This window comes from Syngnathus typhle, linkage group LG4 (assembly GCF_033458585.1).
Source record: "Syngnathus typhle isolate RoL2023-S1 ecotype Sweden linkage group LG4, RoL_Styp_1.0, whole genome shotgun sequence".
In the NCBI taxonomy this organism is placed as follows: domain Eukaryota; kingdom Metazoa; phylum Chordata; class Actinopteri; order Syngnathiformes; family Syngnathidae; genus Syngnathus; species Syngnathus typhle.
In genome coordinates this window covers 22,429,904-22,574,082 of record NC_083741.1, presented here as the reverse complement: position 1 = coordinate 22,574,082, position 144,179 = coordinate 22,429,904, and the positions used below count along the sequence as shown (strand labels likewise).

The following is a 144,179-nucleotide window of genomic DNA, read 5'->3' as shown; positions in this document are numbered from 1 at the left end:
TACATGCAATTTCTTTCAAGGAATTGTTTTTCATTTTGTCCTTAAGCGCTCCAAGTTCCTTTGATCGTTTAATGACTCCTAAAATACTCTTTTACTGATAAAATAGTCCATCTTTTTTTTTTTTTAATAGCCTCTGATATAATCGTTTTGTGAATTAAGAATTGCCCGTTTACTTATACAATGATGTGCACCGGTGGAGCAAATTTTATTTACCGAAATATTTCTTGCGGCCGACACTGGCGGCAACTTTTTCATCACCTCGTTCGTGTGTTCCACCCGACTGAATGTCCTCATGGATGTTTCCAGCAGTTTGATGATGGCCATTCCTCACCTCCTGTCATTCAAGGCTTGCTCCTAAATGATTAATCTTGGATTATTCTCACCTGCAAATAATCACAGCCAACATCATTAACCTGTTTGACCTCCATGTTCCGTGTCCAGCTCATTTTCCTTCACTACTGAGCTTGTTCTCCAGCCATTCATCACTCCATTCTGACAAGATCCCAAAACGCAGTAAGAGGAGAAGCAGCATGTCTTATTGATCTCCTGTCAAAGGCAGCAAGTGACTGAAAAGAAAGTGACGTAAATTATCCTGCGTGGTCGTTTTGTAAACAGGAAACGGTGACTGATTCTGGGAAGAATGTTTGTTCCTTTTTGAACTGTCTTACAAATTGTCTGATTTAAGAAAAAAATAAAAGATAATATTTACTGTCATTTAACTTGAGTGATGACTAACTTGATTGACGGGATGTTTTCTCACGAAAAGGCCCATTTGAAGCTAAAAGCTAAAGTCAATTTATGAACATTACCTATATTGTATGTGCTGATAATGTACTCAAAGCGACTGTGTGGAATTAAGGCAGTGTGTAAAACAGATCAATGAGCTGACTTTGCACTTACTCAAGTAAAGTACGGCATCGAAAAGTTAGTAAGTCATTATGCCTCGCTTCTGATGGGCGGAAGGATGGTTTTAATAGATTATCAATTTACTAATAAGAGCCTCTTGTAGTTGGCGGAAGCATGCAACTGACAAAACTCTTGTGGGACACTTTAGTCCAAACTTTCATTTTTAAATCTAAAACATATTTTGGAACTAAATCCAACACAATTGCTAAAAGAAACTGCACACGTGATTACGGGTTTAGAAATAAATCTTTAAAGTGCAATTAAAAATGTTGTTTTATGAAGCCTTTGTGAAACTACTTCATTTTCAAAAGTTAGCAATATTACAGGAGAGGTTATTAGGTTGTTTGTTGACAATTGATTGAACCTGAAAGCTAGGTGAGGTGAAAGAGGGCAATTTCATTTAATTTTTTTTTTTTTTTAGAGTTTATACCGTGATCAAAAGCTTTATGGAAGGGTGCTATCTAGACTCCAAGCAGTACGTGGAAACCATTACAATTATTCTCATTTTTATGACTAACCTCAGCTACATTGTTTTGAACCGCATCTTTGGACCATGCTTTTTCTGATACACTTAAAATAATGACATCTAATTTTATGTCTGAATTGCACAGCCCACGCAACTCATCCTGCTCCACATTTAGCAGGAAAGAGTCTCATTCTTATTCTAAAAGGAAGAAGCTGCCATTTCAAAAGGTAACAAATGCAAGACAGTGCTATAATCGAAAGAAAATATTAAAATTAAGTTCTCTTTTAATCGCTAATATTGGACAATTGCCAAATTCTATGACAATCCGTATTTATATTTTATTACCACTATATTGTTAAAATGTGTAAAAAATCAGTAAAGCTGTCCAACTTTAGATGAAACATTGACATGGCCTTTCGTTTTATTTTAATCTTAAATCATGATAGAATGAATGTTTGAAAGTTCCTTTCATTTATGATCAAGTCTTTGCTGCAGGCCAACCTTGTCCTATTTGTGTAATTTTTTTTTCTTCTACACATCCTCATCCTTTTCCCACGAAGGTGGCCACCGGTACGGAGAAGGTTGTTCCGTACCGGTGCACCCACACAGACTTAAGGGAATAAGAAGAGAACAAGACAAGCTATTTTCATGGAGTTCTTCAGTATCTAGGTCTAAGTGATTAAAACGACTGTCTTACATTCCACTGGAACATGCTGCCTTTATGTTATTTCATGGATCCATTCTTACCATAAACCAAAGACATCCAATATATTTAATTATTTACACGTCGCTGTTTAGATTTAGTTTGAAGTTGTCGGGGTGGGGAAATAATTTATTTCGGTGCAATGTCGAGTGCAAATGCCACATTGACTCTCATGGGCCTCCACGTCTAACCTAAATCCTTCTCTTTGCTTGAAAAATGGTTCTCTGTGCAAAGCACAAGGGACTTGCGAGAGAAATGCCTCCTCTGTCCCTCCCCCTCTGCTGCATTAGCTTGCTTATTGACTCCAACATCTCTCTTCATTCTGACATTTTTTGTGCTCTTTTTTGCCTTTTTGCTCTCCCTCCTCCACTCCAGCCATCGTAGAGCCCTCAAGGCTTCAACTTTCCGCCTCTTGCCCCGTTCCACTTCCCACACTGGCTAATACGAAGAGGTTTGTTTTGGAGGCCCAGTTAAAGCGGCGAGCGCTGGGGCAAAGTCTTGCGGGGCCGCCGTGAATGGATGAGCTGTCAGGCGGCCAGTTCTGTGATGAGCGAGCCAGACTTCACGCGGACCCAAATGGGGAAAATATTGGATCCTGTCGGTCCCTATACAAAAAGAGGATCCCGTGTCAGGGCTACCCAGGGATCGAGTGAAAAAGTAGGTGAAGGCAGAGCCTGGGGATACGGTCAGAAGCTATTTGGGGAGTTTGGACTTCATTGGGGTTGCAATAAATAAACATACACACCCCATTTACCGTGATTATAATCCAACACCTCTAAGTAAAACAAAATAATGGAACTACCGATACAACAAAACAGACTCCCCAGAGTTTCTATCTTTAACTCTGTCCATATTCTTCAGACACCTCCGAGTTGTTTGTGCTCGGATAAACCACTGGGGGTACAGAAAGTGACAGACGACTCCTGGGAGAGGACGCCAAAGTATGAGGCCGGGGTGGAGATTGACGCTGATGGAATAAGCAGACAAACGGCCTTCCCAAGAGATTGTAAAAAAAAAAAGTGATTGTATTGGAGGATGCAGAGTAACTAAAGCGAGAGAGAGTCATTAGCATACGGAGAAGAACACTGAAAATCAGATGAGAGTGTCAGTTTAGCTTTTCACTCAAGGTTACATAAAGATAGTTCTGTTATTCCATATCCGCATATTAATTCGAACGGCTTCAGAAGTCCAAATATTGATATGCTTGTGGACATTTGAAACGTATCCAGTTGTGTCAAAGGTCGCCCGTTTTCGGTTCAGCAATTTATTGATCATGTAAAGCGACTTTGCCCTCATCGCATTCTTACGGTTCCCCACTTTCATTTTCAAGATCAAAGAAATTTAAATATCACACGATAACCCAAACAAAGATAACCTTGGGTTGTTTTTAGAGCATCATTTGATCAGGCACTTCTTCTATCCTGGTCTCACACAAACACAACTGGCCGAATCTTACTTGCCTCTTGCGTCAGTAGAACTTGCACCCTGTCACACACACACACACACACTAGGATGAGTATAAAAATAAAAAGATACATATTGATAAAGCGACTACACTGTGGTCAAAGACAGAAAAGGAAATAAGTGGAAGCAGCAGAGCTGCAGAAACCAGCGCAGAGCTCATCGCAATGCAGCACAGCAGTGCAGCTCTCGTCTTGCACCACAGGAATCCCATCTTCGGGGCTCAGAGCAGGTAATAGGAAAGATCCCGTCATTAATGCAGAGGGAGGAGGAACAGGGACAATGCTGTGTTCGCTTTGGAAGTCTTAGCCTTTCTATTGCTCACCTTGAATTCAACACCACACATCAGCTAATGCATTAAACAGTTTGTGAGGTGAATGGAAGCCAACTTCCACGCGAAGAACTGTCAGACTGAACAATCTGGATAAAATAAGACTGAGAAGCCTTTTGTGCAGAGAAAGCAAATTGTCGTTTCATAACGCTTATAAGATTCCATTGGAATGTTAAATTACAAGTTGATTGCTTAGACACAGATTAAGCGTCCATGTTTGAATCTGCTAGGTTTCTGTGTTTGTGATGGGCCATGTTGGAACGGGTCTGCAGAGTCCCAAAAGGATCAAAGGTCCCGAATGTTTAGGTCCATGGTTTCCCACTGATGCTAATATGTCTCAAATTCCGTCAAGGCTTTGTACAGACGGAATAAATCAGTCGACGCAGTCTCAAGCATATACGGTTTACTGCTCAATAAAGCTTTAGTAATAGCAGTTTACTGCAAACAACTGTTTATTCTTTCATCTTTTCTACCAAAACACACCAAAGAGCTCATTATTTACAAGCAATGTAGGCACATCAATTGCATTTTCTTTTGCTTCTTTCGCACACACATTCTACATTAAGACTTTGCCACAGCTGTCATGGCAGGCAAATAAAATCACACCGATGCTTTTGAAGAATTGTAGGCGGTCAACGTTATGTCAGATGTTGGGGTTGAAATTAGAGGTGGGAACGATAAATCTTTATCATAGGATATTCCTTTGAAAAGATACAACTGCATCGGTAGCAGGATCCTAAATTGATAGAAAATACACCAGGAGTCTAGATATTACTGTAAAGCAGGATAATCTCGTAGACTGACTAATTATTGTCAACTTGTCACATCAACACACAAAATAAAAGCTTCTTTTCCTCAGGCTGTGCCTTTTATGCAAAATTTCACCCCATTGTGGCAAAAATTAGTTTTGAACTTTTGAATAATCAGTTCATCAAAAGTTTAGTCTCTATTTTGGCTTTAGGTCAAAGTCGAGATTGTTCAAGAATTAATTATGTTAATTTTTTTTCAAACCAAAACATAAGCATTGATCTCAAAGTTGTTTCAGACACACCGTTGGAGCCAAATGGTTTCGAACAAACATTGACAGATGGGACATGGAAGGAAGCCCGGGGGAAAAGCCTCGTGTCTCAGTTTCACTGCAACAATAGAGCACGTGTGCTCGCTATTGTGGCCATTGTTCTCTCGCACAGTGGGCATCAGCTGAGCAGAAAACGACATCACATCCTGTCTTAGCGCCATTGATCCTGAGTGACGGGGGCCTCAAAGTATTTCAACGGTTGAGGAGGTTTTCCTCAGGCGGACGTCTGCCACTTGCATCATTCAAATGGGACAACCGGAAAGGGATGCTTTCAAATTCCACCAATCACAGCACAGAATTGTGACTTGTTGCGCTGTGGCAGTTTTATGTTACACTTAGTCATTATTTTTCATTATTCACTATTTTCCTTCACTTTTCCTTCACTCGTTTGTTTAACGTCAGTAATTAAGGCTGAGCTGTGCCTTTCATTGGATCACCTTATCTAAATAATGTGATGTACTATAATGTGTCAACAGGCAGCCAAGCTGTGTTAGTAAGTGAAATAAAATCTGCTTGGGTATTGACTAAATTAGGAAAGAAAATCGTTCTGAGGGGGTGAGTCGCACTCAAGACTCCTCTCCATTGTTGGCCATCTGTAAGAGGGCCTCACACACACAAGCACATGTCCGCACACACACACTCACTTTTTGGAAATGGGCCAGAGGGCGACGTTAGTAGTCTCGCTGGAGGAGGGGCAAATTCTACCGTTAGAAGTAATTATTTTCCAAAAGAGGAGGTTAAGAGGTCATTTGTGGAAATGTAATCCGTTTCTATCCATCCAAGGGAAAGTTGTCTGAGAAACAGTGAGGGGGCTTTGGAACTTTTTTTTTTAAGTATGAAAGAAAACAAATATAATTGGACAACATGGAGCATTGCAAGAAATACTATTTTATTTACTCTTAATAACTGCTGGCTTAAGCTGTTACACTGAAAATGTGCGCTGTTTCTGTATTAGTTGTCCCTTCTTAATTATTAGTTTTTATTGCACTAGAATTGAACACCAAGCAACCCATTACTTCCAATTTTAGTAGTTGTATCACCATACTCTGCTATTTTTTTTTTTAATAACAACCAGGAAAATCTTTGTGTTTACAATTTAGCATGGCAAAATAATCCGATGAGATATTTTGAAAATGTAGGATACATTAATTGTATTTTAGATTTAATTTTCTGTCTCACTAATATCTCAAGGGCATGTGGCCAATTAAATTCTTGCAAATAAATACATGGTATTATGTTTAAAACCAGATTTCGAACAAACCACAAAGGGAATTGCAGCCCATGACCTCATTTGCACATTAGTAGGTCGACGCAAGAAGAGCTAAATAAAAACTTCATTTCTCATAGTATTTCTTGCTCGTTTAAACAGTCGATGCCCCCCTGAGAGGGATGCGTGGGCGGCACTTAATACACCCGTTGGTACAACACAGTCAATAAAATGAAAATAAACAACTTCAACAAAATAAGGTTGATAAGATATGAATGGTGAGCTGTGTTTTTATTTTTTTATTAGTATTATTTTTATTTTTTATTATTATTTAATTTCATCACTTTACTACCGAGTTGCCGTTCTTATTGCATATTGACTTGGTTTTAGAAAACTGAGCAGTCATTTTTCTAAAGGTGGTGAAGGATGTAAGATAAAAAAAAGAAAAAACACCCATCCAACTGGCTACCCCATAGTAGAAATGTGGGGAAGGGAGGAATTTTTAATTAGAATACGCAAATATACTAATTTGACAGAATGAATCCCATCTGGATTGTGTCATTATTTCCTGGTTAAGAAATCAGATGGCGGTTACATTTAGAGTTTAACCTTTGATCCAAAACTTCACAGCTCCCACTTTCATCTTGCACATCTCTTTAAAAGTTTTCTAAGGTAGAAACTTTAATGACTTTTTTTTTTAAACAGAACACACATTTGGATTTCTTTTTCTGTTTTATAATACCTTTGACTTCTTATCACTCAACTTTAAGATCACAAGGTGGGACTTAACATTTTGCTCATCTTTTTGATTGAGGTTTTAACAGATTTTCATTCGGAATGACAGATGGGCATCAGTTTTAGTAGGATGTCACCTATGTGGCCCTCCAACTTAAATGAAGATGTACATCTCATTTACCAGCGAGGAAGAACTAAAAGCTTATTTAAACAAACCTTAATTTCCATAAACTGTAGCAAAGCACTTGACTTTCTAATCTTTCTCAAGTCTCAGATCATTTATACACCCTACAAAACATAAAATAATCTCGCGTTACATCATATTCAGTGGCACCAACTCTTTCAAAAAGTTTTTAATCTCACTATTTGTGCGTTATTGGAGTTATATAAGCGATAAGAGATGTTTTTCCTTCGATATTTTTCTTACAGTTAAAATTGTAAGATTGAGTAATTCTGTACAAATAAATTATTGTCAAGAAAATATTTGACTTGACTAATTTAACCAATATCTTCAGTACGCCATGATATTTTCATTTTCTTTCCTTTTTGTCCTTTTTTTTTTAGAAAATATTGGACTTGACTTTGATTTTTTCAATCAATATCTTCAGTATGGCATTATATTTTCACTTTGTCCTGAAAAGTCTAGATGAGAGGCATTACAACTTCTTAAAGGTTAGTCTTGTTACCCGTGAGTACCTGCCCGCTAGTCCTAATTAACAAGGGTAACACCCCCGTGTTCGACATGACTGGAGAAGATGCTGACTGATGAAAGGAGAAAAACTAAATGTTTAATTGGATGGCTGTGACTTAAAGGCACATTTGCCATCACACATTAAAGGAGCTGTTGCCCCTCCTGAGTTCGATAAATCCTGCTTTGACGCCTTGCTTTGCTCAACTTTCCAAAAGAAAGATACTAAACTCCAAAATGCAAAACTATTTCACATCCACGGGAAGTAGGAGAAAAAAAAAAAGTAAGTCGGTGGACACACAATTACAGATAAAAAGCCTATTAATGGTTTCTTCCTTTTACAAAATGGAATAAAAATTGATGAAAAAAAAATAGGTACAATTTCCAGCTTTAATCTAAGCAAACAAGCAGTTAGTATATTGTTCATGTTCTCTCGGCTCAAAAAATAACGTGATGTACGGAGTCAGTCCTAACTTAATCAACCAAACAGAGCCATCTGTGAAAACATCAATAAAACTATAGTCAGTTATTGATGAACGAGGCCAATTGCTAATCATTACATCTTCTCATTCTGCTGCTCAAGTGATGTTGATTCTATTAGTGCTAACTCACTAATTGTTCGCAGGTTCAAATGTTTACAGTGGAGCGCTTTGCCAAATGGTTTTTGACCCAGAAAGGTCTCCATATTTGCCTCCCTCTGGACCTCTGGAACCGTAAACTAATAATTCTAGCCAAGCGGTTAGACAATTTGGAGAGCAAATAAGCAAAGTAATTACTGTTAAAGCAATTATTTTTGTCCTAAAAAAAAGTTCCTCTTAAACCTGATTTAAATGAGCTGCATGAGTGCACACCGTGACTGCAAAACAAAATGACGAGAGGGGAAGTCGAGACAAGAATATTACGGCACAAATAAGTGGATTGCTCCTTTTCTTCAAAGATGATATTGGAAAACAAAAACAGACAAATTGTAATTCTTCCCTCACCCGCGGCATTTTTATAAAAAAGTGCTCCAAGTGGTGTTTGCACTTAATGCCTGCTGTAAACCCAAAATAATGATCCTTCATGGCAAAGAATAACAATTAGAAAAGTCTGAAGCACTCAAAAAAAACATCAGAGCTTGAAGTTCTCATTGCATTTGTGATTTCACGGGGCCCTAGATAGGTTGCATTGTCAACTTTCATACGTGAAGCCATCAAACAAGACAGATTTTCAACAGAAGACGTGACTGAATATATTAGCCTGGTACAAATTTGGAAACATCCGAAACCATGTTTTCTGCAATGGCCCCATTTCATTTTTTGCCTTTCACTTCTCAATTGGGATCGTTTCAGTGTAGTTTGGCAAGCGAATGAGCTGACATGTTTTTTCAAAATGCATCTTATATAACATTTGAGGGCTGGATCAGATTTGAGCTGCCACACTTTGTCACACTCCGAAAAGGTTCCAAATGCCTGCAGCCATTTATTACTGTACATGGGAAAATGTGCCAGATGTTTACATACATAACGGCCGTGTCAAGTTGAAAGCTTTTTACAAATATATCATTATTTACTATTTTATTGTGTACTAATTTTTAATGATCCTAGTGCGGACATCAGTAATATAAATATATAAATATAGTCAATACATACACTACCGTTCAAAAGTTTGGAGTCACAAAATTGTTTGGGTGACCCCAAACTTTTGAACGGTAGTGTAAATATTATTATAATAAAATATTATGAATTAAATATTATAAATTCTATCTTATATTTGTACAAGATTATATATAATCTATGAATATAAGTATACATATATATCATAAGATTTTTTACACAGAAGATTATATATATATAATCTATAAATAATTATCTAAATAAATATATACACTACCGTTCAAAAGTTTAGGGTCACCCAAACAATTTTGTGGCCCCAAACTTTTGAACGGTAGAGTAAATATATAAATTATTTACTTATTTATATAATTATTTACTATTTTATTGTGTACTCATTTTTGATTATCCTAGCATGGACATCAGTTGAAATATCAACAGCCAGAAATATCAATTGCAGGCTTCTTAACTCTTATTCATTTTAAGCAAACCCACCCAAAATGCCGGGGCATTAATAAGCAGGAACATCAATCCTACTTTCTGACATTTTACGCTTGAAAAATCATTCTCGTGTCAGCCAATAACCGGTCCTGAGCCTGAGCGGCACAAGTTGCGGGCTTGCGCCTTCACCAAAGTCTAATGGGATATATCAGCTATGCATAACTGGGGCAATCACTCACTCCATCTCCTTCCTGACAGGACTCAGTTCTGCCTTGTGGGTAATATCATTTCTGTTATCTTAAGGTTTAAAATGTCTGTCTTTATTGGCAAAGACATTTTCTAGCCGTGTCGGAATGTGTTCCAGGGACGGATGCTGGTGAGTCATGAGCGTGGAGGAAGCAAATTGCTTGACCCCGTAGATGGAAAGTTTCTTTGTTTGTTTCCTGATTATGACGAAAAAGATAATAGTCGTGTGCAAACTGTGCTGCAACGAGTTAGCTCACGTCACTGGCACAATACGAGCCGATGCTATCACAAATGTTGCGGCAAACACTAAGTTGCTATCAAGAGTTCTTATCGGAGCAGTGAAGAATAAACTTGACTCGGAAGTATTGGGAGCACAATGGGCTTGTTTTCTATTTGCCATCCAAATAGCAACAATGATTGTTTTGCGCAGGATAAAATGCCATCTTGAATTTAGAGCCAACTTAGAATTAGAGCCCAGTTAGAATTGCCAGCTCATTATTCAGTTACATAATTGCCAATTTCAACGAAAAGAATTTGGTGCAGGGGTGCGCATTAAGTAGACCAGGGGTGTCAAATTTATTTTTGACGCGGGCCACATCATAGTCATAGTTTGCTTCAAAGGTCCGTTAAAATTGTCAACCCAAGTTAATGTATGAACATCTCATATTGTATATATAGTATAGGCTACACAACAAACTGATGAATAACTAGTTTTCAAAAGAGAGACTAATAAAAACAATTCAAATATTTCAAAATGAAATCAAATCAAATATTCAAAAATAAAAATGATTTAATAAAATGAATGGTAATAAAATTGCTAACAATATGGCTCTTTTTTAAAAGGGAAAACAATTTGAAATTGCTGGTGCTTCGCTCCCCTCCTTGAAGGACATTTACACCTCCCATCTCACCCGCAAGGCGACCACGATTGTGAGTGATGTGAGTCACCCCGCTCACTCTTTGTTCGAGCTTCTGCCCTCTGGGAAGAGGTACAGAAGCCTGCGCTCCCGCACCACCAGACTCTCAAACAGCTTTGTACTCCAGGCTGTTAGGATCCTGAACTCGCTCCCCCGTTCTGCGTAGCGTCTTGTACTTTTACTGTCTGTACTGTCTGTATGCACACTGGCTCTTATTTGTTGTGTTATCTGTTTATTTATTATTTATTATTACTCTTATTATTTATTGTTTGTGCCTTTTTGTTTATGATGTTTTTTACTTTTGCGCTATGCTTGCTGGCTCCGTTTTGCTCCTCTTATTTATTGTGTTATCTGTTTATTTATTATTTATTCATCACTCTTACTATTGATTGTTTGAATTTTTTGCCTTCTTGTTTTTATATTGTGTCGCGTACTTGTATGTCTATCGTGTTATGTGTCTCGTCACCGTGGGATAGAGAATAACGTAATTTCGGTCTCTTTGTGTGTTGTGACGTGGAGAGATTGACAATAAAGCTGACTTTGACTTTGACTTTGACTTTGAATTCGATGCACAATTTGTTTTCACGGGCGACCTAAAATGATATTGCGGGCCGTATCTGGCCCCGGGCCTTGACTTTGACACCCGTAAAGTCGACTGTGAGCTAACTAGCAAAGGGCCTCGCCCTCTCGGGATTATCCGATCGACGTACATAGCACCCAGGGAATAAGCTAAAATCAACTGTGAAATGTGTCACTTCATTGACACGGAGGGTAGCTTGTTGCATTAAATGTGAGTTTCCCATCTCCTGCAATTAATAGTGCAAAAGTCAGTGTGAAATGTCTGTACCAACACGTTTTAGCAGGATGAGGAAGTTGACGGCTGGATGTATAGATGTGATGAAAACCAAAAAAAACCATAATAAAAAAAGTGAGTGATTGGAATAACTTACTTAAATCTTATTTTAATTTACTTACATTTTGCACCTCCGCTGTACAGTGTGTAAAGTGTGTGTGTCTCTCTCTCTCTCTCTGGGGTCACCATCCAAGCAGTCACCGTCACTGGGGTCACTGCCTTCTTATCACAGAGTACTTTATTATTTTTCTGCTGTCTTGTTCAGTTCAGGATCAGGTTGTTCTTGTGATTATGGTATTGCCAAGTGTCATTGCGATACTTTAACATAAAATGTGACATCTCAAAGCTTTCTTGTGAATTCCTAATATTACACATCCACTGAAAATATGTTTGTGGGAGCTCTTTGTAAGACGTTACATCATGCTAAGCAAAAGCGTTTGCACGCTGATCCTTGGAGACTAATTAGCCTTCCTACCATGGCTAATTAGATAGTGACAAAAACAGCTGGGTAGGGAGACATCCGTGTTCTGCAGTATGGACCAAATAACTGCCTGTACACATTAACAATACATGACTGATACGGTTTTAGAAATTAAGCCTGTGACTGACGAGCCTGTTGTCGAAACATACTGTAAAGAGAGCAATCCCGTTTCTGTCTTTCACTCATGTTTTGGAGAAACGTGACCTTGATTCCATTTGATATCACACTTTACTTCTTTGGAACTAAATACCTTCCCAAGAAATAAATAGCTTTCTTAATCCTCTCTACCTGCTTGCTGCCACACGGGATAAAGGATATAAAGATCTAGTTCTACTTCCTCTCATCAGAATAATGTGCTTTTGCATAGCTTTTCCACTTCATCTAGAATCACTCTAATCCCTCTGCTCCTGTGTAATTATCTCCCCTTTAGGCTGAGCTCACCTAGCACAGCCTAGTCACATTACCTACTCACTTTTATCTGTGGCTCTTAGAGCTTCTGCCAAGGGTCCTCTTAACTCACCCCACAACTTTTACCTTGGCATATATTTGCCAACATACAGTAGAACTTAATTCCTTTGCTTCCTTACTGTGTCTGTCAAGGCTGGAGATGATTAGCCAGAAGAAAATAAATGCTCTTCGCAGTGATTCATTTTCTTCATTTCATTCCGACGACACGGAGTACAATCATAAGGAAAGAGTTAATCTGGAGATAATTAAGTTCATTAAATAAATGACAAGGAATCTAACAGGGAACGCGACTGGCTCGCCGTGCCTGTTTGCCAATTTGGCAGACCACTTTGCGCCGTGCTGGGCGTTTCGGTGTAACGAGGTTGTGTCCTTGAAGATATGCTCAGCGGAATGACAATATGGTGCCAGAAAGTTCGTTTGTGCTATGTCTAAATACTGGCGCAGACATTTTTAATGCAAATTTGGTGAATTTGATCGTGGCATAGGCAGACTGTTTCCTTGCGTGGATAAGTATTCTGAATCAATTACTTGTATTGGATTTGTTTCATATAGAATTTTAAAATGTATCGGAGCTGCAGTCCACATGTCTCACTGGTGTCAATTAACTTCCGAAAGAGCGATGGGAGTTGAATTTCTCATTAAAAGTGTGATATATTTTTCAAACACAGTTTATACCCCCACGTGAAACATGTTAACTTCTTCTGGGACGGGCTAATTAGAATCGATGATGACGTTAAGAAAATAAACAGAATGATTTTGTCTGCCAGTTTGAAGACGGATGCAAGCAAACGGATTGGAAGACCTTTGATCGTGCAGCAAGATGATAATCCACAACACTGTCAAAACATGAGTTCATTGGGGACAAGAAGGAAAAGTTATTGAATGCGAAAGTTGATTTCCAGACTTAAAACCAATCGAACATCCATTTTATTCCGTTTTAATGTTGAGATCAGGCCCAAGTCCTAATAATAAAAACTTGCATGCATGTGCATAGCAATAAAGCTTGAGTATTTCTAACATCCAATTGAAGATGTATTTATTTATGTATTGAGATTGGAAAACTGGAGTTTTTTTTTTTTTTTTTAAGTCTTAAGACAGTCAAACTCAATTTAATGGCTGTAAGAATTTCTTAGTCACTGAAGGAATGGGGTCATCTTTGAGTGGCTGGACTGGAGGCTCTGCCTCGCCTCACTATGACGGAGTGTCAACTTGAACCTTTTGCAAACATTCACTAAAGTGTTCCAAGGTACATAATTAATGTTGATTAATGTCACTGCTGGAACGTACAGCTCCAACGCTTACGTTATAACTTCTAGAGTAAATGTACGTTATGTTGTTTTTATGCATGACTCCAAGTGTGTTGTTTTCTTAATGCGAGCGTGTGACCAATATTACCGCTACAATGTTTCTACCTGATTTACCCACCAGTGATGAAGACGGGCCTTCCACAGGGATAACACAAAGGGCAGAGGTGTTAATTATTCCACAGATAAGCAATGTCAGCAGAACGCTCTCATTGCTCCTAATTGTCCCTTTGGGGCGCTCTGGTCCTCATTATGGAAACACTTAATCTAGTGTTGATGTTATTTTGATCAAGCCACTAAGTCTGTTATTTTAGTACTTTGTTTTGAAACATCTAATTATAGTTGAATATATCAACTGTAAAGAATGTTAGAGATATAAAAGATGTTTAAATGGTGGATTGAAACACGCTGTAAGGTTCAGCACATTTTCTAAACAAGCACATGATTGGTCCTAGCTTGAATGGTACACAAAGTCACATCAATACAAGTGAATGCAAGAAATGAAGCCAATTAAAGATGGCGGTGACATCATGTCCTTAAAGAGTGGTGGGAAATTGAAGCTTCAAATTTGCTTCATAAACGCCCCCTGCAGGCCATCATTAGAATGGATTTACACAGTGACTAAACTTCTCTTTATAAGTGATTCTTTTGCCCATCTGCTGTTTTTGCAGATGCTTTCAGACTAAGTAATTAATTAACCAACTGTGATCAAGACATATAGCCTCTGGCCACATATACGTACATGACACGCTTGGCAACACTAACAAATATAATGGCAAAACAACAAGACAAAGCTAATATCTCATATTACTAAATCTGAAATTCAAAACAGCACTGATTCATTTCGACAATACGGTTTGTGTAGAAATCACACAAAATGATAGGGTAACAAGTAAAACTATAATTCTAAATTCACACCATGATAGTTATATAACCTGACCCTTAACATGCTTCACAAACCATCCATCTGCGTCAAGTTAATACGAGACAATGTTTTCTGGAACTGCAGACAATGAAATAAACAAAACATCTGTGCACAACCATTGTCACAGTTGCATTCGCCGTGAAAGTTGTCTGTCGCGATGCACAATTGGATTGGTACGGATTCTTTTTGTCTGAATATTTATTCAATATCTGCCGTGCAAGATTCTATTGCAAGGAAATTGAAAAGGCACAGGGATAGTTTTAGGATCTCATTTACCAGCTCATCCTTGGTACTTGCAAAAAAGCCTGGTAATTTGTAACCTTGTTACTTGATGTGTCTTTCTCCAAATTCAAATTAATTTTTTAACATTAATGCAGCGTGCTGAGGTTTTAAGATGGCAATAATTCATACATTGTTTGCACATGTACAAAGAAGTTAGATTGGAAAAAATTATGAAGGCTGTTCGAATATAATAAACGAGCCCAAGCAAATATTAGGCTGGAGCAGAGATTTGAACCCAGAACCCGCTCGCTGTAAGGCAGACAGGCATGCATCGCCGGGTTGCTAACATTTTATCAGTACAATCAACTCGCACAAAAAAAGAGAAATATGTGACATAGTAAACAAAGGACAACACCAGAGGACATCTGTTCTTTTTTCTTCTCAGCATGTGGCTGTTTATTACAAGGAGTGGACGAGCTTTGTTTGAGAAAAAAGCCACATTATGTCTTCTTTGTACAACTCCATTCCCATTGTCACGTAGATGTCATGATTGAATGCGCAATTGAATTTGCTATTCACAATAGAAATAAATGGGCTTTTGGTTTCCAGGCAAACAAAGGTAAACAAAAAGGATCCTTGCGCCTTTTGTCGTGTGTTGGATTTATTTATTTTTCTCTGTAAGACGTTTCAAATTGGCTCTACCCTACCGCCACTCACCCCAGCTACCCCGAGAAAAAAATAAACCTCACTAGCACACTCACTGCAACATCACTCAAGTGTCTGCACGGAAAATAAGATGTCAGGTTGGAAAATTCCCCTGTGCAACGATGATATTTATGTAAAAGCTATATTGTTCCGATGGCACATATATTTCACCTTCACACGTCATGAAGTTCATGGACTTTATGAATAGGATTTTAAAATTGCTGTCAGATCACACATCCCTCGCCTTTCTTCGCATATGCCGCGGATTTTACCGACGGTTGCATTTTGTGTGATGTGGATCTGTGACTATGTATTGGATTGTTTATCTTTGTTATTCTGGACTATTTGCTACTGCTATCTTGTTTTATTCAGAACACACACATCCTTAATACTCTACGTATGCCCAAGATTGACACCACTTGGTTGTTATTCATTCCTATTTGTAGTGATTGGAAAATGAAGCTTCAACTGCTTCATGAACTAGTTGGACTTTTTAGCTCCTTTGTATGGCAACTTTGGTTTGAATGAAGGAGTGTTCCATTCAGCATAATATTGAACAGAGTGTGCAATATTGAAGCTTCATTTCCTCAATTACAATGCAGTACTAGTTTGACAGCCAACTAATAAAATAAACGTTATTTAACAATTCTGATTTGCTGGTTTAATTTAAAATTGCTGTCCAATTTAAAACCCAAGCTCAAGACTGTTGCCAGTATCAGGCTATACCGCTCATTTGGGATCAGAACAGAGTTAACTATGAGATCTGCCGAAATCATACCCCAGCCTCCTCAGGGAGTCGCCAAAAGTGAGTGAAATTTCCCAAGACCATGCGAGGCATCAGCTAAAATAAAATTAAAGATGCTTTGATGTTTCACAGAAGTCAAATCGACTTCAGTTATCTTTGGAATAGTGCCTGCGTTGTTTGTGCGGGGGAATTCATCTTTGTGCTTCTAATGAGCACGCTGGTTCATACCTGCTGTTAAAAAACATTTGACTGGTCGCTTGGTTTCACTACAGTCGTCCAATAATTGGCCGTTCACGGTGCACATCTGCTGCCTCTTAACTCAAGAAAGTGCTGCGGGAAAAACATCACAAGATGTAGTCGGGCTAACAAATTGAGCGAGGATGCTTCTGTGCTTATAAGTCATGCTGTTGGTTCATGGCTGGGGGACTTACAACTTTACTCCATTTTGTTTTTCCCCCAACCACAGTGATTATAATGGAATCATTCCAGAGGCGGTGTGTCACGATGAGGCATTTTCCACCCAAGTGTGTGTGTGGCGTAATAGTCTTTTTAATTGTCAAAACTCACTGGTCAGCAAAGAAAACCGCAAAACACCACAAAATGTGCGCTTAGCAATGTTCACCCAAGGCAAGGAGGATATTTTTCACGGCCATTTTATTTTTGTGGTCATTTGTTTGCAGGAAAAAAAAAACCTTGACAATATTTCCACAAAACTTTGTGGAATATGAAAAACAGAATGACTTGCATTAACATATCCAGTCATCATCTTAGTGACAAGAACATTCGGGGACACAGACTACCACTGTGGGCAATTCTGATATACATTTATTTGGAAAAGTGCCTCATCAAATGTGAAATATGTTTCTGTCCGGCCTCTAAAAGCCTTTGCTGAGCACAGCCGGAGTAGTGGAGGGCACATTTATACATTCCCTGCCTCCAGGAAGTATTAACCACCGTTACTCGACAAGCTTTGAAGATTGTGCTGCACATCACATTGCAATCCATTTAAAGATTCTCTCTTTGCTCAGCGTGAATTGGCACATCACATGATTCTATGATTGAAGCGCATTTTTGAAGCTTCACTTGTCACAGCTATGCAACATTATACCGCGCTGTTCGGTTATATCTAATTTTCGGTTTAATACAATTGCGGAGCACCACGACGACGACGGGTATACGGGTTCCTTTCATGTGACGGCAAGACAATGAAAATTGTATGACTTGGAAGCTCATTCAAAGGAAAGTTTCTACTGTCTCATTAGAATCGTCTAGAGTCGTGTTTACGTCCAATTTATCATGGAAAAGAAAGGCGTGCATTTCCAAGTATCGGTGCTGATAACAAGTGTCTGACCACCGATGACAGTCACTTGGATCATAATTGGACCTTTTTTTTTTTTAAACCCATGAATGTCAAATGACAACTCCTATGTTTCAAAACAGCGAACCCTGAGATGAACTTGTTTGAATCAAACTCATAAATATTGATGTAAGCAAGGAAATTGGAAAAAAAACATAGCAACAAAATTTATGCAGCACAAAAATCTCAAGAGTGGTAATTGCGTAACCATCTTTTATTTTTTTGTTAAGTGGTGGTGCAGCGTTACAGGGGCCAGTATTGCTTCCTAGCATTGCGCAAACGTTAGCAAGCCCACAGCAGCAGCTTTTATATTAAATGCTATTTATATACTGCATTGCTGACTTGTGTATTCCTCTCCATTTAATAATAAACCCTGTTAATTTGTTGCTATTTATTAATTGTCTTGCATTTATGATTGTAATCACTGCATTCTTTCATTTTATTCTTAAGTCTGAGCAGAGACAAAGACTGCAAATTAGCGGAATTAGCTGGCCATTATGCACCGCTTGTTATATTTGTAAGGAAATGCTGCATGTATTGTCACGGTTAAGTGAACAGGAATGTAATGTTAATTTTAATGTCATTAAAATAAAAAGTAACACACACACGTCTTTTCAGCATCACAAAACTGACGGCCCCGTATTTGTGTGCACATAGTGTGGAGTATCTGTAAATTGTCTCACTTTGCTTCCACCTAACTGTCAACCTCCTCACTTCTCAGATTCTTCATCTGTCTATTTTTCTCTAAAATCCATTCTCTCCCAAGTCCTCTAACTATCTGTGGCACGTTCAACTTTTCCTCAGCTTTTTCAACTCTAGTTGGCCTTGTCTCAACGTCTAGCTCATTCTTGTTCATGGTGCAAAAATAGGAAGTAATGTCCTTCTTTCCTCTTCATTTGGAAGTAGAGACAAAAAAAGCTAGCGGAATCCCCAATTATTATGTACGGGTGACCGTTGTGGGTTCCTTTAGTTTTGTGCTGCGACAAAGTTAACTAAAGCAGGTTGTATGGTGCCTCTGAAAAGAAAAACCTGTCCCCAGCCTGGTGGGTTCAATCATCGCCATCTACGTTTTTCCCGAGGTAGCTGAGAGGAGAAACAAGTCCAGATACCAGCGGGCAAAGCAGGAGGCAATTTGCATATTATGTGGGATTCAACTAATGAGTAACAAATGTTTCAAGGGAGCCAGAGCAGGCGAAACGTAACAAATGGGCCACGTGTTAGAGATATAGTCAAGATGCAAGGCATGGGTGGGTTCATCCTTTCCGCGAGTGAATGATCATGTTCGTCCATCAGAGGCCACAGTGCATGCCGGAAGCTTGATGAGGCGTCGCCATTGTTCGCTTCATCAAAGATGGCACCAGCGACAGCAAGTTGGACTCCAAACAAGCCAGGAGGGAGGGGGCGAGGAAAGGCACGTCAGTTGGGTGATGAGAAAGCACATGCTTTCTTTTTAGAAATAACTTTAGGAAATATTCTTGAAGAAATATTGACTTCAATTAATTCAAACCTTCTGTTCTTGCCTTTTCTCGCCCCCGCCAAGTGCAGAGGGGCATAAGAAATCTTTCATCATACTGTACAATCATAAGGCCTCGTGTGACAAATTCCAGCGCAAGATTATCTTCAAAGATAAGATAAGATAAGATAAACTTTATTAATCTCACGTGTGAGAAACTGCATGTTCAAAGTTCAAAGTTCTAATTAAAAAAATATTGAAAGATTGCGAAAGCAAAATTCACCTTTCACCTACCAGGCAAAGGTGCCTCAATTGATTTTAAATTCTACCGTTCATTTATCTGTTTTAAGATGCCACCATTTTTTTTTTTTTGGAAAGACTAAGAGGGATCCATTTCTGTCAGTGCCTCGACATCCTTCTGCTACGTTTCCTTAACCAATCTTGAATACGTACACAAAAATGCCATCAGTCCTCGCGCCCAGTCACATCGGTCCCGTCAACCAAGTGCAGTCAAAGCGCACATTCTCACTTACGAGATGTGAAGCAGACTCGAAAATTGTCACCATTTAGAGACTGTGCGTCCCACAAGAGACTCCGAATCATGAAATTTTAAAAGCCCATCGCTCCAAGTCTAGGTAAATTCTTTTTTGTTCTATTTGCATCACAAAACATACCGACACAGTCATTAACTCATTCACTGCCTTTCCTGTTAATATCTATAGCCGTCGATGAGAGTAGATGACTTAATATGTCCTTAACTTTCAAACCTTATGGATGTAGAAATATGATAAACACACAGAGTACATAAATAATGACGCACTTTGTGAACAACTGCTTCCAGATGGCAGGTTGACTACATTCGATAGTATTTTAATTTCATATTGCAGCTATTTGAAAAAAGAAACATGGCCCCTGGCATACTGGCGTGCTGCCTGATGCAGCCCACCCCGCAAAAAAAATACAAAAACAGCTAACGTGTTTATTTAATACCGCCTTGTCGTGATCATCCATTCATTCGTTCTTGGCAACATTACAGAAACGTGCACTGGAGCTCATTAGATTGTACAAATGAACGTGTCACATGAGTGTTAATGAGTGAGAAACGCAATTGTCCTTGCAACAAAGTAAAATCCCCCCCCCCCCCCCCCCAGTGATGCTCTCCTGCGGGCCTAAGCAAAGAAACAAAATAATTCATTTGTTTTTGACATCTAAATTTGACTCAGGTGGGAAGATCAGTCCCACAACACCTATTTGAGAATTTAAATAATTTATCTAATGTTTATGCTGTAATGGATATTGTGTCACTGAGCATGTGCTTTTGTTACTGGTGACCTTCCTTGGCTGGCCTATTGTTAGATTACTTGTTATATTAAGATATAATACAACGCGTATACGGCTCACTGCCTAAATGCCTAAACAGCTCATTAGTCTTCATTTTCTTCACATTCCCTCCATCGCGCCTCCCTTTCAAGCTACTGAACAGCAAGTTGAACATAAACTGTTCCACATCACCATCACACGTTTCCAATGTTTCGGTTTCACCGGCGTTGCTTAGCATGAGACTCCAATTAGATCCATTTTTCCCGCTCCTTTTGTTTGAGTGACTTCCCCCTTTGGGACCTCATGCACGCGGGGCATAGCCAAGAGGACAATGTTGAGTTATTGTGCTTGAGGCAATGGTCCTCCAGCGCGCTTCACAGATGATCATTTCCCAATCCCACAGCTGAAGAGCGCAGTAATTGCTACGATGCATCCAGCAGCCGGTCCTTATCTGATCCAGTGACAAGAATGGGCCCGGTTTTGCGGCTTTCGCAGCCTATATAATTCTGTGAGGCTTGCATCATTTTCTTCTGGAGAGATGACCATGACAATGTCACCCGAGGGTCCCGAGGGCTGATTGGATGCACATCGAGGCCCGAAGCGAATAAATCACATCTCCTCTGTTCAAAGAAGAAACATTAGCCCTATGGGTGACCAACCACTCATCATACTCACAAATGCACACGCACCCATACACACACACACACTTTGCACAAACAATTACAGCCTTGATTCCCTTGGCACTAATCGGATACAACACAAGGCACATGCAATGTTCTGGTGAGACAATAATTAAAGCCTCTTCTGGCGTATTGTGTGCCATTTTCCGGGAGGAAGACGCTTTTGCCTGTAAATAAATATTAAACGAAACCACAACCACACTACTAAAATAAGATTAATTGATACTGAATGCATGCTTTCCGTATATGGACATTATTGATGTACTCTTTGAGAGTACGTATGCAATAAATATCAGTGCAAAAAAAGTGAGATTGCAAACTGGAATAAATAATAATAAATAAAATAGATAGATAAATAAATTATTTTTTAACACCGTATTGCTAAATAATGATGCAATCGAAATTAGTAGGACAAAAAGACAAAAACATTTTCCAAACAAAATCTGTGAAACTGTGTATTCATTTGGAAATTTTCATCAAGCCAAATGCCAAAGAAGTGCATGAAAAATTGTAATGATTTTGCCGCCATTTAATTTGGTATCATAAAAAGCTTTAGCGCCGAGAATTTATGTTGATATTGGAGAACAATAGTAGTGTGAATGATTAAAACGCTCAGCATTCCCGCAGCCACAAAAAGTGTTTGTTCCAAATGAGTCCCCAACACAATGCCAAATACAACTATCGAACTATCCAAGTATACAATCCTCCACAGCCAATAACCTCATGCAATGCCAATAATAACAACTCTATAATTAATAAAAGTTGGCAACTTTTTAGAAACATGGCAGAACTGTTGTCTGCAGGGGAAAGTAATGATAACAATTGCATTTTTCATTTTCTTTCCCAAACACACACTGGTCTTCATTCCAGGCCTTACACCATCTTTTGCTGCAAATCCGCTATTCTAGGTTCCCCGGTGACCTTGAACATAACAAACAACAAACTTCAACAAAGACAATCAGTATTTGGTTTCTGGGTAAAAAAAATACCATGAAACAATTGTGTTTTATTATACAGTTTACCTTGTATAGTTTATAACAAGCAAATACACAATATAATGTAGTGAAAGCAAAAACAACAGGTTCCAAATTCCAAACATAGCTAGAACACATCAAGTGTCCTTGTGTCAACAGGAAAGTCAAAGTACCTAGAGGGAACTCACCTGTGTTGCAATACCTGTGGAGGGAATGGCTGAAAAAGAAACCCTACTCTACATTGCCTAGGTCCCGGTGCATCCTCGGCCTAGTCACCTAAGCTGGACTAGGGGACGTGAATATTAGGGGCAAGAATTTGGAACCTTTTCCAGGTCACCATTTAGAGTTCAATTTTAACGTGTGGTGCAATGTGCTGTTGCATGAGCGAGGCTACACCTCATAGAAGACTGAGCCTCGATTAAGGTCCTTCCGCTCTGGACCACCACACCCTGCGTGCATTGTTCCTAGAGTCGGAACTCAGGGGGGCCGCATACGTACCCCCTGAGTCGCATTGACCCTTCGTTAACACCGCTAGGTATCCAGGTCAAGCCACTCAGGGCAGAAGAGCTGGGGATCAATCCGTCCCGTTCAGAGTGAGAACCAGCCAAGGTGTACCGCTGCCTTTCTCCTCCGATCAGGGTCCAAGAGCAACTGGAGTCCCTAAGCACTTACACCCGGAGTCACCTTGACCCTTTGTTAACACCGCTAGGTATCCAGGTCAAGCCACTCAAGGCAGAAGAGCTGGGGATCAGTCCTCCCTGATCAGAGTGAGAATCAGCCCCCAAAAGTATGCTCCTTTCTTATTGAGCAATCTCCTTTGTCACACACGACCTAAGGAGATGCTAAATTTATTCCTTCCACTTCCCTGTGCTTCATACACCGCAAGGCCCCAGGGAAGGCCAACCTGTTGTTGTTGTTGTTGCCAGAGAGTCACTATTTCAGAAAGTTCTTACACTCACGGTTTCCATTCATTCAGATTCCTGATGGCTCCTTAATCTTTTTATTCTATTTATTTTTTTATTTTCATGCACTGATCAGTTGGCACTTTTTAAATTTCGTTGTACATGTGTGACAATGACAATAAAGATCTATTCTATTCTATTCCTTGTGTACTACCTATCGTTCTCCGGCAGTCGAGCGGCCCGAGCGTGGCTTTATTGGATTTCCGATTATTAGTCAAAACCTATTTTAATATCCTCAACCCTGAGTAGTGTGTCTTCAAATATGGCTGCGTCCTTTGCCCCTGTTCATTCCAAAGGTGTCTTATCCATTTCATACCATCCACTATCTTAACATTTTACTTTTTTTATTATCCCCTGCACTTTTGATCTCATTGATTTTAATGTTCAGCTGTTAATTTTGTGTTGTAGTCTGTTTATTGGTATTGTACTTTTTTAATTTAAACCTTAACTATTGCATTTCATTCTTGTACTTTTGTTTTGACAACAAAGAAGCCCATTGGCATGGTCTCCCATTTGCTGCGATCCCTTAGGATCATTGCAATCTCCATACCATCATTTATCGGTATACTTTCTTACCTGAAGGTCCTTATTTTGGGTGTCCCTTAGACTCACGGTACCATGATTTTTCCAAAATGGCCGCCACGCCGTCCGGTCACCTTCGGGCACCCACTAGTGGCTATCCTTAGCACTGCGTCCGATTGAATTTAGGTTGGTAGGTTTATTGAAAACAATTAAGGTCGTTCTTTTTTTTGGGGGGGGGTAATTTTGCCTTTTCTTTTTAAATTAGGATTAATTAACAAGTCCCGTTGTCCGAATCAAACCTTTTAACTCCGAAGTTGCTCTTCCTTTACTCATGACCTCCTGCTTCGACCGAAAACCCATAGTTGAAAATCGTTTGGATATGTAATCCTCCATTGTAAAACGAAATGTTAAAACGGGGGAAAACGAATGGTAAACTAATTAATGGACGGCTGCTCCTCACTTGTCAAGACATAGTACACAATATCCATACAAGTAAACAACACAAAAAAATAAAAACAAGAAGGCCCAAACAATGAATAAATAAGAGTGATGAATAAATAATAAATAAACAACATAATAAATAAGAGGAGCAAAAATGGAGCAAGTGTGCAGACAGTCAGAATAAAGCGCAAAAGCATAAAGTCTTGCAAATGGTTACATACTCTGTTAGCATAAATATGCAGTAAGGTTCCGACACAAACTATCCACTCCATAAGAGAAGCCAACCTTAAGTTTATTATTAGTGATTCTTGTTCGCAGGTTCGCCCAGTGCGAACAGTGTGATCGCAGTGTGCAGTCCAGGCAGTTTGTGCACTTTCAGAGAGTCTGGCGTGGTCTATCCTGCTGAGTTTCCCTCATCATGACCACTCTTTCTTGGCTATGTGGGTAAAGAGAGACCGCAGTTTTGTTTTTGCTACATATGTTCGACTCAGTCGGTGGCATGAAGCAGGGGTCACTGTTCGTACTGCTGCATGGAAAAATAACAGTGTTAGCGTGAGTTCTGGAAAGGTATTAAATTAACGGAAGAATCCTTTGAGAGCCGAGTGCTGCTATTGCAAAGAAAAATCGGACAGCTTCGGCCTGTTGTTTCCATGCTGCTATTGAGACGAGTGGATACAAAACAACTGTGCAGTGAGTTGCCTCACCACAAAATGCATGCGAAGGAAAGACTCAAGAATATCAAGCACAAATATTTTCTCATAGAGAAAATCGAAAGAAAGCAGCTTCAGGTCACTTGATTGCTAAGGGTTGATTGAACTTTTAAATCAGGCACCTCAGGAGATATATTGGTGAACTGGCAGAAGGCAAACAATGAATGAACAAAAGTATAATGTGGAATACAGTTTTAATGAATGCTTGACATCCCAGGGTAATTCTATAATTAAATAATGTTCATTTCATATTTATTTGCAATCACATTTTTCATTTATATGTGTTTGCGGTCCCCCTCCTGCTAAATGAATAAAGATTAATCAAGCGTGACATATGCGCTACACCATCGAACACTGAATTTGCAACAGGGTTACTTTTGGTGATTTCATGTCATTGATTCTACCGGTTGAGATTTAGAAAAACTTGTGTCTTTCCAAACATAATGTGCAAAAACGGGAGGCATCTCCCAATGTGTTGTCGACGCAAACCTTTTTCACAAGTGTAACTTAATCATTGCAAGTGAAAAGATTGGAGTCTATAAGGTAAGCTGATGGGAACGCCACTTGCCGTGCAGCGAACCTTTCTGATTTAATGAGTAGAGCACACTATATCAAGATGAAGTTTATTGTGATTTATCATTCTGATATGGCTATGTTAAAAGGGGATTGATTTTTGAAGGGGCAATAACTTTACATTACGACACTCAAGGAAAATCTAATATTGTGTATCCATTACAGATATGATGACAGACGTGTGTACGACAAATCAACATTTCCATGACAGTGTATGAAAAACAATACACTTATCCGTCTATGAATTACAAGATGGTGGCGCCCCTCGGGGAAGCCATCTTATAATCAGTTTGAAGTTGAGTTTACTGCCATCTTAATGCTAATAACAAGTGTGAGGTATAGCTCGAATAATTGACGCCAACTTAAAGAGAGACCATAATGGCAATCCTCTGATCTGGTACTGTTAGAAATGGAAGGTCTAATCTGTTTCAAAACGCCTCCCACTCTCAAACACCCACACACAGAAGGGCGACTCCACAGTCTTAACTGTCTCCGACTCATTACGTGTACACGGTTGAAGATAGATTAGAAGATGGCCAACCAGGAGAAAAAGGTCACAGCGACACAATGGCCTGATCTGCTTATTCCGCCAAAGAGACCAAATCGAACAAATAATACGCTCCCATGAGTCCAATGAGTCAAAACGTAGTGGTGTACATAATATACCATGTGTGCCACTGCCCCAATTCCGGGTTGCTCACAAACTCCTCATGAAAGTAGATCACCGAGTGGGTGCACGGATTCACTCTGCCACTTAGTGAGCTTTTGTGTGCCGATTATGCCGCAAAAGGAAGAAAGGGAGAGTGACAATGCTGTCTCTCCACACAGAAATGGACGGCGCCGCCAAAGCAAATACTACATATAATCGTCACCCAGGTGTTTGCTATCTACAAACACGGGAATCATCTTCTCATATTGCAACATCCGGCAAGCAACATTCTCAACCTTTGTGTTGCAGGATGAAATATTGATAGTGACTAATGTTTGAGTCTTACATCTTCTTGGGTGCCTGTTAAGTGTAGTGACATGGGTGACACATACAAGATAGCATATGTCTGGTGAATCATTAATAGCAGGAACCATGAATACTGGACGGAGTATTCATCCAGTGAGCCACTAATAACATGCCGAGCCGAGGCTTTCTTCCTTTTGATCATTATTTCTATCTGTCTGTAAATTCTGTAGACGCACTAGTCGACTGTCACTTTCATCATGTAACTCACATTTCAATCATAAAAGGGCATCATTAAATTTCGGGGAGGTGAGTCCTGCTGTTGCAAAATGATGTGACAAAAAATATGTTTGTTTTCTCACACCAGTCATTTAAATATCCAAACGGATAATTCGATTTAAATTGATATCAAGGGGTGGAGGATGAAATCTCCTGATGGCAATTTGATGTGAGTGTGAATGGTTGTTTGCATCTCTAGCCTGTAATGGATGAGTGAACCAAGCCAAGGTGAATGAGCTCTCTTTTCAGGTCCCGTCTAGTATGAGGCAGGGTCTAGATCACTGGTGTCAAACTCAAGGCCCGGGGGGCCAGATACGGCCCTCCATATCATTTTATGTGGCCCGCGGACAAATTGTGAATCAAATTCATTCATTACTAAAATTGCATTATTGTGTTCACTTCATCTTTTTTAAAAGATTTGACGTTTCTAATTTGAAAACGAGTTATTTGTCAGTTTGTTTCATACTGTCTATAATGTGAGGTGTTCATACATTTATTTGAGTTGACAGTCTTAATAGCCCTCCAAAGGAAACTATGACTACGATGCGGTCCGCGACAAAATTGAGTTTGACATCCCTAGTCGAGATCTACGCAAGGGTGGGCAAGACTAGGTTTTAGTACACAGCTTGGCACAGCTCAAAACTGGCATTTTGGAGTATTGTGAGCCTGAACACAACCGGTTTTACTTTCTCAAGACTCAACTTTGAAGAAGAATAAACCTATGAAGTTCTTTCTGAGTGAAGGCCCATTGTTTACTCTTCCAGAAGTTTGTGAAACTTTTTTGAAATTGAGGAAATTATGAGCAGATAATGGAAGTGGAAGATGGGAGCTGCTTACAATTGGCAAAGCACTGCCTGGACAGAAAAAGCTCCAGGTACATATTGTAGCAGATGGCTATCAACTTAGAATTTCCACCCATGCGTGCCAGACAGATGATGCTACAGGTGTGACAAGATGTCCAAACTGGATCCAGGCCCATTCCCGCTCTCATACTGCTCATCAATGTGCAATTTTCTTCCATTTTAACCTCCTGCCTTTTTCATCCCTCCTCTTGTTTTGCCTTTTATTCTACCTTGTTGCACTAAGATCCAAGAGCCAAAGATCAGTTGGCAACATGTACGGCACAAGTGATTGGAAGTCAACGGCGGCCAAGGAGAAAGCGGGCAGATCGGAACTCCTCAGGGCAGGGAGCCGTCCAGGTGGTTGCTCAAGCAGAAATCCAGCCAGTTGTTGACAGTGTGTGTTCAGTCGGCAAGTGATTACATGGCTGCTTTCCTTATAATATGAAGAACTGCAAGGGTGTCCCCTCATTAAAAGTCGTACTGCCAGTTGTTTAGTAGAGGTTAAAGAAATAGCAGCAAACCAATGAGATCTAAAAAAATAACATTAATATTAAACAATACTAGTATTTCTATTTTGAATATTTGATAACACCGCTGATTTATTACACATAGTTTCTTTTTAAGTCAACCTCATAAAAAATTAGGAGCGGTGTAACAAAACTGGCTGGCATATAATGCAGTAATTAAAACGGAGTACGTACTGTATAACATTATCACGCACCATTACACCTGCTTAATGCAAACGAGAGCTGATGCAGTCGCGTCAAACTGCCTTTTTATAAACAGCCATTTGCAAGAGTATCCAATTGCTCTGCATCTTGCTTCAACCTTTTTCAATCGTGCAGGTTTTTTTTTTTTTTCAGCTGGTGAATAAGAGTAAATAAAATTCAATTAAAGGATATTGCAGTGTTGTGAGCTTTATTGTCACATAAAGTATCTTGGGAGCCATGCTGGTGCAAATCAACTGCAGTGACCTTGCAATTGGGGAAGTGGCACTTCCACTTGGTTAAAGCAGATTCTCCTTCCGCCTGAATCCATTTGTGGTTTTATGACAGTGCTCCGTGGAGCATACAAAAAAAAATCTTTGTTTTTACTGGAATGGCTGCATGGTTTTTATGTTCATGATTAATGCTGTTAACCCTCTGCTTGCGATTGTGTGGGGCTTTTATTTATTTTTCAACATATTGAATCAATCCCCACTAAATTAGGCAAAACATATTGGATGTGGGTTTTTTTTCTTTCTTTCTTATTTTTAATGAAATTTATGGTTTCAAATGGATGTTTTGTAACAATGGTCCTGGAAACACACGAGTGTCACAATGGCACCTAAGTGAGTGTAGCTGTTTATCGAGATATGACCTGTCTGTCCAGGAACTACTCCAAAGCGGGATAAGCTCCAAGTGTGAAAAAGGAGATATAATATTGAATATATAGTGAGAGAAATACATTCAATTTCCTGTGGGAGCAGTTGCTACGCAGAGTTTATGAATGTGTATGAAGGCATCCCAGCAGCTGGCAAGCTGCACTTTGGCCTTGGCTGGTGTGGCGCTACCGAGCCAAAAGTTGTAGACAGGATGCAAGCCCTCAAAATATAACGGCATTATACATTATGCATTCAACTCATTTTCATAGAGCCCGTTCCTATCCTACCTGACTTTGGTGGAAGGTCGGACGAACGCCAACCTCGCTGTCCATTGTAGAAACTGGATGGATTCTGTCTCACCCTACAGGTCAAGAAAATAAAAACAGATTGTTTCCATGCATACTGACAATTAACATTTACTGTACGTGATACTGAATGTATCACTCTCTCTTGGCCTTTAGCTAAAAACTTAGCATTTAAAATGGGTTTAAAAAGTTGCTATGGCTTCAGACCTTATAAAAAGAAAAGACATTTTTTTTCCTCAACCTTACCTCAGGGCAGTCGTGTGTCTTCCTCTCCTGTCAGGCTCACGTGACCTCCGACACATCGCCGGCCTTGATAAAAGCAGACACAGATATTACCTCACACTGTTTATGAAATGAGGAGAAGGAAGTGACAAATTCAACACAACCTAATAGAATATTCAGACAGGATAGTATGGGCCCCCTGGAGCAATATTCTGTATCCCCTACTGCTAGCAAATACAGTACGTGCAACACCAAAGAGTTGATCTATCTCCCCGACTGACGTTTTCATATGGAGTTCTCTCAGAGCACTGTAGCGAAATGTAACAAATCCACATGGGCACTCTACAATTACCAGATGCAATCAACATGCTGATTTCTTGTCTTTACCATTCTGGGTGCAAATCCAGAATGTTTTTCTTAACCGCTTTTCACCTCCATTTGTGCAGATTGGATGCAATGGTTGCACAGAGCAAACAGCAGATAGCATTTGACATTTATTCAGGGACATTTCAGTGTGAAGGTTATCGGTGGAATTTTTTAGGCTTGTGCCATATCTGATGACTTTTTTTTCCAGAGCAAGACTTACATTTGACTTGAAAGGCATGCTCCTTGTATTTACATTTCAACCTTGCTCTGTCTCACTGAAATGACAAATGGCTCTAAGAAGGGAGACGTTATGTCTCACCAACTGACAATACACCAGTAAGAATTTGCATTGGCATGAGTAATACGTATGAAGAAAAAAATATATATATAAAAAAAAAGAAATATTCTTCAAGTGTGCGTCCTTTTCATTTCATTTGCACACATTAAGACGCGAGCTATATTATAAATATTGTATAAATAAATATAAAACATACGTACATAAATAAAATATATAAAAATATATATAAAATAAATAAATGTACATGAAATAATATAAAATGAATTATATAATATATATATATATATATATATATATATATATATATATATATATATATATATATATATATATATATATATATATATATATATATATATATATATATACGTATATATGGTAATTTGTTATACTGAAGCCATTGCATGTGCGCCCGTTCCATCATCCTCTTCCCCCATTAACTTTGCTGTCTTAAGCCATGGCGCACACCCCTATAGCACTCGCATACTTCCCAGACTATATAACTGCACAGCACTTTTTTTAAATGCGGAAAAATGCAAATAATGGTATGCGCTTGCTCATCAGATACGAAGAGATATTTGGTTGCACCACTTCAAAAAGAAGCATGCGGATAACTTAAATATTAGCTAGAATTGCATGACTTCTGACAGTATTGTGGGAACGGGTCAGATTGTTTTTTTGGTAGCCTCAGAATCTGATCTCAGCCTGGACCTTTCTGTGTGGACTTTGCATGTCTCCCCAATGCTTGGACATATACATTCACGGTTGATCTCGTTTATAACCACAGTCCAGTGCTGTCTTCCGACTGATTGGTTGTTCATATTTAGCACATTTGGTTTCTCATTTCTCCCATTTCTTTTCTTGCTTTTGTACATTTTCTATTCATCCTTCTTTGGTCGCATCTTAAAAGGCATCTGAACAGAAGCTCTGCCCCCAAGTTGTCCCCAGCTGAGTCCTTTTGATTAGCAACATTCGCTGCCAGTTGTTGGTAATGGAGCCAAAACAGCAGTATAAGGTACCTAATTTACAACTGCATGACCCGGTAATTTGCCGCACCATTATAACCTTCACATTACACTTGCAAGCTATTCTGAAGTTATTGTTGCAATCTGCATAAAGAGCCTGGGGCGCCAAAAACTAAAACAATCTTTTCATATTTGTACAACAACAGTTACCAGGCCGGAAGTCACCGGAACGGGCTATGCTGGGCAAAGAAGGAGCACGGCCAAATTGAACACAACTAAATTGCCAATAAAGAAAGTATTCATACCCAATAAAATGTTGTAATTTAGATTCCAAGCCAAAAAGATGAATCAATATCTTACATTTTCAGAGGCACAATGGCTTCTCTGCAATGTTGTTTTGCATTAGAATTTGCCATCTCGGGAAATGCAGAGGATAAGGTCTGCTGCTTTTCGCCGGGGAAACAGAGCTGATTCAGTAATGTAGTGCATCAAGAATTAGTGTGGTCATCATAATCATTACCATGTTTCATTTAGCATCTGATGTGACTTGGTCTGCAGGCCAGAGGTCTGATGACCATCTGTTAGAAGCGCATGCAAAATGAAACAGGGGAGCTTGCTCATTCAGTCAAATCACAAGTAAAGTTCTCATTTCATATATTTGAGGAAAATCATGTTTTTTAATTGTTTCGTTATCGGTGCGTCCGCGCAGATGGCGTAAAGAATTCCCCAAACAAGTATACAAGTGCAAAACAATGCAAGACTGCACATGCAGAGAGCGAGCTGTGTTGTTTTTCCAATTTTTTTTTTTTTTTTTTTTTACAGAGTTGAAGCCATAAAGCACAGAGATGGGGGTCTCTGGCTGACATGCAGAATGCAAGAAGGTTTATCCTGATAGAGACTGACACTTTTGACTGTGGCATTTTTATTCTTTTAACAACGATGGCCTGTAATTGAATCGTTTCCTCAAACGTATCCGACAATTGGACATGTGCGAAGGCAAAGGGATGGCTAAGGACGCCAAGACAAATGGGATTGATGGTGGGCAAGACTACGCATTGTGAGATGGAAGAAACTGTCATTTATCACGGAGAACCCAACAAATCAGCGATTTGCTGGCCGGGTGCAGTGAAGCAGCCGAGTAATCAAGCCAGTCTGTGGCCATTTTCATCCCATGCGGTATGACCTTAAAACATCAATTCTTAAGAACTGGATCGTAAAATAATGAGACACGCACGACGTTGTTTAGGGTGATGGCTCAAGAGTTTTGAAGGAATGAGAGGGCGTACACTGAACAAGGGTGGAAGGAATCAAATGTCTACTGGCACATCCCCAGATAACAAGACGCGTTTTGTTTTTTGCTTTGGACATTTCCTCAAAGGAGTTTTTCCACTAAGAGAGATTTCTGTGCTCATGCCCGAGGCTCTCAATGGAAGCAATAAGACGGTTCGTATTGAAACTGGTCTGGACAGCAGTGAGTCACTGAATACTCAAAAAGGATGCAAGCGGGGGGTCAGATTATCTTACCTAACAGACATTGGAGTAATTGGCCAACAAATAACTAAATAATTAAATAAATAGAATATGACAAGTTAAAAAAATATATTTTATTGTTGCTTCAACAATTCAATTAAGTTTACAATAACTTTTTGCAGACCTTTGTGTCCATGCAAAACATCTTGTGCACCAGACAGCATTAAGTGCACAGCTACTTTGGCGACCGAACCAGCTGGCTAATTTCCGATAGCGTTACGAATTCTATCAGCACCCCAAAGGACGATGCAAAGTTTTGAAACCTGAACAAAGATGAGCTTAGAGATCAGGACTTCAAACTGAATTACGCCTAGTCGTTGGGTAATTGTTATCGAGTGTTCAGTTTTCTTATTTGGTTACAGCTGAATTTTGAATTATTTTAACTGAAAAAGTTATTGAAATCAAAAAGAAGGAATACTGGGTCATGGCTTTGTGATGACCGTAGCCAAAAACGATGCTCTCAAAACCGTTGTCCACAAGAGGGTGCCAAAGAGCCCTCTGTGATTCCGAGGTCCCCATGACATGCAAAAAAACAAAATGGTGTGTGTGTGTATATGTGTGTGTGGTCAGTTAATTGATGCCGTGACAAGGGACATGTCAGACTTGCATGTCATCTGTCAGAGACAACTAATTAGAGCTCCCTGTAGGGCTTTTCCTTCCTGTTCTCCGCTTGCCCTGTCATCCTCTCGCTCATTTTGTTCATTTCCCAAAGTAATTTCAGCCCCGTCTGCTTTAGAGTAACAACAGACGCAAAACAGATAAGACAGCAACTTGATTAGGAATATTTTTGGTACCCAGTTTTAATCAAAACCTTGGTAAGTGCGTCGGCTAACCTTTTTTTTGTGACAATTTCAGAAGTCCAATCAATGAACATGCAAAAAGGCGGAAAGGTTGTGCAACATTTGAAATTTAATTATTGAGAAACATCCGCGTGTGTCAATTAAAACGAGAGATTGTTAATTGAACCAAACAGCCATCGCCCTTGTTTAGTTTGACGGATTTGAATATGCGGAGAGGCGATAGATGAATCTGAGATGGATAGACTGTCTGATCATCCGGCATCTTCTCGTGGAGGAGGAAACCTGACTAATATAGATAGGAGGAGTTAGTCGGCTTGCCCCTGAGAGTGACACCACGGCGAAGGCACGTGCGGACATCGATATGTGGGGGAGGTGGAATGAAAGGAAGTGATTATACTCAGTGTCTAATGGATTGCAAGGGGATTGTAATCAGAGACTGATCCCTCTTCATCAAGGCAACTCCCTTCTCTTAGGAGGGATTTGAAAAAAAAACTCACACATTCTTGCTGAAGAGTGATTGAAATATTCTTCGTGTGCGTCCTTTACATACATGAAGACATGAGCTCCAAAAATACAATATAAATAAATATAAAATATATATAAAATAAATAAATAAATGAATAATATAAAATAATAAAGACATGAGCTATATATATATATATATATATATATTATGTAAATATTATTATAATAAAATATTATGAATCAAATATTGTAAATTATATCTTATATTTGTATAAGATTATATATAATCTATGAATATAAGTATACATATATATTATAAGGTTTTTTACACAGATTATATATATATAATCTATAAATAATTATCTAAATAAATATATACACTACCATTCAAAAGTTTGGGGTCACCCAAACAATTTTGTGACTCCAAACTTTTGAACGGTAGTGTATACATATATATATATATATATACACACACACACACTGTCGCTGAAGCAGAAGGTGACTTGCTATTGTAACGACAGTGAGAACCCAACAGACTTATCAGCTCTTAACCGCCGCAGAGGCAGTAAAATTAGACGCAATTTGAGTGTGGAACAACATGATATATTTGTCAAAAGCGGAGTCGATATTTACTGCAATTACATTATGAATTGAATTTACTGCATTGGTAGACCTCTTTGGCTGAGTTTCCAGCATCTGCCGAGGCAACATCAATAACCGATGACAGCTGCACAGCATGAACAACCGTTATGGCTCTAACCGCTCCACAGATTCTTTGTTTGTTGTTGTTGTTTTTTTTTTATATTGTGTGTTTGTGCTCATTCTGTTCTGGTGCGCGTTTGCCAGCGCTAATGTTTTATTTTGCCTAGACGCTGAAAATCTCCGATAATGATTACCGCTGTCAGAGATTCACATAGCAATTTGTTTAGCGTTGTGTGTTTCGGAATTGCACTGCGTTCTACTTTGACTCTCAAAGCAAAATATTAAAATCGTTGAGTTTCTACACCACGACAAATTACAACAAAACAAAACTCTGACACATTTTGCGCAAGTGATGTTCACTTAGCATGGAGGTCAAGACAGGACACGGCCATAAAAAATGTTTGTCGCAAAGTAAACAAATGAGCATGAAGCAATAATTATTAACCATCATTTTGTCAACTTAATTAGGTGAATAATTTTTAAATGAATGATGTTAAGATTTACCAAGAAATGGCCAGCTTGTTTGGATCACAATCACCTTAAAAAGACCATTAGAAAATATCAGGACAGGCTATTAACTACTTTTAATTACACTTATCTTTTCCCTCGAAAGATTATTTGTCCTTTTATAGAGATTGGGCTTGTCATCATCTTGTCATTTGATTAAAAAAAAAAAAAACATTCTATGCTCATAGTACTACATGAATTATCTGGAAGGCTTAATTTGGGGATAAGATAAAGACACGAAATAGACAACATTTTGCAAATCAACACGAGTGATGCTGTTGCCTTCCAGAACCAAATTTCAAAATGCGCTGGCTCAATTTTGAAGCGCACATCAATTTTGTCTTCTTCACCATCTTTGTAAGCTCAAAAGATTGCATACATTGGAACAGATCGGATGTCACCAACAATCGCTAATAACCGAGACAGTGAAAAATAACTCGAGCAATTACAGCATGTGGCCGACGATATATTTGTCTCTTTTGTTTGATGTTACATTTGTAACGCCAGACTCCTCACATTCCAAAAGGTGACAGTCTTGCAGAGTGGCATCAAAGTGAGATTGATTTAAATGTATAAGACTAAAATAGGCCGGTGGAAAGGGGGGGGGGGGGGGGGGGTTCACCCAATGCTAACAGCCCAAGGCATGTGAAATCAGTGATCCAAATTAAGTTGTTTTGGAGAATAAAGTCCATTTCTAATGGGTCACGCTACCGCATCACCTTAGGCAATGTTGAAAATATCATTGGAGTGAGAAGGTCTGAAGACAAGAGTGACACGCTTAGCTATTTCCTGACAATCCTCGTGGCCCGCGGCTCCACGTTCTCGAGAGAGAGGACAATGACTTTGTGACAGCCAATCAGAGCGGAGCATGTATGTGTGGCTCTTAACTGCATTGTCTGCACGCAGTACTGACTTGGAGGTTAAATGGATGACATTTTGTTTGATTTTATTTGACATGGATATCATCCCATCATTTACCAGTTTGGCTTCTTGGCACTTTACACTAAAATAATAAACATCTCTCCAATATCTGTACTCAGACACCATATTTGTTAGCGAACAAAGCGCAACGCAATACTAAGCCAACTGTCACAAGAAGCGCATATGCAGCAAAATGGTAACGTGTTGTACCGCTGCCATGGCTGGCCTATTTATGGCATTTGTACAGATGCCTGGAGGAAATAGGTGCAAAGTCTAGAGCGCTTCAGGCAGTAGGAAATTGCAAATTTGCTGAGAAGCTAAAGTGTTGTTTGACTTTTATTTTCAGCTCTCACTTGTTAGAATATATTCTGACTCTCTGGTCATTATCATCATTCAAAGTAAAGGCCTGACTTTTCCCGAACATACATTAAAGGGCCCTACTCATTTTAATGTTCTGGGCTTAGAGTAAAAAAAAAAAAAAAGTGACTTTAGGGTTGTTTACTGATTGCAAATTTTTCTTCTTGTTTGTCGACTGTTATTTTCTCTTGAAGAGTGTGTGTGTGTGTGTGTACTTATTGCTCAGGAAGGGTGGCGCCACTTTCTTACCGGTGATTTAATCACACAAGCAAAACATATTTTTACATGCAAGATCACACAGAAAAATATGATAATTTGAAAATGCAAGTAATTTTTTTAGAATGTTTTCATGTATTGGCTTTGCCTTTGCATGTACACGTGAAAAGAAACTCTTTCAGCTTCTCGCTCTTACTTGTCACACTCTCTTGTGATTTCTTTTCATAAGTCATTTAGTAAAAGTAACTCAACTCTAATTTAACTGGACTTTTCTAAGATCTTTTAAAGCAAGAGATATCATTTTAACCCTGAAAGTTGGCAGATTGATGGAGGTCGTTACAAACAACGGGGCAGACACTTGCAAGAGGGACAAAAACAATATCGGCAGAGGACAGGAAACAAAATCTTCTAGCCCCTCAACAAGAACCAACTCTAAATCACACATTTTAGAGCTTGATTAATTTTGTCAGCAGCATTTTAAAAGTATTAGAAGTTATAAATTATTTAATTAATAGATAAATAAATAAATGTCCAGACCCAAAAAAGCAGTTGTTTAAAATAATTAAAAGAAACATCCAAACAGAGTATGTTAGCATTTTACTGATTATTATACCGAGTAGCAGAAAATGAGTTTGAAAAGCCTGCTGCATTTTTCAGAGCAGTGAACTTTGACAGTTTCGGCCTCTTTATGAGGCTCATCTTGGCCCTGTTGCAATCTAACCTTCCTTGCGACGCCACATTTCTTTCTCTTATCACCGGGGCAGATGCTGAAAGCCTTCCCCTGTTCCATGCCATTCATTTTACCCAGCATTTTCTGCTAAGATAATTTGTCAGGCCATGAGTTGATTTTTTTTTCTTCCATGTGGTTCTGCAAACTGCACTCATGTGTCACTGCAGTCACTTCTTTCTGTAAGTGTGGGATGCAATCCCAGGTTAGAGCAAGGACACACTAAAGGGATTATTTCTCACGGCTGGACCCAAGTGCTTTTGGAGATCCCTTAGGTGTCGTTCCAACAAACACATTGCAGCTGGATAGGACAAATTATTACGTTTATTGAACGGCGGCCAGGACCCTTACCCGATTAGGTTGGAAAATGGATCACCTTGACTTGCATGTTGAGGGGAAAAAATATTCACAATCTATGACATTGATGAGATATTTCAATGCCAAAGCTGCACGTAGTATTGCTAACACTTGACTGATGGGGTAAATGTAATTGCATATTGAATAATTGTGATCAATACGTACACAAATAACACAGAAAATGCAATGCAATGTCATTAATAAACAAAGACTGTTTAAGGGTTGTTCATGCCACGTATGGCTCAGTGTGATCGATATTTCTTGTGGAACCCCCGATGGGATTGTGCTAATTGTGTTATGATAGTCATTGTAAAGAAAAGGCAGCTTGGAAAACAAGTCTGGAAAAAGTTCAGTTGTCTTTGTGTCAATCGGCCCCTGCAATGTTATTGTTAGCCATGACTTGGAAAATGAAGCTTCAAAATTGCTTCATGAACCAGTTTTTGTATATTTTTTTTTTACTTTTCTCGGTGATACTCTCTGTTCAGCATTAGCCATTCGCCAATTTTTAATCCCCTTTACCTAAACCAACAGTACCAGTTCGAGTTTTTTGTGGCGGCACATCTATAAGAATGTTTGACTTGACCCTGACAGCAGAAGAGCCGCCTTTAATGAAAATATTTTTTTCGTGGCAGTCTTGTGTTTGATTTCATGGCTCTGGGCCAAATCTGTCCAATATCCTCACTTTGCTTGCACCATGACAGGAAAATCCAACATGATCTTCCTATGAAGCTTTACTATTCAGCGTTATACTGCAAAATGTATCCGAGCGGGTCATCACATGTGGATGTTTTTCTTACCGTCCTCAAGTCAGGCAGTGTCCGTACGTGTTTGAAATACCAGCCGAGCCTGTTTTTCATCGGGTCAAGGTCCGTAGTGGAAACTCTGATCCCAGTCCTACCAGCTGAGAGAGTGAAGCACATTTCAATTAACCCAAGCAGCCTTCTTATCATCCTCTTCATCTCTTTCTTCAATTGACTAATTAATCAAACTGGATGGATATACAAGTGGAATTATAACAAGATTCCAAACAGTCGCTCTTGGTTGGCAGCTCTTTGCAATATTTTCCTTTTGTAGTCCTGTTCACTTGAACGTTCACACCGTGCACTAATTGGGTTACTGCTGGCTAATTTAAATTATCCTTTTTTTTATTCTAGTTTTAAATTGTTCTTATGCCTACCCTTCTTTTAGTATTTTTTTATTCTGTACAATTATTAACAAAAAATGTTTTTTATAAGTGGAGGGAAACTACCAAAGTATGATTTTTAATTCCTCAGTGCGACTTCATTTTACTGTCATCATCTTAAATGTTAAATGAATTCATTTTATTGTATTAAATATTCAAAGACAAGTTTTGTGGATTGGAATTTCATTTGGATCCAAAATGACCCTGCAAACAGTCCAAGAACTGGGGTAGTAGGAATTCCACTGTGGGTACTTTTCTCTGACAAGGCCATTCCCTGGGGTGCTCAACTAGGTCAGGTTTTTAGAAGAGCTTTGTCTGGTCCCTCATCAAGAACCTGTTTGCCAGGGGTGACCTTCCCAAGGGCATACTGTAAAACCACGGATGATTTCCAGATCCTCTATCCCGACGAGGTGACGGCCCAAAGGGAGAATGAAGTACTATTTTCTAGTCTGGGAGTCATTTAGGATGTTTCGTGATTGGATTCAATTGTGTCAATCAAAAGGAATTGCTTGTTTTAGCCAATGGATACATTTACACAATGTTTACGTTGGCTCTTATTAATCTGACATAATGACATGCATGTGGCCCCTTTGCTCAGCAAACACATAATTAGATTTTTTGGATGGGATTTTGATTCTCAAATGTGGGCATATTTATACCAACCCACGTACTACATGTGATATTTGCATTTGTACTCGTCTAATGTAGCACACGTGCTTGAAGGAACAAGATGCCCTGGCAAAAGGGTTGAGCGAGCGAATCATTAAAACTGCCATTCTTGTGAGGAGCAGGCATCAGTATGTAATTCGATAATATGTCAGGTTATTGAGTCTTAATTGGATTCTATCTTGGCGCAGCGTTTCCAGGTGGAAGGAGGCCCACTTGGATCGAGAGCATGCTATCAATAGCATCGCTCAGCAATGTCCAAGAATAACACAATTTATTTTAGTATCCAAGCTTTATTAAATGAAGTCAATGTTATAAAGCACTTCATTTTTTTTTTTTTTTTTGAGGGGAGGTTCAAGACATTCTGCAAGAGATTTATGTGGTGAGGAAATCCTTTTAAACCCTGATTCTTTTTCATTTGGACTTTCGATACGTTTATTTTTCTGTCAAGTCAGCATTTTTGTATCCTCTAATTGGACGGTCAGACAAAAACGTGTTACAGGCAACTTAGGTTGCAATCTGCACACAGCATCAGCAGACATTCATTTGCGATTCAGACAGCCTCTGGGACAAGCGATTGTGTTTCACAAGTTCTGGGAAGCATTGCTAATCTGGCAATGAATAACAAATCGTTGCTTTGCTTGTGCAAGTAATGATATTACTTTTAGAAGAGGAACTTGCGAGGGGCAAATAAGCACCATGGTGGCATTTAGACAATATTATATAAAAACACAGCTGAGGTTGGCGAGCTGGCATCATCACCTTTGATCCATTATCCTGGAGGTGGTTGATATAATTAAATGTGTCATACTGATGGACACTGCAGGAGTTGTTGCTTCCAACAGATCTTTCCCTTTTTTTGCCACTTAAAATGAATACAAACACATCAAAAGAGGGACAGTCCAACTATTGGATGTGGACGAAGAAGAAAACATCCACACTTTTCCATATCAGATGGTGCATTGCAGCAAAATTAAGCCTTCAGTATTTACTGATGGACAAATGAGGCTTAAAGAGGTTGAAATTCCATTTTCACTTCACTAGCTTTTATCTTTAAACCGAGAGCACAATCGCCATCTAGACTCGTTTAAAAATATCGCAGGTGCTTCATGAAGCTTCACATCACAGTTAACAAATGAGACTTTTGACGAAATGTTTTTTTTTCCCCAGCTGGTAATTAAAACGGATTTTCTTCCAAACTTGGGAATGATGCATCTAGAGGAAGCGCCCAACAGATTTTTTGCTTGATCTCTCACCAAAGATATCCAGCTTTCAAAAGACACTATATAGTAGATTTAGCTTGAGCTGCCTAAAGTCATCATGTTCTTATCGTGCCTATTTTCTCTGACCTTTTGCAGTTTTAGAGACATCTTTATGTCTTAAGCGTCTTCCTGAGAAATAATCTGCAATTTCTCCTTTGCCGGAAATTTATACTTCATCCCAAAAATATATACCAGTGCTGAAGACAAACAGTAAAGTAGCTCAATAAGTTTTTAGTGGCTACATTTGACCCACACTTAGCTCTGCATAGCCAACTTCCCACACACAACTCCACACAGTATAATGAGTTGGCTTGCTGGCTTTAGGTTTGCCCTCAAAAGTAAAAATACTTCACAGTACGAAAGTTGTTTGCAATTACATTCCAACAAGTATATTATGATGCTCCGGTGCAGAGAAAACTCAGGCCAGCAAGGCACAATAAGCACACTGCCTGGAGCTTTTCCTGAGGGCTTGGCACTGGCATCAGTAAAGAGTGTCATGCAACATTGGGCTCCTTTCTTTATCCTCCAGGATGCTTCACAGTGTTGGATGCTTGTTGCTGTTTTTTTTTTTTCCCAGCATGAAAAACTAACAACAGCGTGTGAAAGTGTCAGGGAAATAGAGTCACAATTATATTTAAAATTAACACATATATTGGAATTGGCAGGAGGTCAGCATTCACACGCTCATTGTTATGACCCTTGCGAATGCCGCTGCAGAAAGGCCCGGCATACCAATCAACAAATCAGGCCACTGATTAGTGGCTAAGTTAGGCCCACCAATCAGTGGAAAGCTCCCACACACAGACTAACAAACAATAACACAAACACAAATTCAAACCTATAAAAAAATGTCGTCTTGTATTAACCAAACATACTCTCAAAAAGAATTTGTGCAAGCACAGGAACATATATTCCACACAAAACCAGGGAAGTGAAAAGTTCAAATCTAAAATCTGTGCACTGTGATAGTGATGAGGAAATGAAGCTTCACATTTGTTTCATGAAACAGTTGTATTTTTTGACTCCTCAAGTGCCATACAACAACTGGTTCGTGAAGCAAGCTAATATCAAAATATCAATTCAACTTGATCATGGCACTCACAATTTCATATTGCAAAGCAAATTGCTCCATTCTGAACACTGTTGATTACAAACTGTTAAATCAATTCTACCGGTTTACACAAGCATGCATACATTATAACCTCAGACAGTTTTGAGCCTGAGATGACACTTAGGAGCTTGCAATGGAGAAGCTGTGCACTCATAAGAACACTTCCAGTGGCTCTGCATTTGGAATTGGGAAGCAACACAGATGTCACAGCTATTAATGATTCAGAGGCTTTGTGTGTGAGTGAGGGGAGGGGGCGGGGGGTCAGCACCCAGGAGAAAAGTTTCCTTATAGTTTTATGTCCCTATATGAATCTATTATTCGTGTTTTTTTGCCACCAGCGGTGCACATAACTACATAATATATAACAGATAAAGAGGAACCTTTCTAGCTGAAAGATCTGACCAGTACTGATACAACAGAAAGTGAATAGTCGATATGAAAATTAAAATTCTGTGACTTGTTGCGATAACATGAAGCTATAATTCATACGCTGTAGTTAATTTGAGCTTTTTTAAGTCTTTTTTTATTGATGTTTAAAATGTCAAAGGCCTCCAACAATTTTCTTGCTGACTAATATCAGCCCTGAGGTTGAGGATTCTGGGTTCAGCATAGACTCTATTAAGAATTACCGTATTTTCCGGACTATAAGGCGCACCTAAAAACCTAAAATTTTCTCAAAAGCCGACAGTGCGCCTTATAGTCCGGTGCGCCTTACATATGGACCAAATTCCTAAATTTAAACTGGCCCAAAGCATTGTGTCATGAAATCAATCATAAGTGGCCCGCTGAAGACTAGGAATCATGAATCAAAAAGCTTCAAATGTACTTTATGAACCATTTGTTGTCTTTTTTTTCACTCTTGATGTCACCTTTAAAGAAACATCTTTAAAAAAATGGAATTCAGAAATGAATCGGGAAACTTATTGTACATACATTGGTTGTTTTTACATTGTCCTATTAAAGATCATTAAAAGTTGCTGTAGCTGAATGCGATACTTTTCCAGTGTAGCCATATTATTATGTTGCCAAACGCTTTGAGCTACTGTCCTCAAAAGGCAAAACACTCCAATACAATACAGCTAAATCCTGGTAGCATATGACAAGGGTCTTACATCCCCCATTTTTCAATCGGACCGAAGCCTCAACAACCAGCTTGACCTACTTGGCTTCAACAGGCTCCCTCAAGTTGGCTCTCCGTGCCAGATGTGAAATGTCTGCCTCTGTCATCACGAATCATGAGGTAAGGTAGAAGGACAAAGATGGGCTTGCTTTCTGCATATGTGTAAGCGATAAGCAGCATCAGCGGCTGAAGGCTTCTGAGTTCTGCACGCGTTGTGCAGTTTGGCTCCTACAGACGGCTGAGTGTGGCGAAAATTGTTCTAAATGTAAGCAAGAAGCACTCGCATTGTATTTCAAAAAGCACGAGTTAAATGTCATGAAAAAGAATACATTTGCCTCCATGCTTCTTGAGGGATTTATTTTAGCTTCCTCATTCACTTGAAGTGTCAATCAAAATCACTGTGACGTCTTTCTCTTTCCTCGTGAGTGATTTTAATTTCCGACTAATCACAACTCGCCCTCCTGCAAGTTAAGTGGCAGGAAAAAAAGTCCCATTCTTTCTTCTTTATGTGAATTTAAACCCATTGTATGTCAAAGAAAGCCGAGTCTTCAGGGACTGTAAGCATCAGAACACGAGCGGGTTTAAGAGTACTTGTTTTTTTTCTGTGTGTACGTGTCAAAAACATTCATTAGTCGTACGTCAGGAAATGCTTTTGCTGCCCTACACTCACCCCAATCATTTTCAATGTGTTTTACAGTACAACAACTGTACATTTCTTATCTGTCATGACTTTTTCTCAAGGCAAGGCGAAGCAGTTCAGTAAATGAGGCAATCTTTTTTTTTTTTCTGTCCAGCAAGACAAAGCTTTCTTGCTTTAATTGGCACTCTACGTATAGGGAATAAAGGAAGAAGCAGTCACCGTGCGTCTCTTCATGCAAAGCTTCATGGAACCAACTCGTTGGGATTGGGATGTTGACGACGAAGACATTTTAAAAAAATTATTTGAGTCAAGAGAGGACAAAAATATGCCCAAAGAGGAAAATGCACATAATGCACAAACATATAGAGCTGGTAGAAATACAGTAGGATGTCTTGATGATACTTAAATTAAATAATGAAAAATAATTAATTGAATACAGAAATAATTTAAATAATTAATTGGATAATCAATAGCTAATAAATAATAATAATAAATAATTAATAGTTAAATCATTTTCGCTGCTTCTCTTCATCAAAAATAAAAATAGTGTCTAAAAAGTTTAAATGGATTTTATCAGGCAAAAATCGGTCCGATTTAACGCTCATGCTCAATTTTGAATTGTGGTTTAAAGGACGACAGCAGCGTTGGAGTTGTTTACTGCCGCTGTTAACTATTTTGCAAGTGTATCGCAAGGTCAAATGTGTTTTGTGACAGAAAGTTTTGAAAAGGTTTTGCTGGGGGAGTTTTGTGAATCGATTCACACAATCAACAAGTTGGTGCGAGGAGACATAAGACCTATGCAGGCCACAGAAAATATCATTCAATTTCACAAGGTGAATATGTGTCAGTGGGACATCTATGCATACAAGCTCGATTCCATTGCGCTAAAGTAGTAAATAGCAAAGCTAATCATATAGTTCACAAAATTGAACGAATTCACTGCAATAAGGCTGAGCACTAAAAATAAGCCAAAGGTGAGATCTCGTTCATTTTGTGAAGATGTCAAAAGGTCGGTCTATTACCACCAGTTACTATTTTTAGCACCAGGGTCAAATATTATTTTATTTGGGTAAGTGTGTTTTGAGATTTTATGTTTGTTTTGATGTTTACATTGAATCCATCAAACTAAAAATATCTGAAATATCACAGTGAAAATCCAACACTACAGTAATTCTTACATGTACACGAAATGTTTTCAACGATAAGGTTACAAGCATTCCTCAAATGTGCCCGTGGTCTTTTGGTTCTTGAAACGGACAAAATATTAGTGCGTTTCCAAACGAGTGGAAGGCAGGTTGTTCCCTGAGCAAAGCTACAGCTGACTCAGACACTCCAACCTGGGGCTGGGGGAAAAAAAAAAAAAAAAAAAAATCAAGGATCCACATCAAAGTTCAGTCTCTGGAGCATTTGCGCTCACATACTGCTGAGATTATGGCTCCATCTATGCACACAAACACATCCATAGAATTGCTGATTGCTTATGATCACGCCATAATATGAATCATAATGAAAGCTTATTAGCACTCGCCATCGCTGGCAGCGTTCCAGGGGAACTTTGACTCGCCTTGAGCATCTACACGCTCGCCACGTGTCGGTTGATCTGACCTGACCGTCAGACCTGAGGGAGAATTAGAGGGATTCCGCTGAATGTCAGAATCATGTTTTTCTCTTTCACTTTTTATCGTCAGCTTTTCTCTTGAACAGAGAGCTCAGACTCGGCAGAAACAAATGAGTGCATGAGAGAATTTTCAAACTTATACAAACTCATCCATCCAAAATGAGCGTCCATTTTGTTGGCAGGCTCGACATGTCAGGCGTGAAGTCATTTCTCCAGAGCAGGGAATCAAAGGGATTTTGAAAACATTTGACATGATCTGCAAATTAGACGAGACAAGCTGGTTATTTGACGGGCATCTGTTTCTTGGTTGTAATCTTAATTCATTCATCAGGAAAATAGATCAGAGTCTTCGACACGAATACAATTTGCAGAACACCTGAAATAAAAAAATTAACATGCGTGTGAGCGCATTAAACGTTGTCTCAAAGGCAATAAATATACATAATCATAAGAGGAAGGACGCACAGACAATATTAGTTTTCATTATGTCAATCTTGCATGGGGCTGATTCTCATGTTGGTGACGGTCACGTTGTCGTTTCTTGAATGATGTGTACAAATAAGATGACTGAAACGAAAAGCAGATAGTGTAGCACACTGGTGTCAAAGTCAAGGCCCGGGGGCCAGATACACATCATTTGAGGTGGCCCGCAAAGACAAATTGCGCATCGAGTTCACAAGTCACTTCCAAAATTTCAAATTGTTTAAAATATTTGATAGATATTATAACCATTTATTTTTTTAAATAATTTTTATTTTTAAATATTTGATTTGAGTATTTCATTTTTAAATATTTGAACAATTTTTAATAGTTCTGTTTTGAAAACTAGTTATTCATCAGTTCATTGTGTAGCTGATACTATATATACAATACAATTATTTGGGTTGACAATCTTAACGGCTCTTTGTAGCAAACTATGACTATGATGCGGCCCACGACAAAAAAAAGAGTTTGACACCCCTGGTGTCGTACAAATAGTGACCCTAAGGCTTCACAAACTAAATAGTCAACTATATATTCAAATGAGATGGTCTGCTTTTCATCTGTGTTCCATTGTCTGTAAAAGTTTTAGAAAAAGTGCAGGATAACGGGAGAATACACACACACGCACGTGGCATGTGCAGCACACACTTTGTTAGGATGCCACTATCTGTTCCTCTCCAACTGAGATGCAGCTGCCAGTTGAACAACTCTCAACAAGTATCGACTCCAACTGAAAAATACACTATAACAAAAAAAGAAAGAATGGCTCATGTTTCCAAATGGTGCCAAAATATTGAAGCTTTCATACGCCGTTTGAGGGGCAAGCGCACATTGAATTCATGGCCACATTCGGTCGCTTTGTGAGGATTAAATTTGACTGTCATGCTGCATATATCATGAAAAATGGGTGCGAGTGTGCATGAACACAAGGTTGTCCTCGGCGGAAGCCCGCTGAAATGTTTAAAACTGATTATGGGATGTAAATGTCACATGTGACTTGGATTGAATTTCAACTTTTTGCGATGGCTGGGAAAAGTTTATTTTGGAGAAAGAAGGGGAGTCGGTCCACCTTTTGCATCAGAAATAAATGCCATGTTGTGCGAGACAAAAAACATGCGAGGGCCATCAGAGGGATTGTAGCATCGAGTAAATGTTTTGCCTGTCAAAAAAAAAAAAAAAAAAAATCCAGGTGTGCTCACAACTCTGCAAGTACAAGTGCATGCTACATTTTTTTCGATTAGGCTTCATTATGGAGCTAATGTGCATGTGAGGACTGAAATAAAATAGGTACCGTAATTTTCGAACTATAAGTCACACCGGAGTATAAATCGCACCAGCCATAAAATGCCCAAAAAAGTGAAAAAAAAACATACATATGTATATAAGTCGCTCCTGAGTATAATTCGCCCCCCCAACCAAACTATGACAAAAAAGGGGACTTATAGTCCGAAAATTACGGTAAATATGGGTTGATAAACGGTGCATTAGTTTGAACTGTAACGAGTAAAAAGGCCAACAATTATATTTAGAATACACCGAAGCGCTCGTATCTTGGCTTAAATTCTCCTTTAAAGGGTGTCTGAATACATTTGCCCATATAGCTAATTAGCAGCAATTTGCAACTTATTGTTCCTTCTTAAAAGAAACCCAGCTCCGTCCATTTTTTAAACAGTCAGCACAAAAGGTAATCCGAGCACTCTCTCTTTTCGGATTTGAGAGCTCGCAAAGAAAACACAGCTGTTGAGTTGCTTCAGAAGCAGAGCCTGATTGTTGGCAGTCAAGTCGAATTCGCACTGGCAGGAGCCTCCGCCACAGGGTGACTGACCCCCGGCGCGAGACAAACATGGAACGCTGCCACGGTCCTTAGCAGCGAACTCATAATCGGGGACCGAATGTCCTCGGCCCACGAGCTTTGCTGCTGGCTTTCCTCGGCGGTCATTAATTGCTCAAAACTTTGCTTTTCATTTCAGCTCGCATTTTGCCAGTTTTTATTGCAATCTCAGAGTTGGCACCGACATTAATTAACACAACGCCATCCGGAAATCATATTCGCTCGCTAATTAACTCATATAGTCACATTGACGGTTATACACGTCAAAGATATGAACTATTGGCAGTGAATGAGTTATGGACGCAAAGATGCGAGGTAGTTCAAGTGTTCTACTCGACAGTCCCAATGGCAGCAATGCAACACACTCAAGCAAATGGAAGTGACAAAAACAAGCCACTCAAGTCTCATCTTTGAGCCCTTTAGTACAGATTAGAATTGGGAGATTCCACTTGGGAGAGGATTTCTTATTTCCATCATAGAGTCCCATTTTCAGATTTTTTTAGCAGATTGACAGTCTGTCACAAAGATCACGATCGCTTCATCTTTCTTAAACAGGACAATCTAGTGGCCCTCATCTTCCCAAGAATTCAATCTAACAAAATAGATTTGGTGTGGGAAGGATTTCTCTCATGGGTTTCACAGAGTTGGCTTGGCAGAGCATCGAAAGGAATGAAAATTTAAAGTCAAGACCAATTCTGGAAACAGGAAGTGAGAATCGATATAAAGCAAATGACGCTCATTTGTCACATTTTCGGTATTACAGGCCGACATCGGTGTCGTATCAGGCGGGGCGCTGAGGAAATTAGACGGGATCTTGTTCATTCTTTCCCAAAGTCAAACCTAATTGCTTATGACAAGGATTTGTAGAGCAACGAGCAAGACTTTGGTTTATCAGCCTGCTGACACAGATGCATGCGTGGAAGCGTACTGACGTGTCAGAGGGGAAAAAAATATATAACGCCGGCTAATCATCTTAGTCAGCGGTTCTCGAGCCATTTTAAAAGTACCCGTTCAGCCTACAGGAAGTCTAAATGAGTTCATCAACATCTGGTGTGATATGAGAACGGCGAGGAATTCTCCTTTTTAGTGTTACTTTACTGATTGAGGTAACAAGAAAAACGTCGACAAACATCACAGCGGGGCAGAGAAACAAAAACGGAGGCCAAACAAATCCGCTAGCGTACCACAACTGTGATCAAAGCTGAACAAGACGCACAAATACACCTGCCGGAACAGATGGCGCCGGCCCCATTTCACGAGAGAGAAGCCAAGTCGCGTACAAACAGGTAGACAGGGAACAAGGAGAGATAATAGCCAAGAGTCGCTGGCTTACCAGCTTGATCTTTGCACTACTGAGAGAAGAGAGCAAAGACCCGTCCCTGGGATATTATTAGTTTACCAACAGCCGCATTGTGGATCTGAACCCCGTGTCGAAGATCTCCTGCTTCGGTGCTGCCAGATCAGCGGGATTCCGGGACCCGGGTCCCTCGTCTTTGTTGCGGCCTTTCTACCTCAGAAGTAAAAGGAAAAACTCTGGTTGTGGAGATAGAGAAGTGGAAAAAAAACACACAGCTCAGACTCTCAGAAGTCCAATTTAGTAGATGTCGAGAGAAAAAGTCTCGAGAAGAGCGGAGGGTTTTTTGGCATTGACGCACTGAGCAATTACAACAATTCTTCTTTCAGAGGAGTAAACACTGAGATGCTGTCGGGAGAGGAATGAATGACTTCTCGTCTTTTTTGGTATCCGGTCGCCTAAATCTGATGTGAAAAATCGAAAGAACGAGGGCCGATGTAATAGCGAACAAAGATGGTGCCGGTTTCGTTGGGAACAAAGAAAAGACTTTAATGGAAGATCACAGGTAAAGCAACAGTTTTGTTTGTTTTTGAGATCTGTTTGAGAGTCAATGCCAATATCTTTATTTTTTTGACTAATCAACAACATCCAGTGGCACAGAAACACTGTTGTAAACAATGGTTGGCATGCAAGCAGAGCGAGTGGAGGGGGAAGGGGACAGTGGGGAGCACTGTCCCCCCTGAATTATGATAATTGACAAAGGTTCTTCTCTGGACAAGCGAGCAATATGTCATGGTGTTGGGTAAGCAAACATTTATGGAAATATTTTGAGATCGAGGATGAAAATGCGACATCATTTACCGTATTTTCCGCCCTATAAGGCGCACCTAAAAACCTAAAATTTTCTCAAAAACCAACAGTGCGCCTTATAGTCCGGTGCGCCTTATATATGGACCAAATTCCTAAATTTAAACTGGCCCAAAGCATTGTGTCATGAAATCAACCATAAGTGGCCCGCTGAAGACTATGAATCATGACTCAAAAAGACTATGGATCATTATTTTATGATTATAAAGTAATTTGTTCCGTCTGAAGTTGAAATAAAAAAGATAAAATGGAGAATGATTTTATTTGGATTAAAAATCTGACATGATGCATTAATGGTGCGCCTTATAGTCCGGTGCGCCTTATATAAGGATAAAGTTTTAAAATGGGCCATTCATTGAAGGTGCGCCTTATAGTCCGGTGCGCCTTATAGGCCGGAAAATACGGTAATTGCTTTTTGCGACATACACTATCTACATGAGAATTTTAGACATTGCTTAGAGCTTTCCAAGGCTCCAATTGGACAGGGGAAAAAAATAACAATGCAAATACATGCACATGAAATGGAAATCACTGTTCAGACTCGTGTTCCCTGCTTGTTGTTGTTTTGTGCACGTCTCGGATGTTCACCACATTTTGTGATTGGTTGTAAAAGAATCAAGCACTCTTGTGCATCATAAAAACGTTCGAAGAGTCTTAACTCACGTCAGATAAGAATACAAGAAAGAATATTTTTTTCAGCTGTCACTTATCAAATTAACTTCACTTCAATCATTGTTTTGCATTTTGAACCACAAATGTTTATGAATAACAATGATAAGGGAGCTGGGGTGCAAACAAAACAAAAGAACAAAGTACATATGACTTAAAAAAAAACAAAGCTCACATCGCAAAACTGCTAATAACGTGTGAACCTTAATCCACATCTACATTTTGCAGCATTTTTTTTTTCACCTCCTTCACCGGTGAGGTAGCCGGCATCCCATGCTCACATTTAAGTATTCAGTAAAACCTCGTTAAATATCGCATTAGCGGCGAAAAGTCACAAATGAGAGCCTGGGGCATGTACAAAGTGAGTGTTATGATACGGCATCAAACTTGAGTCCAGATGCACCATTTGCGTTTTGACTCGCAGCCTCGGTCTACCTGCTACAAAAAATGGAGATGCCCTCTGTGTTTGTGAGGACTCAGAATGACGTACAAACAACCCAAGAAGCATCCAAGCAGCGGTAAGCTTGTAAATTATTTTTGGCAAGACAAATGATGAGTGTACAAACGTGATACGAAGGACAAAGCAACGGATCGTTCCTGTTTTTAGCCTACTCGACAGTCTAACTGACACGATCAACAGTAGATGACAAATGATACCGCCAGAGGACTGGGAAATTAGAAAAAGGAATTGTGACAGAGAATTACACAGCTTGATGTGAGGAGGCTATTATAAATGTTTCCTCTACGACTCAAGGGGAAGGAAATAGTGACAAATCTGATGGGCTTTTTTTTGTATTTGCCACCTTGCGGAGGAATCCTCAGATGCTTTTTAACTTCAGCTCCAATCAAAGAGGGCCAGATTGCAATCTGCTTCACAATATGTTTTGTCTTCCTTTATTAGGACTGTAGATAAACCTCATGGCTGTGACACAGGCCTGCGAGTAATGAAGGTTCCCAGAGTGGAACGGAATTCAACTCCCTTATGCTGTCTCAATTTGCTGATTTTATTTTTGTTTTTTTTCCAGGAAGTAAAATGATTTGCCAAAGTCAAAGAATAGATGAAAAAGTGCAAAGAGGGACACTCGTTACATTGGGTCCGAAAAGTGCAAAGGCTTTTAATTATATTAAAAGTATTTAATATTTATATTATATTTATTATATTTAATCAATTTAATTAATTGATATAAAACATTATTAAATTAAGACATTTTCAGTCACCTCAGCAAAAGACCTTGTGAGATTTTTCTCGAAAATATGTTTGCTCAAGTTAAACAAAACTCCCTTTATGAAGTCAAATAAAGAATTAAAATAAAAACACCCACACATCTGGTGGTGATTGGTGAAATTAAAATTTGAGATAAATATTTTCCTACCAACCAACTTTGATGAAGTTCTATCTCTTTTAAAACCAATAAATGAAGATGGCTCCGACAGTTCCAATCAACTGAGCATGATTGTATTTGCAAGGGAATCCCTCCCGATGCAATTATTATGTTTGATTTCAATGGACTGCGCATTGGCGTCGCAATTAGCAAACGTTAACCCAAAAGGGAGCGTTACTTTGTTTCAGGGGGGGAAGCAGACAATGACAGCATCTGTCACTTAGCCAACTATTTTATTGCAAATTAGAATATAAAAGGAAGCATTTAATATCAGGATTGAATAAGCAGCAATTAACATTTTTATTTGCAAAGCATGGACAATAGTTTAAGACATAATTAGTAATGCTTGGGTATAAACGTTCCTTTGGCTAAAAACATGGTCAAATACATTTTACTGTCAAACAATCTCTAAGCATGTCCCTTGAAAAGTTACAATCATATATCGGGTTACACATTGTAAGTAGAAAAAAACGTTTTAAATATAGAAAATAGAACACACAACATGATGAAAATACAAAACTTAGCCCATAAGAGACAATTGGTCCACAATGAGTTAGACTTTAAATGCTAAAATCAAATAATTCTGTGGAGATGTTGGAATTGAAAAGTGTACTATTGTAGTGCTAATGTCTTGTATGATTTCCAACTAAATTCTTTTGAAAGCCTACTGAACAAATGTTATTCATGAGATAAGACAAATTTGCATGAATGTAAGATAAATACAGGAAAACTGAATAACATTTGTATCAGAAAGTGCTAAGTCATTTGACGTTAACGTTTTTGGACAACAAAAACTGTAATTTCAGGTCAGGTTTCATATTTACAAAGACACCAACTTGTGTCTTTTTGATATACTTTCAGCCACAATTTGGTCGAACAGTTTTAATTCTATGAAGCTTCTTCAAAGATTCACTTCTTAAGATGATACGCGTGTGCAAACTATAAAGCCAATGTTTGGTTGTATCGTGACTCCTACAAGGCCCTGAGTTTCGCCAACAGAGCTTGCACATCAGACTGGCTGCCGGCGCTGGAGCGGACGGCACCGCTGGATGGCGTCTGAGAGGCCAGAGGCTCGCCTTCATCCCTTCTCTTGATCTCTATAGGTTTGGGATCTTCCCTCACCGCCGCTCTTTCGCTCTCTGACGCATAAGTGTGGCCCTGGGTGTTCTTGTACCTGTGTGCCGTGTCGGAACGTAGCGCAGATTTGAACGGTGCTGCCGCTGCTGCTTGGCTGTCAGATTCCTTGGTGGGCGGAGCCTTCGCCGCCGCAGAAACGGCGTGGACGTCTTGGCGAGAGCGAGAACGGAGTAAAATTGCCTTCTTGTTTTCTGTAAGGGGAGGGAGTGAGTAAACAAAACAGTGAGCAAAAGTGTATGATGAAAGGTTGTGGAATAGGGCTGGGCAATAATTTAAAATCAATAGAATATTCCAATAGACATTAAAATTAAAGGTTAAATAAAAATGGTCATAGTTGTTTCAACTGCTTTTAATTTAATGTAAATATTTATTTAATTTAAATTATTTAATATTAATTTAATGTATAATTTAATTTAATTAATTTAAAATATATATAATAAAAATAATAATTTAGAATTTAATTCAGCTCTTTTCCTAGTACTTATTTGGAAGAGTAAAATTGATCGACTGGTACGACGGTGATACTTTTGAACCATATTGCCCAGCCCTATTGTAGAAATTTATGAGCAGCACGATTGTTAGACGATTGCAAGCAAAGGAACTTGATTAAATTATAAGCAAAGAAAACAACATTAAAGTTGTCAATGTGGCAAACAAATGATGAGGAGAAGCGAGGGGGGGGGGGCACTTAAGTCACAAGAAGCAAATTGAACATCCACATTGGCGCTGTTTGTTTGTTGGGATATATTTATCTTTCAGTCATGTTTTCTTTCCTCATCAATGATGTCCATCCGACAACTCGCTGGGTTCACCATCATTATCTGTTCAACTTCAGCTACGATGGGTCTCGTCACCCCCCTCCCCGGTCCTCGCCCTCCCCATCTGCTTTCATAGTGTTGAGAACAGTCAGTCAGTGAGCAAATCAGAGCCGCATCGTGAATTATTATCCCTGTGAGTGGAGCTTGGACTTCATCATCAGTATGTGCATGCTGGCGGGAGAGGGCCAATCCATATTCATGCGACCTTGAGCGCGAGACGGCAAAGGTACGGCAGGAGCGCCGACACCGCCGCATTTAAAGTTTCCCGAACGCGGGACGTCTGGCAAAGAGGAGTCAGACACAGCGGAGCAGAACAGAACAGGCCGCTCTGTCAGCCAATCGGTAATGAGCTTGGAGCGTGGCCAGTCAGTCATGACAGTGTGTTTTACGGGCACGCTGACGAATGACAAGCAAAGTCCCTGAACACAAACTCTGACAAATAAATAAGGATATAGGGAGAGTACAGAGGAGACCAGACAAGATGGAGCAGACTGCGAAAATTAAGCAAAGTAAGCCTTCGATCACAGGTGTTACCCCCCGAGACACAATTGCAGAACATGACGGCGTTCGGGAAAAAAAAGGACAATGTTATTTCATTCGACCGTGACTTACCGCTATCGAAAAGCCAAAACTCGTTTCATAATTCCATTCTTTCTCCTTCTGACATTTACCCTGGCGACTGCTTTCCCGCTCGAGGTGTGAGCAATGCCTCATAAACACGAATTTGTCGCCAAACACACTCAGCGCTAATGTGAAAATTGGCTATAGTGATATCGGTAAATTGCCTTTTAACTTCCAACATCCTGCTGCTGATAGAATGCCAATCATCTTAGAGAGTAGGTCGAATTGTGACAAAATATTGCCAGTTTTTTTCCAAAACTAAGGCATGATTCCAAACAAATTCAGATTCATAAATTACAGGCCTCATGAGATATTGATTCCTACGCAGTATATTAAGATCACAATTAGCTATTATGTACCGTTTTTATTTTTTATCTGATGGTTGTTAAGCCATCAAGCATTAACGTAGCAAACATGATCAAAGTGCTCTGGGGTTCAGTTTCTCCTCACGCTTCCCTTTCAGTCACTCACCCATCCTCTGAAGTCAAATAGCTTCTCAATGTTTGCCTTCATAGAGGCTGTAAGTCGAGGCGGAAAGATGTGAAGCGTGTGTCATCGGCCGCTTGCTAATTTCATCCGAAAGCTGACGCTAAAAGTCAAGCGCGAGTTGCCGGCAGATAACCGTTCGGACCGAGACTCGCGAGTGTTTAACCGCGATGGGGCAAAAGTATCGACGTATCCGCTTTAATCAATAAATAATCAGGCGAGAGTTGGGGCTTCCCCTGAATTCCAATTCTTTAGTTTAGCAAGACGTTTAGGAAGAGACGGAGAAGGATATGTTGTCTGGCCGGGCTCCTGATGAGCTTCATGAACTCAAGTAATGATTGTACTGCTTAATCTGCCAATCAGGGGCTGGACCAGACAACTTTGGTCCTGATGCTTTGTAATTATCAGGATCGTTTGAGTCTTGCAACTGCGAGAAAGGTTTTGGGGAAAACACAAAGCGCGTTCTACAAATGCAGGCTTGGATCAGTGGGTTCGGAAGAAGACCATTGAGTTGTATTCATAGCAATTGCCGAGTTATTTGAATTTTTTTAAAGCGATTAAATGTTGTTCCAGATAATAGATTCCCAAACTGTGACACTAAAAGATTACGATTCATAGTGTAATGGCAGCTTGGGAATTTCACACTTATACCAAAGGTCATTCCTTGGGAAGTCTAGTAGCTCTTGATAGCATTACGCCACTTATTGCGGATGTCAATTGCAAGTCGGATCTCGGAACGTTTCAGTCGACATCTTGCTGCTGTTTTCATTTGTCTACGCATGTCAACGATATCTAATAAAAAGGATCTATGGTGGTAGCTAAAGTGTTTTTCTCAACTTTGCCGGGCCATGTTGGTTATAGAAGAAGGATGTTTTTGTTTTTTTTTAATTTAAAAAGACAAATTATTGCTCAAAAAAGAAAGATAAACATGCTCATATGTTTGGTAAGATTGTGTTTTGTACAAAAGGCCCTGTCCATTTTTTTCCCTCTCTCTGCAAATAGCTGGGAGGAAGAATCCACATTTCCCCTCCTCATCAGATCATTTGCCACATCAAACAAGATGCAGATGAGCCTTTCCTCTCACCACTCTCACACTCGCCTTCTCTTCGCTCTTATGAAGTTTGCAGTATTTGATCATATGCAGAAGAAAGTAGTCAGACACTTATAAGAAGATGCCGTTTCTCCCCGTGGAGTGATTGACAGAACAAGTTAAAGCTAAAGGGATCAAACCTAGCATACGTACTTTAGATTCGCACCTCGGCTGCTGCGACACTGCGGCTTATTCATCTTGTCTTTCATTTGCCCACTACATGACATTAAATCGCCGGAAAAAGGTTTTATTTTTCATTATTTATGTCTTAAATTAATTGTCTGATTAACTGGTTGACAGATTCTTTTCTCCTGCCAAATATTGGAACCAGGATCAGTCCAAACAAAAACAACACCATTTTTCCGATGAATCGTTTTCCAGATTCTTTTCTCCTTGCCAAATATTGGAACTAGGATCGGTACAAACAAAAATAACAAAAAAAAAATCGGTATCAGGTGGGCACAAGTTCAAAGCACGTCTGACATTTTCGGTCGGACGCATTCAAGAACACATCACTAAGTAACATTACTGGAAGAAGACGGTGGCGCTCCCAAAACAAAGGGGGAAACCTCGAGAATATGAAAGGGCTGACTTGAAAGTCCGTCAAGTCTTGCGCCCTTCGGTGAACCCAAACCGCTGTGGGCTGCACTGAAGCATGACATTGGGTTTGCACGCTTTGGTGGATCCAACAATGCCTCAAAAGTCCACCCCATTCCCCACCACACTGGCTTCTTCTCAACAGAATTAATTTTACATAAACGATACTGCACAAAATTTCAAATTACAGCAAAACGTGATACAATTAGAGTAACTGGACATTTTTTGGCGTATTTTACACCCTAACCAAACTTAACATCACAGCACAAAAATCGGCTTAACAAAGATCGGTTACATTTGGAGATTGTGTTATTTATTGCAAGTGTCCGCTATCTTCTATAAACTGTCGCTTTAAGAGACAAATTGCATTGCTTTGTATTTGAGGAGCTGTTTTCAATCTAGTTTAATAAAGAATAAATCAAAAGATGAATAAAAGGCACGCAAATCCTCGAATCGACTCACTTTGTGAAGGACGCGTTCGTTTAGTAGTAACACAAAAAAACGAGGGGGGGTACACTGATAATCTGAGCTGTCAATTAGCGAGGCTAATTTGTAAAAATGTATTCACTCAAGGCAAAACTCGCTGTGTTTTGAAATGCAGCCGGCAATTTAAAGACATTAGAAAGAAGAGAAACACCTGGCAGATGGCTCTTAATCGACTCAGCCTCACTACAATGACACGCGGGCTAATGGACTGAGAATGTATACTCATAGTAGGACGGCATCACTTGCAAAAGGTCTCTTCTACTTCCATCTTGCCCGCAGACTCACATGTTCACCTTTTCTATTAAGCTCTGATAAAATATTGCCAGTGTAGTTCACAGCTGCCGGCTTGAATTAAACATATCTGGGCTTTGGGGCTCTGCTACCTGTTGTTATTTATGTGGTTACGGCTGGTAAATATCCCCCATCAGTGAGCGTGTGAATACATATTCAACACAACAGCAGATTCACATTAACGGCGGACAGACGTTTTCTCTGCCATTGTAAGCCGGAAGAAAGAAAAAAAAAATACTGTTAATACGCATTTGCAATTATGTGATAATGAAACCTTTTTTCCCCCTTTAAACAAGTCTGTGGTGGCTGGTTAGTTCTTTCTTAATAAGGAAGGAGACATTATTTCTTTTCTTAAAAAAAGAAGGCCCCAAAGTGTAAATAACAGTTATATTGTCTACTTAAATGGAAATGTGAGTAAATAAGTAAGGCTCCTATAGATGTTTGAGTCGTGCTCCTTTTTTCGCCATTGTTTCCAGTGCCACTTGAGCGGTTGTGTTTAACACTCAGGCTGCTTGACAGATCTCAACATGCAAGGCCAGTACTGCCAAACAGACTTATGTATTCCAAACGGCCTGGAGTCATGCTCTATATTTCATTGAAGTTGAATATTTAAAAAGATCAACCCACTCAAATTCCCTATAAAACCTATCGTTCTGGGGCCTCGCGTCCTAAAAATAAAATCGCATCTGCCATATCGCATTACAGACGGCCACATCGGCCCCATCTCTTCGGCAGTTTGCTCTCCGTTCCCCTCGCTTCCTGACAAAAGCCATCTGGTAACCAGCCTGTCTCCGTCAACACAGAGTTTGCCCTCTTTGTCAAACAACTTTGCACTTTTTCCTGACTTCCTTCTCATTTGGTTCCCTTTTCCTTGATTGACTTTAATAGTGGTACTGTAACACCCTGGCTATTCTCAAAACCTGTCCTATCTATCTATCTATCTATCTATCTATCTATCTATCTATCTATCTATCTATCTATCTATCTATCTATCTATCTATCTATCTATCTATCTATCTATCTATCTATCTATCTATCTATCTATCTATCTATCTATCTATCTATCTATCTATCTATCTATCTATCTATCTATCTATCTATCTATCTATCTATCTATCTATCTATCTATCTATCTATCTATCTATCTATCTATCTATCTATCTATCTATCTATCTATCTATCTATCTATCTATCTATCTATCTATCTATCTATCGGACTATCTGTCTGTCTTAGGGGTGTAAATTGCGGGTTTTGTCACGATACGATATCATATCGATACAAAGAAGTACGATATGATATTTGCCGATATCTTAAAGCCTGCTGTGATTCATTCACGATATATCACGATATAGTGCTCTACGATCGATATTTTTTATTTTTTTTTAATAAAAAATATAGAACAATATCCTGATTTATAACAATTCATACGCAAAATCAACAAGGTACTGCAAACTCTTTATTTAGGAAATGACAAGAGTATTGTAGTATACAAAGTGCTTATTTTAACACTGAACTTTGACGTCGTGTTTTTTCTTTAAATGTGCGGCGAGATTTGTGCTCCCTGAATATTTGATCACCGCATGGCAGGATTTACAAACTGCACGTGTCTTGTCCGTTGAGCCATCTTTTCTTTGGAATCCAAAGTGCTTCCAAACGAATGACTTGAAGCCTAAAGGAGAGCAAATTTCCTTGGCTTTTTGGACACTAGCCATAGCAGCAGCCCAGGAGCCGCGTACTAGTTGTCGACTCCCCTTTCACGTGGCTGCTCTGCTCCCAACACAACAACGCCGCGCACTGCTCCCGGAAAGAGGAAGCAAGCAACAATGAACTGGATTTCAAAATAAAGTCGCATCTAATGTCCGAGGTCAAACACGGCGATATAAATCGATGTTTACGTTTAGCATCGATGCCAATAAATCGTAGAGCATTATATCGATTCATCGATGTGTATCGATGAATCGTTACACCCCTAGTCTGTCTGTCTGCCAATGTATCTGTGGGTCTATTAGCTATGTCTGTCTTTCTGTCTATCTGCCTGTACCTGTCCGTCCGTCAATACACACAATCACACACACGCAATCACACACACACACACACACACGCGCACACACACGCACCCCCCCCCCACACACACACGTGACCCAATTTCCACTTTAAATGGGTGTAATTGTATTTTGGTACTGTTAATCGATATTAGGATCATTTTCATCATGTGAGCCCAATGTTTTGAATTAGTACGTAGGATACAATTCTGAAAACTTTAATTGCACTGATAGTTGAAAAGGAAGAGATACTTGGCTGGAATACCCAATACGAATGAGAACAAAAGGGCCTCGCAATATTATACACTGCCTGCGACATCACACAATGCTTAATTTATGCCCACTTGAGCTCATATATAATCTACGATGAATAAACATGACAAACACATGCGCAAGCCTGTGGGCATGAGCATGTATGCCCATTTAGCAGCCTTTGGAAAATGTGATCAAATCAAGGCATATCAGCATTAAAACAAAGAGGGAGTGAAAAGCGAGGTCCAAGATTTTTGCATAACTGATGGGATGTCTCACTGATAAATCAAACAGATTACATTAACATAATATCGAAAGACGTTTGCATGAAGTTCTGACTGGTTAGGGGTTGACCCAGTAACGGTGGCGGTCGGTACAAAAGAGTTGAAGGGTCAGATATGGTTCGGTGCAGCACGTTAGAAGTCTTCATTGTGCATTTGCCGTGGATCAAAATCCATATAAAGTGAAAAGTCGTAATATATGAAGACCAAATGACAACCGTGCTACAGAAACTGGCAGCGCTAATGTGATTTGCACCGTTTCTAAGCGAAATGGATAAGTGGTGGCCAAAGCGACAGGATTTTCATTGTAGCAGGGAAACGTTCGTTTTTTTTCCATATACCATGCATGCAAATTTTCATTTAATACAAAAATCTGAAAAGTTTACCCAGGAAAACATTCAACAAAAACATCAATGATGTCTGCGTCCCAATGACGCGGACAAAGATGCACCGATGGTTCTGAGTTCGCCACCTCTCCTGGGGCTTCTCCTTTCTCAGGCCCAGCAATTAAAAACACACGCATGATTGGTCCGTGCAATTTTTTTGGGCGGAACATAATAAAATATTTACACATAATTGGACGTATCCATTCCGTGCACTGCAAATCCGTCATATTACTTCTACACTTGCAACTGATGGCCAGTTGCATTCAAAGAACCATTAATGGAGGCAGCAGACAAATGATGCGAGGGGCAAAAAAAAATAGTTTCTACATATCATAGCTCAGGGGAACACATTAGCACGATCACCTTCAAGGGAATGGAAAGGGTTGTAGTTCAACACGGCAGAAAAATGACGGGAATTCAAGGAGGGTGGCGTTGCTGCGTTTAGAATTGTTAATCAATAAAAAGATGAACAGTGACGTGTGACCTCCAAAGGAGAAGACACATATCCGACTTGGGTAAGTCAATTTTGCAAATGGTTTCCAGCGCGTACCCGAGGGATCACTTCCAAGCTGAGTAGAGACTTTGTAAATTAGATGCTTATGTAGAAACAACGAAAGGCTATTTTGATAGTTTGGTTCACAAATTCAGAGTTCATTGATCAGCACAGAGCGCATGTCGCATGACACTGCCATTGAAATACATCCGATTTGTTGATTGGAACTCATCCTTCAAAATCCACAGACAACAAACGGGAAAAATCGCTTTTTGTTTTCACTCGGGTAAACAAGACCCTTGGCATTTGCCGATGCTGACAAAGTCTCTCGAAAACGTAACGGTGACGTCACACCGACTTCTTTAAACTCATTGTATCAAGGAAATATGATCAAACTTGTCAAGTTTTGAATTGTTTCGCAGATAAGAGATGTGCGTTATAGCAATTTCTGCAGAGAAGTCGAATTTCAAAGGGGGGGCTGACAATTTTGGTCACAACTGAATTGCGCAAAGTTAAAAAGCAACACACAGAGTTAATCCTTTGATGCTGGCAGAAATTAGGACGACTGATGTTTTCTTTTTGTTGTTGTATTTATCAAGGCTAACTAAGGCACGCACCAGCAATTGCAGAATACACAGTGGGATACAAAAACACTGGTGGTTCGTCTAATAACGAATATACAAAAATACGTCGGACTTCTGAATATTTTGGGGCATTTGTTTTTTAGCTGTCATTCCAATTTCAATTGGGGTAATGTCTCGGAAACACTGGAGAGGAACGTTTGGCATGCATTCTTCATCTGCTGTTATTTTCAGTATGTTAAGCACTTATCAATTTTACTTTTCCTAGAGCCGGGGGGAAAAAAATCGTTCTATTGATGCATTGAACTGATAAGAGTAGTGCATTAATTGCTGGTGTGTGCTGTTCTATTAGTCATTTCCGTTTTCTGTGTTTGATTAAATGAGCGAAGGAAACAGGCCCAATGATGGCAAAAAAAGATAATAGCGGATGAAAGGGCGTGTTTGAGATGCAAGCATATCGGCTGCCAGTTTGGCTCTGGAGCACGGTGACCTTGTTTGCGCGATTAGAAGAACCACTGGGGCATGATTGGCTGCGTTGCATTGCTCTCCCTCTCTCCTCCTCCTCCTCACTGTCATCTCAAATTTATCAATATGGCTTGCCTTCATTATCCTTCCCATTTCTGTATTTGTTTGGAGGCATCTGTTTATTATAATGATTTTTTTTTTTAACTGTGTTAATAAAAAAACATTTGTAAATATCCCGGTTAATTTGAATCCATGAAAATCTGTACGAAGTCTGACATTTGTTTGAAAAGCACAAATACATTGATCAAACTGTCAAGAGAATAAACAATGTATTATAACAAAACACTAAATCAAAATATAGGCAAGCAAAATAAAGAATCTTAAAGATATTCAAAGCTCCGCCAATTGTATGTCTTTGCAAGCAATAGCTTGCTTTTATCTCGAGACTGTTTATCTTTCATATTAATAATACATTCAAATAATCTCGCGTCCTTCGAGACAAGGCTTTAAAAGAGCGAGTGTCCGACGGTGCCGAGGTCAAGCGGAGAGAAGTTGGAAAGGGGCCATCGCAGCAACGGAGAGAGAGAATGAATGTGAAGACACCTGAGTCCACTCTCGTTTGCTAAATCGGTACAGGAGCAAGGACGCTGAGGTCCCGGCCAGCGAGGAGTTATAGCACAGAGGAAAAAAAATGCTTAAATCCACGGGAGAATGTGTGCAGCATGCTTGCAGGGGCCAGAGAACACCCACGCTTCAGGCTTGATCAACCCAAAGTGCCTATCTGGCACAAATGACACAATGGAGTGGACGAGAGACGGTCACAGCCAAAACTACGCCGAATATGTCCCGTAGTGATTAGCCCAAAATACAAACATTAGCAAATCCTACGATTTACAGAAATCTTTATTTTGCTTCTTGTCTACTGCCAAAACTCACACACAATGTGTGTGTGTGGGAGGGGGGGGGGGGGGGGAAGCCACAGAGCCACTGATAGCCATGTGTCCACATAGCGAGTTCTGATCCAAATGATTCATGAAGACTAGCTGCCAGACTATCGAGAACAAACTGGCCAACACGAGTGAGTGATTATCAGTCACAGGCAGCGTAAATATAAGCCCACGTTTTGTTCTTATGATTGTCTGGTCCTCGGGAATCAAGTGTCTACGCTTTTCTCAGGCTAAAAAAGGAAGAGATGACGCTCCATTGTAATCGGTATGCTAATTATACGCAATACCTTCGATTAGGTTTCCGAAGTGTGAGCAGTTTTACTTAATGTATAATATTTTTATATTTTATCATTTATAATATATGAAAAATAAAATTCATTTAACATCAAAATGTTCCTTATTTTGTAAGACATAAATAGTAGAATAAAATATTTCCTATACAGTTAGAGTATGTTGAATGAATCTGAAAGGAAGAAATTCACTTTACATTTAATGTTTTATCTGCAATCACAACAATTTGAAGGTGAACTACTCTCATGGAATGTGTTGCATCTTTGGCATCTGATAATAGAAAACCTGCCAAATCAAGCTGCACTTTTTTTTATATTACTGTCTATCCATAGTTTATTATTTGGGAGAAGTGCTATTGAGACACATTAGAGTGTAATTTCCAGCGAGTATAAATTAAGAATGATTTCAAACAGGGTAGCCAACAAGGTACGCTCCTGTTACATGCAAAGGCGGGCAAATGATGAAATATGCTGCAAAATATCTTGAATGCAGTCTTACTGGATTTTATGATTAGTACATGACTTATTTTAAACCATTCAAAGGCTTTCAGCTAAAGGTGTATCCACAAAGGTCTTGTCGAGAAAGACTTAACAAATTGAGACGCAGATACTTGATGTTGCCAGTAGGATATTTTCAGTGCGTTAGAGGTAAAATATTTGAAGTTTGGGGGGAAATCTCTGCATATAAATAGGAAAGGATTTTCCTTTCGAGATAACTTGATGAAACAATACCAGGTCTTTGGAAGCCAAGTGACTTTATCAAGACATTGAAGCTGGAGGAGCTTTGATTGATAAGTAACGCTGCTAACCTTAGGCTTCACTTGACACGGACAAAACACCAGGCGTCTGCTACTGACAATCAGAATCAATCACAGGTCATTTGATTAACAGAAAGCAAGATACAAAGTTGGAGGGAAAGGGAGGAAGGAACTGTCGTCAGAAATTACCTGTAGGTGGAGAGCAGAGATGCCGAGAACGGCAGGGAGACGAAGCAATTTGCAATGCTCATACTTTCCCTCAATTATCCGAGCAACTCAACAACATGCCCGCGGATAAAGAAACAAAGTTTGGGAGAAAAATTCATGAATTGAATTATGTTTAAACCTGCTTTTTAAAAAAAAAAAAACGCAATGGCACATTTCCTTATGAAGCTTATTAAATTGTCATGAGGACGACGTCAACCTTGAAGGGTTAGCGCTCTTTGAAAATACAAAAACAAAACAACCGTCAAATGGAATTATTATCATATTTTATCAGGTCAAGAGCAAGGGAAGGCATAGAAACATATTTTATAATGGGAGAAATCCCGTTCTGCTCTGATTTGATTTATCTCCCGTTAGATTTTCCCACTGTTGCATTTAAATGCTGCCACTTGCTCATATTTGTGTTCTTGCATGCGTGTCAAGCACCTTCACCCACCGCCTTCCCCGTGAGGTCGCGATTGTTCTAGTTTGTGTTGATGTTTATTTATTGCATGCGCATCTTCAAAGATAATCATTTAAGTTGATTAAAACGAGTGTCAACTCCTTTACCCTCATTCATCAAAGTAGGACTCTTTTAGTCATGGCAACCGGGACCAGGCAAAGACGTAATGACTTACATTTAATAAAAAAAAACCATGACAAGTAGGATAAAAAATTTTTTTTTTAAAAAGTCATCGACCGAGCCTGAGTGAACTGTCAATGTGTGAAGTTGAATTTGCACATGAAAAGCGCAGTGGTTTAACGTTAAGTGTTTCATTACTTGATTCCACTTCACTGCCAGGAAACGAGATCACAGACTTTTCCTTTTACTTGATCTATTTTGGTGCTCGTCATTTCGCCTATGTAACACCCCAGACAGATAATTATCCATTCCAAATGAAAAAGGTCCCGCATTTTGTCATTTCCTACCTCAAGCTGTTTTCACATACGACACGGAAGAGTGACAAGCTGGAAGGCCAGCGATCGCAACAATTAGCTATAAGATAGCATTTCGCTATCAAGAATGGTCCCGGAAACCGCTTTGCATTTCGAAATGTCTTTCGATGACTATTTCTCACAGGCCCTGATGAATGATGATTTGCATGTTTCATGAAACGCCAAGGAACTTCTTTTTTTTTTTAGGTCCATCTGCTTCTGACGTACAGAGGCTTCCTATAATCACTCACCATACTGATAAATCACGTCAAGCGGGCTGTAGCCCAAACACCTTCCATTGTCGGAGCTACGGCGGATGATTTACAGGCAGCCGGCACCTTCCGTCTCCAAAGCCTTCCGAGATAAGTCAGCCTTGTTCATCAACACTCTCACATTCCAGACAGAGCCCATCCGCACTCAATCTTTTAACACGTAGTCTAGAGAGGGGCGAAATAAAGACTTATATGAAAAATGGTGATGCCATTGCCACCTCAAGTGCGGCTTCCGCTTCTCCTTTTCCAAACAATGAAGGTATGTTTGCCATTTCTACACAGAAAAAACAAACTACATTGCTTGGTGTTATGTATAATACTGACATCTTTTTTGTGATGGTCAAAAGCCAGTGAGGGAGTGGCTTTGTTGTGGTTGAACTTGACCACACACAATGTACACGTTATACCAGGAGCCTTATGTAATGCCTCCGTGTTCTGAAATCTGTGCCCTACTACTTACAATTTTACTGGCCAAAGGTGCCACATACCAATAAATAAAAATACTTAAATAGTATTTTAATGCAATATTAGGGCATTACATCAGAGCCATAATTTATAATGCGACGTTTCATTCAAAAATTAATAATTTATTAGCATGCAGCTTTGAGGGATGCCATTATTCAAAGGCAAATTAAATAGCATTTTAAATTATGCCTGCCGAGTAAGAAATGTGCAGTTTGGCCAAAGCTGAGAGGTAGCTTTTGGTTGACAATAAGAAATACAGATTAGTGTATTGTAATATGAAAAAACGTAATTTTAGATTAAAACGTAAATTTATCAGCATCTACTAAAAACAAGTGGTCCGCTATTGACCCTTTGAAGTTATAATAACTAGAGCTGAATTATTATGGTAAATAATTTACCGTAAATTCCGGACTATAAGCACGAGACAGGATGAACTGACGATTTAATAGTAATTTATAAAAGAAATTCTGTATCGGCGTAGTAAAAAAAAAGAGTAAAAAAAAAAAATATATATATACCGTAAATTCCGGACTATAAGCCGCACCGGACTATAAGCCGCACCAGCTAAAATTGGGGGATATTTTAGTTTTTTTCTTATATAAGCCGCACCGGACTACAAGCCGCACGTGCACACGCGTTTATTTTACAAAGAAAGACCGTTCACAGAAAGCCTTTTTAAAGTTTTGATAACATACTTTAACATGTCTTTCTAAACATTGCCTGTGATGAAGGGTTTAGAGCCCTTTGACGCAGGTCACCTAGCGTGCATTCCTACTAAAGCTCATAATAGTCACAAGCAACACAGCCAGAATAAGCAGCAGCCACAGTAGTGTTTCAAAATAGTATTTTTGTTGTTGTTTTTTTCTTCAAGATACCGCAGTGTATAAAAGTGATCAAGTCATCACAAAATTCCCGAAAAAATCCTTATATAAGCCGCACCTGACTATAAGCCGCAGGGTTCAAAATTTGGGAAAAGTTGCGGCTTATAGTCCGGAATTTACGGTAATAGTGTTTTTCTCCATCCTAAAATGTGTGGTTACAATGTAATGTGATTTTTTTATTTTAAAGTCATTTTGAATGTTATTTTCCTCCCCTTTTGATTAATTCATCTTTATTACAACAAACTAAATATAAAATAATTACTACTAATAATTCTCTACAACACATTTTAAACTCTTATTACACAGTAACTTTAGACCAATTAAAAACATCCATAACCATATACTGTATACCTCCACAACTACGTCTCTCAACAACTTTAAGGTAATGGCTTTTCCAAAAACGAATGAAATGATCAGACAGTGCCTGGAGAGACATTTTCAGGCGGATACAGTTAAAAAGCTATGACTGCTTTATAGATTCAATACGTCTCATACACCCGTGTGGCGAACCACCATCGATCTATCATTCTGCAGAGCCCAATCCAATTTGGAGAGCCAAGGAGCCCCAAAGCCCTAAAGCCTTATCCTAACTCAGGCCGGCTACCACAAAGCCCGCTTACCTTCATCCCTTCAAGTCGGTTGTGTCTGCGTACCTTTACGTGCGAATGTGTGCTCAAAAATACTCCGGACCGGTTCAAAACAAAACAAAACGCGGCATGGTTACGCTGGTCCTCATTTGCCGAGTCATGTTAATTTTTAGGAACGAGCGATGATGAGAGATTAGAAGAGTTGAATAAATTCCGACTTCATTTGGTGTTCAATTGTAAATGGGAACAATGCCATTCATGTTAACCGGCACTAAGGAAGACTCATCAAAATTTACCGAATGAAGAACACGGTCTAGCAATAACTGATCGATAGCAGAATTGTGCCATGACAATGAATGGTCACATTTAAAAAGGCTTCCTCCAACATGAATTGCAGAATAGGAAAGCACAGATTTTTCCGCACTCGTTATTTTGGCTGTTGCAATCTCATCACGGATGAGATCAATTATTTAAACCATACATCTGCAAAAGTTGGTATTTAGACGGTTATGAACGTTAAGGCAGCCTCTTCAGCCTCACGATAAGCATTGCCGCTATACCAGAATTAAGTCTGGCTCTCAAGTGCGGAGATAAAAGAGCTCGATTTTCTTGCGAGGTAGGCGGGCGGGGAATTATGAGTGATGGGCTGAGGCAGGAGTGTAGACTTCATACCAATAACAGGTAATTATATTTGGGGTGGGCCACTGTCAGGCCATGAGGGTATAGAATAAGACAGCAGGGATGCGGGCGGGATGGTAGGGAAATGTGGAGGAGTGTTATTTAGGCGGCAGATGGCAGAGTGGGGGAAATTAAGATGAATGGGCACTGAGAGGGCTGAGCTGGTGTTTGGGCAGGGCAGAGAAAAGTAATTAGCTGTTTGCTCAGGGTGTTTGGCATTGAACACAACACTGGGCCCCGCTATGCAAATACAGATGAGCCTTTAAGGTTTACGGGTCAACACGGCCAGGTCTGTAACTACCAACTGCTCACTCCCAAGTCCTTATTCCAATCAAAATGGATTCATTATTGAAGAGTAAGTTTGTGTATTGTATTTATTGTCGTCCCCACGTTAATAGCTACTGTTGGTCTGCCTTGTACAATCTTGATTGAATCAAACACGTCAGTCCCAGGATCCATATTAGAAATATGTTTGAGGCAAACCAACTGTTTTAATCTTTTCTCCACACACAATTTCTCTTTGTTTCAGATGTTCCAGCCACCTCGATCTGTCTTTTTCCTCCCACACTGTATCTCTCCCAACCCTTCATCGCTTTCCAAGGCAGAACAACTGAGCGAGGCCCTTTATCATTGCCATCAATGATGTGGGCGGACTTGAGCTTGAATAATTTTATTCATGTGCGCCGTACCTCGGCCCGTGGGGATTTCGATTACAGGTAATAAAAGGTAAAAGGGCGAAAATGTAAGTGACTCAGTCGTGAATGTCGAGGACCTTTGAAAAAATGAAATCAGATGTGTTATGTTTGAAAGCCAACTCAACGGCCGACTTAATTTGATATATATTTATTCAAAAGTACTCTTAATCAATATTAAATATAATATTGATAAAGGAAAATTATAATGCAATATCTTTTTTTTTTATATTCTATTGTATTATGGAGTTATCGTTTTTCTGTATTTTTATTTTTTCTTGTATTTCTTTAATGTTCGAAATAAACGTTTAAAAAATATATATATATATATATTAAATAGTATTTAATATATGGATGCTTTATCTCAATGAATACTTTTCGCCATTTTGCTTAACGCAACATTCATCTCAATGTTTCACTATTTTCTCGACGTGATTTCATATTCAGAAAACAAAAAGATGACCTTGATAAACCACGGCGAAAGAACAGCCCGCCCGCAGAGTTCAAAGAATCTTAACACAGCTTTCCCCAAACACTGTCTGTATCCACCCCCAAAACACACCACTGCTCAAAAGTAGCCATCCATACAAAGTGCGCGGTGCACACGGGGTCACGAGAAGACGGATCACTGAAAAGGTAAGAGCATAAAGAACCCAGTTCCCAATCCAAGCAGAGGAGAAAATGGTTAAAGATGATTTATGAGAGCAAGTAGATAGTATTGGCCATGCCTGAGATCTTAGCCGAGTACATTACTGGATTCTGCTTTACCGTGATCAACGGGCTTTAGAACCTGACGGTAGGATCTGGGACTGATGGTCTTCAGCTGGTTATCTGCAACGGAGGCGGTTTACACACAATGCAAACGCACGCTGTAAGGAGTTGTTCCACTTTTTGGAAATTTGCCACGAGTTGGAGGTGTGGGGGACGCGTGGTGAGCTGTTCCTGGCCAGCGAGTTGGGACCACCCTGTTCAAGTCAATGTGAGTCCATAATCATGTGTGCAGGGAGCTTTACCTCTGGGTCTCGGTGCTCTTTTTCTGCGGTCTCGGAACGCAGCTCCCGATTGTAGAGCTTCGAGCAAGCTATCCATCACGCCTGTCTCATCATTCTCTGAAAACCCAAGAAGAAGAGGTTATTGAAGAAAATCAGACGAGGGAAGACCTTCATATCGTTGCGAAGACTTTACATAATGATTGCAAATCGTTTCGACCCGACACGTACACGAGAGCCTCGCAACAAAAACACGAGCTGGTGTTTGCTAATGAAAAATAGTTTGGGAATACAAGTCAAGTCAATTTGTTGACAGAATATTGGAAGTGAATAAAACCAGGTAAGAATATACAAATCACTGACAGCATGTCTGATCAAACCTTAATCCTACATCAATGCAGTCTGTGGTGTCTGACATGGGAAATACAAAGAGTAGACAGAGTATTGTTTCCCTCAAACAAACAATATGCTACAAACTGTCTGCTTTTTTTGTGACACCCCCACCCTGAAGTTCAGCAGCATCTCCGCTCACATGTTGTTCTTCATCATTACTCGGAGCACAGCAACAGCATGGATTTCTGAGCAGGCCCAACGCTCCTTGACGTCTAAAATTGTCTTGGCTGCTACGGCGATTCATCACGTGTAGCTAGAGTTCCACACATGCGTGTTCCTCATCAAAATGAAACAAATAACACGGAACGGATCTATCGACTGAAACCCGAAGTGTGTGTCGTCAAGTGCAGTGGACTACGTATTTTCCTCCGGAGTGCGGGGATGTGAAATACATCGAGAGCCTCTTGAGGTGGGAAATAGAACACGATCCCGATTATTGGGGAGTAGAAAGAGTCAAATTGTAGACATCAATCAGGAGGAACATTACAGCATAATTGCAATATTTAAATGCGAAAAATGTAAGCTAAAAGAAAACTCATGTCGTGTCAGGGGGGAAAAAAAATAAATATGGCCAACAAGATTCTGCAATTGCACGAAAGCACACAAAAAAAGATGGTTCTCCATATTTTGCACAACTCTGCTTCTTTGTGCATTTGATTCCTTAATACAGTTTGTAGCTTGTAGCCATACAGTGAATGTTAAATAACGCTTTGTTGTGTAATATGTCTGAGCACAAACATCCCAGCTCCCGGCCTACCCTGGGAGTTAATGCTACAGATTTGTCATACACAAGCACAGTTACAGAAGGGGGAAAAAAAAACAACAATCCAATCTGAATTTCAATCTCCGTCAGGCCCGATGCAAATGGCTTCACTCAGGCTGCTGGATGACACACTGCAGATGGTGAGAACATTCTAGTGCATCAGCGTGTGGATATTCTGGTCTCTGGCAGCATGTATTCGAATATTATGATCATAGTATACATTAGTATGCTCCTCTAGAACTCTCTATAAAAAAACAAAAGTTACCTCAACGTTTTTATTATCCTATCCTATTCATTGCGGTGTCCTTCAGTCTAATGTAGATAACAGACTTTCTGGGGCTTTTAGGGAATTGATGGATGATGAAATGATTACATACAAGATCTCCATTTGAGGGCAAATCTCAAACAAAGAGAAAGCTCTTTAGTTAATAAATTTGGTCGGAGACAGACGGAAAGAGCAAGAGAGTTTGTGAAAGCAGGTGGCCAAATGCCAAATGAAATGAAATATTCATTTCGTTCTTGTATGTCTGTTGTATTGTCTGTTGGTGTGGCGATCCCCCGCCCTGCCAAAAGCAGCAGTTTCTTGGCATGTACTGCTTGCTGCAAAGTTGACTTTCTCCATCCACTTTATCTGAACATCATCAACAGTGAACAGTGAACTCGCACACGCATGCATACACACGCCCGTACATATATAAACACGTCACAGCCCTAGATAATTAGATTCTCAAGACCCCCTCTCAAAATAGAATCATCCAAGGGCTCGCAGTGATGCATAAATTTGTATTTTGGCCACCACTCGGCAGACTGAGAAGAACGTGAAGATGAATTTTTAAACTTATATTTGCTGATGGCTATCGTGCTACTTTGGATGCTTTGAGATGGATGGCTTTGCCATGTCGCTGGTGGGATGAGGTTTAGGGGCTGACTAATGGAGAGTGGGATTTTAGGCTCCTTTAGGGTGCCTGAAGGTGTGCAAGTAACCTTTGAAAAGAGGCCACATTTTTACGAAATGGACGTTTCTCGGCGTGATGTGATGAGAAAGGCTTTCTGCGGTAAAACAATTCTCGTGCAAGACCCAGGCACCACCCTCGAGCTGCATGTAATCGCACCAAAGCTTTAGCAACAGATAGCGCTATACTTTGACATTTCATAGATACCTTCAAATAGAACGTTTCAAAATAAAACATTTGCACACATAACTTACAAGGGTGATCTAACCAGGATGCGACCTAACCGATTACCTCGTGCTCTATTATTAAACCCTGTAGAACAACTTCTGGTGTTAAACTTTGCCACCCGACAGCGAGGGAACGAGAAGCTTTGATATTATATTTAGCCAAAACGTGTGACAGTACTTTGGCACAAAACACACTTGTGGTTTTTATACACGCACTCTGTCTGCAGGCAAGCTACAATGGCTGGCAAATGTTAGTGCTACACGCTAGCATGGGGCTGATGGGCTGGAGTTTTCTGCCAGTCTTCGTTTTTTGGCGTTGAAAATAGGTCTGGAGGCTGTGTTGTTAAACAAGTTTTTGGCACCCGCAATACTCCAAAGGGGGGGGAGGGGAAAAACAAACCCAAAAAACAACAACTGGAAGTTTGAAGCGTCTTCTAAATGTCGACTTTAATATTTACTGAAGGGCACAGTCAGGGACACTTTTTAAAGTCGCAAGTAAACAAATATTCTTTATACGTGCGGCGCACAAATATGTAAAACTGACCATGCTTGATCTCACCTTTGTGGCCAAAAATACAACCTATAATTAGATCTTGGATTGTTGTGGCATACAAGCATGTGATGAGGAACAAAAACAACAGCATGGAATATCTGGTGAGGCAATGGTGAATTGAGTTTTTACCTGCATTAAGTTCAAGCAAGCCACTCTTCTTCTGCTGTCTCTCCTGCTTTTCGCGCTCAGCCTTTTCCTTTGCCGCCTGTGCTCTCCTTTGTTTCTCCTCGCACTCCTTACGCTTCGTGTTGTCTTTGAGTGCTTGCTGTAAAAAGAGAAACAAAAACGTGTAAGCGGCGCCGGAGTACAAATTTGCTTCAGTATTCAGCGCTGGGTGTGAGTTCATAAGAGTTCATTTTATTTACTCTGCAAATGGAAGTTCGGGCTGCCGCGAGCTTGTCTATCTCTGCTCTCATCTACCTGGTCCATCTCGTGTCAGCCATTATGAGGTGAGTTTACATCAAACTAACACCCCCGCTTTATAAACGAGTTTAGTTAGAACATTTTTAATGCTAATTCATTTAGTTTAGCTTGTGGCTTTGAAAAAGACTTTAGAGGAAGTCTAATAGCCTTTCCTCAAAGGAAACGTTGGTATTCTAATAAACCAGTTCATGTCAAAGAGAATGTCAAAACAAAAAGAAGAAGGCATAAATCACAGCCTCAGAATGTATAGTAACTATCTAATCACCTTGAATCTTAACATAAACTAAATTCCCTGCTGTCCTGCAAAGCAATGCCAGTTGTAATAAAATATAACCCAGTCAGGGTTGATAAAAGATAATCATAATAGTACCTGGCATCTGCGCAACAGATGGTTCTATCAATGTTGTTATGCAGATTCACAGTGGGGAGGGGGGGAAAAAAAAAAAGTCCCTTTGCCTGATGCCATTAGCAAAGAGAAAGCAATGGTTAGTCAATAACGAGTCGATACAACAAGTGGTTCTGCTTGGAGTGAATCACGCTTAGCTTCAGTGCAGCAGGAGAAGAGCAGCTCAAGAGCAATACGTCAGAGCCACTTTGTTCAAACAAAAACCGAGCGAGAGTACAATGACAAAAACATGCTGTCACCAAAACTAAATATCAATAGAGTTGCAGTAAATGGGAGTGTTGTGGGGGGGGGGAAAAAAAACCAACATCTTAATGTGTGTTAGTTCATAAGTAACACAAAAACATACTGGTGCATAACTTAACGTGATTATATCATTAAAAAAACGTCAGGGGTCGTGTTTTATTGCCCATACAAAATTCTAATAGAGTGATGATGCAAAATGAGAGCGAGCCAAAGCCAAACACAGAGAGGATATTGCCCTTAGCTCTCCTCATCACTCCAGGTCTGTTTTCCCCCGCCTCTTCTCCTGGATGTCTGCCATTAGACACGCTCAATTGGATTCCTGTCAGATGCGCGGCCTCGCCCTGGGTCTCCTTCCTACGGGTGACTGAGCATGCTGCATGTGTGTGTGTGCTGGTTTGTCTATGCCTTTGTATGCGCTTGTCATTTCGACGCTCCCCCCCCCCCACACCCGTCGAGGAAAAGCTGCTTAGCTTTTCCCCGCGCACATATTTTGAGAACGCTGCACACAGTTGCAGTTGAAGGCTCAGTTCATTACACGCAGTGGTCTCCAAACAACGTGTAGCTATTAGCATGGACCTTGGCACAGCGGTGTATATGCTGACACAGATTTGACCGAGAGGTTACTGCGCTGAGATTTACTGCATGAACACACCCTTTGACCTCCCCGTTGGATGTCGGTGGGAAGACACCTTTTGAACAAATTACGAAGGCTGTTCGCCGCTTGCACCTTGTCTTATTAAAACAGAATCCTCGGGAGTACATTCAAAGTCCTTACAAGACTGCTTCTTCACTTATTATTCATTGGTATGTTTAGTAAGGACCCCGAGAGTAACACCAATGATATGGTGATGAAATGTAAGGCTTCTGAAATTGGACCAAGGAAAATATCATACATATCAATGTACAATATGTATTCACGTAACCGAAGGGACATACAAAGCTAACATTTGTGATAGGGGTATTCAAATCTCACTCCTATGGATTTGACGTTGTCTGTATGGATGGCAAACCCTCGAATTGACTTTGTTCTGGACTTTTCTAACAATGCACTCTGTAACATGGAAAAAATACAACCTAAATTGAAGGGTAGCTTCAGGTACCATGTAGCATAATAAAAATACTCATGTTGTTGTGTAAGTGGTGCAGTGTCACAAACAAAAGCTCACAAAAATAATATGGAAGCGATTTAGCAAGCTAGTATTTGTGCTTGACCCAATTTTTTTCCAACCACTGATTTTTTAATCATGATACGACATTTATGACCTACTAGTTTCCAATCAGTCACCAATATATAGCTGTTTGTGCAAAGGATTCAATTAAGATGGGCTATTGCGGTTGTGCAAATTCTGAAAGTTCAACTCACGGTGAACATGCTACGGAAGTTGCTGAGGTCAGTGAAGAGCTCCTCCACGGATGTTTTCTTCGGATCGACGGCATAATACTCCAAAAGATTCCGGTAGAGCGTCTCCATGCTGCTCTGCATGCTCACCAGCTTGCCATACTGCTCACGCGCCACCTTGCTGAAGCTGTGACGGTGTTGGTCAAGGTCCAGCACAAATTCATTAGGCATTCAGCAAATTAGCCGTGGAGGTACATTAATTTGCTTAAAATATTAAAATGGAAAGGTCAGGTTTAACTGTGTTGTTTATATTACGGCGACCCGGCGGTGGGGTCAAGGGTGGGAGAGCGCTGCCGCATCAGCGTCCTCCAAATCTCAAACTAGAATATAAAATTTGTAGGTAGGAGATAGAAAAATACATTATCTTTGAGTTAAATGATAAATTTTCAGCCTCAGCTAAAACTGGCTAGCGATGATGAGACTACTTACGCATATCGACAAAAATGAAAAAAACATTCAGTCCGGGAAAAAATGTTGATCTCAAGGTAACTTGAGCAGTTTTCTCAAAACAGCAATTGCGATTTGACATGTCTAATTGTGAGGTACGGAAAATAGACTCAGCGTGTAGCCTACTGACATTTTAACCATCAATCACAAACAAATATTAGCCGTTCCAAGTTGAAACTCCTTAATCATTATCAGAGAAAAATCGGCCTGGCAACCAAATGATGACAAATGTTGACAGTTCTGCTCAGCTCTGCTTCTCATTACATTTAAATGCTAAATAGAATTTTTCGAAATCTGTCAATTTGGCATTTGCAAGACCTTTGAAAGGCAAGCTAATTACAGCCTGCGTTTTGAAACCTAAGATTGATTTTTTGAGGGATCTGTGGACACCTTGTTTATTTATCCACATCTGCAAGAGTATGACAGGATGAGCTCTGTAAACAATCTGACATCATAGCCTTAGGCCAGTATAAAACTTGACAGCAAAGAACAATAATAAAAATAAATATCCACGTACATTACTAAGAACATTACCTAAATTGCAAAAATGTTGGCGTTCATCCACAAGCTTCATCCACCCAAAAAAAAAAACCTCTGGTGTTTCTTTGAAAAGTACCGTATTTTCCGGCCTATAAGGCGCACCGGACTATAAGGCGCACCTTCAATGAATGGCCCATTTTAAAACTTTATCCTTATATAAGGCGCACCGGACTATAAGGCGCACCATTAATGCATCATGTCAGATTTTTAATCCAAATCAAATCATTCTCCATTTTATCTTTTTTATTTCAACTTCAGACGAAACAAATTACTTTATAATCATAAAATAATGATTCATAGTCTTCAGCGGGCCACTTATGATTGATTTCATGACACAATACTTCGGGCCAGTTTGAATTTAGGAATTTGGTCCATATATAAGGCGCACCGGACTATAAGGCGCACTGTTGGTTTTTGAGAGAATTTTAGGTTTTTAGGTGCGCCTTATAGGGCGGAAAATACGGTATATCAAAACTGAGTGATATTTATTGGTTAACAAAAATATATTTTTTTAAATAAATAATATTAACTGATTCCATCTAAAAATTCAATCATAAATTGGGTCAGTTGCAACTGAAGGCATAACGAAGAAAATGTGTTGAAAGGATATTGCCATTTTATTGACAAACATGTCGTTGGGGTCATCAGAGGACGCGAAAGTCTCGAGGTCTCTCTCCAGCTGCAACAGCTGCCTCTCCATCTGCCTGAGGCTCTTTTCCAAATTCTCTGCAGACACTGACACACGCCAACATGCATTCAAGCGCACGCCGATTCATAAAAGCACAAAGAACACACGCACGTCATCGTGGCAAGAAAATGGGAGGAAACAGAAGCACAAAGGACAACTATTATTTCCAAAAATCGAATCGATGCCTATTTTGAGGATCGAGTAGGATCGGACGGAAGTTGCAAATATTACTCTCCGGAAAAGGTTATTAAATAACCGTTATTTGGTTATGTGTGGCTTTCTGGAAAACAATAAAAATTTTAAGCTCCCCTACGATCGTCACACTTTTTTCTGTTACAGACTGACACCGACCCCCCCCATCAGAGAAGGGAAAAGTAACGTGGCCCTCACAGGAAAAGGTTTGGCGACCCCTGATTTAAAGGAATAAAAGTTGGGAAATTTGCAAAGCCCCCCCATTGACACCTCTTTATTACTCTGCCAACCTGCTGTGCGATAAATAAGAACAAGTGGCACACATCTCTGTGTACTTTTTCCGCAGGGCACGAGCGGCGCTCCGCTTTACAGTAGATGATTTTGTGCGAGGCCAGGAAAGGAGTGAAAACAGAAAACAATGAGACATCAAACACACTGAAGTGTACTTACTAAGAATGTGAGCTTTAGACTTGAAAAGCATAGAATATAAGGAACCTCCCAACACATGCTAGTTATTCACAAAGAGCATGAATGAGAGCGAGCACGCACACGTTAGAAAAGCCTCGATTGAACAAGAACGTACTTTCTCAGTCCCTTTCAACATCAGTTGTACAGGTGGGCGCTTTTGTCAGGTCTTTTGGAGGTAACTGTATATTAACTGCTTATCTGCTTCACAAAAATTAATTTCGAGGTGAGAAGTTTAATGCCGCTTTTCCCTCACGAGACTTTTCTCCGTACTGTCATGATCGTAATGAGTTTTTGCTGATGGAATATTCCACTAACGTTACTATTAACAAATAATTAAATCAAGCTTCTTGGCTTTTTGGATGAGTACACAAACGCGGCCCATTAATTAAAAATACAGCTTGACGGAGCCTAATTTTTTTTTTTGTGCAACTTCAATTATTAAGTTCGACCTACGTACAGCTCTTTGATTAAGGGGCATAAAACAAATGTATTGTTGCTGTCAGATAGAAAAAAATGATGATTATTTTAAACACAGATTCTTTTATTCATCCATTTTTGGACCTGATTTTTGGTGGCAGTGAGCATGAGCCAATCCAAGCTAATAGACAAAGAGCATTTGCAGTGATTTTAATAAAAATAACACAAACAGTAACAATATTAAGAGAGAATTTAAGCAAATTTGTTTCTCAAAAATGTGCCAAACTGGCATGGATGAATCAACACCCAAAAAGCGGCTTTCGGTTTGAAAAGGGTTGGTGACCCCTGCTGCTGTGTTTCATACGTAAAATGGAAATGTCACATTTATGTGCTTACTCCGTGTAATCAGTTGGGGCAACACGACCTCTCGCCCCGGGTCAGCTGGCACACCCATGACCGAACTTCGAATAAGCGATACAAAAAAAGCATGGATAGATGGTGGATGTATTTGCTCTAGAGGATTATTCAAACCTTCTGCAAGGAAAGTCATGAATTGCTAGCGGCCACTCGAGTTTTATGTACACTGCGAGGTCTTAGGCTTGGTTTTCTCATACGATTATAGACATTTTAAAAACGGAACAATCGATGTGTGTCGAGTGTGAATTCGCATGCCGATTACCTCTGCTTGCTCGATCCACGTGTTTAAGGTCTTCGACAAATTTGATCACATCTGGAAATTCCTCTTCACATATTTGCACCAGGAAATGGAGCAGTGTGGTCTGCTGGTCAATTGACTTTGTATCTTTCAGCTGTTGAAAGCGAAAGAAAACAAACAAACATTAGAGACATACATATATACACAAGACGACAACTGTTTCTTCCATCTGGCATAAAGGAAGAGCTTCTGAAAATGTGGATCAATGTGTGATGTTCACTGAGTTCTAGAAGAACATCATGTCTTCCAAATTTATATCCCGCAGTTTTTTTCCCAGTTATTTCATTCACACGAGCGCCACATCCACGTTCATGTTGTCAAGCTGCAAAGAGGTTTAGAGGCAAACACTAAGGGGACCCAAAATGGCAAATTGAATAACCCAAACTGTACATCATTGTGACTTGGGATACAAAACAAACTCTTAAAGCAGAAAAAAAAAGAAAAATCTTTACAATAATATGATCTTAGCGTCAAAACACGGCATACTGATTAATATGTACGTGGACTGAGTTAAGCAGCAAAATGCACCCGCTTTTATTTCCCATAACAAAATATGGACAATTTGTAATAGCTCCGGATATTTAATAAACAGCCCGCCAATTTATTAATCGAATAAATAATTTTCTTCTTTTATTCTAAAGCTCACATGAATTCCTCAATCATCCACATATTCGACACAGTTGAAAATGTCAACATTTCCTTTGGTGCAAAGTGAACTGCCGAATATAGTTCGAATATAAACAGGAGGCTAATGTTTGCGTTTATATACATAAACGTCTTTTCATATAAACTTACCTTGACCCCGCCACAAAGGAGACTGCAATCTTACAAAAGTACGCACTGAATCATCAGCATTTCAACATTAAAAAAAAGAACTTTTTCAGTGTATTGTACCACCGTTCACCTAATTCATCAAGTCGACACATACAATAAACATTATTTATCGGAAGGTAATATTGAAAGCACAAGTTTAACAGGGCCGAATTTTGTCAGTGATGAATGGCTGCTTTGGTAGTTGTGCCGCTCAAGATGGATGAGTCTCCTAGCAAGGGATTACACTCTGCTCTCTGTCATCATCACTATCATGCACAAAAAGTGACTGTTCTGCCTTTGGTTTATGCAAAATGTTTGCCGAGTCCTCGCCACCTGACGCAAGGACAGTCCAACGTGTCCAGAAACTCGACACCATTAAGGTTAGATTGGGTCAATTAAATCATGTACTAGCCAGGGTTCACGCACGTTTTCCATTGGAGTTTTTTTCTTTTAAGAGGACTCTTATCGTTTGCTCTCAGGAGATATGCGTCATGTCAGTGTATTTAAAAAAATAATAAAAAATAAACCCAAAAAACATGCATGCATGCAAACAAACAAACAAACAAACAAACAAACAAACAAACAAACAAACAAACAAACACATAAATCTATATGATATTTGAAAATTTGAGACAGGATCCGGCTAAGTAAAAAGGCTTACCAACGATTACTAAAGACTTTGTTTGACTTTTCTCAAAAATTTAGATTTACTGTAATTATTGGATTACGAGGCTCACCGGATTCTAAGGCACAGCCTTGATGAGCACATCTGTTTTGGGAAATTTCCATATATAGGGCACACTGAGTTGTGAGGCAAGCTCAACTAGGGCATCTTCCGGTATACATTTAATGATTTGACAGAAAGGTCAACGCTCACCTTGCAGAGAGAACTGAGGTCGAAGCCGAACGACTGGGCATTTCGGGAACCCGCGTTCAGGTAATTGCCCAGGAGCAGCACAAGTTCCAGCAAGCGGCCAAAAGAGCGGCTTGTCTTGACTTCGTCGCAAGCTGCGTTTACTGCTAGAATATCCGGCCGCAGATTGTTCACCTGCTCGTCAAACTGCAGCCGGAAAAGGATATGGTTGAGTCGTGGGCGAAGTCGCTTCACACTGCTCATCTAAGGAAGGAAGGAAAGGAAATCGACAGGAAAAGGGGGTGAAAGAAAAAAAAACAAGGTCAAATGTGTGAAGCTTCTTAAAATAACCATCACTCACTCTTGAAAACAAGTTTTGAGAAACACACAGGTGATCATCACATTCTAAAGTCTTGCTAGGCAGGCATGATAGATGCTGGCGTTGATTCGATTTGGAACCCACGACTGTTAAGTTAATTATGGGGTTCGTGTCCTTATAGGGGAGGTGAATGGAATATACATAACAGGCCGCCTTGGATTACCGCTCGCACACAATTACAGCAAATTGGAAAATATTGCATTGGGCCTCAAGACCTGGACACTAGGGCGATTGCGGATGCCGTGTTGAGTTGGGTTAGAGGGGTTCTGCTTCCACGTGTGTTTAAATTAAAAAAATTAAAAAAAAAGCTGGCTATCTTGTTTGATGTTCCATCCGGTTGAATTATTGCCACAGAAAAGATATCAAATGACTGGTCCACAAACATGTGTGTATATGCAAAATAACTTATAATAACATGTACAGTATATATATGTATTATATAATATATACCGTATTTTCCGCCCTATAAGGCGCACCTAAAAACCTAAAATTTTCTCAAAAACCAACAGTGCGCCTTATAGTCCGGTGCGCCTTATATATGGACCAAATTCCTAAATTCAAACTGGCCCGAAGTATTGTGTCATGAAATCAATCATAAGTGGCCCGCTGAAGACTATGAATCATGACTCAAAAAGACTATGGATCATTATTTTATGATTATAAAGTAATTTGTTCCGTCTGAAGTTGAAATAAAAAAGATAAAATGGAGAATGATTTGATTTGGATAAAAAATCTGACATGATGCAATAATGGTGCGCCTTATAGTCCGGTGCGCCTTATATAAGGATAAAGTTTTAAAATGGGTCATTCATTGAAGGTGCGCCTTATAGTCCGGTGCGCCTTATAGGCCGGAAAATACGGTATATATATAATATGTAGTATATATAATAATAAATATTTGTGTGTCTTGACATATGAAGGGATTGACAATAAAGCTGACTTTGAACTTTGAACTTTAAATAAATAATACAGAATAAAAAAAGATAAAAATAAAAGGATTTAAATAAAAAACAAATAAGTTAGCTCGTATAAAATGTAATATTGTAAACTCTTTGGAACATAAAGCACTTTATAAGAACATATTGGTGAGTAAATGTTTTGGCAACTTGTAAAACGTGTCTGAGTGAAGTGTCAACAACAATCTAAATCCCAGACGAAAGACTAATCCAAAACGCTGCCAGTCATGAGCTGTGACTACACGCGGGTGGGGGTTATGCATACTGGTAAACACGGATATTTGGCGTCTCAAGCCAGGTCTAATTAGCAACCCCAACATGAAAATATCAATATAATACTTACATTGCCATGCAGAGATCTGAATAATACAGCGCAGCTCAAAAGTTCTGATTTCATAACATACAACAACATCTATATTAATTGTAAAGACATTTTCAGCAATTTTCTATTGGCTAGTTAAAAAAAGACAAGTTGTTTTTTTTCTTCCAGTTTTCCTTCTTTTTTTCTTAATTTATCAGCAACTGAGCTGCTTGCGGGAGTCATGTCACATTCCAAAATTGATACAGTCCTTATGCAAATTTTTGCGCTAGTCTCATTCGAAAAGTCTCTAGGAAACCCAGTGCAGAAAATTAGACGGCAAAGTTGCTTTTTAATAAGTGCATAAATTAGGGAGGTATTCCAGTTGTCACTTCGGGCTCAAACAGCTGAATGTTAAAAAGCTGCGAGTCATTTAGGCTGTTTATCCCCACCGTGCGACGGAAACCATCTCGTGCGTTTACATTACATTCGTGAAGAAAGCAACAAGTCTTTAAAAAGGAAGTCTTGTGACAATCAGCTGTTGACATACTTTTTCCATTTAAAAACATTTATGCAGAGACCTTACGGAAAGAAAAAAAATGTGTCTCTACTGCAACGCAGTGACTACAGATGTGATGTTGAAATTTTACTTGTTTTGATTAAACGTAAAAAGAGAATCATATATGGGAGTCTGTGTGTTTGCATAGACACTCACTATAACCCCAAACTGCTCCGGCTCTGACAAACTTGGATAGTCATTCTCGTACTTGGCCAAAGCGTTCAGCTGCTCCTGCTCCGGCAAGTGCTTCACAAGGTTCTACAATGACAAGTGGGAAAGAGGAAAAAAATGTGACTGAGACGAGATGAGGGGGAAAAAAAAAAAAAGTAGTACAACAAAAGAATCGTGTAGAATCAGGTTGACCTTTGGACTCATTTTAACACATCATAGTGAGGTGATGATGTTTTCCAAACACGTCTCCAAAGAAAAGTAATGCTTGGGTGTTCTGAAACATCTGATATTCACTCTCACGCTTTCTGTCTTTCCGTTTCCACAATGTGACGCTACTAAGGAAACATCACCGGCCTTCTGCCTCGAAAAAAAAAGTCAAAGAAAAAAAAAAAAAACTTGCACCTTAGTGTAAATTGCCTTTCATGCGATTTTGTTGGCCACTCAAAGACAGATTAATTGCTTTCTTGGCCGTAATGGCCAGCTTTGATGTTCATGTGCCACAATTGTTGGCCAAAACACACTCAAACAAACATTGTCCAAATTGCCAAAAATTACACTCTCTAAATTGATTAAGAGGTACGAGGCGTCCTATTTTTCCCTTAGTGTAGCTGCCAACTACTTAAAAAGACGAATGGGATTCTCCATCAAACAAAAGATGATCTAAAAGTGAGCCCACCTGAATCATGGGTTCTGTGAGCTGCTCTTCATCAACCTCCAATATCATCTGACGAATTTCTTTGTAAGGTATGCGGAAAGAGCCCAGGAAAATGGCTGCAGAGAAACAAAGACATGAAAGTTGAGACATCTTGCGAAAAAAAAATTACATTGCATATTACATTAACATAAAAATGAAGAAAAAAAAAAAAAAAGCATGAAAATGAAGTTGAGACATCTTGCGGAAAAGAAATTCACATGGCATATTGCATAAACATAAAAAGCATTAAAAAGCATACAAAAAGGAGTAAAGGACAAAAAAAAAAAAAACGTTATCAGGCAGGCAGCACAATGTGCAGCTAATTCATTCAGTTCTAATATATACCTACACTATCGTTCAAAAGTTTGGGGTCACAAAATTGTTTGGGTGACCCCAAACTTTTGAACGGTAGTGTATATATTTATTTAGATAATTATTTATAGATTATATATATAATCTTCTGTGTAAAAAATCGTATAATATATATGTATACTTATATTCATAGACTATATATACTCTTATACAAATATAAGATATAATTTATAATATTTCAATCATAATATTTTATTATAATAATAGTTACACTACTGTTCAAAAGTTTGGGGTCACCCAAACAATTTTGTGACCCTAAACTTTTGAACGGTAGTGTATATATATTTTTTTATACAAGTGGGGTCAGTAAGGAGCGGGTAAACCAAATAAATAAATACTTACATAGATTCTGCGCAATCTTTGGATCGAGCACCTTCAGCTCTTTAATTCGTTTCTTAATGGATTTCTTATCATCCAGTTCCTCCTCTTCTCTTTTGGCTGATGAAAACAGAAACAGAAAATTCTTATCTGTGAATACAGCAAATAATTACACACCTATTCCTGACATGTGCAAATTTATTCTATTATCTTTATTCCCAGGTTCAGACACATGAAGTGTGCATGACGGAGTGATTACCCACAGGCATGCACTTTCATAGGGGGGAAGCAAAAAATAATTGTTGAATACTCCACAACAATGTCGAGTAAAACCTCAACTTGGAGAAAGCAGGAAATTGTTTTATTCTTTTTAAATGATTGCATCTTTATTTACAAAGAAGACAACCGTTTGTCGCGACAGGATGCTATAAAAGCATAGAAGACGATGGAGGGAAAATTACTAACACAAGCTGTTGTCAAAATTGCCATTGTTGTAACAGTGACAGGAAGCACAACAACATTTATCAACAATTTCATCAACGATCCACCCAAATAGATGCCTGCTCCATTTTTGCGAGATGAAAACAAAAAAAAAATGAATTTATGAAACTAATCACTCCTTTTTCATTCCTGCCAGGTTATAATTGGGATGAAGAGTTTGCGTGCGACTCTTTTTCCAGACACACTTTGCACAAACAGGAATCTAGTATAGGCAAAGCGAGGGAGGGGGATAGGAAGGATCCCTACTGTTTCAACATGGCACCTTAACAAGGATGCTACATTTAATAATGAAGTGTGACTTTTGACATAAGCTGCTCCTAAAAAGAGCTCCAAGTGCGCGCTGCTACAAATATACACCGATATACAGAAATACACCGACAGTCACTGGACTTACGTGGCTCCTCAGTTGACGTACTCTCTTCGCACTCTTTCGGAAATGTGAGGGCGGTGAAGTACACAAAGAACAGGACAGAAATATTTTTTTTTTTTTTTTTGCTTTATATAAAAAAAAAAAAAAAAGGACATATATACAATTTTGGAAATCACATTGAGTAAACGATAAAGAAAATAAAGCGATGATCGTCAAAACGGTTGGAATTAAACTAACCCTTGGGTAAACGTGATGGACTCCAAAACCACAACCACCATTTTGTATGAGGACCAAGACGTGCAGCTGATCTATGCATATGTGCGTATTACCCTAGCAGTAAGTTCCCCGAGGCTGGACCACTAAATTGCATAGTGAAAACACCAAAGGGGAACGCTGGATGAAATAAAACTGCTGTGAAAGAGCATGACTGATGCTGTACATGACAGGCAGGCCTCAGAGACAGCCAAGTAACACCTCGAATCTCCCGCACACAAAACATACACACCTGTGTCTGTCTCGGATGCAGTCGTCTCATACTAAATTTAAATGGAATTCATTGACTCCTACCAAAGTGTATTCTGATAAGGCAAAGGTGTCAAACTAAAGGCCCCGGGGGCCAGATACGGCCCGCCACCTCATTTTATGTGGCCCGCAAAGACAAATTTTGCATCGACTTTGTCATTAACATAATCTTTTTAAGAAATATGAACAGTTTCTGATTTCAAAACGAGTTATCCATCAGTTTGTTGTGTCGCCTATAATCCATGTACCGTATTTTCCGGCCTATAAAGCGCACCGGACTATAAGGCGCACCATTAATGCATCATGTCAGATTTTTAATCCAAATCAAATCATTCTCCATTTTATCTTTTTTATTTCAACTTCAGACGGAACAAATTACTTTATAATCATAAAATAACGATCCATAGTCTTTTTGAGTCATGATTCATAGTCTTCAGCGGGCCACTTATGATTGATTTCATGACACAATGCTTCGGGCCAGTTTAAATTTAGGAATTTGGTCCATATAGAAGGCGCACCGGACTATAAGGCGCACTGTTGGTTTTTGAGAAAATTTTAGGTTTTTAGGTGCGCCTTATAGGGCGGAAAATACGGTATATAGAAGACGTCCCTGTGATAAGGCAACAATGTGAGGCACGTGCCAATTCAACGTGACATTTTATCCAAGGTTTGTTCAATGTTGTTAGCGAAGGACGTACACTATTACATCTTCCAGATGACTCGAATCACGTGTAGCATACTCCTCACTGTACATTGTAATGTCGCGACCTCTTGCAAGAGAGCCTTCCCTTCATTGCGGTTACTTTTGATTATTCGTATCACGCATCTATGTTCCAGAGTGTCTATCATTTCTCATCTCCGCCCTCAGCCAAATCCAGCAGACATGTGATGCACAGGAGGGGATCCGTGTGCAACAAGTGAAGAAATTCCACTCTTCCGACGCATCCGTCAAGTCGTCAAAGCAGCTGCTCTGTTTGACTCGCCGTTTTGTTCTTCTGCGGCGGAGTCTCGGAGTTCAGTCACCCTGACAGCAAATCAACAAACGGCCCTTCTCCGTGCTGCCGATGCACACTCGACCACCTTGATTAATACCGACAGTACAGGACAGCGGATGAGCGAGAGGCAGGTTGGAAGACGGGCGAGTGCAATAATGGAGTGAGGAGCCGGGCGGCGAGAGGGATAATCAAAGTGGGCCGCGCAAGGCCACATCTCCCCCTGATTCACAACACATGACCGAGGGCTATAATTATCGGTAGACTTTAATTCTGACAGCAGCAAATTAACAGACTTCATTAAGGTTCTCTCTTTAGACCTGCTCCGTCTTCCCACATTGGCTTGAATTACAAACCTCTGCTTAAAGCTCACTCGTAAACATCACGCTGGTATACACACAAATTGCCGCGATTGGAGGCTTTTTACAGGCCTGCTGATTTTGACCGATTTCTCGGTGGAGTAGTGCCCTCTAAAGGTCACTTGTATAAACACACAGCAACGTGAGTTCCATAACAACAAAATGAGACATTAGCCTCTCTATGAAATGTTAAATAAGGCGAGCTCCGTCTGAGTTACAAACATTTCCCAAGTCTCTTAGTGGATTGAGGTTTTCTAAATCACCCTCATCTCAAAAGTCATTTGACATTTTGGATGCAGGCAAGTCTGCGTGGAGACGTCTTACCGACCTCAACATAAGCAAATGCGCATGGAAAATCACAACAGGCAAATGTTGCAAAAGCAAATATCTTTTTAACGAGCCGACCCATTACTTGGGTGATGGGAGGATATAAAAACACAAATTGGGAAGACGTTGAAATGCTGATGCCTGAAAAAACGGTGGCTGGATTTGAACGGAAAAACAATGACGGAGAAGATTGACTCTGAAAAATGGAGATAAATTACTGCTTTATTTATTTTTTTTAATATAAATATGATGCACTTCTGTAATTCATGATAGCTATGTTCTTATGTTCTGTGTTGTACATTATAAGACAGAGAACGGCCAGAGCAGCCATGCATTGGTCATGATGACACCTCGCCTTTCAACAACAAAAAGAACCTTTTATGATTATACAGCTGATGAGTGCTCTCGTAATGACAGAAAATTTCGGCAGTCGCATGAAGCCATTACAGAGCTAATGGAGTTCTTGAAAAATGTCACAGGAAAAAAAAAAAAGAAAAAAAGAATAAAGCAGGAAGTGAGTCTTTTTTTTTTTTTTTTTTTAAAGGATTGTTTTTACATTTAAAGAGTTTCATTTTTGAGGTTATATTCAGCGCCCCCCGAAAAAACACCTAGTGTTTGTCAAATCCTTTCATCCCCTCTTCCCCACTGCTCTAATTCTCTTCGCCTTTCTCCAACCCATTTAGTTCTAGTCCTGATGAATAGCGCAAATGGGACATTACACGTGAGAAGAGCAGTGTGGGCAGTAGAATAGGTCACGTAGTTTAGTCATCAAGAGTTTTGATTTGTCATTTTAGAGGCATGTGAAGTGGGCACGCCATGTTTGTTAGAAAAGTACACAAGGGTGGTAAACCACTTCTCACATTGCTAATTCAAGGATCCAAATAAGCCGCGTCGCAATCGGCGGGTCGACATTTGCATTTTGCGCCTCGTGTAGACAAAAATATGAGGCGGTAGTTGACGACGCGAGCACTGTGGCGTGTCATTGTTCTAATACGAACCTTGCTTTCTGTCAAAGACACTCAAGTGTGAAGCCACGTAGGACCCGAAACAAGACGAAATTAATTTTACCAGATCAGTGACATTTATTTTAATGGACAATACAAGTTCTAGGTCTTTGTTAATTATCACTACTGTCAAATTTGTGGCTTGTCTATTATCAAGGTGTCAAGTACCGTATTTTCCGGCCTATAAGGCGCACCGGACTATAAGGCGCACCTTCAATGAATGGCCCATTTTAAAACTTTATCCTTATATAAGGCGCACCGGACTATAAGGCGCACCATTAATTTTATCCATTTTATCTTTTTTATTTCAACTTCAGACAGAACAAATTACTTTATAATCATAAAATAATGATCCATAGTCTTTTTGAGTCATGATTCATAGTCTTCAGCGGGCCCCTTATGATTGATTTCATGACACAATGCTTTGGGCCAGTTTAAATTTAGGAATTTGGTCCATATATAAGGCGCACTGGACTATAAGGCGCACTGTTGGTTTTTGGAAACATTTTAGGTTTTTAGGTGCGCCTTATAGGGCGGAAAATACGGTACAATACATGCACGTTTAACTATTGCATCATAGTGCGTCGTAGGTTTTGCTCAGGCATCGGCAAATATCTAAGCAACTTTATTTTGTAGGGTTTATTTGCTCCTTTATTATGGTTTGAAAACTTCTGGTGGATGAAAAAAAAAAAATCGTTAACTGGTCCAAGCTCATAAACGTGGGTCGGCGGTTAAGGGTTGGGTCAAAAGAGGGACCAACTAAATTTTTTGGGCTTATTCAAGTTGCGAGCCAACCTTTTGGGTCACCCAACTAGTTGGATCGAGTTGAATTTTGGTTGTTGAAAAAAAGTTTCACGTTTATAAATTGGGGTTTTAATATAAATCCCTACGCTTGGGACTCCTCGCTCTAAGTCAACATGGGTAAGGACCCCAATGTCATAAAAGGACGAGGATAGAAATGAAAATGTGATGAGTTGAAAACTACTTCATATGGTGTCCTTCTAAATCTTTAATGATGATCCAGATGTTGTTCTTAAATGAGACACTACACCGTGATAATAAGACAACACAAACACGTTGAGAAGGCGCACACCGACGGCAATTCTCACTACCATCTGAACGAGTCAGTCATGCCGCGCTTATAACCACCGGTGGGATGGCAAGAAAACGAGAAGAAAACAACCGAGATGGCCACAAACCATCTGGAATACGGAAAATATTTTATGCATTCCTTCCCAAATGTAAAACTGCAGCATGTAATGCAAAACAGCAGTCAATAGTGCTTTGAGCGTTCTGCTCTTCTTCCAACGTGAGTAGAAATTGCGGTAAAATGAATTTCTGATTGTGTGGCGTGAACCAAAGTGTCATGGTTGGGGTCATTTTCCGAAAAGGGGAATGCAATCTTCTGCAGATAGTATTCACTGCCACTTATGGTTTACAGAAATCACAACTTTGAATATCGGTTTAGCTTTTCAATGTACTTTCGTGTTAAAAAAAAACAATTGCTCGTGTGCACGTGTGTGAATGGGGGGGGGGGGGGGGGTTCTGCCTTGAGTGAAAAGGCGTATAATTGACAGGTAGCTAAGACCTGCATGAATAATGCATCGATGTCAGTGACGGGACAAGCGAGGAAAGAGCTGTGAATAAATCAAGGACAAATATGAACAGACACTAGAGCAATAATTGCTTTAACAAAAACTCTTCCGTACTAAAACCCTCTTCAGTCTAATTTTAGACAAGCAATCAAATGGCCACACTTAAAGCGAGTGACACTTCTATAGGCAAGAAAAGAGTTCACAAAAATAGAAGGCAGACACTTGAAGACGTTTTTTTTCTTGAAGTAACATTTATACGTCTAATGGTTGCTATGCGACAAAGATCTATACACTGTAATGATAAATCCAGCGCAGACGGAACGTTGGGTCTCGTAAAAATGACAAACGCGGCAAAGTCTTACCTGCTCTTTGTGATCCGAAAGTGAGAGCAACTCTGCTGAGCAAATCAGGCTTTGCGTATTGATCGTCATTAGCGAGCACCCAGAAACAGCCTTCTGACATTTCCTGGGGATTGATCTGGATAGAAAAGAAAACCCCCAAAATTACACAATTATGTCATTTGCAAATGCACAAATTAATGACAGTAAAAGTAATGCGCATATTTAGTATAATGTATATTCAAAGATGCTTTTTGGTTTTTTAAACTTCACAAGTTTTGATCCCTTGTAGGTATTGCACGCAGCCCTCAACCTGTCCTTGTAAAATCCTCGTTTGGTATTGCAAGCATATGTTTGAGTTGGTTGAACATCTGTACAAATCTCCATTCTCTACAGCGGCTATTAAATAATTAATCACAACACAAACTAACACCATTTGCCGTGTGAACTAATATCGCTCCGCAGGGAACAACATCTGTAGAGGTGCCACCCAGTGTGATTGAACAGAAGCATATGATCATCTGTTATTTTCAACAATTGCCGTTTTCTCAAAGAACCTTGTTGTTCTGGTCTGCAAAAACAAGCCTTTTCCTGATCTGCTGCCAACAAAATATCAGGGACAAAGTTAAGCGTGGAGGAAAGGGGGCACTGAATTGAAGTTTGACAAACTTTTGGTAACTTACGAGACTCAATGAACAGTTAACACTGTAGATATTAGTATAGAATTTTAAAAGAAAAAAAAAATACAACTGGTTCATGAAGCAAATTTGAAGCTTCATTTTGCCATCACTACTTTAAAGCTAACCCGGCTTGTATAAAGTTGAGATGTATTCATATTTTTCAAAAGTCTTGTACTTATTTACCTTGGACCAATTCAGGCGCTTAGTGGAGCTCTCAGGCTTGAACTCCTTCTTTGGCTTGAGGCCATAAGGCAGCGGAAGGCAAGCGGACAATTTTGAGGCACATGCAAATCCTAACGGGGGTAAGGGAGGGGCACCCAATGGAGGAGGCACTCCAGGGGGAGGGGGTGGTGCTGGACAACCAGGTAATGGAGGAGCAGGAGGTGGTGGTGGTGGCGGTGGAGGAGGAACTGGTAAACCAGATGCCAGGTTACTGGGCAAAGAGCCACAGGGTAATGAAGATGATGACGACAACACCTCTGACACAACCCCTGGTCCGACTCCAACCTAGATAGAAGGATCAAAATTATGCACATAAAATGATAGTGAGGAAAAAAACATTAGATTTGGTAATTGCCGAATGGTCTGTCAGCAAATGTGTTCAGTAAGACACTTGAAAAAAATGGTTTCTTCAGTGCTCACAAATTCCCTGCAAGCACAATTTATGTTTGTAACGTGGCGTCAGTTTTAATGGAGAGCAGGATTTATCGAGATGTTGAATATCGGATTCAATGATTCATGGTGAGTGTTTAGAGTTAGAATATTAAGACCCATGACAGACTGTGCGTAAGAACCCTTCTTAAAGCTTCCACAGCCATTTACACAACACAGCTAGTTGAGTATTCTTTCAGTGTTCTTTGCTCTCAAATTGAAAATTTATCTCGCAAAGAAAATGAAAATCCTCTTTTGAGGCAGCAGATCAGGGGTAGTGGGCCAGAAAAAAATGGAAGAGCGTTGTCAAAAGAAATTGCTTTTAAGACAATTTGCCCTCACCGAATGGCGATAAGAGCGTCAGAAATGGCCGACATGTGCCGAGACCATTAAACTATGTATCGGTTTACCAGTACACAAATCAAAATGATATACTTGGGTGCGACAAAAAATAAATCAAACATTAAAGAACAAAAACACACCATGTATTGTAAGAAACTTGAAATTGTGTTGGCATATTATAAGTCAAAGTTTGACATCATAAAGCATGTTTTGCATTTGATCGGAAATACAGATGACCTGAGACCACCATCTTAAATACCTGCGACTTGAAAGCCTGCAACTCGGCTTGAAGCTCGGCTATCTTCTCTTCACCCTTGACCAGTTGAGCTTGGGCCTCCTGTCGTTTCACAAACTCTTCATCGAGCTAAAAGGAAAAAAGAAGTGTCATTTATTTTAGAGTGGACATGTCAGTTAATGAACTTAAGGTCCCATCTGAAGGGCGCTACCTGGTGACCCATTTCACAAATAGGTTTACCTATATTTGTTAAAAATCAACAACAAATTGAAAGCTCCTCAAACTGACTTCAAACTTAAAAAATCTTCAGAATATCAATACTTGCCTTTTCTGCCAGTTCAGAAGCTCTTTGTTCATACTCTTCAAATCGAGCCTTTTCGGCACAAACTTCTATTTAAAAAAAAAACCACACAGTTAATCAAATTTGCAGCTCCAATATGTACAAAATAAAGTGACTTGCCGACGAGGTGGCTGAAGTCCACGTCGAGCCGTTTACGATAACTGAAGTCCGGGTCTGTTCCACTGCGATGCAGAACAATTTGCGACACGCATTCCTCGATGATCTTAAAGTATTGAGACCTGAGAGTGACAAGCCAAACTTTAAGGTTGTAAGAAAATTGAGACCACAAAAACAAGCCGTACGTTGTTGATTAGTGATCCGTCTTTTGATCAAGTGAACTTTGGTCAAAGCCCACACTGCTGTGGGTGATCCAACAAAACGAAACACTTTGAAAAGTACCAGAAAAGAAGACGGGGTGAATTACTCTCGAGCGGTGGAAACTAGATTGCTATCAGATGAAAGAGACATTCCCTCGCTTAGTTGATGCCATTCGGAGCCTTTAAGGCCCACATGGGCGTTATAAAAGCAAAATGGCCCCGTCCGCAGACTGTGAAAGGTTGTTGTGAAGTAAAAATATAGCAATGGTTGATCACACTATTTCACATTGGTCGGATAAGTGTGCGGTTGAAAACAATTTAACCAACAAAAACGGCTTTAACGGACGGACCCTGTCCCCTTATTAGTCTGTTAAATCGAACTTCCACTGTACACGCTATTTCTTGTGTGAAAGATTAAAAAAAGGTCATAGCGAGGCCATCCATCCATTCTCAATACCGCTCAGCCTTGCAAGGGTATTGGGTAATAAAAACTCAACAAAAGGGAGCGTTTGAAGAAAAGAAAAAAACAATAACAAGCAGATGGGCAACTATGTACAAATCAAATACAAGTACCGTTTTTTCCCATGTATAATGCGCCCCCATGTATAATACGCACCCTAAAAATGGCATGTTGATGCTGGAAAAAAGCCTGTACCCATGTATAATACGCACCCAAATTTTGACTCCTACTTAAGTCCATGAACGTAAAATTATTTCAGAAAAAAGATCATCTTTGGGAACAACCGGATGTTATTCTGCCCGTCAGTATCAGTGCGCATGCGCTAGCATACTCAATAGCGAAGAAATGTTTCGGATTTGTGTAGGGTACATTGTGACAGCAAACGAGCAGGTGATCGAGCAAGCGTCTGATACCAGAGCATTGTGTTCGTATGGAGCGTGTTTGAAGTGAACAGCAGAGAAGAAAGCGCATCTCTAATGGCGGCCTCGGTATGATATCCGGATTAAAAAATAAATAAAATAAATCGTACCCATGTATAATGCGCACCCCAGATTTTAGGACAATAAATTAGTTAGATTTTGCGCATTATACATGGAAAAAAACGGTAGTCCGAAGACTTTGAAGAATGATAAGTGGTGTGCCTTATGTTGTTTCTAAGGTAACAACACATGCATCACACCGTACAGAACAATTATTCCTTTGGTGGAAAAGAGAAATGTCAACTTTTAAGGCCCTGTCCTTCACCATCTTAACAGACCTGACAAAGTAGTCGTTGCGAATGAGGACCAAGTGCTGCAGTATGGAGATGAAATAGTTTTCCGCGCTGCTGTCCTTCACCATGTTCAGCAAAATATTGAACACGTCCCCCGCATCAGTAAAAAGAGTCAAGGCGAGGACTGGCAGATTAATGGAAGCAATGCTTTGTAACCGTAAAAACACATAAAAAACATCCTTTTCAATGAATCGCCGGGGAATCGTTGCATTCAAAGTGTGTCACACTTTGTATTATCTAACATCTATTCATAAATATTTGACCTCCACTATGTGACATGGCTTTTCATTTGAAATAGAACACGCTAAGAGTGAACATTCACTATATTGGGTTAATGCTATGAAGGATATTCCAGCTCGCTTTTGATGTCCTCCAGCCTGTGAGAGAATTCCATCATGTCCTCTTCTTTGTGCTCCTCAAATACTTTTAGCTGGATGTCAAGGGCATCGTTCCTCACCGATGACAGTTGCTACGTTTAAAAAAAAGAATATACGGTAAAGACAAGAAGTGTTGAGCGACTCGAGCGTTACAACTTTATCAACAACGTACATGTGGATACAAACAAGTCGGATGTCAGCGGGGTGGTACTTACGGGTAAAATGGCTTTAAGGCCGCAACGAATAAATTCATTCCTGATGTGTAGCCGCAGGTCCAGGTCGTCAGGTGATGTTACGAGAGCATTGATTAACTGCATGCATGCCACCTGAAATATGATATGGAAAAGTAACATCAAAAAGGGGTAGGGGCACGTTTGGGTCAGCGCCAAACAGAATCCCTCTTACAGTCGATGAGCACGCCGACATGCATCGTAAATGAGCTTTTCGCCCGGGACGAAAAAAACATAACTAATGCATGCCTATTTTCGCCAGCCTCCGACTGGGGAGGTCTGATTTTAATATTGATGCAACAACTGTAGACGTATAAAACCCAACAGTCAATCAAAGGGAAAATTGGATCATTTGGAAGCTGGTTTTCGCTAGCCTCTAAGTTTAGTTCTGGGTCTGCCGCTTCCTGCAGCTTCAATAGTCACACGCAAATCAATTATTGATTGCATCAAGTCGTGGATGAAAAATAGCATAGCAACACGAGATTCCAGAAAAAGATGAACAAGTAATTATTATTCATTATATATGTATCGTTATGTATTACTTATATTTCTATTTGCTTACATTGGCAAACATGAATTGATTTTGAAACGGCTTCCTTTACTGCATCAGTTCTATGTTGTAATAACATTATTGGCCACTAGATGGCGGACACGTTGAAGTGCTACTGGTAGTAAACTGTAAAGTAAAAGATGTCCGTTTTTTTTTTTAATGAAAGTTTTATACAGCTACATTATGTGTGAAAACATTTTGACCTTGTTTGGTACATATAAAAGCAACCAAAATATTTCCATAATCAGTAAAATATATGTTTAAAAAACAAAAGTGCCACTTGAATAGCTCTCCCAAGTTGAGACACCGCCTCTTACTTGTAACTGCACAGATCGATCTCGAAGTCCTTGCACAATGGGGTGAAATCTTTCAATGCCTCTCCATTCCCCAGCTGTGGTGATGGCTTCGAGGACCTTCTCCAAACTAATGAAAACATCAGAACCAGGAGTGGTGAATGGTCATCATGGTGAATGTAAAATGTATCAATCGTTATTTTGTCATTTTAAAACGCGTAGCTGCTTCGATTGGGCAGTGAATCAATCAATAATGAATAAAATTTAGTTTGTTTTCAACTTTTATATATTACACCAATATTGAAACTGTTCAAAAGCGTTTGGTTTAAAATTACGATAACAAAACAAAGCATTGTAACTCTTGTTGGAACCAAAACAAAATGACATGAGAACATACATATTATCTTCGCCCACAATGCAGATGGCCGACAGCAGCTTCATCACATCGGTCATCATGGCCGACTGGCTGGGATCTATTGCTCTTGCGAGTAACACAAGACTTCTTTCCTCCCCGAGTATTCGATCCAAGCCATACTGCAATAAACAAGCACATCGTTTCATTTGCACGGTGAAACAAATCAAGCATATGACTTGGCCCAGGAAAAGAAAACTACGACAAATCTGTGATTGTACAACAGATGGAAGTTTGATTTCCGCGAGATTTGGTGCAAGGACCTCTTCATGCCCTTGATATTGATTAATGGCGCATTAGGCCGTAGCAAAATCATTTTAGCTCAATTGGGAAATAAAAATGGGGTCATTATGAAATAATAAATGATTGAAAAAAATAAAATAATAAAAAATAAATAGAAAAAAATTAATATAACCTTTAATATAAATACAATTAAACAACACCAGTTTTCATTCTGCATAAAAGCAGAGTTTGCAAAAAGAATGCCTCAACATGAACGTGTGTGTCGGTCGAAGACGATAAAACAGCGTCTCAGCTCCTCACACTTGACTTCTCTGGCTTGTTAACTCTGCTCCCTAATTTGTGCCTCCACATTGCACAAACAACTCTGCAAATGATCAATTTCACCATCCCATCATGACAGATGCTTTTCATTCCGATTCCAAACATGCACGTGGCGACCGCATCGACACACATCTCACTTTCAGTAAAGGAAAACAAAGATAACATGTTTAATTAGTTTACTGAAATAACAAGCCGACACATCGCTGCTCCTCTTTACTGACACGCATATAGCGTGTGTGTGTGTGTGTGGGGGGGGTTTCGACAAAATAATTGGAATACTGCTGGGCCACAAATTAAATTGACATTGTTTTCAAATGATTGCACTCAGGCAGAGTCTAATTTTGTAAATGTAAACATCTTTGCCGCAACTTTTCTCTCTTGCTTCAAATGATGTGTCATGTCTGGTGCAAGCGCGTTATTAATGCAAGTTTGTACTGTTCAGCATTCGGCGTCGAGAAAAGTGTCTGTTAGTGTATTTTACCTTGTTGTTCATGAAGGCTTTTAGACATTGGATAACCTTATGTTGGTTCTTTTTGTCAATCCTCTCCTGCCTAGAGTCAGAAAATGAACAAAATCAATCCATATTGTGTACAATTCACCCTGCACAGGGTCACAGAGAACCTGGTGCCTGTATCCGAGTTTGGAACAAAGAAGGACTTAACGCCTATTCATTTTCAGAGAGCGATGCACAGAATGTCTGAGCAAAGACTTGTTTTGCTAACATTTATTAAAAAAGGCGAGTCACCTTTGAATTTAAAACTTACCGTTTGTTGGCCAGCAATCGCTCCAAAATGTCAAGTAACAGTCCAAGGCCCTCATGTCCAAAACTCTGCACCCAACTGGGGGAAATAAAAAAAACAGTGATGAGACTTCATCAAATTAGGGAGTATGCTATGAAATTTTTTAACATATATATTTTTTTAAATATCATTTTCTCCCAGTAGTATGCACAAATGTAGCCTTTATTTATTTATTTATTTATTTTTGTGTTTATTTATTTATTTATTCATTTATTTATTATAGAATGAAGACTGTTATCTGAGTCACCTTCAAGTTTTAAACGGAGACTTATAGGTTTTATCTTTGCCGCACCGTACCTGACGGGATTGCTCGTCAGTGAGACACGCAGTGAGTCGAGGCAAGCAAAAAGACGTTCTTCCATCACCCCAGACTTTAGTTCTCCCAGGAATTCTTGAGGAGAGATCTGATAGCTGCTTTTCAAACTACCCTGCAGGAAGGAAAAAGAAAATATTTTACATGCAAGTGAGGAAAAAATATATATTAATACAACAATTCTCTGCTACACCACCATAGCAGTTTTACACATGCTGTTCTCAAGGCCTCGGCCATGAGGTTCCTTTAATATTAACATCTCTAAAGCTGAGAAGCCAACAGTGCACCTTCAAGTACGTCAAAGCGGGACTTGCTACATATGGCCAGCAAAGCATGAGGATGAACGTCTTGTGAAATATCAAACACACCGTTTTTGAAGCAGTACAAACATACTGGATGACCATTTCTCGCTTTGTATTCAAGTCTTTGTCTCTCAAGGGAGTTTTCTTGTCTTCGTTCAAGTTCATGTCCTCCTACAATCAAATGGACAAAACACAAAAAGGTTTTTGTTGTTGTAATATCCTTGGCAACAGGATGTACCGATATTACTTGCCATACCATCATCTTTTCAAACAGTGCCAATATTTCTTTTTCTGAAGTGATCTTTGACGAAAGTTCCTCAAACTGGGAGTTAGAAGATGAAAATACAGACCAATCGGGGGCACTGTATTTAGAATGGGGTATGGGTGGCCGGTCCTTTTTGCTACCGGGGATCCGAATGCTTGCAAACCTGTCCAGCTAGAAGCAAAGGGAATAAAGACAGAGTCAAAATAAAATAAAAAGGCAGAGGCTATTGAAAATGACTATTAATTTAGATAAAAAGTAATAATTATCAGAGTCAACAGTGCATTCTGCATTCGAAAAAAATCCCATTTGTATTTTGAGAGAAAATCACGAATGAGGTTAGAAAGCGTGAAGGGAAGATTGGTAATTAGTTTTAATTAAAGGAAAATATTTTTTGTTGTTAATGAATGTGATGTCTGCTAATAAAAACATGTCAGAGTTTCAAATTAGAATATGGTTCTAGTCATGCTAGTTAGTCTGCAGGCAAGAAAATGGAAGGACTGTTTTTTTTTAAACATCTTACCATGTCATCAGTGAGATTTCTAAATTGTAGGTGCTATGAATAGAGGACAGACAAAAACAATATGAATTTTCATGAAGTATCACTGCCCTGCATGTAATCAAGACTTTTCTGTCGTCTTAGTATTTGTGTCTTGAAAAGCTGGAGGTTTTTCATGCTTTTTTATTCCCAAAAATGATTACATTTTTGTTGACAACACTGTCCCGGTACCGTTGGTGCAAAACTAATCCATTCAACTTGTGTCGAATAGTTGTGATGAGACAAAACCCTTAAAGGCCTACAATCTCTCTCGGTGAATACAAGATGTGCAGAGTCATCAACCATTTTGCAGTATTCTTTTTCTCTATAATGACGCTAATAAACAGCAATGCAAATTAAGTTCATATTAAGCAGTGATGCCAATAAGAGCTTTTTAGTTTTCACATGTTCTCTGAGAAATTCTGCATATGACTCCATATTGGGAAAATGTTCCTATCATGCAGGGGTGCCAAACTCATTTTTTTTCTCAGGCCGCATTGGAGTCATAGCTTCTTTCGGAGGGCCATTATGACTGTCAACCCAAATAAATGTATGAGCATCTCAGATTATATACAGTAAAACCTACAAAACAAACCCGTTTTCAAATCAGATGAGTAAAAACTGGTCATATATTAAAAAAAAGATATTATTAAAAGCAAAGACAATTTGCAATGACACACGCATTTGATGCACAATTTATCTTCGGGGGGCCCCATCAAATGATGTGGCGGGCCGTATCTGGCCCCCGGGCCTTGAGTTTGACACCCGTGCTTTGAAGTGATGCAAAACTTACAAATTTGGGTTTGCGGTCTCCTTCGTCGCTGCATGGTGTACTGAGGTGGGAAGAGGAAGAAGCCTTCTTCTTGTGCGATTTACCATCTCGTCCCGACGCGGCTTCAAACCGCTGACCGTAAGTGTCCATGTTGTTGATTTATGCGCATCTACTCGACGTCACGGCCTCGACCTGTGTGGAATTACAACATATCCTTGTCAAACGCTGCAAGTCGGCTTGACAGACCCAAATAGAGGTTGCAGTTTTGCATAAAGTCGAAGTCATTATTATGATGATTATTCAGATGCGGTGGAGTCTTGCAGATAGCAACTGTCTGCATAACTGTCAATGGCAGGTTTGCGACAACCTCATTTACTGGTAGCTTTACACAACGCTAATCCAATTTGGGCGCTGTTAGTGTCACGTCAACGTGTTAGTTTTGCACTAACCTGGGAAAGACGTTGTAGTCTCTCTCTGTAGATATGCTTTATGTCTACTGATTACGTCCAAGTACGAAAACTGTTGTAAGACAACTCACTACAGTATTTGCCTTTTCGACAGACCCGCGCAGAGGTGTAAAAATTCTTCTGTTTGAGTTGACCAATCGCGTCCACTGAAAAGTGGAGGCGGAACCATCGGGGTACTAACTCCTCCTTTTTTCAGTTGAACGTGCAATTGATTGGTTATCACTGCTGCCAATCAAGTAACTTCATTTCAAAAGCCTGGTTTTTTTTTTCTGAGTAGACATTTTCCCATCCATCCATTATCCGAACATTTATTAGCAGAAATTGAATTGTTTTGTAATTTCTTTGACAGTGCGTCTCCTTCTTGCCCGTTTTACATGTGCATGTATTGCCATCTAGTGGATAAGATGAGTCCGGACAAGCACAACTGACAGTGTTACTGTGTAATGTAAAACGAATGTAACAGCTGTTACGTTATTTTTAACAGAGAAACACTCTGTCGAAAGTGTTTTCTGTTTTCTTCACAAAGTGGTGCACGTTATGCAAGATCCTGGTATTTTTGTGACATTAACGATCGAAGCGAGTAGAGAAAAAAAATACTTCACTTTGATAAATGTCTTGCATATGTCACATTGAATGAAATTGGGGTTTATTAATTGCATTACGTTTAAATTCAATTAGAAATATTCAAAAATGAGAAATAAAGGCAGCCCAGTACTCCACTCCTTTGAAAGACAACGCAAAACTGGGAACTGTTTTGAACTCTTTGGCACGCCGTCCTGTCTCATAATAGTGACGTAGATGACGTTTAAGCTATTCGACGTAGCGGGTATTATTATTAACCTACGGATATATGTAGTAGAGTATCGCGCAATTTGATTTCTTTTGTATGTCTTAGACTATATTCGCACGTCATCATATTACCGTCTACTTGGGCGACAATGTCCACTTTGGTGGAGTCTCTGGCCGACGAGGGCTGGTAAGTCGCATGGTAGCTAATATTGCTTCGCAAATTGATAACTAAAACGTGTTCGATTGTTTTGAACTTCGTGCTAGAGGAGAACCACAAAAGTCCCCACATCCACAAAAACACAATGTTAAGTATGTGTTAATATTGGGGGTTTGGGCTTCAAAGTCAAAGCTGGATCACAACGTTTTAGCCAGCCATAACTATGTAGCACGTAATTACAAGTAGGCTAACCACTTGAAGTGTGTGTGGCGGGGTTTTCGTCCTTACGACAAGTCCTACAATGATAATAACAATGCTACGACTGCTGCTGCTGCAACGTTTATTAACAATAACAATAATAGTAACAACAATAATAACATCAACACTGATAATAACAGTAGTAACGACCTGTTTACGATGTATACAGTTTCAGTTTCGTTCAAATTCCCCTTTATTGTACAATTGATTATTTTAAGTACAGATCAGTTAAACTGTCTATCATGTTGGATTTTATTATTTAAGTTTAATGTTAAATGCTTTGTTACAGCTGCAGGGGTTGTGAAATGTGCGATGTAAATAAAGTTGTGTTGTATTGCATTAGGAAAAGCAGTTCAGCTAGGGTGTCACACACAGGCAATTTACAAACTATCTTGCATGCATGTTTGTGAAATGTAGGAGGAGACGAACAAGGGCAATCTTCAAGGCTACAATTTCACTTTCCTCAATGTATGGCATTTTACTACACGGTGCACGTTATATTAATTGATGAACTTATTATTTTCACAGGTACCTCAGTGATGAAGGCATTGCTGAACTGGAAGGCTCTGCTGGACTGAAAGGCTCTGCTGAGAACATTACACTTAAAGATGTCATTAGCATTGCACTTGATGTGAGTTTAGAAATATTGCCTTCTACAAACTACAGAGGTCCTGCACGTGTGTCTTTGCACGTGACTTCAAGCCAAGTTACATGTTGTTAAATTGTCATTTCAACATACTGAAGCTATGGAACAAATGCATTGGTTGTCACGGTAACAACAAATATGCTGAATTAGCCTTAATGATGTCTGCAGCAAGCAGTTATTATCCTTGTAGTACGTATTCTAGTGGAAGTAAATCATTTGTTGATGATGTCTCTCAGTTAAGCAATATTCCTTTTGCAGACTGATCTCAGATTGATTGGAAGGAAATTTCTGCCACCAGACATCAATAGTGGAAGGGTTGAAAAGGTGAGTTGAACATTTGAGCTGGCTTGCATTTCTTCTAAATGTCACTAGATGGCTCCAACGTACTTTCAAACATGAGAGATGGGTCCACGTTTGTTCATACTCGGGCTGTCAAGCAAGTGGAAATGTCAAAATTGCTCTTGTGGATCCACACATAATTTTATGTGTAACGCACACCACCCACGCATACACGTCATGCAGCTCATGCAATTTGTATGAATGACTCTGCATAATACAGGTTACATTTTGTTTTCCTCCCACCTTTCTTTCCTCACCGATTCGCTATGCATGGATTGCTTGTTTTCCATTCGGCAAGGAAATAGAAATGAAAAATGGACTCAGTTGTGATTATATTCTAAAGCTCTCCAAATGCAGCATGATAAAAGAAGTCAAGAATGACGTATTTACAGAAGAAGAAGAAAAAAAAAATCTTTCTTTGCTGCTGCTGTGAATTTTCTGCACTTCTTTTTGCCAATGTCTATCTTTTCATATGGCCAGCTGGAGGGTCCGTGCGTTCTCCAGCTGCAGAAGTCGAGAAATATCTCCGCACCAAAAGACATCGAGTCCCAAGAAGGGCTACGAATGCTGCGCCTGCAAATGACAGATGGCCATACCACCTGTGCTGGAGTGGAGTTTAAACAACTTAGCAAAATCAGGTGCTTGAGTCACCCCTTCTCACATTTTTAAAAATCATTTCAACTCTGCTCTATTAACTATATATTGTCGTTTGAGTGACATTATTATTTTCCCATCTACCCTACATATCAATTTGCTACCTTGTACTGCGGTATATGCATGTGCAAATGTGAAATTCTGTCCACAGTTCACCACCTCGTCAACACTTGTCACTTGCCAGACACACGATTCAGTTTTCCCTTTATCTGCAATTTCCATGTGGCAGCTGCTGATGTAACATTTCCCAGCCTGAATTATTTCTCTCGCCAAGCAATGGTGTCCTTGGTGACTGCTACCATGGTGACCAGACAGCCTGTACAGGTGGAGGGGCTTGAGCGGAGGCCTTGACTTCCTTCTGGGTAGCGAGACCACAGAAGAACGAATCCGCTTATTACATACACGGACGGCATTGCTGGGACCCCTCTGTCGATAAATACAAATGACACAGTGGTCACATGAATAAGTTGAATTTGACAAAAGTAATTTATGGGGAAACAATGAACCGTGTTTTCTGTTTGTTTCCCAAATGAATGAGGCTGATGCATTCTCAGGTCTAATGAGAACAGTGGCTTGTCATTTACCACATAGAAGAGTAAGCATCTGGATCTTATTTTATAGTCGCCTGCATATCTAATCCATTGGCCGTGCCCCATGGCACAGAGAAAGGCAAAAGTAGCTGGTAAATCTACAGGAAACGAATTGCTTGGCAGGAAAATAAATGTGTTATTCCAGGCCATGTTTTATGAAACGGAGAAGATCTCAGAGCATCCTGGAAACTTTTCCAACTGTCGAGTGCTTTCCCACAAATTTATATTATCGTCTGGATAACAAAAAAAAGAAAACGTCTTTTTTTTTTTCGTGCGTGTCAAGTCAAACTTTTCAGAAACATGACAACACCCCCCAGTGCCTTTGATTTGAAATACTGATCATGGATTTTGTAATAACTGGGTCGTCAGTGACAGGCACAGATCACTTTGTTGGTTGCCATAGTTGACAGTGTTCATCATAAATCCTGCCTCTTTTTGCGAAGGTTGGCATCTGGTGAAAAAATAGCTGATAGCTGATGTTTGGTGTGAACGACTTGCGCTAGATCTAGAATTATCTGGATTTGTGTACAAATAAATTCAGTTATTGCTAAAAAAGAAACCGCGCTAGGATCAGTCATGATTAAACTGAAGTGTTTCTTGAGCTTCTCAGCAAACTGCTTTTGTGCACTAATGTCTGATTTTGTTTTCTTTTCAGCCTCAATACTCCCCCTGGAACAAAATTTAAGCTCCTGGGTACAGTCCTGATTAGAAATGGGTTTTTGCTCCTTGATGACTCAAACATTTCTATTCTTGGTGGAGAGGTTGAACACATGGTGGAGAAATGGGCACTGCAACGTGTAAGGATTGCTTCGTGTGTTTTTTTTTGGGTGTTTGGTGAAATAAGGGATAGTTTTGAAACGCATTTTAATATATTTACTACTTCACGTGTAGAGTCTGGCCAAACACAGCAGAAACAACATCGGAGCAGAAGGTGGGCCGCCTCCTTTTTTGGCATTTGGCCAGGTAAGGTCAACTCTTAAGATAATTATGATGTAGAAAAAAAAAAAATCCAATCTAACAAAAACTATTGCTTTCTGCAGAAGATTGCAAAGAAGGATGAAATGGACAGTGAAGAGCTTGACAAGAGAAAAACCCTTCAGAGTGTAGTCAAGACCGCTGAGGAGAATGACGAGTTTGCAAAGCAGCGTACGGCAGCCATTGCCGAGGTGGCCAAAGGCAAAGAGGTAGCTCAAACCCGACTCGCACGCTGACTTGCATTTCTTGGCTTGTTGTCGACCTAAGCTTGAATTTCACCTTAGCACAATTGCTTTTTCTTTATTTGCCTCACACAAGCTTGGTTCCTCATGTTCTTTTATGTTTCCTTGTTAGGGTCCCCGCGTGTTTGGCGGAGGAGGAAACGCAGGAAGCAATTTATCCACGGCGACTTCACGGAGTCGTGACAAGTATAGGCGGGAAGACAGGGTTGAGCGACATGAAAACAGACAAGATGGAAACTATCGGGAGCTGGTGAGAAGACTTGATTGTTGTGTAGGCCTCTTTAAAGAAGGAAATAAATAACTGCAGTACTGAGACAGCCTGATATCTACGGATTCTCTGTTCAGGCAGCTTTACATTCTTTCGTAAAAACATTGAGTGTTTTAAATGTTGATAGTTTGAGACCCGTTTGTAACCTTAAACTGAGGAAAATATTTACTCGTTTTGGCTGACTACGCGAATGAACATCCTTCCAACCATATCGCGTGTCTTTCCGTGTGCGCAGGTGGACGAGCGTGCGCTAAGAGACATCATCGATATGGGCTTTAACAAGGAGGCAGCCAGACAGGCCTTAATGGATAGCAACAACAATCTTGAGGTGGCTCTCAACAGTCTTCTCACCGGATCCTCCAGTAGCAGGCCTAACTCTGCGGGCGCAGACAAGCCTCAGCCTCGAGGTGTGTAATTGACAGATGTGGGATTTCATTTGTTTGTCGGTGGGAGCAAAGGTGGACAATATCTACCTAAATGGACGTATATACTGCAGTTAGCTAGGAAAAGGTCCTGAAGATCCCGTCTCAGAGATTATGATGAAAGTTGTCACACTGTGTATTATTACTTTGAATTGCTCACTTGTCTGTAACGAATTGTTATTTGGGGGTGGGGCGTCTTCAGGCAGAGGTAGGGGGAGAGGCCGGTTCAGAAATGGTGAGGAGGAGGAGGCTGGAGGAAGGCCCTCTGGACCGAGTACGCTATTTGACTTCCTCGAATCCAAGATGGGCGTTTTCTCCATTGACGGTGGGTAAAGCCGAGTGATTTACCGCCTGCTCTCGAATTCCTGCATAGCACATGGATTGGCGTCTTTTTGTGTGTTCCAGAGTCAAAGAGCCAGCCCCCCCAGAGACTTGAGAACAACAATTGGCACGGCTCGGACTTCAACTCCAAAGAAGCCCCTCACACCAAGTTCTCCTCACATAACGACTACCGGCAAAAAAAGAACGACAGACCGCCCCGCTTTCACAGGGACGCAGACTTTCCCAAACCAGGCCAGGAGCCTCTCTCGAACTGTATAACCTCGCAAACTTCATCGGCCCAGCAGCAGTGGAAAGGTCACGATAGGTCGTCGCGGGGAACACCAGACAGACAACCGAATGACAGGAAAGAGATAGACAACGAGCATTTCGCCTCGACGCCGTCTTTGAGGAAGGAAACTCAACATCAGATGGAATCAGTCGGATCGTTTCCGCAGCGGTCAAGAAACGACGACGTCGGGTTCCCGGCTGGCCCATTTCCCCGGAGAGGGCCAAAGGACTACGCGCCCTTATCTAAACTGTCAAATCCTTCAGCGAATGATGCAATCCCTCACCCCATCCCAAACCACTTGAGGAAGAAGGGCAAAGCTGACCGAGCGGACTATGGCGCACGTCAAAAGGATAGCGCGCCACCAAAGGGAGGAAGCTTGCAGGATTCGCAATTGCTGACAGGAGCTCCATCGAATTACCAAAATGGAGACGCGCTACCTATAAGGACTGGGCCAATCAAGCCAACCAATACACCCAGTCCTACTTACAGGGATCAGCCTCCGAGACGGAACCCTCATAATAACCCCGGGCCTAGAAGAAAGCCTGGGCCCGGTAAAGGTCAAGGTCCTCGAGGAGGGATGAAAAGTTGGAATGTCGATCGGACGTGGAAACCCGGAGATCAATGCCTTGCTCTGTACTGGGAAGACAGTAAGGTATGAATTTGCTCCATTCAGTTGAGGCTCACAAATTGCCGCAGACTTTAATTGACACTTTTCTTTGTCTCGACACATGGGGAAAAAAAGTTCTACCACGCCAGAATCGACGCTGTGCATCCGTCAGGCTCGACAGCTGTGGTGGTGTTCAGCGATTATGGAAACTGCGAAGAGGTCCTCCTCCATAACCTCAAGCCTGTCAGCGCCGACATCTTGGTAAGGTGAAAAATGACATTTCAAATCGTCTCCCAATATCGTATCGCTCGGCAAAAAAAAAAGCCCATGATGCGGAAGCTACTACGCATTGTCATGAAAAATCAATGAAATCACATTTCAGCTAACAACTCTCAACTGTTAACTGCCCAACGTCAGGAGGAAGATGACGGCTACTACGACAGTTCCCTAGAATTTCGCCGCGGCGGAGACGGACAACCGAGGCGCACGAGACCAACACAACAGTATTACCAACCACCCCGGGCGCGGGATTGATGGCAACATTTTTGCCTGGCAGGTGAATTTACATGCAATTGCAGAGTCTTCCCCTCAGTAGTATTATTTTTTTCTCTTCTGTAAATGTCAACTGTTTAGAAAATGGGTCAACTATGAACTGAATTAAGGAAATAATTTTCAACATCTCATTCATCCACTCGGATATTTTTCTAACCTTGTATTATTATTTCTAATATACGTTAAACAGCCCATCTGACAGGCTGTTAAATAAAAATAAAAAAATATTGCTGGAATGATGTAACGACTGTAACAGATGGATGTCTTCCTCTTAACTCTCTCCTTATTCGATGCAATCGAAATGTAGAAATCGCCTTGGTCAAATGATTCCCTCCTCAACCGAGTGTTTGGGCTCTCTCGGTGAATCCCGAGTGACTCCTAAACTGACCGTTCACAGACACGGCGGGCTTTTTCAAAGGGCTTACAATGCAAAAAAAAAACCACAGAGCACTCGATTTTGTTAAACGCATGGATGTCTTGAAATAAAACCTAATCTACCGAGCACATGTGTTGCATTCTGAATTTGAACAAATGAAAATGACGTGAAAGAAAGCGCAAAGGGGTTTTGGGGCTGTTTGGTCCCCAGCGCTCATCTGTAGCGACTTCAGCAAGCAGCGCCGCGCTTATTGGTTTTGTTCTTTGAAGCAAATCCCACCCGTGTAAAACAATCGCTTCCCCTGTAATTGAGCCGCTTGCACTGCACAGATATCATTTTGCACACGACAAAAGGTTTCCTTCTTCAAGCGTCACACAAATGTCGCTTACTCCGCGTGAGGGACAAGTTGTACACATCAGGAAATATTCTGCGCCCGGCTTCCAATTACAGCCGCACCTGCAGCAGGAGACCCGCGCACAATGCGCAAAGGGGTCAATCGAGGTTACGGCGCTATACTGTGTCACCGGTCCAATAGATTTGCTTTATTTTCCTACTGAGGCGCCAAATAGACGTCGATGAATAATGAATGTGCGGTGATATGGAAAGTTATCCAAGAGGAACTGAAATTGAAGCTCGTCACTGCATTGTGACACTGTCCGGATGTTCATCAAGTACAGATTTTCAATTAGACCAATCTTTTTTTTAAATCCATTTCATTTTGAATGATTCAGTACCGTTTCCTCAGCAGTTCTGCAACTTGATAAGCTTCACAGCTAGAGGAATGCTTTGCGCCCCACGAGAGGGAGACCACAAAAACATCTTTTTTCTCAGCCGGCTTCTCATGTCACTTTTCATCGTCAATGACCATTATCTTTGGTTTTACCTGACCCCACCATGGTCCCTTTTGTGGCCGTGATATCTGAACCATGTGATCTCCGTAAATGTGTCCTTTCTCGTAACATTTCTACATCAAACCCAAACATTCGAGAGACATTTTCTTGACTTTAGATTCAAAAGTTTACATTGGTTACATTTCAAGATTAGAGGACGTCAACCCTAAAATGTTCTTTCTAATAATAACTTGTCCAAACACAGCATTCTGATTCATTTAGAATGTATCACATTTTCTAATGTTCATCCATGAGTGTGAAATAAATTCATGCAAACCCAACTATATAGCCCAGCCACTTTTTCGGCTACTATCGGTGCGGCATTACATGTAAACAAATAACTTCGTCTGAATCCTCGGTTGGTACCTCTTGGCAAATGCAATTTGAATTGCAAAACGTCTCGCACAGTGCAAGTTGTAACAAAAGCAACGTTGGCCAAAACCAACCTGGGACACGGTCGCTTACCTCGTTTGAATTTGCTTCGAGACACACGGCCTGCAAGTTCAAATGAATGGAATCATTTCTACCCATTTTGGGACCCCTGTGTCAGCAGTTCCACCTGCTGCAATGAGTCCATCTTTGGTCAACTCAAACATCAAAAGTTTTTAATGGACTTATTTGGAATTATGAAAAAGTAGTTCTCATAAACAGAAGCCTATTAAAAATACATGTACCGTAATTTTCGGACTATAAGTCGCACCGGAGTATAAGTCGCACCAGCCATAAAATGCCCAAAAAAGTGAAAAAAAACATATATATGCATATAAGTCGCTCCTGAGTATAAGTCGCCCCCCCCCACCCAAACTATGAAAAAAACGCGACTTATAGTCCGAAAATTACGGTAATTGCTGCAGAGCACATATTGAGATTTAATTCATTTGATCCCTTTGGTGGACAATCATTTTTGATGGCAATGGTTTTGTTTATATTGATTGTCAAGTGAATAAACTTCATTTATTCGCATTGTTGAGGAGCAGCGGTCTAACAGCCCAAACGAGAGCTAAAAACATTACCTTTTAATGACCCCATAATGGCCGTTAAACTGACTGATGCAACAATAACTTATACGGACAAAGTTTGGCAGGGTTTAAAGCATCCGTGTTTTCACAACAGCGAGGTTCAACACATAATGAATATGGTACCGGCTGCCTGTCAAGTGCTAATAGATGTTCTCGGTGCGCATCCGACCGTGGCCTGCACGGGTCAGTCCGCCAACATTTGCTGCCGTGTATCTCTAATGCTCAAACAGCGCCTTGGTTTGGAAAGGTGAGTTGATGACTCAGCAGCTGGATATTGATGTCACGTTCATGAGTGTTTTAAAAAAAAAATAAAAATCAGTTGAGGCCATCTGTGATGAATATAGCGTTTCCTGTCATGTTTTTGAAGTGGCAAACTAAATGAAACCAGATATTCCGTGTCTTTAGAAGTGTTACTTCCTAAAAGATTTTCTTTTTTTCAGTATTCAGTTTTATTGTCAGATTATCCTGTTGGAGTTTCGGATTGGTGTTATCGATTAACTTTTTCCTGCCACCTATTGGTAATCCACCATTGATCTTTTCTGACTCAGTATCAACTCATATCTCCTTCAAAGGCCTCTTGGATATTCACAGCCCTGAAATGGCTGTTTATTTTCACAGTGACTGGTCACATTTTTATTCTCCTTTGAGGTTGGAAAGTCTTCAAACATTGTAAATAATTTAAAACATACATTCTCATGTGGGTCTCAAATGAGCACCAGAGGTTGTTTGGTGCTCTCTTTTCCGCCGACCCACTGACCTCATGGATGAACTTAAAAACATACAGCGGAGATCCAAATCGTCTGTGCTACTTTGATGTTAATGAGCTTCTGCAATGCCAAAAACTGATTTTAAACAAAATGAATATCAGTTCTTAGAGAAAAGCAAAGATAGCCCCTGCACACCAAATTAGGGTTCACTGTGTCACTTATAATCGCCTTTGTCTGATGAAGCACAGAAGGATTAACCTTTGAACAGTAGAGAGTGTCTTTCAGCAAACAGGGGAAAAAAATAAATCCACCATAAACAGAGAGGATGGGTGTCATGGCAATTCTCTACTACTAAGTGATTTTTATAACGAGGTAGCATATGGTGAAGAGTCAAAGGTTCTCTGAAAGCAACTGAAAATGAAAGGAAATTTGTATTTGTGTGGCTGTAAATAAACAGTCTACACGCCGTAACCTAATTAATTTTGTTTTTGTGGTAACGATGCGGTTGACGGGACAGCTTTTTACACTAGTGATTGGAAAATGAAGCTTAAAATTTGCTTCATGACGCAGTTGATTCATTTCAAATATCGTAAAACATTTGCGTTTTATTGCATGTGTTTTAGAAGTGACGTGTTTGAACACAATAGACACAATAGATGTCTCTGATGAGATGTGTACGTACTGTACGAGGCTCAAACAATAGCAGCCAGACGTCATGACTAGTAAACAAATCCTTTTATATGACATTTTTAATTAGGGGAGCAATTCAATGAACTCGCCTACTGCCATGTGGCAGATGAGCAATGGCCATCAGCAGAACCTGACACCAACCAAGTCGCATTTCAATCTGCGATTGAGGTGTGTCCGAGGCCGATCAGGTTGGACGTGTCAAACATGTTCTTAACTTGGATTTAAAATGAATTTTGAGGTTGAGTGAGCTGAGATTTGAATGTATTTGTTCCAGAACCGCTTAGGTGTTAAACTCAAGGCCCGGGGGCCTGATACGGCCCGACACATCATTTTATATGGCCCACAAAGACATATTTTGCATTGATTTTGTGTCATTACTAAAATGATAAATTGTCTTCACTTTTTAAAAACAGAGATATCGATAGCAAAGTTTATTACCATTCATCCTTTTAGATTATTTGAACAGTATTTACTAATCCCTAATTTCAAAACTAGTTATTCATCTAAAACCATTTTTTTTTTTTTTAAGGGTATCATTCTCTATTTTTCTCAGATTCAGACCCAAACATGGCTCAACACAATTTTAAAACATTTTATTAAGTGAAACATTGGCTAGTTGCCAATCAGGATGTGTCGGGGTTGTTTGACAAAAATGTTTCCAAATTATTCCTGAAAATCCGTTCTACGTTTTCCTTGCCAAATGTGGTGTGTGCACTTAGTTCCTCTTGGCAGAGAGAAGAGATTCCTGAAATGCATGAGTGACTCATACTAACAAGAAGTGTTCATCTCACATATTAAAGTTGGCATGATTCAACAATTGAGCTACACTGTCAGCCCTTAAACGGCATCTTCTTTATGATCCCCCCCAGATCAGTCACATGGAAAAGGGCATTAATGGCTTATTTGCCACAGTGTCTCTTTCCTAAACTTCCTTGTCAGTTTGGCTCTTGTTAACATTTTTTGAAACATGTAGTCAATACATTTTTGGAATTCAAATACTTATACAAAACAAAAGCAAAAAAATAATAAAATATAAAGGGGCAGTTTTCGAATTGGGCATTGTTAGGTGTGTGAATGAAGCAGCAAAAGATCTTTGAGTGTCTTTCAGGGAGAAACGAGTTGCAAAAACTTTTCATCCACGGTAAATTGCAGGATAATTGAAAGCCTTTTGTTTGCATTGTGCAAGAACCACTTTGACTTGTGTTGTCCAAAAAGTTTGGAATGCTCTTTTGCTGTTTTGACTATAAATAAATTGAAATAAATAAATCGAAATAAATTTAATTACACGAATAAACATTTACAAAACGAAACGAAAAATCAAACCATATCAGTATATATCAAGAACTCAAGATTCATTGGAACTGGAGAAAATGAGAGAATGAATTCCCCTACATACAAATGTGGGGGTGGGGAATCACAAATTAAAGCCAAAATAAATCTGTTATGCATCTGTTTGTGTTGCTGGGATGCAAAACCCGTTAAACTTCAAATATTAAGATGGGAAGTTCAGGAAATGATTATCCATTGTGGGAGCTTGTGAGCTGTTTTGAATATTGTGTGCCACCATAACAATGTTTATCATTTTCTCATAAAACCTTTTCATGCGCTTGTGTTTTTTGCATGTTTATGATCAAAACTTTGCTGGAACAGGTGTAACCAAACCTGGGCCCTTTTCATTTATTTGTTAAATTTCAGGGCAGCCAAATTACAATCAAGCCAATCTCAAAATGGGCTCACGCTTGGGCGAGATTATACAGTCCGATAATTACTGTCTGTCCGCACCATTAAGAATTTAATGTAATTTCAGATGGGCAGATGGACAGATAGATGAGGGAGGGGAGGGGGTGTCGTAGGGATATTTATTTAACTGTTTGTATAATGAATGAACTGGAAACCTTTAACAGGAACTAGCTGTACAAGTTGTATGTGCTTGTAGATTTTCCAGACTAGAAATACTAAGGACATGAACGGGAACATATTAGGCCTGTTCTGAAGAGGCATACTCGTTTTTCTTTTTCTATTATTCTCTTATCTTTTCTTTGTTTGAATTCAAAGTGTTTGTGGGTGGCGAAAAAACAAAAACAAAATAATACTCGCACGATAACTCCTTATCCGTGATGAAACGTATCACTGGACATTATTCTTTATTTCTGAAAAAAAAAGTCATAAATTGTATTTGTTGTTGTGTATTTTTTGGAATTTCTATGTCAAATGAATATCATAGCTCAGCCTATTTTGGAAGCGTACAGGGTGGCCAGAGGTGATTACGCCGGATTACACTGAGCTGTTCCCGATGTGCTCCGTGCCGACATGACATGTGTCTGTGTTGCTGCAATGCTGTTTCCAACTCGGACTGGTTTGTTTGCATTTTTTTCAGTTGTTGTTCCAGCCAAACCCAAGCCAGATTAAAAAAGACGTGTAGTACCGAGGAGTTCCTCACTTGGGAGGGTGCGAATCCCCGATGAGTTTCTTTTACCCACTTTGCATTCATGTTGTAAAAACAGACAGATAAACAGTCAAAGCAAAAAAAAAAAAACATGTTTGTTTTCCTTCTTTGCATGACTGCAACACCCAAGTTGTCAACTTTGCAGGTGATGACAGCAGAACTGGATTTTTCATGATGCGTTTCACAAATATGAGTCCAAACACTGATGTATACTAAAATATAAGTACTTTAATATTTACTTTTCTACATTTCACAGACACATTGAGAATTGCACATTTGAAGAGGGTAATTTGTATGATCTAACAACACAGACAAACTTAATGCATTGGATGCAACATATGGCGCCATATGACAACTTGTGTTTCATTACAAAAAAAAAAAATATCTTGCCAATCGTGGCACCTGACCAAAACTGCCAAAACAGGTTGAACTGTCAAGTTAAACATAACCTTAAGAGAGAGGCGGAAACGTTTACAAACAAACTTTTAGGTCAGTCCTCACTATGAAATGGATGGATCAAATTCCTCATACATTTTGATATTGGGCAGAATCTTCCTCAGTCTTATATTTGGATGCGGGAATACAAAAGGTAACTGTTCCCCGTGGTCTGTCCAAAAAACATCCCAAAAAAGGACATTTAAAAATATTTTTTACGTTCATACAAAACAATTGTGTGATAGCTATGACAATAATGTGGATGGTCTCCAAGAATGTGCCTCATAAAGATAAAATATGTTCCTTCAAAGTTCAAAACAAGAGTGCAATATGTACATAATTACATCATTTTCTTTTTCCTCTCCTTAATTTGATAGAAAATTCAGAATTTAAAATCATATTGCAAGCAATCACTGCGCACAATCTGAAAGACTGAGAAACTGCATCGAAATGTCATTTTGTAATTTGCAGTACTGTACCGTCATCATACTCAGATGGGTCAAATATTACAAACATGATGTAGTGCAACTGTACACACCTGAAAACTCCACTACTATAAATATAGAATACATTAAATTCAAACCCCAGAAAAATAAGATCTTTGTATCATTTTTGTGGCTATATGTTGGGTCACATTGTGTTAAAGTGGCCTGAGAGGGTCTGCAAAGAACGCTTTGCCAGTACTGACCAAAGTTAAACTCATTCACTGCCAGCTGAGTAAAAATGAATCATTGACGTCAATCGCCGTCAATGGCAGTGAATGAGTTCCAAATGCTCACACGTACAGATTAATAAGAGCTTCTCACAGTGCGTCTTGTAAACATTGGTGTAAACACGTGTGTCATCAAATGTTCGAGACATGCCTCAACTTCCCATTCTTGACCTGCATCGAGTCCGTCTTCATTTTAAGAGGCAACTCAACTTCCGATTTTCTCTTTTGCTTCTGAAATCTTTTACAGCATATGCAAGCCGTCATTGTAACGAGGGAGAAGAACAGCCCGGCGCATGTCACCGAAAGGGCAACAAGGACGGCTTTACACGGAAAGGTGTCCATCCTCTCAGGCACCTCCTGGAATTGACCGATCTGCCAAGGTTTGTCCTCTATTTCGATATCATTTTCTCTGCTCAGCAAACTCTGGATGTAGCTTTCGTTGCTGACGGTTTCATTCACAAATAAGTTAACCATGACGGTGGAGTAAAGTGGCTCGGGCAGACCGTGATCGCTGACTTTTACCAGGAGGCTATGGAGGCCCCGATTGCTGAGTTCCCTCTCTAAAGTGATATTTCCCGTTTCCGGGTCGATGGAAAACGAGCCGGGCTCAGCTCCCTTTCTTTTAATGATACTATACGCGATCACAGCATTCATTCCCGTATCGTTATCCACGGCGTACACCTCCGTGATGGACGTTCCTGGCAGAGTGTTGGGCAGAACCAACATGTAGGATTGATTGGATTGAGGGAAGAGGACAATGGGTGGGTTGTCGTTGACGTCCAACAGCAGTACGGTCACCATGGTTACGGAGGAAAGCGCTGGCTGCCCGCCGTCGACGGCTTCGATCCACAGCTGGTATGTACCTTGTTGCTCGCGGTCAAGCGAGACCTTGGCCCTTAGCGTGCCTCGGCCGGTGTCTATCAAGAAGATGTCACTCCCGTTGAGGATGGAAAGGGCCACCCAGCCGTTTTCCCCGACGTCGGCGTCCGTCACCGACAGCACCCCGATCTCACCGTAACCGGGGAAGTTCTCAGGCACGAAAAAAGTGAAATCCTTATTGATGAAACGCGGACTGTTGTCATTGCGGTCTTGCACGGTCACCACCACGGTGGCGATGGACTCCCTCCTCGGGATTCCCCGGTCCACCGCTCTCACGATAAAGCGGTATGTTTCCTTCTCTTCACGGTCCAGTGATGTGGTCACGCTCAGGATACCCGTCACCTGATCTAAAACAAAGATGCCAGGGGTGTCACCTCCCAGGAGAAAGGTGACCTCCCCACGGGCTTCGCTGTCCTGGTCTGTGGCATGGAGTTGCGTGAGATAAGTGTTGGGTGCATTGTTCTCATCGACCGATATTTCCACAAAAGACTGCTGAAAGACCGGCGCGTTGTCATTCTCGTCCAAAATCTCGACCTTGAGGAAAGTCTTGATGACCAGCCCTTGACTATTTTCAGCAACTACCATGAGCTCATACCCCCGCGTCGTCTCATAGTCCAGCGGCTCCGTGGTTTCGAGCAGGTATTCGTCTTTGGCCAGCTGATACGGTCCGATCCTAAAAGGACCCGAACCCTCCAAATAGCAGTCCACACTTTGACCCACTTGTAGATTTTTGACGGTAAAAAAAGCAATCGGAGAATAAACCGGCTCCGATTCCTTAATCGTCAGCACTCCGTCTTTTTCCTGTGCGATGTATCTTGGTATGACTTCAGGTGGTCCCGTTTGAACTTTGACCAAGCGAACGGCAACAGTGGCAACGGCAGGAATGCAACCAGGTCCGTTGGCCAGAACCGTGAGTTTGTAAAACGTGGCTGTAGCCGTGTCTATTTTTCCCGCAAGTTTGATCAGCCCTGTAGTTCTGTCCAAGTGGAACAAGCTTCTGGTCTCTCTTGGCACACGCTCGCTATAAGCATAGCTGATCTGAGCATTCGCACCGAGGTCGGGGTCAAAAGCATGCGGACGAGCCAAATGCGTTCCTTTGGTGGAATTGCCGTGCAGGGTCACATTGAGGTGCGATTGGATAAATTGGGGACAGTTATCATTCACGTCTAAGACGAGAATTTTTAAAGTGGCCGCACCAAGTAGAGGAGGGGTCCCACCATCTTCCGCGATGATATCCGTGACGTATTCGGCTCGCGTCTCACGGTCCAGCGAATCGGTCACGATGACAAAGGGTGTCAGCTCCCCTCCTTCGTTTTCTTCCACGTCCAACGTGAATACGCCAAAGTCATTCACGAGCCAGTAGGTCTGCACTCCGTGAAGACCCAAGTCGGGGTCAACCGCGGACTGCTCCACTGCGTAGCGAGCGTTAACCGCCGTGTTTTCCGGGATGGATATAACGATCTCGTCCACGGGGAACTTTGGTCTGTTGTCGTTGATGTCCTCAATGATGACTTTCACTTTGATGAGCTGAAAATATTGCTGAGGAAGCACAAATACATCCAGGGAGAAGAAACATCCATGTTTGTTTGGGTTATGAGGGCAAAGTGCCTCCCTATCGATCTCTGTCGCTGATGTAAAAAACTCTCCGGTCAGATTATTAAGTATCACATACTGTTCACTGACCCTCCTTTGAGCCACGCTGAATAAATAGGGGGGGTCAACTGTAAAATCCAAATGTAAGTCCACACCGATGGCTCCAACAAAGGTCCCCTTGGGTAAACCCTCCTTTATTCTATAGATGAGTTCTTTTGCTTGACTGAACGTTGCAAAGCAAGAAGGAGGGCCGGTGTAAAGCAAAAGGATGAAAAATCCCTGCAACACAAGACGAGCATTTGAAAATATAGAACACGTTTTGAAGATAAACACAACTCTATCATTTAGTTCTGTTTAGTTATCAATTTCTACTCTGAAGTTAACACTTACCCATATTCCCCCTCTTTTGCCAAGTCCAGGGAGCTTTCTGTTGACCATATTTAAGGTATGTCCTATTCCAGCTGTTTGCACTTATAGCAGGAGGCGTAGCCTTTGAAACAAGCAAGGCATTTTGAGCCATGCAGGTCTCCGCTTTGTCCAAAGCCGACTTGCTGTCTGACTTGAAGCACCCGTTCATCCCAGCGCAGGCTCGGGACACTCCCACCGTATGCAAATCAGTCCCATATGCCATCCAATGAGCCTTTACGGCCACTGAGACATCTGTACTTTGCCGGTTACCTTTTTCTCATGGTTTTAACACAAATCATCACATGCCTGGCTTTCCTGTACTCATTTATCAGCATAAACCATGGCATCTGCGATTACCATATGAATTGTAACAGGTAAATCCTAATCAGCAAAAAAATGGGGGGGGGGGATTATATTAGAATGAAAAAACAAAGGTAAGGCAAAATAAATGATGAGGAAAAATTGACAGCTAGCTTTCACACAAGCATTTTGTTCATGAAATGAACGGCAAACAAATGATCAGAAGGCCGATCTTGGCATCATAAGTAGTGATATGGTCTGATTCTGGATTGAGCCTTTAAATAATTCAACCCCCTAATCCCCATGTGTTCTAAATGCCAGGCCAGCTGTTTGCTGGGATTGGAAACATACTGCTCAGAGAAAATAACGATTGAAGTCCATTGGAAATACACACACGCCCGAACACGCTATCGTGATGTAGATAATCAATAAATCCCCTTTCCTTCCAACATTTTAATCAAAGCGCTAAAGCCCAAAACATTCTCGCAAACAGTGCGCTGTGACTTTACAGTGTGGTAACGTGACTGCAGAGTTCGTCTGAGATGCAAATGGCTTGTAAATGTTGGACTTTAGCAGGTCCCACCCTAAAATGTAATATTTGTTTTCTGTAAAAATATTCTCTATTTTTGTTAAATCAAAAAGCAATTCAATTTTTAATCAGATGCAAGAATTTATTGTAAATATTGCATGACGATATTTTATTAATTCTAGCATCTGTATTCTGATACTTGTCTTTTTAAAGTAATGATGAAATAAACAGCATTTAATGGCAATAATAGAATGATAAAACATCTTTGCTCGGTTGCTGCAATGTGTTGGAGTTAAAAAGTTGCCCGTCATAAAAGTAGCCACACAAATTCATGCATCGAGTGAAAACAGACAATTCAAACAATCGTCACTCCGTGTGTGTACAGCAGATGCAAAAATGTCCCTGCTCAGCGAAACAACACAGAAACTTTTACTTTTGCGATTAAATTCATATGCATTTATACTCGCACAGAATTAAACAGTGTGGAAAAACTTCTGGGTTACAAAAGGAAGTTTCAATCCGCCCAAGGGTTTTATGACTTATTTACGTCATTTGATTCTGTGTGAGATGAGGCTGAGTAATCTCTTCCCAGATTTCCGAACAGATGTCTTATCAACGATGGTCTCCTCTTTTAATCAAAGTGCAGCTAAGCAAGCTTGATAGCTGTGACACAACTTGGTGGCTGGTCAGATGGATATGAGCACTCACACTTGTAGCATTAACAAAACATTTGGGCAAACGTTCTTGAAAATAATAATGATTAGGTGAATCCAGTTATTTAGGGTAATTACATGGGTCATTTTTTGCACCTTGGCTTTTTTAGTGTTTTTGGGAATGAGTATTTTTTTTTCCACATTAGATCAAATGACAGGTTGAATTTTCTGGGCTTGGCTGTTGCTCACCCAAGAGTATCACGAGGGCTGCAGAATGGATGGCCCGATTGATGTCTTTGCATTTATGCTGCCATCTGCTGGTTGGAATTATAAACTACACATTGATCATGGTGCAGGACAACCTTCCAATGAAATAAAACCGATTGCTTTTCTGGCGCACTGTCAGCTTAGCGTGATGGATTTTTAAATAGATGGAATCCTGGAAAAAAAACTGCTTATTTTCATAAATCTACTAACAAATGCATCTCATATGTCGGTCTGTCTTCTAAATCATCCAGTGTGCTTTTCTTCTCTTGGCTCTTTTCAAATGCTGAACATGTTTTGGTAATAGTGCCAAGCTCATCTTTAAAGAAGAACACAACGGAAAGCCAGACGGCAATCAATTGAGGTGATGTCGCGTTTGATTGACAGACAGAATAGCGAGGCGGGTTGAGACTAAAATATCCGAGTGGTTAGAGTGTGAGTGACTTTATAGTATGTGACTGAAGGCGCACGCTGGGTCTGTCTGACCCGGCTTGCCTTAAGTTGCCTCAGTGCAATGCATCGCTCACACAGCAGTCGCCAAGAAGATTACCTGCCAGGTCGAGCAGTAATGAAGTTTCTATTGACTGAGCCCACCACAGGTACTACTTATTTCCGTCTGCTGACTGTTTCAAAGTTTTAATTTAAAGTTTTTCACTGCATTGGTTTGGGTTTTTTAAAGAGTGCTTCCTGCAGGGTGTCAATTAAGGATAGAAAACAAATGTAAGCAACTTCAGAAAGTCCAATTTAGCTTCACATCTGGGTCAATAGAAAATTGGATTGGATTTGCTTTCTGTTTTTCACGTTTTTATGCTCATTGGAGAGGTTATAATGTTAAGAGAATCTATTCTTATGGTTAAACAAATCTTAGCAGGCGAGCGCAAAGCTCATTTGGCTCATTAAATTTGGCAGATGGGAGAAAATGGCAAAGTAGCTCAGAATTGAGAGGTTTAATTATATTCCAGAACATTTTCCTTAAATCACTTCACGCCATATTGAAAGAAGATAATTTCACTCTTGGTCTTGCATTTATTATTCCATTTAATATGTCAGAGCCCTCCGAGATTTCAAAGACTTAACTCAATGTGTTCAAATACTTATCATTGCCGTTTTGTGCATTATATATTTTTAATTTTAAGATCTTATTAGTGTTTCTTATCCATCTGTTTGTCAATTTAAAAAAAAAAATGACAATAGTGAACTTTGCAAACACAGTTAGTGGCACAAGCCAGAGCAAAGGGCAACCTAGTTAGCAAGCAATGTTCTGGTTCATGGTGCGTTATGTGTCACAAACAAAAGATTTGATTGACTCGCTGCTCGGACGGGCAAGATATCAGAAACATATCTCAGTGTGCCGTATTCCTTTCTACACCGCTTCCAACTACACTCAGCAAAATATTCAGTTGAAGTGTCAATCTGTAATTATAGAAATATGTATTATGTATTTCTAACCAGCAACAGTTGTAATGGATATTGCGAGGAGTAACCTGTGCCAAGTATTTAGCAGGGAAGGAAGGACCTCTGCAGCTTTAATTGGATATGACAAACCTTTCCTTCACTGTTTGCTACTGCAACTGCTGTTCGGTGCCACATCATTAGGATGCTGTTGTTGTGTTTTTATTCAGAGTGGCGCAGTGCTCGGATTTGACAGCACGCCGTCCGTGTCATGATACGCCGGACTGGCTCAAGGTCACATCTGACATGACGACATGCCAGATGGTGGGGAGGGGAAGCACGGATGCAACAAATGTCCGTATATGTCCTCCTTTGTATCTCCACGCTCCTTCCCTGGAACATCCATTTATCGTGTTGTTTTGATTAGGATGAGATAAATCCTTGAATAATCCCCCCCCGAGACGGAACGTACAGCAATCTGCAACCTTGTTTGTTGGTATACGTTACTCTTTGTGTACGCTCGAGGTTATTGTGCATGAGGACAAGCAGCACAAAAGCAATATAAGTCTACGTCACCCGAGTCTCCCGGTGATGTATGTCCTCGTGCCCTCTGGAGAGTTACGAGCGGAGCGGAACAAAAGGAAGAATATGGATTTCTGGCCGTCTTTTCCTGAACATTTTTATTACTTCGTTTTGACATTCCAGTCCAACGGAGGAATTTGTATCTGGGTGTGCAGGTTTACACACATGGACTCACTCGCCGCAGACACAGTTACTCTGATAATCCAGTTTTTTTTATATATCCAGCATCAGAGAGGCATTCATTGAACATTATTTATTCTTTGAATCTGAAAGCGTACGACACATGCAGACGCAATTAAAATAGTTTGGGTGTACCTAATTTTGTGACCGGTGAGGATATCGGTCCTCCACCACAATTGCCGATTCTGCACATGAGAAAAGAGAAAAGGTTAAAGATGAATTACACATGACGAGAAGAAAATAGATCAAATGGAAGAGGAGAGGAGTTTGGAGAACGTATAGGGCATGGGGAGGCGGAGCATCAGATAGACAGGCTACTTTCTCTTTCAAGGGTCAAGCTGTCAGAGTGCCTCAGTGTCTTTGTTGCACCACCTTTTTTCACTGTGACCTTACATGAAGCCAAGGGGAAAGGAAAGAGAAGCGGATTGGCTTTTCTTCCACATCACATTTGACATCTCTCTCTCTTTGTGACACGTGCTAACTCTTCAACGTGTGGACTAGCATAAAACTGGTGCATCTGTCAAGATGACTTTTCAGCACGCGCTCAAGTCTGAAAAAGCAAAGCTTTGGGGACTGCTTTATCCCGTTTGCTGCCTCTAAACCAATGCTTTAAAGTTTTTACGGCCACATCAAATTTGAGGGATGTAAAATGAATAGTGACCCTTAACCTCTGCAAATGTAAACAGAACTTTGTAGGAATAAAAAAAAAACATATCAAGGTTTTGTGGGAGGGGGAAAGTAATATTTACCAAGGATTGATAGCCATGTTATATTTATTTATTTTATTATTATTATATATTATAAATTATATGTAGTTGTATTTTAATTATTTACATTTATATAAAACAGACATTTTGCTATGTTAAGTCATATTATGCTTTGTTTGACCTTTTCCATCTAGTTTATTGTAGAACAACCTAAAATATACTGCTTGAGTGAGAATATCTTGAAGTTAAATCCAAGTAAACTACTTCTTCCTCTTGTGTTTGCCCTGATTGGCACTACTAGGCCAGCGGAAAGAAAAGCAAAAGGATGGTAAATAAGGTAGCACTGATTAGCTTATTCAACGAATCGAATCAAAACAAGCTGGGAGAAGGAGTCTGGACCAAAGCAATTTAAGAGGGGCCGCCACTGACAAAACATTCAGATTACCACTACTTTGTGAATAGCAAACTAAAAGAAAAAAATGGAATTGTGAAGATTTAAGGCAGATTTGGGTCATTGATTGCACCAACCCAAATGGTCTCAGGGTCCATCACTCTGATTGGCTGATAGCTTGCATATTTGTGCGTAAGATAGAAATCAAATAGTACACGCGGTAAATAAAATGGTTATGACTTTTATAACTTTATGACAAAATGTTGACTTCTTAATTACAGAAGAGGTTTCAGTAATTAGCCACCCCACAGATTTTTTTTTTTTTCCTTGATTGCCATGATGAAAAGGAGGATGCTCCAGATCCCGCCTCCTCCAAACATCTGTATGAACACACAACTGGCCCTTATTTATCAGCCATTGTTTGTGGGAGAGCAAAAGAAAAAGACCTCCAAATGACAAATGCCCCTGCAGCCTGTCGCAACGATCCTCCCTCTGTTGGATTGTCACCATCGTTTACCCCCGCCATATTTCCTCACTTTGCTAATTTAGTCGCAAGGTGAGAGGATGCTGTGGAGCTCCTAAAAGTCCCCTGGCTCCAGATGTCTCCACCAGATGTCCCATGATTTCTGCAGTGGTCCTATGATCGTCATTTACGTCCCTTTCAAACCAACTTTATTAACATGCACAAGCACTAAATAAACAAAAATTAAACAACGGACATAAATAATCCAAAGATATTTTCACAAAGATTTAACACACATCCTAAATTTATTTTATCAAGTGCATTAAACAACATCATTTGACTTTCGGTGCTATTTTTACAGAAGGTTAATGAGCAGGCAGTGAGACTCAACACATCATTAGTTTGTCAGAGTGCGCTGCAGGTAGAAACCAAGCAGAGGGTTGGTCAGTCAAACTTTTGAAGGGGAAATGTTCGTCTACACCACAGACACACAAAATATAATTTTACACAGAACTGGTGGAAATGGATAAGCGGTGGGGGTTTACGGATATGACTGGATTCGGCTCTCCTGCATAATAATGGAAGACTACAAATGGCACTCATGGGAGACACGCAGGCCATATAACAGCTGTATCAAAAGTTGACCTCTAATAAAAGAAAATGGCACCAGCCTGCAGTTAAAAGCTGCCTCAGTTTAATGCCTCGGCGTTGATGTGATAAGCACCAATAGATGGCAGTGAAGCACTGCCTCAAACAATGCGTCGTTTTGCCGTCGTCACCGCCGGTGGCTCCGATCTTATCTCATTTGAGATCCGCTTTTTCTATTGTAGCACTGAAAGATAAAACCTGCCAGTGCGCACTGGTATCATTTAGGGATCTGTTGTTGCTGACGGCACAGTGATGGTTAGAGCAGAGGTAGGAGAGGTGTGAGAAGAGGAAAGTGAGAGGATGAAGCAGGTGAAGGTGATGGTGGGGGGTGAGAAGAAGCGACAGCTGTAATTGGCCTGTGTTGTGCCTCAGATCAAACTCATCTTCATCGAAGTCCTTCTGTGTGTTGTCGACCTCCCTTTCTGTGATCGCATTTCCGCACACATTCAAATCACTTTCTGTCCTCTTTCACCTTCTCGAGTTCCATCTCCCTTGCATGCCTTTGCATACTTGACCTCTGAGCTCGTTTTTAATCTGACGTCCCCTGGGAATGAACATCAGGGACGAGGCCCTAAAAAGGTCAGAGTGCTAAAGCCCGCCCGCGTGGGACTTCTGTTCGTTTCTGACCTCTCGGTGCTTTCAGGCTGCTTGACGGTGGGAAAGAGAAGACTGTGGCTTATTAGTCTGTGACATTTGTCTTTTAGAATTTTCCACTATTGCAACTTCTTCAACAGGACACAATGTTCCTTTAAAATGACACAATCACACGAGATGTACTTGGTGTAATGGCAAGGTGACCATATATAGTATTTTAATATTTATTTATTATAATTATATATTTCTTTTAGAATTTTCAACTATTACTTACTATTACTTTTTCAGCAGGACGCAATGTTCCCATAAAATTACCGTATTTTCCGCCGTATAAGGCGCACCTAAAAACCTAAAATTTTCTCAAAAACCAACAGTGCGCCTTATAGTCCGGTGCGCCTTATATATGGACCAAATTCCTAAATTTAAACTGGCCCAAAGCATTGTGTCATGAGATCAATCATAAGTGGCCCGCTGAAGACTATGAATCATGACTCAAAAAGACTATGGATCATTATTTTATGATTATAAAGTAATTTGTTCCGTCTGAAGTTGAAATAAAAAAGATAAAATGGAGAATGATTTGATTTGGATTAAAAATCTGACATGATGCATTAATGGTGCGCCTTATAGTCCGGTGCGCCTTATATAAGGATAAAGTTTTAAAATGGGCCATTCATTGAAGGTGCGCCTTATAGTCCGGTGCGCCTTATAGGCCGGAAAATACGGTACACAATATGAACATAAAAAATCGAATCACACCAGATGTACTGGGTGTAATGGCAAGGTGACCATATATGGTATTTTAATATTTATTTATTATATTTGATATTCAATATTGCCGAGCGGCTAGCTCGAAAATGTGCACGCTGGTCGTCCCGAGCATGTGATCTCCCCGTATAGCGACACAACAAGTGATTGTACTTTACGGCTTATAATAACAGCACTCGGCATCTCATTCTGTCCTCTTTATCTGCCACACTATAAAACTCGTGTTTGTGTAAATGATCCCGTGGTTGAAAAGCGCAAGATAAATGTACGATAAACAAAGGTTGTAATGCGGGAGCGCCAGTTTATACTGCACATTAAGCCGTTTTACGACGGCAACAACACACAACCTTGACCTGTAAAATAAAATGACCCGAACCGTAATAACTTGGGTGCCGGCAGACACGCCCAAATCTGCCCATCATCTTATTAACAATATACTCACCAATATCATAAACAACAACAACAAAATACGTGGGCCTCACGAGATGATGGAAACTGCCTGATCAGTCTTGGAATTTAAAAAAAATAATAAATAATATATATATATATATACCGTAATTTTCGGACTATAAGTCGCACCGGAGTATAAATCGCACCAGCCATAATGCCCAAAAAAGTGAAAAAAAACATATATATGTATATAAGTCGCTCCTGAGTATAAGTCGCCCACCCACCCAAACTATGAAAAAAAACGCGACTTATAGTCCGAAAATTACGGTATATATACTGTTTATTGCAAGAGACTGCTCTGTACGGATTTCTAGAAATAAAAGCTCCAAAAGGCCAAAAATTCCAATTGTTCCGTTATTGTAATCCCGGCCTCCGCACACTAACAAACACACTATGCGGACATGCATAATTGGATCTTACATACGGCTCACAAAAGGGAAACCATCTGGAGGCTATGTTTGTGTGTTGCTGTTTGTGATTTTGCGTATGAATTAGGAGGTACATTTGTCTCACAGGCCACCCTCGGGCCCCGAGCTACATTTGCGTGCCATCCATCAGCCGGATGACTTGTGTCCTTTTCACATTGCTGACAGCATCGGGGGAGGACAAAACAAAATAAATCAGACATTATATTTGTAGATTAAGACCAATATCGATAATAGCTCTCCGGAGGCCGTTTGCCTTTGAAAACAAGGAGGTTGACATACAAGAATTGAATGAGCTCAAGTGAATTTCTCAACAAGAAAACGACAGCAGCCTCTTTCAATTTGGTTTTGCGTTTGCTATTGTGACTCAGAAAAAGTGTTTTTGATGATTTTGTCGATAACTAACAAACACATTGTTGTGTCTTCTATTCAGTTGGCTGCTTGGTGATTTTTTTTTTTTTTCCAAACCCATACTGTGCCTCTCCTTTCTCGGCGCATAGTTTGGTCCGAGTTATAAAATCGGGGACTCGAGTTGAAATCATGTGACTCAAATTGTTGCACCAAGTAAGCCAAGTTCGATTCTTAATTTAATTTATAGTAAGTACGGCAGAAAGCAAAATACCAATTTGTGAGGTTCGCAACGAACTAATTTATGTATGAAATAAAAAAAATGTTTGTCTCTGTTTTGTAATTTACTCAACATGAAGATATTTCTCAAGTTTCAGTGAGGCTAATAATTCAATGACACCATTCAACCTCATCACAGCAACAGTCGAATACCAATTTGGGTTTTCCGTGATGGTAATGTTTAAAAATACTTGCCATGTTCAAGCTGCTTTATTTTCAGAGCCAGTTGCGCAACCCCGTTTCCTGGTCACTTCAATCGTTTGTTTCGAAAAGCAAACATTGCTTTCAAGGAAAACTTGTTCCCTGCCTCCCCCCCACAAAATCAAAACATTGGTCATCCACCACGCCGGGCCATCCACACATTTCCACCTCAGTGGCCAACACCAAACAAGTACTCTCCCCCCCGCAAGCAAGTTGCTCATGCACCTCGATTTGCTTTCAAGTGCCTCGCCTTCCTGTGTGGACGGGTTTGCCCATCTCCCTTGGCGGTGTGCACGTCTTCCAAGCCTCTCTTGATTTTATCTGCCCATTTCATTTCGCTAGCCTCTTCTTTTAAAATGTGTGAGCTGACATCTGACTTTTTCAACTTCATTTTCGGATAGCTGTCAAAAATACAGACATGAAACACTCCGACTTTTAGGATTCCGCCGTTGTCTCCGTGGCGCCCCTGATATCGGACTTTGGGTTTTGGCGATTAATACCTGGGCTGGGACATTCTCAGCCCCGAGATTTTATTTCACTTTTGCAACCAACTGGCAACACTGCTTGGAAGCCAAATTCACCTTTTTTCGCCAACTCCATTTTAGATCCACCGTTAACTCATTCCCTACCGGCCCAGTTAAAATGGATCTTTGACGTCTATTTCCGTCAATGGCAGTGAATGAGTTAATAATCAGGACCTAGCGTGAGTCTAATCATTTTATAGGGCAGGTGTTGACAGAGGCGGACGTGGAAAATGGGAATGAAGTCGAGTTGAATGTCCCGCATGTGCCGCGAGCGTTCCAATCGCAACATGAAAGATGAACGACGCAAAGGCGGAGTCCTCTGGTCAAGTAGAATCGACGGCAAGGCAGCTATCAACATCTTCAATGGACTTGTTGCCTTGACGGCCACGGATCAACGGCTGCCTCATCTGCTCATGCACATGTGCTATGATTTGATTGCATTCAAAGTGCTCTGTTGAGGGAGTACTTGCGAGGCGGACTGCAAATCGCTTCAAAGATAATTTTGGCTGAGTGACACTAAAACTAGTGAAACAATTGAAGTCGGACGTTGAAATGGCTGTGGAGGGTGAACGCTCGCTGATGAAAAATCGGCGAAACGTGTTAATATCTGAGACTTTGTGGTTGGTTTGAGGTCATTTGAGTTGTTCATATTGATGCGATGGGACATTTAGTAACAGATTTCTCGATTCCTCAGTGAGTACTAACAACTGATAACAACTCAGAAGTGTTGAGTCATCAACGTCTTTCCATTTTGATCAAACGCTTTAACACATTCAAAATTGTCGACATTTCCATCTGAGCAGGCTTCATCAGTTGACGCTTGAGGATTAGACAGCTCAAGGCTGACCGTGTCGTACTCGAGTATTTGATCCTTTTTGGCTACATTTCACTTTTTTGGAGAAGCAAAATGCCACTTGTTAAAAATCATTAGAGAGCAGCCTTGCCACCCAACGACAGTCATTTGGCTTTGTTGGCAGAGTAGCAATACAGCAGCAGGTATTTGTGCAAAAGCCTTGCAAGTGCACCAAATTGGGTGGATAAAAGCAAAGAAAGCCGAGGAGGGTGATCCTTTCTGATAACGCACAACTCACTGCAACAACGACTGCTGCTGCATGCATGGGAGCTCTTTATTAAACACGCCCACTTCATTAACGCAGGTGCCTTAGACCATAGGTGTTAAACAGCTCTGAGGAAGTGTTCGCGGTCAAAACTGTCAGCGGCAGGTAACAACGAGAATCTCTTTCATTTGTCTGAACAAAATAATCTACGGATAGCATTCAGAAGACATTATAAAGCCAATAAAAAAATATTGCATGCCAAATCATCTTATGTGACAAATTGTGCATCGACTTCATGTATCAACACTAAAATTATAACTTGTCTTCACTTTTAAAAAATAGAAGAAAATGCTAAAAAAAGTATCAAATATTTCATCTTTTTAAAAATTTTAAACAGTTTTTACTAGTCTCTGATTTCAAAACTAGTTATTCATCAGTTTGTTGTGTAGCCTATACTGTATATAAAAGAATTGACAATCACAATGGCCCTCTAAAGGAAACTATGAATACGATGCGGCCCGCACCAAACATGAGTATGACACTGAACTTAGACAATCAATCAACATTTTCCGTCATCCGAAAAAGTAATAAATATAATTGATCAAAACATAAAAAAGAAACCAAATATAATCGAGAATATAACTCAACAGGCTCCATTTGCCAACGTCAGTGTCCACTCCGTTGTAACAACAGCCAGAGGCACCTGAAAGCCAAAAGAAGGCAAAATGATCAAATCTTTTGGGAAAGGATAAAAGGACAGCCCTGCGTGTCGTAGCTCTCCCCCCAGTGTTCCAAGATGGGCTTTCAACTTTGATGGAGATGCTGGACTGATTACTCCTCTTTGCAACCACCCGTCAGTCATGTGCATTCTTGTGTTGAAAATCCTGCTGTTTCTGTTGGACGTGAAGCTAGATGGCCAATAGCGTCATCCCGCCTTTGTTGTGACATACCTGCGTGTTGCATCGTCTCCTTCTGCGTGGCACATTTATTCTCAGTATAGCGTTGGAGCCGCTATTTTGCTCCCAGTACACCACCGACCGCCGCCACCCCTCCAGTTCTGTTATATTTACTGTTGCTGCCGAGCATCATCTTCACATCCCTTTCCAGCCTCCAGCCAATTTCCCCACAGTCCCCTTCCCAACATTTTCTCTATATATCACTGCTAATCTACCTTTCAGTCACGGCTCCTGCATGGTCTGATGAGCTCCCTCTGTGTTTATGCTCAGTGTGTGTTATTTCTATCCTCTACCGTGGAGAAAGTCATTGCTTTATGTAAGGGTTCGCTGGCCCCACCCAGAACCACTCGCTGTGCTGGCTCTCACAGGGACCAGGCCGCTGAAGATTACACTTCACAAGGCAAGTTTCCTCTCTGCGGGCTTTTTCCCAGCAGATGTGGATAATGCAACCTATTATCACTGTGCCCTGCACCCCCTCAGACCTTTATATCTTTTTTCCACTCCACTTTCTTCTCTTATTCAGTTACATCTTATGTGGGACGAGATCACCTCTCTGGACTGAAGGACACAGAGAGGTCAACCTACCTATCGACCGACCTACCTACCTACCTGAGAAATTTGTTTATTTCACGGTCCACCTGGATATAAAGGTCACTCGGAGAAGGTCTAAATGCACAGCGAGTGAAAACTCAAGCTGTGATGGCCAGTTGGGCAGAGCAGCAAGGGGTCGTCGCCTCACATCACCTTGTTAGCCGCCTCACCCACTTATGTCTTACTGCTGGAGCCAAACAACACTTTGGAGGTCACCGCGCTCACTTTTGCTTTCACAGATGGCCGGGGCTCGGCTCAGGTTGGGATGGCGTACCTGATCAAAATTCATTCCTTTGTTTTTGCTCACTCACCAATTCTGTTCCCAACACTCTTGCCTTCTTTTCTTGATTGGATGTGGATATTTCATGTTGAGGCAGTACAATCAATTCAAAGGATTGTGCTGTAGTGGTATTTCTAGTACACCTAAAGCCAGTGCTTTAAGAGTTTCTTCATCTTTGTTTGCCTTGTCCTAAATTCACACTCCAAACGAGCCCTCTTGATCCAGAATCGATGTTGCATTTTGGGTAATAATGAAATGCACATTTTCCCTCTTCTATTTTCTTCCTCATCTGCTCCTTTGCCCTCCAAAGTCTTTTTGGCTTACAGCTGTGACTCCAAAACAGCTGTGGCAATACGCATGACGTGCCCCACGAGACAGGATGAACTGACGATTTAATAGTAATTTATAAAAAAAATTCTGTATCGGCGTAGTAAAAAAAATAAAAAATAAATAAATAAATAAATAAATATATATATATATATATATATATATATATATATATATATATATATATATATATATAAATAAATAAAAATGTATATAATATATTTATATATTTTATAATATATATTATATAATAAATATAAAAAAATATATATATATAGTCATATAGATAGATAGATAGATAGATAGATAGATAGATAGATAGATAGATAGATAGATAGATAGATAGATAGATAGATAGATAGATAGATAGATAGATAGAGATAGATAGATAGATAGATAGATAGATAGATAGATAGATAGATAGATAGATAGATAGATAGATAGATAGATAGATAGATAGATAGATAGATAGATAGATAGATAGATAGATAGATAGATAGATAGATAGATAGATAGATAGATAGATAGATAGATAGATAGATAGATAGATAGATAGATAGGACCAAACCAAACAAAGGGAAGTGGAAACTAAAAGGCAAAGCAAAATAAACCCAGACAAGTCACTCAGATGAGATGCAGCTGAGGCACACAGTGAGCTGATGACGTTATCTGCTACTGACAGGGTAGAGCAGGCTGATGTGGACAGAGGAACAATTAAAGGGACAAATGGTACAAATTTCAAATATAGCAAGGAAAAACATCTCCACGTCTGTTTTGAATTCATATACACAATACTAATTCTAAGGAGCAAGTGATCTTTTTTTCATGCACGTTCCTGGCTAAAATATCATTCACAATTTTTCATTTTCTGAATTTTTTACTCAGAGAGAATAAATGGAAGAAACGCTTTCAGCCCAAAGACTGTGCAGGCACATCTTTCAGGGGGAGCTGACAATAAAATGTGACCACTTTGGGACAGAGTGCAGATTGTTGAAATTGTATGAAAATTGGATTGCTTATCGAGTTTTACTGGCACAATCTGTAGAGATCGGAATTATTTCCAGCTTCTCGCTGTTCTCAGGGTGAGTTCAACATTCTCAAACCAGTTGTGTCAATTTCTTTGCGACGTAGGGATGAAACAAAAATATTTTACTATTAAGTGAAATATATTTCATGTAACGTATCGAACAGCAATAAATGTACCATTAATTGTTAGCGGAACAATTGCAAGACATGCTGTTCCACATTATTTTTCCCCAGTGACAGAAGAGAATCACAGGCTTTTTTTTTGCTCACACCAGTCTCAGTCAGTTTCTTGAGTGTTCAACAAGAGCAGACTGGGTGATGGTGATGTCAGTCATCTTAAGCCAGAGCAGGAATGTCGCAAAACATTTTCAGACATGCCACCATTGATCTTACAGCGGCACTGCCGTCACACTGTTGTCAAGCAGAGTGTTGGGAAAAATCAGGGGCAGGGAGCAGACACTGACTGTTTCCCCCCCCCTTCCCATATGATGCCTGCTTTGGCTTTGTGAAAGATTCAACATAATTGCCACAATGCGTTTTTGCCAGTACAATTTGACGGAAACTGTATTGAATCCAAAAAAGCAACTATTACAAGGCTCGGTTAGAATTTGTTTTTTGAAAAGGCAATTGATCTGTCATATATTTGTATCTATATTTGTATATATTTCTAGCTTTATGTACCTAAAAGCTACCATACTGGTTTTTAATACACTCTTAATCAATTATGATGCATCGGTTTCTGTCTTTTTCAAAATGATTGAGTTTGACAAACCAAGGGGTGATACAGGAGTCAAGAAGTGCATCTTGTGAAGCAAATTTGAAGCTTCATTTTCCATCACTAAGCAATTTCAACAGAAAACCATGAAAAAAACATTCCGATTTCTAAAGTGGAGTATTGTTCCCACTTTTCTTTCCTTTGGAGCTTGGATGACGTAAGCTGAGCATAATATTGCCCGATTGCTCCAACGCAATTAGTTTCACTGCGCCGTTGAATTCACCGAGAGACGTATGACTCATCATCAAATCAACAACGACAGCTCCAATTGCAAAGTTCTGTTCGTGTTTATTCCTTAGCTCAATTCTAGGTTACTCCATTTGATTCTTTCCATCCATTAAAAATCTGGCTGACTTAGACGGTCGAGCTGCCACATGACAACAACATTAATTTCAAAGACTCCGGCTCCGCATTTTTACAGCAAATGAGATGTAGTCGTCAGTGCTCCTTGATTAGGATTCCTCGGTTTGGATCACAGAGCAATTTTCTTCCTCTTTTGCTCAATGACCCTGTTTCCTCCCCCCCTTTTCTCTCCTCGGCTGGCATAAACAGACAGTAATGGCGTTTGCCTTTTCCTTCCCCCTCACTGGTCTCTCACATGGCTCAGTAGCTTGCCTTGACAGCTTCTCGGCTCGTGGGTTCAATTGGTGGGAGTTGAAAGCCTTTTGCAGCTCTGGGCTTTCCACTGATAGAAACCTCCCTTTACCTTTTGCCCTCAGGCAATGAGAGGAAAGGAATGGGGTTAAAGCTATGCTGCTCCGACAGATAGATAAATAGAACACGGTCCTGAGAAACACCGAAAAATTCCAAGAGGATTGTCCGAGTAGAGGGGACGAACGGTGTTTTGTGGGTGTGTGTTTTTTTTAAACAGACAAGTGTATTCCGAGTAGGATACACATTTGTTTTTCTTTTATATCGTGTGACAATTCTTCATTTAAAAAACAAACAGCAACAAGAAAAAGTTGTCTTTAAAAACATCAGCTGTGGCTACGCTCGGCATAGAACACTTGGCGACATCATTTGCATATTCCTTCACTTATAGGTTAGCTTGGGTTAATAATTTACCAATTCACTTTTGAGGGAAGCGTGCGTTCATCTCTCGACCGATAATGTTGGAAACTTTTCTGTCAAGGCTAAGTACTTGGAGAGGGTGTCTGTGTTATCAGACAAGTCATGTGGAATTGTGAAAGAAAATGATGGATGGCAGCTGTTGTCTTTAATGACACTGAAATTGTCCACAGGAAACGAAGGTTGTCGTATTGTTGTCAGTAATGATGAGAAGATTGCGGCAACCGCGGCGCTAGCCTCGAGTGGTTTGCACTCAACTCGGGTAAGCTTGAGGTGCTGCCGGAGCAGTTACTCAAAAGATCCCAGCATTCACAAATGGACTCCTCACATCGCGCACTGGTTTGAGCAAACAAAGAAAAGCTTTTTATCAGTTCCCTCTGTATGATAATTACATGATAATGGAATGAAAGATATTTCCAGTTTGCTGTTGTAACTGTGATGAGAAAAATCCCAGCAGGGGAGGCTGGCGAGCGGTGACGGCAAGTGAGGCCTGCTATCCCGGGAGATGAATGGCAGGTGTTCAGATCCGTAGACATGCTGTGACAAGAAAACTCGCTGCACAAAAGTGTCATGAGATGATGAGGCCGCGGGACACGGCAATGACAAGTGCCATTGTGGCAGTGGCGCGCGGAGGCTGGATGTTATTAACTTTTACTGGATTGGCTCGGAAATATGAAATGCCTAAACATAGCACTTGAGTAATGACTAATGTTCTGGCTTTTGACAGACTCAGGCGATGAGGTCAAATCAGAGACAATTTTGAAATTTCATCATAAAGACTGTCATTGAACACGCTAATGGTCAAAACTAGTACTCTTCTAGGGATATGAATGTCAACAAGGAGGATGTGTTATGAGAGTAGTGGCTTACAGCAGGAAAAAAATGAACAAACACAAAATGATCTACTATAATTTGGAAATGGCGAACTTAGTTCAACGTTTTGATTTATGAACTTATCATTAGAATTATTATTGCACGTACTCTTCATTGTGTATGTCCGAATTTAGCTTGGAAATACTCCTTGTATTTTTAAGGGAACAGCAACATTTGAAGATGATCCTAAGCATCTGAGACTCTCAATGTTATAGCCTCATTTTGACCAATTACAATCACTTTTAGCAATTGCAGTGACCTCAAGGACAACATCAATTATTTACGCTCATTCATTATCCAACCCCTATTTCCAATGAAAAACGGATGTCCACCATACTCAGAATATGCTCGCAAACATGAGTTTGTCTGAATGTTGTTTTTTTTTCCTGTTAGAACAAGAGAAAAACAAATGTTGAGATTACACACACAGACTCGGCGAAAGCATGAAAGAAATTAAGGCACCATATGGGCCGTGAAACATCTGTTGCCCCAGGGGGTGGCAGGGACTGATGCAGCTCTGTTACTCCCTTGGATGATACATTATTATGATTGAATAAATAGAGCATTCAGTCACTTAAAATTATCCCCAGCTCTGAAAAGCTGTAAAAATGGCATTGTTTTTGTCACTCTCATGAGAATATTACAGCAAAAATAACATGGTGTCGCTCAAGCAATTTTGCTGAGTTGGCATTTAGCAGAGAAAATATTTAATCCACATAAAGCAAACTTTCTGTTATGGGTTTATATATCTTCAGAAAGTTAATATTCTTTTTTTTCTGTAGCTAAATAAATTCAACGCCGGCCTTTACTGGCAAAAAGAGGTGAGATGCATATAGTGACCATAAAATAGCTGAACAGTGGCAAATAATTAACCTCCGGGCTACTTTACATATTGAACCAATTAATGATGTCGAAAGAGAGTCAAGATGCTGTCTTTGTCCTGAGGCAAACAGCTGCAGCATTGTCGTGAAAGAGAGAAATTGTACACGATCAACCATTGTCTGTACTCCTTGTCCTCATTTGACTCGTGAGCACAAACTCTCGAACCGGGATTCAAACTGAATCTCTGACTTGTGTGGCAGCTGTTCTAATCATTCCAAGTTGCTAGCCTCCCCAAAAATGTATTTTGAATCCATCCAGGAGACAGAAAAGTCCAGGAAAGTGTGTTGGACACCAGAGGGATTACCTCTACTCTGTAGTCTGGATTTGAAATCTATCTTTCACGACAGCAGCCCAGGAACATTTCTGAATTCTATACAGCATATTGATCACAGCGTGACTTCTTGTTTCATTTTCTACACAGTGTTGAAGCTGCGTCTAACACATACAGTATGCATTACAATTACTCTACCAATGAGCCAAACTCTCCGCATGGTGGATGAGATGAGACAACTCAAAACAGTACAAATGAGATACATCCAATGCAGGCTGGGGAAAAAAAATCGACTCTCCCTTCATTCAACAGGAGGCCTGAAGTCATTCTAAATTAATTTTTGTTCTACGGACTGCTATGAGCATTATCACGCTGTCGACTTAGTTTCCCAAAGGAATCACGGTTGGATGAGGTATCAAAATAGCTTCCGTTTCTCCGACCCCCAATGACTTCACATTCATCAATGGAGGAAATGAAATTAAGACCCTGACAACTTGATAATAAGGATATGGTTGGAGGATAAAGAACATTTTTAGATTGTAATGAAACTCCATTATTCATAAAGCATAATAGATTTGGATGCAAAGAAGAAGTGTCATGTGAATTTGTATTATGAAGTAAATATGAATAAAAAATGTTTTGTCGATTTAGAAGCAGAGAGCAATACGCGCATGTCTGCGTCAAACAAAGTGATTATGGAGCGAGCCCTGACACAATTTGTGAAAAGTTGAGAGTAATCAGAATGATCAATAACACGAAACAACAATATCAATAAATTTATTCTAAGAACTGTGACTTTTTAGATTTGACCGAAAGGGGACAATAGATGAGATTCCCCCCCGCCCCCAAAATATGCAAATACATGAAATTGCAAATGCCAAACAATGATTATGCGGGATTTCCTGCATGGTAAAAACAACATTGTTGATTATTTCTGGATTGGAAAGTTTCAGAAGATTCCCGAATACATTTATTTGTTTGTTCCCCTGACACGCAAGGCTTTTAGTTCCTCTTGTCAAAAACATTCCATGCATATGAATGCTTTTCGAGTTGTTTGCTTTCCTCACAATGTTTATTTTGGATTCAAATTTATTTTATGCCCTACTCATAATTTTTCTGTTCACAAGTAGATTGTCTTGATGTTAGAAGTTCTAATAAGATTTATGTTTCTAGACCATTATGGACTATGAGGCTTTTAGTCCCAGTAGGACGTTTGTTCATCAGCACTTTTCCTTTTTTTTTTAAACAATAAAAATAAACAATTAAACAAATTATTAAATAAATAAATGAAAATAAATGAAATTAAAATAAAATAATGGATGGATGGATGGATGGATGGATGGATGGATGGATGGATAATATAAATAATAATAAAATAATTAAACTCAAATAAATTAAACAATAAAATCAAATAACAAAGCCAAACATGATAGACATGACGGGGGTTTAATACATGTGTTAACGTAATTGAGTGCTGAATAAGCAAACTCAATTTTCAATTAAAACCCGAAAGGTCAACAAAGGTTGATTTTTAAGTGATCTTATCAATACTTTAAAATTCAAGTTCTTAAACAAATTTTATAAAATGCACATAAACTGATCTCCTGATGCTACACAGATGCGTGTGCACAAGACATACTAACATATGGTAGGTATCACCGGTTTGGGATTAAAAAAAAGAAAATGACGGTTGTTGAGGAGGCTTGAGAGGGAGTCCTCTGCATAGCAACAAGAATCGTTTGAGGTGGATTCACCCTCTTTAATATTCCATTCACTTGTAAAATAGCGCTGGAGGCACCTGAAAGCTAAACGCTGCTGTTGTTTGTTTGTTCTAATCGTCAAAAAGCTTCACCTCTGTTCTGAGAGTCTTTCAATTTTAAAATAAATGAGCTCACTTTCAAACCACCTGTCTTTTCTGGCCAGAATATGAACATTGCTGTCCTCAAAAGGGCGCCGTCTCGCTTTGAGGTGCATTTCGACAGCTGAGGCTCGACCTCTGTCTGTGTTGAGACGTCATGACTTTGTCCAATAGAACGCCTCTTTTTGATTAAGGGTACCAAAATGACGCATTTTTTATAAATCCTCAAATCCTGGCGATGTTTTTGGTCTACTTTTATTCACCAGTCATGTTGCTCTTGTTGCTTTCTGGCACACCATGTCCTTTTTTTCAGTATCATCTTTGGTCACCACAGGTTTTGATGGGCCCCCCTCAGGTGTATTGGTTTTTCTCTTTGGCCTGAGGGCCGGTTGGAACGTGATCAGCTCTGTGTTGTCGGCTTCTGACAACGCCGTTTGTGTTCCAGTGGGTGGTATGTGTCAAAAGGGAAGAACTGGTCAGTTTGTGCAGAGTTTCTGTTTTTCAAAAGATGCCAGGCGAAACATCTTTGAAGACAACCAGAACAGTCCAGTTGCAATCGATTTAGTGCCCTGCGAACAAAATGGCCTGCCCGGGTGAATGAGAATATTCACGGCAAGAGACGCAGGCTGGTGATATTTTTTGCGTTGAACTGTACAGCTTTATATGATTGTTGTAAATATCAGACCAACTGGCATTTTTATAGCAGCGTGCCTTTTTTTTCCCACTCTAAGTGCAGCTATTGATGTTATAATCATTTTATTGCATTGCTTGCATTCTACTGTTTACAACAATAAAAAATCCCCCAAAAAACAAACATGTTCTAGCTGACAATGATATACACTACCGTTCAAAAGTTTGGGGTCACAAAATTGTTTGGGTGACCCCAAACTTTTGAACGGTAGTGTATATATTTATTTAGATAATTATTTATAGATTATATATATAATCTTCTGTGTAAAAAATCTCATAATATATATGTATACTTATATTCATAGATTATATATAATCTTATACAAATATAAGATATAATTTTTAATATTTAATTCATAATATTTTATTATAATAATATTTACACTACCGTTCAAAAGTTTGGGGTCACCCAAACAATTTTGTGACCCCAAACTTTTGAACGGTAGTGTACATGACCAAAGTGGAATGTGAAGTATATCCGCCCATTACTGTTGAGTTATATTCATTTAACAACCATGCAGTTTGGAGACTATAAATGAAAACTTGGAATAGCGAGACCAAATGACTTTACGCACACACACAGCAAAAAGTGTGACGTGAAACAAAAAAAACAGTGACTGCTGCGGCTTGTGAGATCAACCTCAGCAAGTAATGTGTGAGGAGGAGCGGCTGACTCTTATTGCCCCTCTCCAGGCTGAACTGAACTGTCTCGACTCTAATGGAGACGACTGATGTTGTGAAAGAAATAGAGCATGTGATGTCAGAGGACCTATCTGACAGATACTCTGATCAAGACGCTCTTCACACAGGTAAGCCAAGGTTGGCCTTACAAAGGATTTCTTTCATGCTCTGCCTAGCATGCTCTCTGCTTGGGAGGCGGCGTATAACAGCCTTGCTCTAATATGCTTTTCTCTTTTTTAATCAGCATCAATATTGGAGCCACTCATCAAAAGGTGCACATCTCCTTGAAGTTGAGTACGCTTGACTCCCGGATAAATGAAACGCCGCTATCCTCACCGTGGAAAACAAGAGATTAGACACAATTAAGGTGCAGATGAAACATGGCACACAACACGTGAGCGTATAAACTGGAGATTTTTATTTTTATTCATTTGATATATACAAATATATATATAAATATATATAATATACACTACCGTTCAAAAGTTTGGGGTCACAAAATTGTTTGGGTGACCCCAAACTTTTGAACGGTAGTGTAAATATTATTATAATAAAATATTATGAATTAAATATTATAAATTATACTTGTATGAGATTATATATAAGCTATGAATATAAGTATACATATATATTATAAGATTTTTTACACAGAAGATTATATATATATAATCTATAAATAATTATCTAAATAAATATATACACTACCGTTCAAAAGTTTGGGGTCACCCAAACAATTTTGTGACCCCAAACTTTTGAACGGTAGTGTATATATAAATAGAGAAGTATAGAAAAATGGCTGAACCTTTATGTCGGTGGATGAACATAGCTTCAAACCCTGAACTACTTCAAGAGTAGGACAGCACGACTTGAAACAAAATGACATATTGATCTATTGAGACCTTTCTGAGAAAGAAGTCATTTCCTCCATCTGCGATGACCTTTGGCGAGGCTGTTTAAAGATGGACATTGTCGGTTGAAAAGCTAGCTGATGATTATGCATCTTTGTGTTGTTGATTTCACATCCACACTCTGAGTTTATAAAAAGGGAAGGAGAATTCCACAGCAGGATCCAGCTGCAGCTGAATAGAGAAAAGCCATGAGCAGCTTTTTTCCTTGCCTTGAGTGAAACATCTTGAGTAGCAGGGGGACGGTGCTCTTCTCGTGGTTCCCGTGGCGTTGCAGCAGGCGCTCGTGTCTCATCTACACTCGTTTACTCTTTTAATGCCATGTGTACTAATTACCTTGATGAATGGTCGCACGCTCATTCGTTATATGTCTTCACTCGCTGTTTGACAGACCTTTCCATTTAAACAGCATGTCGAACGAACCTACAGTTTCAATGTTTAGCACACCGGGGTTAACAGCGATGAGGCCGTATAACACTCGAACGCCAACAAGATTCATCGACATTCGCTGCGCAAGATTAAAACGACAACAAAAGCCACGTTTGTTCCCAAGGAAAGCCATTCTGTCAATTCACTGACCCCAAAAGCAAATGTTACTGCTCTGCAAGAGGAATTAATAATCGCTATCGCTCAAATATTTTCTCATTCTCAGCTAGTCCAAGCATGAGCTGCCATTTGGAGACTGGGAGAGTAAATGTTAATTCCTCCCATGCGCATTTTCGCACCAGAGGAGCCACAGGGCTGTATGCTAACAATGTGGTAAAATGACGAGGGGGTCACTTGGATATTTACATAAGGAAATGTGATTGAGTTTTTCCATCGATTTACCCTTTTCCTTCCGAATCATTGTGCAAAGTGAGGAAAAAAAGAGATTTGTAGGTGTGTGGAGATTTGACTTGTCACACAGACATCAGGTGACAAAAAGTAGCTTTCCTTTGTCGTATTGTCTGGTCGTGATTAGATTGTTGATGTACTGTAGTATTATCTTTAGATTTTTTAATTAATTATTTTTTAATTCTTATATATTAATTTATTTATTTATGTTTCCCTGATTCTTATTTATTTATTAATTTATATTATTTATTTCTTCTTCATTTACATAACATGGGGACAAGCAATGAAATACATTTATTGAAAGGAATATTTCCTTTTGTTTATGTATAATTTGTAATCTTCTATTCTCACATTTGCTGCCGTTACGAAACAGACTGATACATTTTAATTACCGTCCATGTTCAAGTGCACATATAAAAAAAAAAAAAAATAAAAAAAATAAAAAAAAAAAATAAAAAAAAAAAAACATAAGGGACGGAATTGTTTCCATCCTGCAACCCTGTGGAGAAAATTCACAGAGCCGACACTTGAAGAATAGGACCCGAAGCCGGCTTAAGTGCATGTCAGCGTCGCGATGTGTCCAATGGATGTACGTACTTCATAAAACGACAGTTGGGTGGCAGCGGGTCATTACGCGCTGATTGGGCACAATGTCTCCAAGATTCTCCTTGCACTTAAATTTTGTGGATTTCCAAGAAAGCGTTTATTCAAGAAAATCTGTGCCCTCATAATGAATCTTCAAATGTTTGTGGCCTTGAAAGACTTTTGAAGTTTGGATACAAAAACCAAAATTATTTATTATGCATTTATTCTTAAATATTTTTATTAAAATTATTAAAATTATTGAATTATTAAATTGTTTTAATTTATTATTATTATTGTTATTTTTATTATTATTATTATTATTATTATATCACAGCCAGAATGTTATAATATTTGATTTTAATTATTATTAATTATTATATATGTATAAAAGTCACATGACATACTTGACATTCATGTCATCAATCGCACCTCTCCGTCCATTCCTATAACCTGAACCGGTTGCCTTATCCAAAGCTAAAAGGTTTTTTAAGTGTGTAGCTCGGAAGTGGGGGGGTGCTGGTGCTGCGGGATTTGTGGGTGGGGGGGGGGGTACAGAAAAGCAGGTCAGTTGTTGACATGGACAAATGGAGGCTAGAGCATCACCATAGCGACCCATATAGTGTAGGACCCACTTCAAAGCAAGCTTCTGTGTATTCGGTGTATTCACATACAGTATGCATGTGTTCTGTTTTTCTGTGGACTGCTTGAAGTGTTTACCGCAAAACATCAGCAAGACATGAGAGCAACTTCAAAAGGTTTCCAGCATAGGCGATGCTCGGGATGTTTTTCTCTAGTGGACCCTGCTTGATCAACCACATGGTGGTGCTAGTAGACTGCTGACCATGAGGTCATAGGACAGTTTCAATTGCAGTATCCCCCCCCCCCCCCCCCCAACACACACACACCGCATTCTTTTCTCTCTCCTGCTCCGCATCTTTGGCATAATCAGAGACGAGGTAAAGTGTGACGGTGAAAAAACAATATGTTTTTAATCAGCACGTTTTAAATAAAAGAGCCTTGCATCAGTTGGCCTTGAAATCACTTCCAGTACAACATATAAATCATATTCAGTTCATGACAGGCTTCTAACCACGAGAAAGGTTTGAGTCAGTGGACGAGAAGATACAAGACGTAACCTTTGTCAACCACTACAATCTTATTTTGCATGCGCTGATCTCCCAAATGGACTCCAGCGACTCTTGCCATGTAAAGTACACGGCAACTTTTTTCCCCGCATTGTTGAAAATTAAGATTTCTTTCCATTTTTGACCATTTTTTGTGCCCCTATCTATCCCCCTTGCCTTTCCCCACGACTGTACACTCCTTGTCACGCTTTCTTTCCGTTATGTTTTGACCCCACCTCGTGCAGTTCTCCCGCTTGCCAATCCTTCTCCACAGCACCATTCAATTCTCCTTGTACCCACTCGATGGTGCCACTCAGAGCTTGCTCCTTCATCCTCCTCTTCTTCACTAACTGGCTAACTCTGCCCTGGCAGTCTGACAATTGTTGGAGCACACACGGCTGAGCAGTTATCACCAGCCCACAGAGGTGTGTGTGTCTGTGTGTGCGTGAGTGTGCGTATGATAATAGTCGGGGAATACATACACATAAGCGTGTGTGTCACCCTGTGCGTTCTATATATATTGATGTACGCGGCTCTTTTGTTCTACAAAACAATAGAGACAATATGTCAGGCCCGTCCCTATTATATCGTCGCCTTGTATTTGTCTTTTACAATTTTTTTTTTGAAGGATGTATGATATGCTTCAACCCATCTCCTACTGCTTGCCAAGCATCCCTGGTGTCTGGCTACTCTGGATCCATATGAAAGGCACTAATTTCTTTGCCTTCAAGGATTTGATCCGAGTTATAGTCCCATCTGTCACTGGGAGGAAGTTGAAAGAAAGGAAGAATAATCCCAGCTGGAATAATGGCTCTGTAGAAGGTAGATCACATTGTAGGAAGACGAGGACAATATCCTTCTGGCCTTGGGGTAGTGAGAGACGATGGACATGAGCCAGGCTTGTGACCCCGGGAGACAAGGGAGGCAAACAATATTGCTTCTTTGTTCTCCTTGCGAGGCTTGGATCTCATCTCAGTTGTTGTGAACTGGCAAAATTTGTATTTTTGTGTTTCATTCTGGTCCCTTTTTTTTTCTTCTAATGGAGGCTGGTTTTGTAACAGCGGTGTGCTTTGTAAAGGCACAGTGTGACACCCGGGTAGCTCAAAGAACAAAAATATGGGACATGTTGATGCAAATGCGCCTGCTAGCTTCCTAAACACTGCAGAGGAACATCGCAGCAAGTCATCAAAGCGGTTACTTCCATGTTGCCCTCGAACTTTGGCGCTCTCCAGCATGTCCATAGGGCCCTAATTTATGCGCATACCAGAGGATGTGGGGGGTCTTTGTAGAGCATATTTTGTTCAAAAAGTAGAAAAACTAAATTTCCTTCTGTTCCTGTAACTCACAGGGGTTAAACTCAAGGCCCGGGGGCCAAATACGGCCTGCCACATCCTTTTATATGGCCCACGGAGACAAATTGTGCGTCAAATTCATGTCATGACTAAAATTGCAAATTTTCTTGACTTTTAAAAATCAACTTTTCAAAATATTTGAAACGTTTTAATTAGTCTGGTTTGAAAGCAAATTATTTTTTTAAATATTTAAATAAAATACCCATGTTGAATGCCTGAGAGCAATTCAAAACAGTCCAATGTTTTACTGGCGGCCATTTTTTGGTGTTTATAACTGTTGTGTTTTTGGGTCATTATCATTTTTTTTGGCGCTTTCTAAGCAGTTCTCGTCGAACTCCTTTGGGTACAATCTGGTATAAAATCATTTATACAAATATTTTTTTTGCTTTAAGTTACCTGGAAAATGCCCTCTCCCAAAACCAAAAAAGGAAAATAAGTTCAAAGAGGTAGAGGATAATCCTTCACAGTTTTCAGAGTTGTGAAGACCCATCTTATGGAGCAAATGGGGTTCTGTTTCTCCCTCAAGGACACTTTGACAGGTCTGCGGGCGGAGAACAACGAGTCTCATCTGCAATCTTCAAATTGCAGCCACTAACTCTAACCCTCAGCCATGTTGACCTGAAAAAAAAACTAGACAATGTGCTGAGCATTACATCTGGATTTTCCACACTACAATACCAGAAAATATTTCTTGCAGATTTTTTTTTTTAGTCATACAACTATCAGCAGGTGGTTTTGTTTTCGCTTCGACTGGTTAATAGAGTAAAAATAACTGGCAGTGGAACAACTTGTGGTGGTTGGCAAACACAACACCGCCATTATTTTCCAGAAGAAATTCTGTCATCACTGCCACAGACCTTATCAAATAAAATCTACACCAAGAATCATACAAAAGCTCCTACTAGTCAAAGTAACACTTTCAGTCTGGAAATCTTTTTTTTATTCACCTTTTTTTTTTACTAGCTAAAAAGGACAGAAATGATAAAAGACAGTGAGTTAAATTGTTTTTTTCCTCCAGAGGAAAATGTGAGTGGTGAAGATCCCAGAGAGTGGTGGCCTTGCAGCTAACGCGAGCTATTATTACATGTCAATTTGTTGAAAAGAAGTGGTTTGCGCTCAGATTTATTTGAGAGAATCACTTAAATGTTCAAAAGCAGGACAAAGCCTGTGTGCTAATTTGGTTATCTGTGTTGAGCTAAAGTACATATGGCCATGGCAGAAGGTAAGATCTTGCAGATTTTGCATCTAAAACAAAACAAGTCCGAAAATGTCTAGGGGATAGCGGGGAAAGGGAACAGCATTAGTGAGGTGTATCTTAAACAACTTCCCTATGCATAAATTAGAAATTATCAATGTTTTTTCCCCCCCTAAACTTTCTTTTTTTTCCCACATATTGGTTGGGAAGCCCAGGAGACCTATTAAGGAACCAAGGGAAGAAAACACCAGATTTCATCTGATTCCCCCGAGACTAAAGAGTTAAAATATTGAGATCACTTGGTACAGCAAGACTCTTTTCTTGGAAAGGGAGTTTTACTTTATTTATTTCTGATATGGATCCGCTGAGCCGAGTGTGTGTGTTATTAAATGATCCTCAATGCAATGCATAACATGCTGCTGTACTCTAGTGGTTTTGGAAGCTGGAAGAGAGAATTGTCAAATAAGAG

General features: G+C 39.9%; 3 protein-coding genes across 9 annotated transcripts; 1 reads left to right on the top strand and 2 right to left on the bottom strand.

Annotated features, from left to right (window-relative positions):
• Nucleotides 1-51,982: 51,982 nt before the first annotated feature.
• LOC133152600 (protein diaphanous homolog 3-like) lies at nucleotides 51,983-99,546 on the bottom strand. 4 transcript variants are annotated; one of them, XM_061276314.1, is made up of 29 exons: nucleotides 99,400-99,546; nucleotides 98,972-99,142; nucleotides 98,164-98,196; nucleotides 97,635-97,814; nucleotides 97,445-97,549; nucleotides 97,061-97,191; nucleotides 96,728-96,802; nucleotides 96,445-96,514; nucleotides 95,385-95,521; nucleotides 95,012-95,117; nucleotides 94,130-94,240; nucleotides 93,888-94,006; nucleotides 93,523-93,639; nucleotides 92,109-92,227; nucleotides 91,974-92,038; nucleotides 91,673-91,777; nucleotides 90,604-90,927; nucleotides 89,765-89,879; nucleotides 83,757-83,852; nucleotides 83,025-83,119; nucleotides 82,334-82,435; nucleotides 80,010-80,249; nucleotides 78,284-78,413; nucleotides 76,450-76,574; nucleotides 74,817-74,981; nucleotides 72,511-72,646; nucleotides 69,517-69,612; nucleotides 69,272-69,334; nucleotides 51,983-53,094 (listed from the first exon to the last, which is right to left on the bottom strand). In XM_061276314.1, exons 2-29 carry the CDS (start codon nucleotides 99,098-99,100, stop codon nucleotides 52,739-52,741), a joined length of 3,645 nt encoding a protein of 1,214 aa, XP_061132298.1. In that variant the 5' UTR covers nucleotides 99,101-99,142; nucleotides 99,400-99,546; the 3' UTR covers nucleotides 51,983-52,738. The 4 variants fall into 4 exon arrangements, 3 of the variants coding, with proteins under 3 accessions (XP_061132298.1, XP_061132299.1, XP_061132300.1); XM_061276316.1 differs by lacking the exon at nucleotides 51,983-53,094 and adding an exon at nucleotides 65,180-65,365; XM_061276315.1 differs by lacking the exon at nucleotides 98,164-98,196.
• A 634-nt stretch (nucleotides 99,547-100,180) lies between these two features.
• tdrd3 (tudor domain containing 3) lies at nucleotides 100,181-107,028 on the top strand. 4 transcript variants are annotated; one of them, XM_061276317.1, is made up of 13 exons: nucleotides 100,181-100,393; nucleotides 101,150-101,252; nucleotides 101,526-101,591; nucleotides 102,087-102,244; nucleotides 103,506-103,647; nucleotides 103,742-103,813; nucleotides 103,891-104,034; nucleotides 104,180-104,317; nucleotides 104,571-104,742; nucleotides 104,960-105,082; nucleotides 105,163-106,019; nucleotides 106,110-106,235; nucleotides 106,392-107,028. In XM_061276317.1, the coding sequence occupies exons 1-13, from the start codon at nucleotides 100,356-100,358 to the stop codon at nucleotides 106,506-106,508; spliced, it is 2,256 nt and encodes a 751-aa protein (XP_061132301.1). In that variant the 5' UTR covers nucleotides 100,181-100,355; the 3' UTR covers nucleotides 106,509-107,028. The 4 variants fall into 4 exon arrangements, with proteins under 4 accessions (XP_061132301.1, XP_061132303.1, XP_061132302.1 ...); XM_061276319.1 differs by having other exon boundaries at nucleotides 106,357-107,028; XM_061276318.1 differs by having other exon boundaries at nucleotides 106,110-106,240.
• Nucleotides 107,029-112,862: 5,834 nt separating this feature from the next.
• Nucleotides 112,863-116,838, bottom strand: LOC133153115 (protocadherin-20). The gene is made up of 2 exons (XM_061277180.1): nucleotides 116,664-116,838; nucleotides 112,863-116,552 (listed from the first exon to the last, which is right to left on the bottom strand). Exons 1-2 carry the CDS (start codon nucleotides 116,709-116,711, stop codon nucleotides 113,934-113,936), a joined length of 2,667 nt encoding a protein of 888 aa, XP_061133164.1. The 5' UTR covers nucleotides 116,712-116,838; the 3' UTR covers nucleotides 112,863-113,933.
• Nucleotides 116,839-144,179: the final 27,341 nt, after the last annotated feature.

Coding starts and splice junctions, on each gene's coding strand:
- LOC133152600 (XM_061276314.1), bottom strand. CDS start 99,100: ATGGACACTTACGGTCAGCGGTTTGAAGCCGCGTCGGGACGAGATGGT. Junction 93,640..93,887: donor GACATCAAAAGCGAGCTGGA/ATATCCTTCATA, acceptor GACTCTTTTTAC/TGATGCGGGGGACGTGTTCA. Junction 69,335..69,516: donor AAGAGCACCGAGACCCAGAG/GTAAAGCTCCCT, acceptor CCTCCGTTGCAG/ATAACCAGCTGAAGACCATC.
- tdrd3 (XM_061276317.1), top strand. CDS start 100,356: ATGTCCACTTTGGTGGAGTCTCTGGCCGACGAGGGCTG. Junction 105,083..105,162: donor GGGCGTTTTCTCCATTGACG/GTGGGTAAAGCC, acceptor TGTGTGTTCCAG/AGTCAAAGAGCCAGCCCCCC. Junction 106,020..106,109: donor TGTACTGGGAAGACAGTAAG/GTATGAATTTGC, acceptor GGGGAAAAAAAG/TTCTACCACGCCAGAATCGA.
- LOC133153115 (XM_061277180.1), bottom strand. CDS start 116,711: ATGGTCAACAGAAAGCTCCCTGGACTTGGCAAAAGAGGGGGAATATGG. Junction 116,553..116,663: donor GCAAAAGAGGGGGAATATGG/GTAAGTGTTAAC, acceptor CTTGTGTTGCAG/GGATTTTTCATCCTTTTGCT.